Source organism: Ochotona princeps, chromosome 20 (genome assembly GCF_030435755.1).
Source record: "Ochotona princeps isolate mOchPri1 chromosome 20, mOchPri1.hap1, whole genome shotgun sequence".
Lineage (NCBI taxonomy): Eukaryota > Metazoa > Chordata > Mammalia > Lagomorpha > Ochotonidae > Ochotona > Ochotona princeps.
This window is the reverse complement of record NC_080851.1, coordinates 1,502,905-1,637,432: the sequence shown is the minus strand read 5'-3', so window position 1 is coordinate 1,637,432 and position 134,528 is coordinate 1,502,905. Positions and strand designations below refer to the sequence as shown.

Genomic DNA, 134,528 nt, shown 5'->3' with positions numbered 1-134,528 from the left:
CAGCTCCATGAAGGACCATGGGGTTGAGCTGAGCGGGACTCTACTCAATGGATTGTGCATGTATAAATAAGCTACTGGGATCCACTTCAGACTGCTGACTGAATCCCTTGTTACCCACCACTCTTTGTCGCGTGACCTGTGTAACTTTCCCTCGCCTGCTCATGTTAGAAAGTTGACGTCACCACTGTCTCCGGCTTGCCCCAGACACCCATGTGGATGGAGTCCGTCACTGCCTCACATTGTGGTCTCTTTGTCGTCCGTTTGCTTGTCATGGGTATTCTGCTGACTTTCTAGCATGCTTCCTGCTCCCAAACCATTTTAAACACATCTTTCAAGAAAACCAATTGCAACTATTTGGTTATTGGAGAGATTGCTGATGAAAAGCAAAGCCAAAACACAGCACCATCCATCCAAAAATAAAATACTGGGTGGCATGTGGCCATACCATGAGCCACAGTTAGCATTGAAGCTAGCCATCTCACGGAAGAGCCTACGATTGTAGCGGCTTCCCAGGAGCTGGCTGTGCCATTAGGTTCTCACACAGAAGCCTGGGTCACATTCAGTGAGCAACACATGCCTGAGGCAGGCCACACAAACTGGGATTCAATCATTCCGACTCTGCATTTTCTCAAAGATCCTCAGGATATTTTCTCATATACAGAAAACAGTAATCCATGTTCTTTACAAGCATTTGCAAAAAAATTGTAAAACATCGACAATTTACCTGAAATATCACCTTCCAGAAAGCTGCACTATATTTCTTTAGCTTCTCTCCTATGTATATACGCATTTTTGTACTCGGAACACACACCTGTGTGAGTGCCTCAGGGAGCTGGAGGGGAGCGGTGCCAGCTCACCGGGACAATGCCCACCTTCTGTGTCTGCAGGCCTGCCTTTCCCTTCCCGCTCGGACTCCTCGCGGGCCTCCCGTCGGCTCAGGGCTGCCCATTGCAGACTTCCAGCAAACCTGCAGATGGAAGATCCATCTCTCTCGCCTTCTCTCTGTAACTCTGCCTTTCAAATAAAAATAAAATAAATATTTACACCAAAATCTAAATGCTTTCTGCCTGACCATGTGTGCAGGTTCTTCCTTTGCCGCAGCAGCTTGCAGTTGTCATTTCGCAGGAAGTTTTGCTCTCTCCCAGTCTCCCGCCCTTTGTGTGCTTCTGGTCACATCACAAACTTCTGCATCAGGAGTGTGACTGCATTTTACATATGCATTTGACAATGCTAGTTGTTAGGCTAGAAAAATGAGTCAAATGCATCAATTAAACAATGATAAAATCCAATTTAATTGCTCATCACAACTTACAAATGCATCACACCAACTCTTAATGTTTTCATAATATATTCAAGTAACACCATGCACAGAAAAAGATTATTAGAACTGTATCAGTTTATTGACACCAATTGGATTCTAATGCTATAGTGTAGTAACAGACACACACGCCTGGTACGCATGATAAACCATTCACTTGTTACAGTATGTGAAGTGAAATCTATGACTATCAAAGCAATAAGACACTATGTTTACGCTGATGAAGTTTTAGATTTCACTCAATTAAAATGAGTAAGGTAAAATTCATATCCCCAAAATCACCAGCTCCCTGTGAAACCCTCGGTGAGCACAGTGGGTTCACAGCTGCCGGAGGGGCAGCGCAGCTCTAACTGAGCCACGGATGTGAGCATCGGGGCCGCGCCGAGGCGCCGCACATGAAGGAGGCAGCATGGCTCTAGCTGAACTAGAGATGCGAACGCTGGGGCCGGTGCCAGAGCAGTGCACGTAAAGCTGCCTCCTGATACTGGAATCCCATGCGAGACCTGGTTCATGTCCCAGCTGCTCTACTTCCCATCCAGTTCCCTTCCAGTGGCCTGGGAAAAACATTTGAAGATGGTCCAAGTCCATGGGCCCCTGCATCCGCTTGGGAAAGCTGGAGGAAGCTCCTGGCTTCAGCCTGGCCCAGCCCTAGCTGCAACTGCCATCTGGGGAGCGAACCAGCAGAGATGGAAGACTTTCTCTGCTGTCTCCTCTCTCCATCTGTAACTGTAACTTTCAAATAAATAAACAAATCCTTTTAAAAAAAATTCAAATGTGAAAGAGAAAATAATAGCTAATTGAGAAAAAATGTAAGGCAATGTCTTGGTGATCCGAAAGAGTGACAGACGACTAAAACTCAAGCTGAAGAAGACCATCAAAGTGAAGCATTTCAGTTCAGTAACAGGAATCGGCGACGAGGTTTACAAAATCAGAAAACCAGGCACCGTCAGAGGAGAGCAGGCACGCGGGCTGCCACCCCCTTCCTTCCTGAAGGCCAGCAGTGCAGGCAGAGCCGACGTGGAGCAGGCACGGGCCAGCTGCCACCATGGCAGGAGCTGCTGCTGCAAGTCGTGGGAGCCAACATGGAGACAGCTGCTTTAACTGAGGCAGAGCTATGAACTAACATTTCTGTCTCACACAATCTACAAAACCATCTAAGCTAAATTTACGACACAGATGTGAAAATATAATAGTTAAAAACAAAACTAAAAAGACTTAGTATAGGTGACTACTACCCAGGGACAAGCAAGATTGGATTTTGTATTTATTATTTCTTTCTCTTTTATGTTTGCCTGTTTATGTTCATGTACTTAAAAGACAGAGTAACCAAGAGTTTGAGATTTTCCTATCTGCTGCTTCACTGCCCCCAAATGCCTGCCACAGCCAGGGCTGCACAAAGCCAAGAGCTGGGCTCCTAGTCCTGGTCAGGAGGCAAGGATTCCACATTTGAGCCATCACCGGGGAGCTGGAGTGGGAACTGGGGCAGGGAATCAAACCCAGGCACCCCACTGGGAAGCATCTACACCACTGAGCTTCAAGAAAAAAACACACACATTGCATTAAGGAAATGACTGGTCAGTTGTTCTTAAAATTGAGCTAGCACAAAGCTGTGGAAAGATAGTCCACATCAGGCTGAGACCTAACCCATCCCTGAACCAGTGCTTTTTCCAACACATACAAATATTTCCAACAACAATAACCCAGCAAAGATGTGTACTAGCTACTCCTCTTGGTCCAAGAGGAAATTTAATATGAAATACACGTAATCTTATTAATAACCATGGAAATTCCAATCCAAGCCATAACAGCATCACAGGTTCACCACCAAAGCTGTGGTCAGTTTGCAGAGGCAGTGGCAAATGCCAAGCTCAGTGAATGACTCCTGGGCAGCTGTGCACCTGCTGTGTGCCTGGGCCCAAGTCACAGACAAGTCTAGTGGTGAACTGAAGTAACCAGTGGCTTGCAGCCCCAGTCAAAACAAAGCCATGTTCAGTTTACCCCTTCAGTGGACCTCAAATGCTTGTGGGGTCTTTCATCGTCAACAAACCAAACCATATAATAGTCCCATGAGATTAGGAATGCAGCAAGCAGCTGCCACCCCACTCCGTGAGAGGCACACATTTTATATACAAATATAGGAGACACAGGTTTTGGAAACTACCAAACTAGCCAGTACTTACCAAAGACTTCGTTAGGACCTGCAAAACGCAGCAAGCTTGTAAGCTCTCAGAGCAGGTGCAAGGAGTACTTTCGTTTTGCTTTATGTCACCTTTTTACCTTCTCTGAAGCAATCGATTGAGAGCAAACAGCAATGAGACAGGTTACCAAATGGTTGTTCCGATTTCTGAACCAGTTCGAGGGGAAGGTGACAAACTGGCCTCAAAGTTCCACAACCCCTGAAATTCTAAAATCCTGGGCCGCCCCCTGGGTTGGAGTGAATACTGCAAGGCTTCACAGTCATCCATTGAGCTTGACATCTCTGCCCACACTGGAAAAATGACATCCACCACTTTCCTCCTGGCCTGGCTCCACGAGCCTTTGGGCTTTGAAGGAAACCTGAGCTGGGAACCTGGGATGTGGAGGTTAGCTCTGGGGCTTCCGGGCCACGAGCAGTGCAGCACCCACTGAAGTGAATCCCGTGCTTCTCCTTGCCTCAGGTTCATTGCTGACAAACCAAAACTAATGGCACCCCCTTGGCAGGCTGGCAGCAAGGATCGAGCCCAACACTGTCTGTAACACACCCAGGTTGTTCCTGGAACAGAGAGTCCCTGGTTGTTCCTGCTCAGCCTGTCTTCCTCCCTGCCTGATAAGCTCAAGAACAGGACAGACATCCACAGAGCAGGTCTGAGGGGGTCCTTTGGACCTGCCCGCCCATCATGCCACCTCTGGCCACTCGGCCATTGGCCCAAAGCTAGCCTTGTTCCCTGGACTCTGAGGCACATCCTGCCCTGGCATCTGCCTCTCAGTCAGTGTCCTGAGACCTTCCACAAAGGCCACAGCACAGGCAGACAGCACACCAGCCGTGGGCTCCCTGCTCCTCGTCTGCCCCATATGGCGGTGCTGGTCTGAGCCAGCAGCTCAGCGCTGCCTCTGCGCAGTGAAGCCCGGACTCTCTGGACAGTTCAGATATGCAGAGACGTGAGCACCCGAAGCTCCTGCCTGGCGTCTGGCTGTTGGAGCTTCCACTAGTCTCCTTGCTCCTCCATGAGTCTACCTCCCTCCATTGCTGCTTCCCTGCACTGCCCAGCAGGCACACTGCCCACCGCCTTGCTTTATAAACAGCTGCTCTGTCTCTCATTTCTCCACGATGACTGCTGTTGTCTGGGAAGCTGCAGGAATGGTGTTTTCTAAAGTGCAGCTCCAATCCTGACACGCTCTTCTATCAAATCCTGAAACATCAAACACAGAGATCATTTGGTTTTCTCTTCACTTCCATGCACTTTTTCAAATGCTTCCCAGAACATATTTTCTTTCCTTATGTACCAGTCCAAAAACATTGATCCACACACAACTGTCCACATTAATTATTTTCATTGTTTTACAATAATGTTTCTTTCTGAGACAGCCTCAAATTTAGAGCCAAGGTTCTGAAACACTCCTGAGAATGTTTCTCTCCAAATGACTTGATGGCTAGGTCGTTGACACAATGCCCCCTGCCCTTATAGACTCCGATAATACAAATATAGTTGCTGTTCCCCTACTGTACACCCCTCTTTTCCCCCTCTTGGTTAAACAAGCATTTTATGGGCAGCCACTTTGAAACTGTGTAAATATTCCAAGCCTCATTACATGTGTAATTTATTCATTAATTTGTTGTTACACCAATATAGGCTCACACTTGCCTATTTAGTTCAATGGTTTTGATAATGCCCTGGACGTCTTCCAGAGGCCCATGACTTGGACACTTGGTCCCCAGTCTCTTGTTTGCAGATTAACGATGGAGACTTGATCTCGTTGTGGTGACTGGAGGAAGGGGCCAGAAAAAGGTCTTCAGGTGTTAGGGTGGCCATCAGAAGGCAGCTCTTGTAAGAAGCTAGTCATTCACGCTGGATTTGGCTTTTCTCTTTGCTTCCTGGATCACCATAGAATCATTCCTCCACTCACTGCATTGTGCCCAGTCTCCAACACATCCCAGGCCCACAGGGTTGCCTGGCACCACCTGATCCTTCTAACCACCTTTCTGAACCTTCTAATCATTAACTTAAATACATCTTACTTTGTGAGTAGCAGCTCTCAGGGATTTGAATAAGGTAATACCAAAACAAAAAGCCACTGTGGTTCAGTTTTCATACTTGAGTCTGCCCAGGTCTGAATGGTGGGAGCCCGTCCGCACCCTCTTCCATGCCTTTGTGTGCCATCTCCTGGCCTGCATGAACAGCCTGCGTGCTTCCCGGCTCCAGCCGTGCCAGCTGCGCGCCAAGCTGCATCAGCTCCAGGCACAGGGTCAGCCATTGCTCCCGAGGACTGGCATGAGGTGCTCTCACTGCTGCTGAGTGTTGGGCTTCACTCCTTCTCGGGGTACAGCTGGAGAGTTTCAGCTAATAGGCAGCTATGTCTACACAGCATCCCGAACTCCAACCCAGAACCACAACGTAGTTTGCTCCCTTTCCGTATTTCTTCTCCAGCAACAACAGCCTGTATGGCAGTGAGTCAGCTCCCTCGACGTACTGACCACAGTGAAGCCTACAGAATCACTGCCTGCCCTCCCAGTGCTGAAGCCTCTTACACCCATCAGGTCTGTGACCATTCGACGTCTGCATTGTAGTCCCTGGAAGGAGCTAAGTCTGCATAGTGGAGGAAGTCATAGATTTGATAGATGTAAATATTGCTTCTAAGGGTTAAGAAAGGGGGGGTGGGCCAGAGCAACGGCTCAATTGGCTAATCCACCCCCTGCAAAGCGCCGAGATCCCATATGGACACTGGTGCATGTCTTACCAGCTCTGCTTCCCATCCAGCTCCCCGCTTGGCCTGGGAAAGTAGTGCAGGATGGCCCTATGTCTTGGGACCCAACACCCATGTAGAAGACCCAGAAGAAGCTCCTGGCTCCTGGCTTCAGATCGGCTCAGCTCCAGCTTTTGTGGCCATTTGGGGAGTGAACCATTGGATGAAGATCTTTCTCTCTTTCCTTCTCTCCATAAATCTGCCTTTATGATAATGATAATAATAATATTTTAAATAAATAAATCTTAAGGAAGGAAGGAGAGAGGGAGGAAGAGAGGGAGGGAAGCAGTGATTGTGGCACAATACGTTAAGCTCCAATTGGCAAAGCCAGCATCCCAGCTGCTCCACTTCTGATCCAGCCTCCTGTTAATGAGCCTGGGAAAGCAGAAGACGACCTTAGGCCCTTGCATCCATGTGGCCAACCCTGATGAATTCCAGGTTCCTGGCTTTGGTCTGGTAGAGCTCTGGATGCTGCACCTGTTTGGGAACTGAATCAGGTGACAGAAGAATGCGTCTTTTTCTTTTTGATAACTCTGCCTTTAAAATGAACACACAGTGAGTTTTCTAAAAGATAAAGGAAAGACTTCTAGTTTCCTAAGGCTTTTCATCATAAATGAGTATTCAGTTTTATCATGATTTTCTAGAGTAAACCTAACTGGGTTGCAATATATTGTTGCTTATTAGATTATTAGATTTAATTCCTATTTTAGTCAGTTTTGCATTTGTGGTCATTAACAACACTTGGCTGCTGGTTTTCCATGATTGTGCTGCTCTGGGAAGGCTTTGCATGCAGACTACAGCAGCACTGACTGTTCTAGACCAAGCTCCCCAGGTGGGGCAGGGGGCACCTCTGAGTCGCCATCTGGGTGTGCACAGCAGGACTTGCCATGGAAGCTGGCTGGCAACGCTCTTCTTTCCTAGGGGGATTTCATCAAAGATCCAATTAGAAGATCATTCAAATACTCTACTTTCAATTGTTAATTTGGGGCAGTTATATTTTTCTAAGGATTTTTCTATAAATTCTCAAACTTACTGGAGCAAAGTTTTCAACAATAACTAAGTGTCATGATTTCTTGCGAATGTTCCCTTTCATATTCCTAATATTGGTAACACATGCCTTTTCTCTTTATTCTTTTATCTGCCAAACCAGAGATTTATGAATTTGATTGGCTTTCAAATGTTCTGTGCTTTTGTATTGAAGATATAAATCTTAATTTCTTTAAGAAGTGATTTAATTCAGTCTGACAACCGGTCTTTCATGTGGAATCTTGTTGGTTTTCATTCCTGTAACTTCTACCACCTTGTTATTTTCCTGCCTGTACTGACTCAGACGGACAGAGTTAGTGGTGTTTCCTGTGATCAACCCAGGATGCCTGCCCAGGAGCACAGGTGGGCGTACGTTCTCATCTGCCACTCTCACAGGGCTCCTGAATTCCCACAACCTCGAGACCACTCAGGGCCACTCTGTCTCAACCCCAGCCAGTATCAAAGCCGTTCTTACTTCGTGTGCTTTCAGCACTCACGCTGTAAGTGCAGCATGCTTCCTTGACATATTTGCAGGTACTTCATCACTTCCTGAAAATGTTAGAGTCCTCATCCTGTTTTGGGGCCTTACTGATTTTATGTTTTGGGAGGAGAGATTTTTTTCCCCTAATGTAAAAAAAAACCCTCTTGAGGTAATGAGGATTCATGTAAGTTACAGAAAGTAATCCAGCTTTCCTGGCCTCTCTCCATGGTTTCCTACTGGCCGCTTCGTTCAGAACTACACTGCAGTATCACAACCACGGCATTGCTGATGACGCAGCACACTGATCTCATTCACACTTCCCTGGTGTCCCTGTGTGTGTGTGTGTGTGTGTGTGTGTGTGTGTGTAGTTCCATTTATTTATTCACACGTGCGTCCAACCCTCACAAGATTCGAAAGATTTCTAGCAATCCAAGGAGCCCTCGTGTGTGCATGTCTCCGTGTGTTTGTGCACGTTTTTTGTGTCTGTGTGTCTGTTTTTATTTGCTTTTTGTATTTCCCTGTGTCTCTGTGTGTGCTTCTGTTTCTGTGTGTATCTCTATGTTTGTGTGCCTCTGGTTTTGTATTTCTGTGTTTTTGTGTTTCCGTGTGTGTGTGAAGTCCTCTGCCTGTCAGGCTGTCCACTCCCAGCTGGTCCCTAACTCCAAGGATCTGTTATCTGCCCTCCACACTCAGATGTGGGTGTTCGGAGTCGTTTACATTGCCTTAGAGTGTCTCCTGAATGTCCTACTGGGTTGCTAGTACATAAGCAACTTCTCACAGTCTGCAAACATCCGGCTCTATTACCTGTTTGATGCTTGGCTGATTAAAGCTTACAGTTACCTGTCACGGCTGTCTGAGGACATTAATACTACAATAGGTCCTGTCATTACCCATGATGCTGAATCCACATGCGGCATTTCCTCTGTTATTTGTTCTGAAAACCTGTACTTTCAATATCAAACCTGCATTCCACGGACTCCATTCAGAAAATGTTCAGAGGGCCTGGCATAATAGCATAGTGGTTGAAGTCCTCGCCTTGAACACGCCGGGATCCCATATGGAATCCCGTTCTAATCCTGATGGCCCCACTTCCCATCCAGCTCCCTGCTTGTGGCCTGGGAAAGCAGTGGAGGACGGCCCAAAGCCTTGGGACCCTGCACCCGCGTGGGAGACCCGGAAGAGGCTCCAGCCATTGCACTCACTTGGGGAGTGAACCATTGGATAGAAGATCTTCCTGTCTCTCCTCCTCCTCTCTGTATATCCGCCTTTCCAATAAAAATAAAATCTTTAAAAAAAAAAAAAAAGAAAATGTTCAGATCTTTTCATTTAATAGATTTTAGCCACTGGCGAATGAAACCCCCATCTTGAAACTCGATGATAATTTGTGATTCCTCTGAGGCTTTCTGTGTAGTCACAGGATAGGTTATCGTAGCGAGCATTACAGTGTTATTCTGCAGCTACATATTTTAGCTCTACTTTTAGTCTACATTGTAAGTTATGCTGACTTTAAGTATTTCTAGTTTCTGGAGACATAGGAGTCTCTGGCAGATAAACTTCACACCCACTAGGCTCCTGGGGTAGGCATCTCCAGCAGTCACAGGAAATACCACTAAGCCTAACCTTGAGTCAGAGGCAGGCTCAGAACCCCCCAACGGGCAGCTGAAGAATTAGGCCAAAATTCACCTAAGATCAAAAGCTTGCTCCCCATGCAGAGTTTATCGCATAGATGACTACTACAATATTATTTTATTTTCTGTTGCAGAAATAACATTAACATATGTATTTAATTTTAATCATTTTAAATATTTAAATTTGATTTTCACCTCTCTTTTTTTCATACCTTAACTTTTCACTTTTCAATTAATTCACGTGGACTCATTTCTTGGTCACCTGAAATGAATTTGCATGTTATTATTAAAAGAAAGTTAGATGAGTGGTCTATTTTCTCTGAACTTCATAATTAGGTGAGATTTAACCTTATGGAATCGTGTATTTTGCACTACAATCTCTGCAAATGGTGCTCTGCTTTTTCTTCTCACAGACACTGTTCCAAGGAAGGGCCAGGAGTGACCACGGTTGGATGCTGCAGGCCACCAAATCCTCACCTTTTCTACTTTTTACCCCTTGATGTCCTGAAGCCTCCTTGCTGTTACAGACGCCTCTGTGGTTCAGCAGTGCTGCCAGGGTAGTCTGGTGGACTCCTTTTCAATATTTTGCCTGGATTTCGGCACAGTTCTCTAGAAACACAAGGTACTTCCTTCACTTGGACCTTACTCATTCACTTCTTGTACAACATCTTCAGTGTTTGGTGAGTTTTCGTCTCTGTCCTTCTCAATGACCATATTCTTTTTCCTCTCTATGTCCATTTGCTTAAGAAGACAATTAAGTTTCTCCTGGTTTTTACTCAACTATACATCATTGACCTAATTCTAAGCTGTGTGAGACATGTCCTTACTGATATTATACATATACGTATATATAAAAATATATGACAGACATGTATATCATTTTTAGAGCATGTGGATTTCAGTTAGGTCTCAACTACGCCATCAGGAAAGTGTAAGCAATGGACATGCAACTTAACCAATAAGGATTGATTATATACAAACATATGAGTAAGGCTGTCTGCATCACAAGTACTGGAGAGCAGATGGAGCAAATGGAATAACATTCCAAGTGTTATTTAAAAAAAAGAACCTGCCAATTAGCAACTAAACATCAAGTGACGCTGTCCTTCAGAAGTGCAGGAGAGGGGTGGCTATTGCCACAGCCGTTAGGACGGGACTCGGGATACCAGCATCTCACCCAGGAATTCCTGGCTTCAGGCAGCAGCTCCGCTTCAGCTGCTGTGCACGCTGGGGGATGGCTCAAACAGCTGAGACCAGGCTGCTGCAGACCTTGACAGAGAGCGCCAGCCCTGCTCACTGTCAGCACTCGCGTCCCAGGTTCAGCTGCCTAGGGTCTTCAGTGAGTGAAACAGCAAACGGAAGTGATAGCCAACCACTGTCTTTCCAAGTAAATATAAATAAATACGTATCTTACTGAAGAAGCAATAAACAAAGACCAAAACCAAATGGCACCACAAAGTGTCCGGAACCCACAGAATGATGTAATAGCCTCTGGAAATGGTATGTTATCACATTTTCTATGTAGAAAACACTTGGTAAACATGTTTCCTTGTGTTTCTCTTGACTTATTTTCAAAACATAAGATTACATAAAGTAATACTTATAATGCTGTATTCTTAAGTCAATAACTTCTATCGATACTATATATATAACAAATGTATCCCTAAAGGAGATGTGTTTGAGTTAACTTTTTCTCTGAAGTAGAGGGTGCTAAGCAAAGCTGGATTTTGAAATCTCTAGAAAACTACTTAGGAAAAAACATTTAATAAAGTTTCAAAATCAGATGAATTAAGGATGCTCTAGGTCCTGCAACACGGCACAGCAAATTGAGCTGCCCATTTGCAATACCAGCATCTCAGATCCAAGGGACAGTCCAGGTCATAGCTGCTTCACTTCCAGCTCAGCTTCTCAGAAATCTGTAGGAGATACCCTGTGTCCCTGGGCCCTGTCACCACGCGGGGCCTGGAAGGAGCTCTGGCTTCCACCTGACCATCCAACCTGCTGCAGCCATTTGGGAAGTGAACCAGTCAGTGAAAGACCCCTCTCTCTCTCTCTCTCTCTTTCTCTCTCTCCATTCTGTCTTTTCAATACATAAATAATTTTTTTTACAAGAGTGTTCTAAAAGGATCTAGCTTTAAAAAATAAGTCAATGAAAAAGAAATAGAAAACGCACAAAAAAGAGACACCAAGAAAATAGATTTTTGAAACTGGCAGCCATAAATCCTTCCATATGAATAGTTATCTTAAATGTAAATGAATTAAACAGACCATTCAAAAACCATTATATGCTTTCTACAAGAAACAAGTCTTAGTCTTAAAGACACAATAACAAAAATAAAAGAAGGAAAATGCAAACAACAATAGCTAGAATTATATTCATTACAGAACAATAGTCTTTGAGACAACAAAAATATTGCTAGACAGACTTTTGTAAGAATAAAAAGAGCAACATATCAGAAATATATATATATATATAATTTAAACATATACACAACTAAAAAACACAGCCACAAAAATATAGGAGGCAAAACCTGACAGAACTGGGAGGAGGACATATGCATTACGCAGTGCACCAGTGGAACTGGCAATACACTCCTTGTCAATAATTGACAACCACTTAGAAAACCAGCAAGGATACTGAGATTGTCAACAATATTCCCCACCAACTCAACCTGACACATACAGAGCACACTATCCACTCACTACCAAGTATACATTTCTTTCTATTGTACATGGAACATTTGCCATGAAATAAACCAGATACAAGACCACAAAATATTCTCAAGAAATGTACAAGATGAAAATCATTTCAAATATATTCTCAGACCACAATGGAACAATGAGAGACCCACCACATGCATACACACACACACACCCTGGGAAAATCCCAGCTATTTGGAAATTCAACAACAGACAACACACTTTTACATAAGAAGTGGGTCAAAGACAATATCACAGGCCAGTGCAATAGCTTAGCAGCTGAAGTCCTCATCTTGCAACTGCTGGGGTCCCATATGGGCACTGGTGCGTGTCTTGGCTGCTCCACTCCCCATCCCTGCTTGGGGTCTGGGAAAGCAGTGGAGGATGGTCCAAGTCCTTGGAACCCTGTACCTTGTGAGAGACCCGAAAGAAGCTCCTGGCTCCTGACTCTGGATCGGCTCAGCTCCAGCCACTGCAGCCACTTGGGGAGTGAATCAGTGGACGCAAGAGGCTCTTTCAGGGTGAGCCCAGAGCTCAGGGAAGCCAGAGCAGGGATCCCAGCCCCTGCTCCAGGTTACCCCTTGCAGTTGTCATTCAACAGATGGAGCCTCAAAGTCCTAGCTATAACAGGCCTCATCTATGCTGTTTGGTGATTGGGAAGAACAAGTGAGACCCTGCTAGTGGGAGTGCTTTGACAACTGCTGGGTGATGCACCATCTATGGTGGACTTCCATTCACTCCCACCACTGTGGGTCCAGCAGTGGACACCCCTCGGGTGTCAGTGACTAGCAGTGCCAGTGTGGGCAAGTTTCTTGTGCTGGTGGCATATGCCTGGATGGGGCCCTGCTTGTACACTGGCCTCAGTGAGAGAGAGATCCGTATCTGGGGCATGCAGACGACCAGCACACTCTGTACTCTCACCAGCCAACATCTGACTCCCTGGATTTGACTTTTCTCCACTTGTAGCTCCTTGTGGGCAATATTTATTCCTGGCACAAGTAATCACAGTAGGGGTACTAACCCCTTCCTGGCAGAAACAAAACCAGAAACCAAGCTCTTTTAAGAAGTGTCTGACTCTCCCTGGCTTGGGGTCTAGTGAACCTCAGACTGCTTCAACTTGCAGGCTAGATAAGCATCAAGAAACTGAATGCTTATCTGAAAACTCTGAACTTTCAGTGCCTATTTGGGTTGGAAATGTCATGGTTATATTTTCTGCCTGATTTCCAGAACTTCCTGATGCTTGAAGGGGCCAAGGCCTTCCTCACCAACACCCCTGGTTCCCTGAGCCCCCAAGCAAGTGGGCTGCCTGCAGCCGGGGGAGCTCTGGCAACATCCTACCTGGCAGTTTTGACTTTCCTCGGAGGCAGGGTGGTGCAGCAGGCAGCCTGGGCCACCAATGATCTGGGTCCCCAATTCTTCCCTGTGGCCTGCACCAGAGAAAGTGATAAGCAGGTGCACAGTCCCTGTCAGGGCTTACGCACCCTCTGCCTCTCTCTCCCATTTTTCCACTGGTCTTGCTCCGGTAAGGATGCTTCCCATAGTGAGTGCAGTTACAGACAATTCGACCAACACATGGCAATGACTGAAGGGTTCAGTGAGTGTCTGCACTGGGCCATGGTTCAGAACCTACGGCCCTAGAAATGGTGTTGAGGCTTGAGGGGCATGAGTGAAGCGAGAGAAGGGGCATACCATGCTGCTTCCCCAAACAGCTCCCCGGAGCCTAAAGGGCCAACTTCATTATTTAGTCTCTTCATTTGCAAGAATAACTGTGATTATGGATAGCTACAAGCCAAATGAGTCCAGGGAAGCAAGTGAGGAGGGGAAAGCAGGTCCTTTCCTAGAACAGGAAAGGGATCCAATGACTCATCGCTGGAGTTGGTTCTTACTCCAAAGTTTCAAACCCACCCAAAGTTGAACCAACAGGAAATTAACCAAGAAAATACTCACAGTTGCCCATAGGACGTGGCACAGCGTCCTCTGCCCTGAGGGATTTTAGTGAAGCTACAGAAGTTCAGGACAGCTCAGAAAGTCTTCCATTTTCAGACTGAAGATTCAGTAGACACACTTTTTTTCATTCTAACCACCTGTAACATCATCTTCCTTCTTCGCTTTTCTCCTTGTTCTATTTGTCCATTAAGTTAGAGGTGATCTCTCATTTGATTTAGTCTTTCTCCCACAGTGTCATCTGTTCACCATTGCAACACTGGCTGGGGCTTAGTTCCCAGCATGGCAGACCAACCAAACCCTTATGGAGTGTGGCCTTACTGTGGAGACAAGCCCCCAGAGAACAAGGCTGCCTCTTTTTCTTCACTCATACATCCTCTATTGAGCTTGGCATGCAGCCTTCCACAAAGCAAGTGTTCAACCAAGATGCAGCAGACAGATGGATGAATTGATGGAGTGTTGAACACTTATTAAGTACCTTATTAAGAGGAGCTGCAGAGAGCAGAAGTGTGAGTCAAGTTCCCTGTCCTTTGTAAGGTTGAATGGGATTAACAGACACAGGCTTAGGCAACAGTGTCGAATGTGGTGGGCATCAAGTATGCACATGCCAGCATTGGGGGGTCCATGCAGCAGGACCAGAGACTCAGGGAGGCCTCCTGGGGACACAAGGACAGCAGGGGGCCCTGCCAGAGAAGCTGTAGGACATGAAGATGTAGCTAGGGACGCTAGCGGGTCGTTCTGCTTTCGAGTATAACTTATCTTTTTCAGTAACATTTAATTCAAGAGAAAATAAGAGGTGGCCAGAACCAGTGGGGACCAGAGTTGAGTCCAAATGTGACTCTAAAGAACACATTTTGTTCTACACGGACATGTCTCCACTTGGAACTAGGAAACGGGAGTTAGATAAACGGAGGCCCGGCCTGGATTCACACTACACAGCTGGCCAAAGGACAGCAGGGCTCTGAAAGTGGGTAGTCCCAGGTAGCCGGGCTGGGAGCAGCTAAGGGCCGGAGGCAGGGAAACATTGCAGCAAACTCTGCAGTTTGCATGGCGCTCTGCACTCAGAATGGGCCATGTTTGGGGTTGTTATAAGGGAATCAGTGTTCCGAGAAACCTAGCCAGCCTCTTGCATAACAGGAAGTAGAAGGGGGACTCAGAGGAGGGAATGCGAGAGCCCACGAAGGAGGGAGTGCTGACAGCCCTGGCCAGTAGGGTCAGCACTAGCAAAGCATGGGTGGCAGTGATGTGCTCTGTAACAGCACCCACATTCTGGCGGGGACCACTGCCAGCAGGAAAGGTCCGTGGCAAACTCATGCTCTGTTTCAATCATATTTTTGCAGATTCCTTCGGAGCCCCCCTCTGCAGGAAGCATGAAGAGTCCTCACGGACAGCGGGGTGGACGGGCTAGCGATGCGTGTGAGGGTCCAAGTGGGGCCAGGGGCCGAGCAGGGCCGCTGAGGCCAGGGTGGGGAGGCGGGGAGCGAGCACGCACTCCTGCAGCAGCCACACTGGAGACAGGGCGAGCGGCAGGTTCTGAGTCTGTGACTGAGGTGACCGGGTGGGTGGGAAAGGAAGTCTTGGGTTTTATGAAGACTGGGAGGAGGCCGAGGTCGCCCAGGACTGGCTTGTGGCTGGAAACGCTTTTCTTTTAAGAACACACCTTGTATCGCCCAAGCCTGTGGAATTTCTGAGTTGGAATTGCCGCCTACACCACTAAGGGGCTCTCGGGGCTGAGGCACCCTTGGGAGCCTGGGAAGGCAGTCCCAGGGGCCTCCCCGGAGGAGGGGGCTGCAGAGCCAGAAGACCCCCCGGCCCTGGCTGGTGCTCCTCAATGCAAAGCCTTCCGCAAGTTGCCTCACAAAAGAACCCGGAGCAAGCATGAGGCACACAGAGCGTGGAGAGCCGAACTGCCAGTCGGCCATGCTGTCGCGCGCACAGGGGACTGGCCACCGCGGGCCGCCCCCCCAGAGGCAAAATGAAGTTTCCTGGGTCGGGCCCAGGCACGAAGAGGGCGCCCCTCACGGCTGCCCCTTTTTTCTCATCGCCTCAGACGGTCCAGTTGGAAATCCGGGACTGGAAACACCGGCTCCGGAAGCCGTGACCCAGGCCTTCCCTGAGCAAAACGCCGCGCCGCCCGCGCGTGGGCGTGACGTCATAGCCGCGGCGCCCCGCGCCTCCGCCGAGCGCCGGGCGGTGGGCAGCCGCCCCGGGACCCTGGGCCCTCCGCGCCGGGCAGCCGGCCCCGGGGCCCGCCCGCCGGCAGCCCGCGCCCGGGGCCGCCCTCCTGGCCGCGGGGCGGGAGCCAAACCGCCGAGCGGGTCGCGGCGGGGCGGCCTATCTCATCTCCCAGCGTGCCCCGCGCGCAGGAAGCCACCCACCCGGATTCAGAAACCGCAGGCTGTGGTGGGTTCCTGGAGCCCCCGCCGCCGGCGTCCTTTACTTTTCTAACGATTTATTTGTTTGCTTGAGAGGCACAGTTCCAGAGAGTGAGCCCTTCTGCTCGCCGGCTCCCTCTCCCATGGCTACATGGGATCTCCCGTGCCTTTCGCCATCTTGCGCTGCCCTCCCAGGCCGCCAGTGGAGCGGCCGGGGCTGGAACCCGCTCTCCTCGGGCATGGGGTGTCTCGGGCTACGCCGCCACGCTGGCCCGCGCCTTGTCCTCTCAACACGCACAGGCACTAGTGAATGGCTGTCAGCCGCCTGTCTGCGACAGTTGCCGCTTAAGGCTCGCGTGGTCCCCACTCTGCCGGTCCTCACCTCAGCCCTGGAATCCATCCTGTCTGGCGGAAGACCGTCCTCCGCCAGAAGTGACCGTGCCTGTCCCCGGGAGTTGGGGGACGGACAGGCTGGCCTGGGGAGAGAGGTTCTGGCGCAGGTTCGCAGCTGCCCCTGCCCTGCAGTGCCATCTCCCCTCCTGACCCCAGCACCCATCTTCCGGCTCCTCCTCTGCTTGATCAGGATGGAGCACAGCCTAAAGGCAGGCCTTCCAATGCAGACCTCAGCCTCTTCCCGTGTGTGCTCTGGCTTCCAGGCACACTGCCACCCTGCCCCGCGTGGGGCCCTGCAGGACAGCGTGTCCACTAGGGAATGCCCCTCAGCAGGAAGTCATGAAGGCCCTGGTTCTCTTCACCCACCCATCAAAGCAGGAATGTGGCAGATGAGAGGTGGGGCATGGCCCGGTCTGACCACAGACTTCTAGAAGCTGCTGCCTGGGCCATGAGGCAGCAGGCAGTGTTCCCTGAGAGGCAGGGCCCCAGGGTTCACCAGGACTCAGCACTGGTGGACCGACCATCCCACGCTGCTCTCCAGAGGCCACACTCAGCCGCAGCGGGCAGGCGGGAAACAGGCACAGGATGTAATGCAGCACTTTCAAAATCACGAGTTGATAAAAGCCACTTGTGTTTTTCCTCTTCCCCCCGTGCCACCCACACTCCTGCCGATACAGGCCAGCAAGCAGGGCAGCCACCCAGGACCCCACGGCCAGGGCCGATAGCTGCCATCTTGAAGCTGCTCATCCTTTTCCCTTGAACGCCTGCCGTGTGCACGGCCTCCCTGGAGTCACAGAGCCCTCTGAGACCTCCTCCACTCAGCGCAGCCTGCTGCCTGCCCCCACCTGCAGCTGCTCTAGGCCCCACTCAGTGGCTGCAGCCACCGAGGAGTCCCGGGCCTGCATCCCCCTGGGAAGGGCCCCTGCACGCTCCCTTCCCCAAAGCAGGGGGTATGAAAAGCAAAGGAAAGCATCAGCAGGCCACAGAGAAGTCAAAAGGAGATGGCGCCTCATGCTTTTTGACCAGCAGCCCCGTTTGGAGTGTCTGCTGAGCCTCTCACCTGCCCCAACGCTGCCTGGCAGACCCTTGCCAGGCAGCCCAGCATCCTGGGACCCTGGACTGCGGATGCATGCCAGGCTGCCAAAGTGCCCTACGCAGAATACTGAGTTAAGACTCCAGTTCTTTGCCAGCAGTGCCTGGAAGGAGCTAGAGCAGCAGGTGTAGTAAATCCACCTGCCTTCATCTCCACTTTGGGCTGTGCTAAAGCAAGGACTGTTGGCAGCAAGTTGAGTTCAGACTTCCTCCTCATCCTCAAAAAAAAAAAAAAAAAAGGACAGTATTGTTGCAAATTTAAGAGCTGTATGCTTAGCACTTGGGTCTAAAATAAGACTTCAGCTTTGCATCTGCATTTATTTATGCCCGGAAATACGGAAGTGAAATTCCCACCTACTGGAATGACAGTTAACAGGAGGGGCTGCTCAGCGGGCCAGTGCCACTTACGTCCTGTGCAAACTGCCCTGCACGTGCAGGGCCGCCCCAGGGCGTGGACAGGCCACCGCTGCAAACACTGCCCCTTGCAAGATAGGGATCAGCCTGTGGTTCCTCTGAAAGGCAGGAAAGAACAGGAGAGTCCACAGGCAGGGCACGGCAGGATGTGCCTGTGTGGGCTGCGGCACCAGAGAACACAGCCATGCTGCTCGTGCCCGCCCCAGGTTCAATCCCCAGGGGACCCCGCCTGTGCCTCCTGGAGTTTTGGGTGGCAGTTTTCTGGGACTCTTCCCCTCCCCCGCGGTGTGCAGCTGCCTTGCTTCTGGGCTGGGCTGTGGGCTGCACTGTCACCACCGCCAACTGCAAGGAGGGGCCCCAGGGCGCAGGCCTGGCATCACAGCAACCTGGCCCCCTTCTCTAGAGGCCTGGGCTGGTGTCACGTCTGGCCAAGTCTCCAGTTAGTCATGCCCTGGGCCTTTGGGCAGACCTGTGTGGTGGCCTGGAGTTTCCAGGCCTAACATCCTGTGCTGCTGTGAGTGGCAGAGCCCGTGGCCTGAGAGCTGGACATGGGGCCCGGGCTTCCCTAAGGAGAGCCTGTGGAGCTCAAAGAGGACGCAGAGTTGGACATGGGGCCCGGGCTTCCCTAAGGAGAGCCTGTGGAGCTCAAAGAGGACACAGAGTTGGACATGGGGCCCGGGCTTCCCTAAGCACAAAGTGTCCCTAAGCACAAAGTGTGGAGCTGAAAGAGGACGCAGAGTTGGACATGGGACCCGGGCTTCCCTAAGAAGAGCCTGTGGAGCTCAAAGAGGACGCAGAGTTGCAGACCATGGACATGGACACAGGAGGCGGCTGCCCATCAGCTGGTCCCAGCTCCTGCCAGGCTTGATGTCAGATTGCTAACATTGGTCACCAGGCTCCAGGTGGTTGTTTTATTTTGAAAAGTGTCTTCATTTAACAGGCATTGAGTGTTGTCTCCGTAACTTAGCAGTGGAGACACTACTTGCACATGAGCGCGGAGTTCCAGCCCCGTCTCCAGCTCCCAACTCCAGTACTCCCAGCTAATGCAGACCTGGGAGGCAGCAGCTGCTGGCTGGACTCCTGGACTAGCTCTGCACAGCCCACGGTCCACTCATCGCAGCTCTGCAAGTGCGAGCTTTCAGAGAGTAAGCAGAAGGTCGGCTCTCTCTCACTCTCTGCCCTTTCCCACCTTTTGAAATAGTCACAGACTGCAAGAAGAAAGCCCTCTGTCCACTGCTTCACTCCTCAATATGACCACAGCAGCCAGAGCTGAACCAGGACGAATCCAGGAGTCAGGAGCTTCATCTGGGTCGCACACGTTGCTGGCGAACACTTGGGCTGTCTTCTGCTGCTTTCCCCAGGCCAGTAGCAAGGATCTAAATTGGAAGTACAACAGCTGGGATACAAATCATGTGGGATGCCGAGACTGTGGGTAGTGGCTTACACACTACACTGTGCTATCGCCTAAGGAAATACTTTTTTAAAACATTGTATAGTGAGAGTCAGTTTGCATAGAGTAATGAGGTTAACTACTGATTCCATTTTACCCCATGGCAGGGCTGCGGGAGCTGGCAGGGTCCTTACTGAGAGCCAACAAGAAAGCAGAAGAGAGCTGTCTTCCCAGACGTCCTCAGCAAGTTGAGCGTGTGACTAACTCCATCCTCACTGGCCCAGTGCCCGAGCCTGGGGTTGTGAGAGGCTTACGGTTACAGCATGGAGCACTAGGCAGAGTTGTTCTAGGCCACTGAGCATGGAGGGAGTTGTTACCTGGCCCTGACCTACCCTGCTGAGTCTCCCTGGATGGCAGTGAGTTCTTTGCACCTGGCTGTGGCTTTGTTTGCCCAAGTTGGCTGAAGTTCACCGTTCGTTTTAAGTGACCAGGTCTCCCAGCACCACTCTGGCTTTCGGGCGCCTTACGTTGCTGCAAGGAGCAGACACACTCATTTTCTAGAAGCTGGAGGAGAATTTTTAGTTGTTTCCCCCCAAAAAAACGTGTCAACCTGTCCTACCACCTAAAATGAATGTGCACACACCAACTTAGGACTGCCATCATGAGAGCTCACGGAACACTCGCGTCCACAGAGGAGCTTCACTTGGGCCCCTGCTTTTTACTTTTTCAACTTTCAAATAGGATTTGCATAATTATGTTAACTGCAGATTGCTTTTGTCCAATCAAGGGTCTTTTGAGACCCTCAATTTTTTTTTTACTGCTTTTTTGAGTCTATATATTAAACTTCTATTGCATTTACTGAAAATCTTACCAATTTTTTCCTCTGAATCTTATTTTTATTATATATATATCTAATGCTTGTTTGGTAGAAGTTTCATCTTTTTATGTTCCATATCTGCTTCCTTCCAAATTTCATACACTGGCTCAGAATAAGAACCTTAAGGCTTTTGGAAAAAGCTTTTTTTTAAGATTTATTTTATTTTTATTGGAAAGTCAGATATACAGAGAGGAGGAGAGACAGAGAGGAAGATCTTCATCTGATGCTTCCATCTGATGACTCCCCAAGTGGTCTCAACGGCTGGAGCTGCGCTGATCTGAAGCCAGGAACCCAGAACCTCGTCTGGGTCTCCCACACAGATGCAGGGTCCTAAGGCTTTGGGCCGTCCTCGACTGCTCTCCCAGGCCACAAGCAGGGGAGCTGGATGGGAAACAGAGCTGCCAAGACACGAAGCAAGGCCCATATGGGATCCCTGTGCATGCAAGGTGAGGATTTTAGTCGCCAGGCTACCATGCCAAGCCCTTGGATAAAGCTTTTATCTCCCTGTTTTAAGACTTTACTTTTTTATGTGAAAAGAGTTGCAGAGAGAGACAGAAGGAGAGGGCTTCCATCAACTGGTTGACCACCAAAGTGACCACAACTGGTCAGGTCTGAGCCAGGCCAAAGCTAGGAGTTTCATCTGGGTCTCCCATGTAGGTGCACTTGGGTCCTTTGCTGCTGCTTCTGCCAGGTCGTCAGCAGGGACTTGGATGGAAAATAGAGTGGCTGGGATGCAAACCAGAACCAATACGGGCTGCCAGTGCTGCAAGTGGCAGCTTTACTCACTTTGGCACAGAGTGGACCACACAGAGTGGGGGCCGGGAAAACAGCAAGTCCTGGTGGAGCCCTTATTAGTTGCTTGGCTCCTGTGGTTCGCCAGCTCTGGGCTGCCTGGCAGCTGTGCCTGGTGGCAAGCCTGAGGACCCCCAGAGAACGGAGAAGCTCTCTCAGACATCTCTGTTTGTCTCGTGTGTCAGTTGGCTGTATTTGCATCATTGGGGTTTTGATTTTAGTCAGCACCATGAATAATTTACTCCTGGGCTTAATGGGGCTGCTGGGGCATAAGACAGGTCTGGTGCGAACAGAGTGTGTGCCCTGTTATGGACGGCTATGGGTATCTTGCAGGTGCTGCCAAGTGCATTATGGAGTGCTAAGTGCAGAAAGGGCTGCTCGTCTGCGCCTGAGCTAAAAATGAACTCTGAGTTAAGTAATAGAAGCGTGCAACTCCTGGGGAGGCTCCTGGGGAGCTAAGGAGCCTGCATGGAGGGGGTTGCCCAGCCTCAGGAGACACTGCACCGCAGGGCAGAAGCTGAGCTTCCCTGGTCCTCTCCCTGCTCGTGATCTCTGAGAGCTACCCACTGTCTTTTCCTCTCAGCCACTACTTTGGTGTGGTCTAAAGTGCTCCTATGCTGCCCACGGCATGACATGGTTAACAGAGAATGCTCAGAGACCTGTGACCTCTGGACACAGTCAGTCTTGAGGAGAGGTGGATGTTCTGTCCGTGGGGACAAGGACCCTACTTCCCAAACACCAAACCTGGGAAACATAGGACAGAAGGGAGAGGACTCCAGCTCAGGTCATCAGCCAAAGCTACAGGAAAATGGGAGTGGAGAACTGTCCACAAAAGGCAGTATTTGTCAGCCATGGGTCAGGAGGCTGAGGATCCGCTCCAGGTGGGAAAGGTACTTCAAGGAGCAGCCTTGAGGTGCAAGTGGGGTGGGAATAAGTGTACTGGAAGAAGACCCGGGCTTCCAGGGACCAAGAGAAATGGGCACCAAAGGCAACGCCAGTGGGAGGGCAGGGTTCAGAGTAGACAGTGTCACCAATATCCTGTGGATGCTGCCTCGGCAGCCCTGCACACCGAGCACCCAGCCAGGACCTGGGTGTGCCTGCAGGCACCAGTATGCCATCATGATTAGCCTCACAGGGTTTTCAAGCAAGCTTTTCCCATTTAACCAGGGCAGGGAGACCAAGAAAGCAGCGTGTTCTAGAGAACTCTTCTGAGTGCCAGTGGCTGTACATGTGTAAGACCCCAGGATTCTCATGTGTTGCACAACGTGAAGAAACAGTGGTATTGGAATGCACTCTCTACAGCTCGGCTGTCCTTTTGCTGTGGGCCCACCAGCTGTGCCATCTGTGCCAGAGCGAGAATGGGTGCCTTTCCAGGGCAGTGCACCTTGCCGGCCCAGGAGGAAGTGGGCAGGCTGATGAATCGGTGTCCTTTCCTGCAGGCACACCTGGCTGGGTGCTGGGGAATACACCCTCCCCCTCCGACCCTGCCAGGAAAGGAGGAGATGGTTCTAAACAAGTCCATGCAGAAGAACTGAGGCAAACGAGAAGATGGAGCTGCAGAGAGGCTGCCCCAGGCACACACGGCAAGGATTTGAGTCAAGGCCCTTGCGCAGCGGGCTTCATGCTCCTAACACCAAGGAGATGCAGCCGTGTGGGGCATAGCAGCAGGATCTGCACTGAGCAGCATCCGTGGGACCAGGTGCATCAGAGAGCACCATGCGCCTGCTGCCAGGGCAAGGAAGTAGTGGACAAAAGGGAACAGTTCATGCCAGACGTGGGATTCTAGCCTTCATGCTGCAAGTCCCCAGAGCAGGCATGCCAGGGGCTGCCTGGGAGAGGCATGACCAGAACTTCCTGACAAAACTGATCACACAGTGGCTCTCAAAGGGCTGGGGAGTGGCAGACACTGAGCACATTGTTGACCTGGGACACACCTGCCTGGGAAAGCCTTGCCATGGCTTCCAAGAAAGATGCACGCACAGCCCTGTGGCCATGATGGGCAATAGGCGGACATCTCGGTGCCTTCCAGTTCCAGTAGCCTGTGGTCAGTGGTCACCCCAAGCCTAACCATGGTCACTGACAGGCAGTCTAGCCAGTCCCCGTGAGGCAGAAATGCACTTGTGCTGGGAGAATGAGCGAAGACTGTCTTTGGGCAAACTTTCTTACCTGCACCCTTGCATGACATCAGCACGTTAAACACCACACACCTGTTCAAAGGCAAATGCGTGGGAGTGACTCCCTGTGACTCCCAGCCCAGGGCGCTGCAGAACTGACTTCTGCACAAAGCCGTCATGGTGTTGGGGCAGAGGAGCATCTTGTTTATTGAATGTCATTTTCTGAGACGGAAGTTTCCATAAGATGGAGCAGAGGCTCTGGCACACTTAGAGAATATATAAATGGGACCCAGACTTTTAGACAGAAACAGAGTCATGATCTGTACCTTGCTGTTGTCTGAATCAGGATAAGTAGCATCACATCGTAACCGCTGGCAGCTGCTCATCCCTTCAGGCGCACTGTGCTGACTCGGACAGGAAGAGGAGGTGGTGGCGGGGAGCAGGAGGGAAGCGTTTCTCTAACATGATTTCAGGGTGTTTCCCTTGCACATCCCTGGCTCCAACCATGGGAATCCAAGGCTGTGGATTCACAGCTCTGGACAGGAAGAGGAGGTGGTGGCGGGGAGCAGGAGGGAAGCGTTTCTCTAACATGATTTCAGGGTGTTTCCCTTGCACATCCCTGGCTCCAACCATGGGAATCCAAGGCTGTGGATTCACAGCTCTGGACAAGCCCCCAGGTCCTCCTCAGCAGCCAGTCTGATTGAGCTCATTAACTGGAAATAACTATCTCTTGCTTCTAAGATGAATATTTCTCCATGTGCTCAATGTCCTGCTCAGAGCAGATGCTAAACTCAGAGATGAGCCAGCCCGACTGGCCCAGGTACCATGGTGCAGGAAGATTCCTATAACAGCAAGTTCATTCTTTCCAGAACATTAGCCCAGAATGTTTAATAACCTAGCAGAGCAATCAGGTTTACATGCCACGACAATGGCCAAGCCTACGGCCCAATTTATTCTCTTACTCAGATATCCGCTCTAACTAATTCCTGCACTTGAAATGGATCGGTTTTAAATTAGGGCCTGTGAGGCACCCCTATTAGGGAGCAGCAGCGTGGTATGCTCTGGCTCCCGGCATGTCTAATGGAAATCTCAGCCCTAAACCGTGATTAAATTACTGGGATAGTGTGCTGTTGGCTGTGACCCATTACACACTGCAACATCTTTATTTAAATGGTGTTGTGGGCCATCTTTTCAATAACATAGTAAGAAATAACAGTCACCTGTAGTCTGGGAGCTCACATACTTACTCTTTTAAGTAAAGCAAACTCGATTAGCAGTCAGTGAGTTCATCGACAAGCAGTCCAGAGCTGGAAGGGCCCATGTGCCCTGCTGGCTTGCCTAGGATTCCTGACTCGATTGGACTGAAGGACTTCACCCACCTCTTCCTCAGAGTACTCTGGTTGCCTGCATGGTTTTAAAAAAGATAAATTTACTTTCACCTGTAAGTCAGTTATAGAGAGGCAGAGAGAGGGAAAGATCTTCTTTCTACTGGTTCACTCCCCAAATGGTGGTCATATCCAGAACTGGGCTGGTCTGAAATTGGGATTCAGCAGCTTCTTCTGGGTCTCCCAAGTGGGACTGGGACCAAAGCCCGTGAGCCATCCTTTGTTGCTCTCCCAGGCCATAAGCAGGGAACTGAATGGGAAATGGAGCAGCTCACATGGGATCCTGACACCTCAGGCAGAGGATTAGCCTGTTAGGCCACTCCCACTGGCCCCTGCATTTTCTAATTATCCTCAGTAATGCAGTAATTCAACAAAAATATAATTCCTGAAGTTCGCAAAGATAAAGAAAGTCGACTAAATTAGCGTGAGAGAGAGAGGAGTGCATCCTGTAAGGGAAATTGTGCTGGTGGCTAGTGGAGAGCAATCAGTTTCAGCCAAATCTTGGGCCTAGGACTTGTGTAGCCAGAGGTAGGCAGAGAGCAGGTGGGGTCTAGAGTGGGTGGGGACTGCAGAGCAGGGCCCACCTCCCTCTACCTTCCCACTTCCTCCTTTGTGGAGAGACAAGGCCCTGGACTCCACTCACACACACGGTTTCACCCTGGGCTTGTCTGACCACACTGGTGGCCTCAGCATCACATCTCTCCTCATGCACAGAGAGCACAGGTTCACTTGTTTTGTTAAACAAAGACACTTCCTTTCTTTAAAAAAAAAAGAAAAAATATATGTATAGTTTTTAGATTTTGTTACATGACAATGGCCAAAACTTGGCAAAGAAAACTCAAAATATATATCAGTAGAAAAAACATTAAGTAAAAATGACAGGTTCATACTATGGGATATTCTGCATTCTTAAAAAGAATGATACAGAACTATATAGACCAAAAATGGTCCATTGCATTATTATTGTTTAAATACTTAGTAAATACAATGATATCAAGAATACGTAAAGTAGGGTTGGCATTGTGACACAGTGGGTTGTCATTGCCTGTGATGCCAGCATTCATATGGGTACCTACTTGAGTCCCTGCTGCTCTACTTCTGGTCCAGGTCCATACTTACATCCCTGAGGGGTAGTGGAAGATGGGTCAAGTGCTTGGGCCCCATCATGCTTATGGGGGATCCAGACAAGTTTCTAGGATTCTGACTTCAGCCTGACCCACGCCTGGCAATTGTGGCCTTGTGGGGAGTGAACCAGTAGATAGAAGATCCGTGTGTGTGTGTGTGTGTGTGTGTGTAACATTGCCTTTCAAATTAAAAAAAGCAGTCTTAAAGGAATCCTTGGAGGCCACCAGACACTTCAGGAGAGCCCACAACCACCGTCACTGGGATTTCCCTCATTCACTTTTCTTAATGTTCTTCAACTCATTCACTTCTGTTCCTACTCAGAGGAAGTGAACAGCCTGAACTCTATATTTGTTTAGCTTATGTTCCTCATAAAATTAATTTTTTCTGGTGTTTTACATTTTTGGGCCTCATGAGAATGTAAGTCCATTCTCTTAGAATTTGTTCCTTCAACTTGGGAATGAGACCATAGCATTCATTTCTCCTAAAACGCAGTGAGCTAATTGTACCTGTGATGTGGCACCCACAAGTGCCACAGCTGTTAAAACACTGGTATTAACAACTGTTAACACTGCAACTATTAAAATACATTCAACTGCCTCTTGCCCTCGTGGATGTTCTGACTTCTTAAGGCTTCTCTTATTGCAAAGAGGGTTTCTATGAATATTCTTGAGTATTTTAATTTTTGCTGATGTGATCCAATAGGATAATGTGTTAGTTGGCATTTTCTTCATTACTAATGAGAGTGAGCATCTTTCCAAAGGTTTATAAATCATTTATGTGTCTTTTCTGTAAATGTTTATTCAAGCCTCTGTCTTGCTTTTTTATCCATTTTACAAAATGGACTGTAGTATTTGTTCTCTTCTAAAACAAAAATTTAATAGTTCACAATTTTATCTTCAATGGTTATTTTAGAGAAAAGGATTATAGATAGGGTTAAATTCCCCTCTTACATGGTTAACAAACCAATATGTAATTGTGATTTATTGAAAAAAATCTACCTTCTGCACTCACTTGAAATTCATTTCACTACAAATTAAGTTTTCTCAGCTGGGTGAGTCTGTTCTCATCCATTTTGTTCCACTGTGAATGTGTCTGTTTCTAAAACAATACCAGGCCATTACTTCATAACATTTCTCATTGGAGTTCTTGCATTTTTCCTCAGGTTTTGCTTAGCTACTCTTGGCTCATAGAACTCTCTCACATAAACATTAAAATCTTCTCCTTGGGCTCTTTCAAATGAACTGAGTTCCCAGGTCAATTCTAAAACTTGATTTATTCAGTCCATGAACATGGTATATCTTTCTGTTCAATTAGGAATATGACAGTAGATTTTTATCTTTATCATTTAATATCGGTGAATTAGATTTTTGTTCTTTGTCTTTTTCCTTCTAGACTTGTGGGTTCTTTTGTGTTTCTCCTATTATGAACCTATTTCTTAGTTTATGTGCTTGGAATTGTCATGTCTCCTGACAATTGTGACCTAATACTCTCTCCTAGTGAATGTAGCTGTGCCAGTGTTTGGTTTATGATGGTCTCTGTTTGGCTGTTTTTTCTTTTCCCAGCTTTGCTTTTAGTCCTTCTGAAACTCTATGTTACACCTCTACAACACAAATCCACTCTGAATAGCCAGTTTGGTCTCAAATGGAGAACAGGCCTGTTGAAACGGGCTTCAAGCAGTGATGTATTTGAATTTAATTCTCGTTAAACTCTCAAGAAATTAAACTCTAACTCATTCTTCACTTGCATTTTCTCTTTTCTGCTTTTTACTCTTCTTTCCTCTTTGGATTTGTTGTTTTCACTACCAGTTTGGAAACTGGGTCTCTCCTTTTAACAATCACTATGGATGCGTTAGTGTGCCTAACGTTGAATAAAAACATCTTCTCTGAACCGAGTCATGCCAGAGCCTAGGATGGCCTCTACTCCAGCCCTACTGCTACACATGGTATCCACACTATTCCTACCATAGCTGTACAGTGGCGTGTGTGTCTGGCACCTGAAAATGCAACCCGATAGCATGTTCTCTGAGCTCAGTTTGCCCTTCCAACGTTGGTACAGACCCTGGCCTGTTCTCCCAGGATCTTCCTTCATCAGCTCTGGGTAAAACTGTAGCGAATCCAGCCCATAGGCATCTGTGACCCCAGGAAGGCAAGGAAGGAAGCTACTGCCCTGGATGTGTCTTTAGCACCCAAGGAATGTTCTCCTTGGGCTCTCCCAGGCTCAGACTCCGGCAAGCAAGCACCATGACTGTGACCCAGCCTGGGTTCCCGGGCTCTGTCTCCAGTGTAAGACTCTTCTAAAGTTCTTGTCACAGGGGAACTCTGAGGCGTAAGAGAGGAAGTGGCTGAGGTCACCAGGGAGTCAGTTGGCAGAACCAGAAATAGACCCCAGGTCTCACTCTCGATTCAGACAAGGCAGCATGTTCTGTTCTGATGCTGACAGAGAGCAGGAGAGAGATGGGGAGAGACAGCGAGCGAGCTGGACGTGGGAGCAGCGAACATTTTACACCACGCTTGTAGAATGGAAGCAAGAGAACTGTTGGCCTCAGAAGATTCTGTGACTACCCTGCTGACCAGAGCAGCAGACTGGCAGGGGCAGCAGCTGTGGCGCTCCAGGTCTAGTGACTTCCCCGTGTGTGGACTTGGCCCTGTGGCCTCTCCTCAGCCCTGTACTGACACTGGGAAGATTGTGCAGTGTGGTGGGGGTCTGCAATGACATGCTTCCCCCTGCCCAGGACAGCAGCACAGGTCTAAGGTAGCTTCAGGGCCCCTTTGGAAGCCACGATGAGCAGGTCTAACCCACTCTGAATTTATTGTACACTCATCTCTCCAGACCCCACTGTCAGGGCCTGGGAAGACAATGCAGCTGTGGGGCATTCTGCTCCTAGAGCCCCAGCTGGCCAGCTTCCTCTCCTGGGCTCCTCCTGGCAAGGGTGGGTGCTGTTTTGGAGCCTGCACGTGGCCACCTGGACAGCAAACATGCCCTGCTCAGAATGTCAGGCCACACACAGCCCTTTCTGATGCCCTATCTTTCCCAGAAACGAGAGGCTACAGAGAAAACACAAATGGGATCTAAGTCTGGTAAGATTTGCAGAACTTCAGAGTTTCGCTGGGTCAGGAACAGGGCGAAAATAGTTGGTCAGGATGAATCCTGGCCAGGAGAATGGACACAAGTGGAGAGCAGGAAAATGCCTTGTAAAATTTCACTTTTTTAACTTCCTGTTTGGTGTTACCCTTTTATCCTGCGACCATTTGTTTGGTCCACAGCTCTTCAAGGGAGTCAAATGGACGGCTAGCGTGCTGAAGCCCAGGGCATCATGGAGCGGCTTGCAGGGCAGGGGATGTAGTAAAAATAGACTCCCTGAATGGATGATCAGCTGCCAAGTGTGGCAGGGGCTCACCTTCAACATAGCTGCCCTCCAAAGAGGAGCAAGCCCAGGTGAGCCCATTGCTGAAGGCCCCCAAGCGACCATCTCATGTGAGAACACCTCTGTGCTGGGCAGTCCTGGTGGCTCTGCCAGGAACCAGGCAGGACAGAACCCCTCTCATTCATTCTGTCCCTGCTCCCTGTATTCCTCACGTGGTCCTACTGTGTTCCTGGGTCACAGGCCAAGGAGGCACACAGACTCAGGCAGCCGTTCACAGCATATTACAGTTATGACACGTTCTGTCTGGAGGCCAGCCTTGGGGAGGACAGCTCGCAGCCACAGATGCCCTCCTGGGACGATCAGTCCACATGTCAAGGACACCCACTCAGGCTGCCTGCACACAAAGCCATGCTTGGTCTGCTTGTTTCTTTCCTGACTGGAAAGGAGATGTGCAGTATGCTATCTGAGGTCAGCAGTTGTTACTCCTGCGGTCAGGAAGGCCCAGGCTCTGGGGGCAGGAACACAGCTCTCCCCACCTCATCTCCATCCCAAGCTAGGGAGCGGCCCACCATTTCCACCCCAAGTGTCCCTCTCACACCTGTAACTCTGCAAAGACGTTTCCTGGCTGGGCCATTGGAGAACCCACTGAAGGTCCTGGAAAATGGCAGGAGAACGCATGTGTGAATTCCAGTAAGGCTGTGCACCACAGCCAACATGCCTTTTAGCTCCATTTGTTCACCAGCTTTCTAGAAAACTCTCATGTCCCAGTCTGTAAGGCACCTGCTGGAGGTGAGACTCCACCTGGCTCGTTGTGGGTCACAGGGCAGCCCTGGGCCAGCAGACAGTGTCCTGAAGGAGGAAGTGATGATTGGAACAGGGATCCGTGCCAGTCAGCCAGCAAAACCTGGGTAGTGTCCTAGGCCCATCTGTGACAGAGACTGGCCAACTACTTTCTCAGGAGGTCAGTGGCTAGCTTTGCACACCCACTGTGAAGGGGGCAGGGTGCCACAGAACCTTGGAGCAGATACACGCTTCCCTCACAGCACACCTCTGGAGTGGGAGCAAAACACCCCTCAAGCACGTCCACAGGCACCCATAGCCAACGTGTGCTGCTCGCCACCACGGCGCGTGTGCTGCTCGCCACCACGGCGCGTGTGCAAGCCAGTGCGGACGGCCGCCCTCCACTGCCACTCAAGCCCTGGCGGTCTCTGCTGTCATCCTTGACTGCAGGAGTGACACAGACAGCCACAGTGACACCTAGATTTCAACACATCTCCACCCAGCCTGTGCTTCATAAAGAAGCCCCCGACTTCTCGAAGTGTTCAAACCCACGTCTCCTCCTCTCTCTCTCTCTCTAGCGTTTATCGCCCTTGAGTGGCTTTTGACTGCCTGTCTGTCTGCATCACTAGACGCTGAAGTTTTGAGTGCAGTGAGCACAGCCCAGCATTCCTCAGCTTGGAGCCTGGCCCAGGGCTTGGCATGAACAACCAGCTGAGGGTAGACGATGAATAAATGATGGGGAGGAGAATACTTAGGACTGAGAGTTGGGAAGAAAGACAGGAAGGGCCTGGAGGGGAAGGGATGGGGGCTTCGTGCCAGACGTGCGGCTCCCGTGAGCAGGACACAGGTGTGGGCAGCCTCCCTGGCCAAACAAGGGCCTGGCCCAGGGCTACTGTCAGTTCTCATTGAGAGTTGGTAAATCTGACACGAAGGTTCAAGCTCTACGAGTCCAGGCAGCCTCCCCCCCCCCCAGGCACCACGGCCACCTCGGGCAGCCTGGGGCACCCCCCCAGGCACCACGGCCACCTGTGGCGTGTGCTCCCAGCATCAGACAGGGAAGTCATTGCTGCCAGCCATCGGCTCCTGGCCGCCACGATGGGTCATGTTTGGTCAGCTTCAGCCCTCCACATGGGCAACCCGGACTTGCCCTGGCATTCATAGAACAAGCCACACAGCCTCTCCCCAGGAAAACACTCCTGTTGCCCCTCCAGGTGCAGAAGTAGATGCTGTTGTGGCACTTTCTAGGGTTCACAGCCCCAAGACCTGTTCTTTGGTGCCCCAAAGTGCACAAATGGGCATCTAGAAAGAAAGGGGAGTGAGGTAAAGCATGGGTGCTCTTCTTCCCTCCCCAGGGTTTGCTGCCACGCACCCGGCCTCAGCACGTGTGCACATACGCACGTACACACACAGTCCTATACATGGTCATATTCTCACACACTCACACACTCACGCACTCACACTCACACTCACTCACACTCTCATACTCACACACACTCATGCACATGCACACTTTCATACTCAAACACACAGAGAGAGAATGGAAACTGCTAGAACACCAATATTCTGGGACATGGGCAGAGGACTGACACCTGGCCTCCCTGCTCCCCAAGGGGTCAACAGGACTTCCTGTGCTGTATTCTCTCCCCACAGTCCTTCCAGCTGCCCTCAGCAGTTGGCTGCCACGACTGCCCAGGGTCAGCTTCCTCCCGCCTCCGTCATCTGCTGCCCCTGCTCCCCAGGACCATCTTTGGGGCCCTGTGACTGCCTCTGCAGACACTAGCTCCAGTAGCAGTGATCAGAGCTCGAAACACGAGGCCAAGATGCTGAGCAGACTTTGGGAGAACCAGGAGGAGGTTCATGATCAAATTCACCAGCGAGCTCCTGAGACGCACGAACAGGAAACAGGCCAGGATGTGGCCATGCTGAGAACTTTCTGGGGGAAGAGAGGATGTTTGCTGTGAGCTTACCTCCGTGCACCTGGCGATGTGGGTATGCTGGGAAATGAAGAGCTGCCGCAGTGGTGTGCAAACACAGCATTCTTCCATTAGTCTGAAGGAGTTGCAGGGTGCTGACATCTAGCACACAGCTCCCCAGTGACCCCAACTGTCCCTGGCAAGGGCAGCCGCTCCTCTGCCTCAGCTCTGGGGACGCGAAGGACAGAGAGAACACCCACAGCAGCCCTGCTAAGCTCCTACCTGCAGTCAGCCAGGAGGCTCCTGGGTCAGGTTCCCCTTGTCCCTTGGTGTTTCTCCCAGGCTGGCATGTGAGTTGGCCAGCTCTGTGGGGTCGGGCCACACCCCAGTGGGTGGGGCTGGCAGTCTGGGTTTCAGCAAGCCTGCAGGTAACAGGGCTAGGTGCTCCCCTGGGGAGTCAGAGAAGCATTCTGTGGGTGTAGCTCAAGGGTCCTAAATCCGGAGGGGGAAGGGGCCAGAACCCGAGGGCAACTGGGCACCCCGTCTGCCAACAGCTCAAACCAACAGACTCTGGTGTAAGTTGTCAGGAGCCTTGGGAAGAGTCCAACAAAGAGGATGCGGCAAAGGGAAGGCACCAGGAGGGAAAGAAGCAAGGTCAATGTGAAGGTCAGAGGTCACAGTACAGAGACCCAGAGATCCCCTGCCAATCCGCCATGCTGGCGACTTCTGGACAGCCTTGCTCCAGGCCACAGGAGCTCTCCGCCATCTGTTGGCCCTCAGGCCCCTTGAGAGCCTCACATGTTACTGGTAGCTTTTTGCTGATTTTCATTCAATGCCTTTGGTTGAATCAGATTCCATCTACAATCAGGGAGATGACACTGGGTTGGCCTGCTGTTTTTCCATCTACTCTGGGCATGTAAAGTGTTGAGATCTAATTTTCTAGAAGAATCTACATTTACTCTCCTTCTTAGACAGCTGAATTACATATTTTTAAAATACAGATATGGTTTGTGGGGAAGTTTTAGGTCCTACCAAGATCAATCAGACTCAGTCACACTCCACACGTACAAATGTCTCAACATCCCACACCAAAGCGGCATGATTTTTACCATCAGTGAACCTGTGCTAACCTCATTATCTCCCCCAAGTGCTCAGGCTGAGTTAGGGCTCTGGGTCAGGAGAATTTGCCATGACATTTGTCCACCACTGTAGTCTCCCCCAGAATAGTTTAATTGCCTTGAAAACCTCGTGTTCTGCTAAGTCAGCCCTCCAGCCTCTGGCAGCCACTGCCAGGACCTTCTCCACAGCTTCCCTGCTCACCTTCCAAGGTGCACGAGCTGGAACTGGACCCCAAGCCGAGTGGCCAGCACTCCAATAGAGGATGGCTTCACTACAGGTGGCGGCTTGACTTGTTGGAGACTCAGTTCTTACCTTTGCCTCTCTTATAGCTCTTCCTGATGTCTTCAGTGTAAGGAGCAGAAGCCATCAGGCTGGACTCCAGAAAGCAAAGTTACCTTGCAAAAAAAGTACTCTATGGTCACCAGCTTCTCTTATCTTTCTGACATAGAGACTTCAAGTTTTTAAGTCACATTGTTAATTTTAGAATTTTAATATTTGATACTAAAGTTCTATTTTCACTGGATTAACAGCATGCATTCTTTTCAAGTAAAAACATATGATTACAGATATTTTACTGTGAAAGCTTTTTGGAGGAAAGAAAAATATATTTAAATAAATATCCATGGATTAGAAAACTAGCTGAAACTCCTCTTCTTAAAAAACCTCCACAATGCGTTACAATCACATTAAAAATACGTAGCCAGAAGCACAGCCAACAAAACACAAAACCTGGCTATTGAACTTCTTAAAACATATCTATTGAAGAATGAAAACCTTTGGCACACCAAGGATACCAGGAAGAGAGTGGAGAAGCAAGTCCCAGACTAGGAGAAAATACACAGGAATAACAGGCTGACATGAGCCTGGAAGCGCCCGGTGCCTTCAGGAGAGACAGTACGAGAAGCTGTACAAGTGTGACTCCGCAAAAACTTCACACATGGAAGATGAACAACGACTTGATGACATAGCAAGGAAGGTATTCAGGTGACCGACAGCCCACGGTCATTACTAACTAGGGACATGCAAATCTAAACCACAATCAGCTACCACCTTGCAACCACTAAGATGTCTATCACCCCAAAACATGGGAAACAGCGCGTGTTGGCAAGCACAAGGAGCAACTGGAACGCAAGTGCTGTAGGAAGTTTGGAAATCCCTCAACAAGTTACGCACCGAATCATGACATGCGCCAACAATCCACGCCTAGGTACAGACCGAGTTGCAAACCAGGAGTTCACAAAAAAACAGCCCACGGTTGTTCCTAACAGTCGTGCTCCCGCGGCAGAGGCAGCGTCCGCCTGAATGCTCGTCACATGATGCATTTCAGAAGAGCTGTGCCCTGTCCGTGCAGAGGGGACTGTTGAGCTGTGAGAGGGATGAAATGCTGGTACCAACAAGGGGGTGCACCTCCCAACACGCTAAAGAAGACAGCAGCCCCCAATGGCGTGTGAGCCACCTGTGCAAGTGTCCAGAGTAGGCTGGGTCACAGGCAGCCGCTAGGGCGGGCGGGCGGGAGGGCATGGGCGTTGGCGAGGTGAGGCAGCCCTGGGGGCACGCATTAGTGCAGGCTGCATGGTGAACTGAGGAGCTGCCCGAACCGCCTCTGAAGCGCTCCCTTCCACCGGCTGATTTTCTTTCGGACTGGTGATTCGGTTGCGGACGAGGTCATTTCTAAAGCTCACATTTATGCTCGCAGAGAAGGAGTATTGTTGCTTGTCCTTATCTCAAGTTCCTAAGAAACGCTGAATTGGTGTTAGTGTTTGAACATGCAGCATTATTTTTTCACTCCCCGCCTTAATTCTGCCTTTGGTGATGGTATGTGACAGGCTGGGGCTCCTCACAGGAGATGGTCTCTGAGCGCTACAGGCACAGGTGTGAGCTGTGTTTGTTCTTTTCAAACATCTCCGTCCCTCGCTTGCGTGATGCAATGACTTACTGTGCTACCAGCAAACCAGCAGCCGACTTGCTGGAACTCTGTTTATTTTCAAAGCATTAGCTTCAAGAATGAATCCATTATTATTTTACAGTTTGTAACATAAGTTTGTCCCAACTTAGCTTTTTGTGAATGTCTTTTTGTTTAATTCTATGAAACAAACCATGGGACTGGCGGGGTAGCCTAGTGGCTAAAGTCCTCACCTTATATGTGCCAGGATCCCATTTGGGTGCCAGTTTGTGTCGCGGCTGCTCCACTTCCCATACAGCAACCTGCTTGTGGTCTGGGAAGTCAGTAGAGGATGGCCCAAAGCCTTGGGACCCTGGATCCTGGATCCTGGCTCCTGGATTCGGATTGGCTCAGCTCCAACCATTGCTGCCACTTGGGGAGTGCATCAGCGGACAGAAGATATTTCTGTTTCTCTTTCTCTCTATATCTGCCTTTCCAGTAAAAATAAATCTTAAAAAAAAACTTAAACTTGTAAACAGTACAACCACTTGTACAAGTACCACCACGATGGCTCAGTTTAGCTGTCAGCTGGGGCTGGCTCCCGGGGTCCCAGCTGGACTGAGCGTGTTGTTCCCAGAGATGAGCCCTCAGACAGAACTGAAGAGCAGCACCCTGTGGCTGCACCCCCCTCCTGCCAGTGTCCTCAAAGGACAAAAGTGCAAGGAGGGAGAGGCCAGCCGTTCTCTCCCAGACCCTTTCTGATCTGGGACTTCCTGGGACGGCATAGTGCACCTCCAGGCAGGGGCTTGGCACCTGGACTGATGATGTATCTGATCTCCTTGCCTCCAGCTCGCTGTCAGAGGCCATGGGACTTGTCAGGCTAGGCGGTCGCATGAGCCAAGAGCTCTCCATATCCAACGAGTTCTGCTTATGACTCATCAAGTTACCAATAAGTGGCAATGTAATACAGGCAAGGAGTATAGAAAGTTATCATAAAGAAAGTACCAATCATTCAAGAACTTCCAACCCACAGGTAGTGTTAACGGCTTAGTGAGAGCGTGCTCATGCGCATGAGCTGCTGGAACACGCTGGAACTCTTACAGCTTGCATTTTCACTCAGCCAGGATCTCCACACCTCAGGAGGAAGGCCCGAGTCGTGGACCCCAACAGCCTCAAAACATGCCTTGGTACGAATACACCAACGGGCAACTTACCTCATGGCAAGTGCTCGTTTTCTTCCAATTTTGTTTCTAAAAACCTCATTCTAAACACACTTGTCTCCCAGCATGCAGCCATTACCTCTGCACGCATCGCTTGGTGTTCCAGTCCACACATCACCCCGGTGCCCAGGCCCACTGCCCTCTCGACCTGCCCATGAACGCCACCAGGGGTCAACATCTGAATGACCAGTGCAGGTGTGATAAGTAAATGGTCAAATCTCTTGATTTAACGTTCAGTGCTTAATCTCTGATGCAGTTAGTTATTTTGCTTGTATTCAGTGAGCCTTTGCATTTATTGTGTAAATTGCCTAATTAAGTCCCTTGCCCATTGTTCACTGAGTCTTCAGAATTAATTTGTAAGAGCTTTTGCTTATTAGAAAGCATAACCCTCTTTTATATTCATTGCAAAGAGCATCTCAACATATCATTTACTTGTAACAATGGGCTTCTTTCCTTCTTAAAAAGCCCCTATCGGGCCCAGCGCGGTAGCCTAGCAGCTCAAGTCCCCGCCTAACACGCACCGGGATCCCATATGCATGCTGGTTCGTATCCCAGCAGCCCCACTTCCCATCCAGCTCCCTGCTTATGGCCTGGGAAAGCAGTGGAGGATGTCCTAAGGCCTTGGGATCCTGCACCCACGTGGGAGACCCAGGGAAGGCTCCGGGTTCCTGGTCTCAGATTGGCCCAGCTCCAACTGTTCCGGCTACTTAGGGAGTGAATCTACAGGTGGCAGATCTTCCTCTCTGTATATCTGACTTTCAAATAAATAAATATATTTTTTAAACAGCCCCCATCACTAATATTGTCAGGTGAATGTGAGGAGCCCAACTGCCAATCCCACCCTAGCCCTCCAAGGCTCCTGCTCCCTCGTCCGCAACACTGCGCATGTACACGAGGGCGTGGCGACTTGAGCCAGGGCTTTACTGCTACAACACTTGAGTTCCGGGCAGTCCTGTTGGGAGATGTTCATATCTGTCCTGCTGTGATGAGGCATCGCCTATTTAGTGAGCCACAGTCCATCTGCCTGCGTTCCATAGGTTCCATGGCTCCTGGATGGCTCCCATGCTGCTCCCAGCCGCCCCTCTACCCCATTCTGGTGTTCTCTGTGCATTCTGCGCCCTGCAGCAGGTGGTGGCAGGCTGTGAACCCGGGCCATTGTCACTCTCACTTTCTCCAGCCCTCTGGCTCCAGCTCAGTGTTTCCAGTGCACACATGGTGCCTGCCAAGAGCGCAGGCTCTTCCTGCCCATTTTCCATGGTGCAGGCATTTACATAGGCATTTGGGGAAGTTACGGGTTTTCCCCAAAGCGCTTCCCACTTACCACAACTGCCCAACACACAGCAGCTCACAGGATTTCCCCCAGATCAATATGCTTATTCTAGTCCTGAATGGAGGCGTCTCCATCAAGGCTCCGTCGCCCGCGCAGCCAGCAGCCCTCCCCAGAGCCTTGGTCCTCAGCAGGTGTCTCTGTTCCCTTACTCAGGAGGACTTTCCCAGGAAAACCACAGCACTGTGAGGAGTACCGTGGCCCTCTCCACAGGCCCTGCCTTCTGTGCAGCTGGCTGGGGTGCTGTGTGCCTCCTTCTTCCTACTCACACAGCCCTGAAGGCCAGCTGCCCTGGTCAGGCCAGAGGAGGCTGCATTTGTGTGGGTAGCAGAGGGTGGGGAGCTGTAAATGTTGAGTGTATTAGCATAGGTGGCCCCAGGTGCTGAGGCTTATGGAGAAAGCCTGGCCTGAAGGGTGGAGGGGAGTCAGAGAAAGGAGAGAGCAAGACCCAGCAAGCTTCTTCTCCAACCGTGTCATCCCAGGCCAGCCTCATGCGAGTCTGTCCCAAGGCCATAACGTGGTCGTGGGATACCAGCTAGGAAAGGTCCAAGGGGTTAACTGTTGCCCTCTGGAAAATGGAGACCCCAAGGGTGGAGTCAATCCTGAGCAGAAATGTTCTCCTGACCTTCTACCCAGGCAAACCACCTGTAACCTCTGAATCTCTTCAGCCCCCCATCTCCTCCCCAGGCCCTGAGGGCCTGATTGCCCCCCACCCCCAACCCCAAGCATCTCACTGTGCCGCAGAACCCAAGAAAGAGCTCATCGTGGTTGTTTCCAAGGGACTGGAAAGACAACATGCTCCATCTGGGGGCTCCTTGGTCTCCATTCTAGGAGCTCTCGTCATGGCCGTCAGAAACACGCAACTGGAGATGGTCATGGTGGGCGAGCTGATGTCCACTCACACTAAAGGCAACTGCGGACAAGGGCTACGATGAGAAACAGATGCCATGAAGAACCAACTCCTAATGCTGAGTCCTTGGGAGCTCCCTAAAGGAAGCTTCAACCTCTCCCTACCCTTGGCCTGTCTCCGTCCTTGGAGCCAGTTGATCTTTTCTCTGTAAGAAGACAACAGGATTGAGTCTTTGAGGGAAGAAATCAATAGTAAGTCATTCTCTGGGTTTCTGAGCCGTGCCTCATACGTGACAATCTTGCACTCCCCGACTTGACAGTCTGCTCTCTCTAATCCATATGCATATAGGGTGTACATTACCCCCACGTCTACGAGAGTCTCACTTAGCCAACGACATCTGTCTTTGAACTGTCATGAAATGCTGGAATGATTCTTTTTCTTTTGTGGTGTCAATTCCTCCTTCTGTCATTATTAACCTTGTTAAATACCCTTCCCTCCTCTCTGAAAGGCGTGAACTGAGTGCTAAGTTTCAAACAGACCCCCTTAGCACATCCAGATCCAGGGGGGAGGGGAGCGCTTCTAGCTATCTACTTAATCAAACAGCTACTTTCACGCCACCCATGGGGAGTAGGCCCTTTTGTACATTTAACAAATTCAAGCAATTTAGCAACTGGGGAAAGTCTATGTAAAGTACTTCAACAACCTGGGGAATGAAGACACTGGTCTTCTGTCTCAGAACTGGTTAATGGAGACATGAAATCTCAGAGCGTGCACAGCAGTGGCTTCGCACAGCGCTGCTAATGCACTGCTGGGAACACCTGGAGAAGTTCCCACCACGGGGGGAGGCGGCTTGACAGACTGCTCTGTGCTGTCAGCTCCACTGTGGGAGGCTCCTACAGCTATTATACCTAGGAAGGGCTTCTCCTGGAAGGGCAAGACGCAAGGAATGCTTCTTGTATCACCGTCTATGGTGCCCTTGGTTCCCACTGTAAGCGTGCAAGGGTCAAGGCCAGTCAATGCCATGGGTGAGAACCATGAGGCATGTCTCTATGCAACTTGACCGAGGGGCGCAGAGCCCAAAGGTGGTCCCAGCTGTCTTTCTACCTCAATCCCCTTTGTAAGCCTTGGCCCAGAGTAAAGCAAATGGTTCCGGAACGGCCGCTGGAGAAAGTCTCCATGCAATGCCATTGCTGACAAGGCCCCAAGGGCTCACTGCACCTGCTGACGGTCACAGGTCAAGGGTCGGTTTAGAGTGAGAAACCTGCATCTCCTGTGCTTGTTACTATTTGTCGGTCAATGCGATCACGTGTGTTTCTGAGAGGCCTCACCACCTGTTAACCAGCAAATTGTTTAAATCAGCAAGCAAAGCCATCTCCACTAGGAGGCATCCCTCTTGGGCATGGAAACATCCCTTGCTTTTCTGCTGCTTCTTCTTTTTAAATTTATTTCTCTTTACTGGAAAGTCAGATATACAGAGAGGAGGAGAGACAGGAAGATCTTCCATCTGCTGGTTCACTCCCCAAGTGGCTGCAATGGCTGGAGCTGAGCCAATCCAAAGCCAGGAGCCAGAAGCTTCTTCCAGGTCTCCCCTGCAGGTGCAGGGTCCCAAGGCTTTGGGCCGTCCTTGACTTCTTTCCCAGGCCACAGGCAGGGAGCTGAATGGGAAGCAGGACTGAATTGGCGCCCATATGGGATTCTGAGTGCATATAAGGTGAGGACTTCAGCCACTAGGCTACCGCGCCGGGCCCCACAATTGCCTTTGTTTTCTGACATACACAGCACACTGTCATCACTCACAGTCACTCTGAACACAGAAATCATCTCTCCTCTCTTACTCTAACCTAGTTCTAAGTACTACACCTCAGTACCTCCTGATGAGCCTCCCCACCCCCGCTGCTGGGTCCTCCTCACTCAAAAAACTCCTTTTCCTCAGTGTCCTCCCCGTAGAATCCGAGCAAGCTCAAGGTACAGACTCACAGGCAGAAGATGGATGAGGGCTTTTTGCTGATCGGCTCCAAGCCACCTGGTGGTAAATCACGCACAGCCGTGTGCGCGGCCGAACCACACCCTGGGTGTTGGGAGCTCCTGGTAGGCCAAGGAACGATGGTTCGGAGAGGCATCGAGGCCTGGAGTTGTGATGAGAGCAGCACGCTTTGGCAGCGGCTGCTAAGTGTAGATTATCGACCGCTGCGTTTGGGCTCTGCTCCATCAGGTAGCCTGACCCCACGGCATCCATCACTTGGGCAGCTCCGCAGCTCACAGCTTTTAATGGCATCGGAGCCCAGTGGGTTCTTGACAGGCCGGAGGAGGGTGAAGGGAGGGACCCAGCTCGGCCCCACCTGCAATAGACAACTGAGAAGGGAGACGGGGGTCCCTGGAATGGCGTGAGGCAGCAGCTTGTCACGTGGCCCCCAAGTGCGTCTTTGTCTATGGTCATTTAGCCGGTTCATCTGCAGTTCTACCCTCAGGTCACCTTTTGTGCCAGGGGCTGTGTCCCCACGTGCCTCAGTCACTCGCCCCCCGCAGACGCACGCACCCCGACTTCACTCGGTCGTGGCACATGGCCTCCCATCCACAGCACCTTTTCTTCTAAGCACAGGGAAAGAGAATGTTCTTCCTGCTCCCCAAACGTAGTGTGGCTCCCACCTGCTTCTTAGAAACTCTAGGCTTGGCCGGAAAGGCCCGTGAGATGCAGCCGCAGAAGCTAACGGAGTGCTGCGATGCAGAGGCAACCCTTCAGCTTAATTGCAAAACACTCTGGGAGCCAAAGAAAAATGTGAATCTGAGCTCTGACATGGAAATCGGGTTGCCAGATTCCAAGGCACATATTTTCTTCATTAGCATAATGTGTCTGCAAGAAGTAAGAATGTTATGCATAAACAAGAAGAAACAACAGCACCAGTGGGCTATGCGTAGCTGCAGGATGTGCAGTATCTTGGAATCGTCGCCGAGCCCCCACTGAAGAGCAACCCTGAGCCTGCTTGCCAAATGGTAAGCCATGTGCCTTTGTGCAACTCACTTAAGATGACTGCCCGGTATGAGCCGGACATCACAGGAAAAGCTCCTACCACTGTTGAGACTTGCACTTGGAAATTATCTTTTGCTTCCTTCTTAGAAAGTGGCCTGGAAGTGAGCGGAACAGTGCATCCAGCCGGACAGTGAGAACCGGACTGCCAACTTCTCTGTGGGAACACTGGGTGCCCAGGGCTTCAGCCCAAAGAGCCTGGGGTGGCGAAAGAGGGAGCTGAGCCGGTGCATGTAGCCTGGGCCTCAGCCAGGGTCGGGGCTGGGGACACAGCTGCTCTGCTCCCCTCCCACCCCAGAGACCCTGTGAAAGCCTGCACACCCCATGGCAGCGCCTGCCTGGGGCCCAGGTCACCAACCCAAGCACTGAGGGACAAAACGACCCCTCCAAAAAGCGCCCCAATCTCAGCCTTTCTCGGAGGAGACGCAGATGCAGTGGGAAAGCCGAGGGTGGGAATGCTCCATGACAAGTGTGACTGTCCTGTCAGGAAAGTGACCGATGACCACCAAAGGGACAGTGAGCTGGCCAGGGGACAGGGTGGTGGGGCAGAAACTGAAGAGAAAACACTCTAGAAGACAAGTGGAAAGTGCAAGGGCTGGGCTGTGACTGGAATGCCGGAGGGGCAGCAAAGCTGGGCGCAGAGGCCAGGGATGGATGGACACAATGGTGCCAATCCCCAACGCTGCAAGCAGGAAGCCACCGCCACAGAGCAGTCACAGGACGAAAGCTTTATCTGTCTGCAAAGAAGGCTCCCTGGGAAACATGGTTCTTTCTGGGCATGCTCATCAAGCCCTTCCCCAGCTGTAGTCCTACAAAGACCAGGGGATGTTGGGAAAAACAGCTGCAAAGGCAGCTGGGGGCAGGGGCGAGGCTTCCCACCCACAGGGGAGTCGGTGCCCAGACTCTGCTTCACCGCTGGGCATCGGCACAGGTGAAGCCAAGGGACAGTGCCAAGCCAAGAGCACGGGAATGGGCACGGGGAGGAGCCGTCAGGGGTTATGTCTCCCGGGCCAGCCACTGAGGCTCCATGCAGTGCCAGGGTGAAGTGTCACCTGAGCCCTGCAAGGCCCCACTGAAGGGTAATTAATGATCAGGGACTCTGGGAGCCTGCCAACCCCGCTGCCCAAGGCACTGCTGTCGCACTGGTAATGACTAAGGTCACTGCAGTTCCTGTTACAGAAAGGGAGACTGAGGCATGCAGGAACCCAGCCAAACAGCAGGCCCAAGACTCCCTCTCCTGCAGGCTCTCGGCCATGGACCACCTCTGTGCCGGGGCTGTCTCTGGGGCCGAGAGGGAGCTGGGGCTGCTATCCTCACATCATTAGGTGCAGTGCCCTTACATGGAGCCCCCTGGAGCTGGGGTGCCATGACCCAGTCTTTGCCTAGTTCACCCTCTGGCCAGAGCTGTTCTAAGACCCTCTCCACTCATCTGGCTTCAGTCACTGTCCCTTTGCGCCTCAGGGGGCCAGCTCAGCAGCTGCAAAGGTGGTCTTGGTGATCCCCAAGGACTGTGTCTGAATTGGCCAGGATGTGTTTTATGCCACAGTGTTCAGTTGTCCCTGGACTTCTCCAGCAAGCATGAGACCCTGCTCTGCTGTGGCTGCCACCTGCACTGGTAATGTTTTAGCAAAGGATCAGCTGCCTCAGAAATCCTCATGGCTGCCTCCCCAGCCTGGCTTCCCAAACGGAGTGGCCATCCAGACGGACGCGGCCAGCTCGCGGCTCTGTGGTCTCTGCTCCGAGGCACTCAGCTAGAGTGACATCCACATCTCCTTCACTTGTCCGAAGCATTTTCAGAGCCTTCTCATTAGCGAATGTTTGGGTAGCTCTCCCTTCTCCAAACCACTAGACCTGATTCATTGGTTTCTTTCCTTCCTCTAACCAAATGATGCCAGTAAGATCCCGCTGTGAGGAGACGCCAACACCAGAGAGAGTAAGGGGAGGGGTCAGTGGAAGTGGGGGAATCTGGCTGCACATGCTGCATGCAAAGCTGTGGGCAGCATGCAGGTGATAGGCAGCAGGAATTCTGATCCAGGATCCGCACACTATCCAGGCAGAAGCCGGAGTGCACCACAGCAGGGCCTGGGCTCTCGCCTCTGGGACCTCCGCTCCAGCCAGCTCCCCTGGGCCTCTCCCTAGGCCTGCTCCACCAGCCCGGGACAAGGCAGCAGCAGCAGCCAAATAGGGCCAGGAAGGGCTCCTGGGCCAACTGCAGAAACAGACGTGGAAGCCAGGAGATCCCGAAGACTGGGAAAAGGAAACCTCACCGCAGAGTCTTGCAGCAGGAGTTTGGGCCCAGCCTGGGATTCTTATCACCATTCTTTGTTCCCCATTTCATAGGGCACCCCAGGAGCTCTCTCAAGCAACACCTCGGAAGAACAGACCGGTCTTCTTTAAGAAATAAACATGGTCTCGTGATACTGAAACATCCTCACTGTGGCCCAACCCCGGGGAGGGAGGGGGCAAATGGATGCACCTTCCACTGCAGTCTCTTTAAAGCAGAACACATTTGTAGTAACCGAGGTTCACCTGACTCCCTCACACAACTGCGAAGTCGGAATGCTCTCCTGGGAGACGCCAAGGCTATGAAAGGTGCAGGACGTTCCGTAAGCTCACAGTGAGTAAGCAAACGGTCATTGCACCATCGTCACTGTCCTTCCAGTGCCTGCTAGGCAGTGCCCGAGCGCAGCGTAAGCAGCCTTCCCAGGTCCCACAGGTGCTCCTCATGCTTCGGGTCAGACCACTCTCAAGAGAACTGTGGCAGTAGCAATTACTGGGTGAATGAATGGGACCAGGCTTCATCCCTAAACATCAGGAAAATGGCAGTGGAGAGCTGTGCTGTACAGACGAGACAGAATGACACAGGCATAATGTGAACACAAAGTCGCCTAGCTGTCTCAGTTTCCTGGATAAGCTTTTCCTGTGGTCTCTGAGGGCTTGAGCACATGATGCATAAGTGACCCTCGGGACACCCAGGGTTTCTGACCACATGTTCCAGGCTGGGACCTGACACGTGCTGCTCCACCTGCCTGGGGGCCAGCGCGGAGCAGCGGTGCTGGGAGCAAACACGCCATCTCAGAAGACTCTGCCAGTCAGCTAGGTGACAAGTAAGCAAAGACCTTGAAAATAGTGTGATGCTCCCTTTAGGACCCGCTACACCCGCTCACTAGCCCAAGAAGAGACTGCCCTCACCACCAAGCTCTAGGTGGGAAATCCTTGTGCGCCTGGGGAAATGAGTTTTGGAAAGGTTAAGGACCTTCTCCTACCAAAGCCAAGTGCTCTGTGCCTCAGCCTCTCCCCTACAGCCTCAGGAGGCCACGGGGCGATGAATGCACTGAGGGCCACCGCAGAGGTGTGCAGAGACCGGCTGCCAGAGCGGGGACCCCTGCTGCAGCGCTGGATGCCACTGGCATGTCATTCACTCTGGCCGAAACGCTGTAGCATTCCCAAGATGCATTGCTTGTCCACATCAGGAAGGGGCAGCTTGGGCAGGAGAACCTGCCTTGTTCACCAGGTGAAGCAGATGGATGGCCGTCGGCTGGCCAGGGCCAGGGGTGCTGCAGGTGCTGCAGGTGCTGGGGCAAGAGCTGTCTGTCCAGTCAGGCTTCTTCCCAGCATGGGACCGAGGGCAAGGGGTCTGCAAAGACAACACTTCTGTCAGACCCCAGCGTCCTGGCGGCTTCTCCACAGCCCAAGTGATGTTTCCTGCCTTATTCCCTTTGCACACTGCCCCGCTGCACTCTGCCCTTTCCTCCCAAGAGCTACCTCGCCAGGGGCCCTCACCGCTCAAGCGGGACCTGGCTGATTTGGGGGGAACGCAGGATTCCTCCTCTGGGCTTGCTGGCAATGATGGGACCTGAATGGTAGAATCAAGGTTCTCTGTTGAGCAAGAGGCGCTCATCCAGGCGCAGCTCTGTGTCTCACCGGCAAGCGGCCGGCTGCGGGGAGGCCTCCACTGGCAGCAGCCTCACCCGCGAGTGCACGCGGCCGCGATGGAAGGCGCATCCCAACCGCTGCCGCGAGCAGGTGGGAGGGAAGCGACGAGATATTCCATTGGTTGTCTGGAAAAATCACTTGTGTCTTCCCCTCTCTTGCGGTGGATCAACTTTTCCCACCCCTTGTGGGCCCTGGGATCCTGGGGCCTAAGCTCGAACCCGAGAGCAGAGGGAGCCTTTCTCAGGGACATGGAGCTGGAGGGGCAGCGCGCGCTCCCACAGGCGCGGGAAGCGCTTCACGGTGTCCCAAGTCCGTCTGGTCCCCTAGAAGAGCGAGTGCCCGAGTGCCCCGACCCACCCCGCGACCTGGGCGCAAGGGCAGCTGGCGATGCTCGTCCCCCCTCCAGTCAGGCCCGCACGCGTTGCTCGTGCCGCGCCCCCCACGGCTTCTGCGCGGACCCCGCAACGCCGCAGCTGGGTTGGGCTGCCGGGCCCGCAGGCAGAACGCCGGCCGGTGCATCCCGCGCGCGGCCGCAGCGCAATGCTGTGCTGGAATGAGGAAGCGCGGCGGCGAGGGGAGGGACCCGGCGCGCTGCGTGCGGGGGTGGCGGCGGCGCGCCGAGCTGGCCCGGCGCGAGTGAGCGGGCTGCTACCGGCGGCAGCACGAGCAGGTACGACCCGCGCCCCGCAGCCCAGGGTTGGGGCTGGCTGGAACCCGGTAACCCGCGCGACTGCAAACTTTGTGCGCGCCAGCCCTGGACTTGATGCACGGATCCGTGCAACGCGGGTTGGGAGCAGGAGGCGGGACGGCGCGCCCTTCTCCGTGTCCCAGAGTTAGGAACCTTGCAGTGGTCGCGGCGTACACGCGGGGCAAGTGGATCAGGGGAAGACGCCTTGCCCAAGTTGGCTGAGCGCGAGGGGGGACGGCTGGCGCGCGGCCGGCGCAGGTGTTTCGGCGCGGGTGAGGCGTGGCGCGGGCGGCGGGCTCCAGGTGCCGTGCCCGCGGGCGGCGCTAAGTGCGCAGAGCAGAGACGGCCGGGAGCGCCGAGCCGGTTCGGAGCCGGCGGGGGCGGGGAGAGCGGCGCAGAAATGGGGAACCGTGCGAGTGTGCAACTTCAGGAAGTCCTTGTGAAAGGACGTCGGGGAGAGTGCGGAGGGCGACGGGCGCTCTAACAAGTGCCTGTGTGACCGCCCCTGGTGCGTCTGTCTCGGCCGGGCGCAGGCCAGCCTGGCTGTGGAGAGGCGGGAGAGGCGCGCTGGGCACAGGGGCCCCGGCCCGGAGGAGAGGATTGAGTTCAGTCCGCAAAGCACGACACTCAAATCCACGTGAGTTTCTCCCGAGTTGGATTTCTGTCTGGAAACTTTGGGGTAACCGGTGGATTCAAGAAACAGGGAGGGCGTGAAGGAGAACCGAGCGGGCGGTGTGGAATAGGTGCACCTGCCGGTTCTGTGGCCGGCGAAGGCGCGGGCTCCTGTGTTAACCACAGGAGTGGCCCGGGTGCCACCGCCCGGGCTTGCTTCCCTGTGCGAGCCCGCAGGAGTCGGGTGTGGTGAGGTCGCGTGTGAAGACCGCGCGCGTGTGGGGGGGGGGGGGTGTTTTGCTTTTACTGAAATAACTACACCGAGTCTGAGCTAGGTTTCTACACGGTAGAACTGCCCGCGCTTTGGAAAGTTGGGCTTTCGCCAACTGCGGGCTGGGTCCCGGGGAACTACAATTCCTCGGAGCGGTAAGGAGATACCAGGCGGTCGCCGGCCTTGTTCGCGCTCTGCTCGGCTCGGCGTTCTCGCACGCAGCCTGCACCAGCACCGGGAGCAGGCGCGCACCCTGAGCTGCTACCCGCGGTGTGCCGTCCGCCGGGCGGCGGTGCGTGGCTGCTCGGCGCAGTCAGGGCTTTGGGAGGACTCCCCACATTTCCAGAGGCAGGAGTGCAGAGGAAAGAAGTCCCAGCAACCCCTCTCAGAGCAGGAGAATGTGTGCAAGTTGTAAATACCTGGTGTGTGGCGCCTTTAAACTTCGGTGGGAATTCAAATGCTGGGCCAGGTTGGCAGTTGGCAGTTGGGAAACCGGGAGAGACCTGCTGAGGAGTCTGTGAGGGAAAGTGCTCGGCACCTAAGCCAGGCCCACCCTTTGTCTGAATCCTTAAAAGAACAAAGTAAGACTTGGTCATGGTAGAAAATGGTCAGACAACCACGGATGATTAAGTAGGTGGCCATGGTTTCAGCAGAGAAAGATGTATGTGCCTAGAGACCCCTGCGCACACTGGGTCCTGTAGAGACCCCTGCGCACACTGGGTCCTGTAGAGACCCCCCTGCGCACACTGGGTCCTGTAGAGACCCCTGCGCACACTGGGTCCTGTAGTGTGCAAGGCACCTTAGAGAAATGCTGTGCACACATGCAGTGGGGTAACCCGTGAGGGCACATGCTAAAACTGCACTGCGGGGTGGGCTGCAGTGGCTCCTGTGGCACAACTGCCCTGTGGTTCCTGGTCCTGCAGATGACCAGAGCCTGCTGGGTGAAGTTGCTATGGCCTCTTCCGTTTTGTACAGTGGCGCTGGGCGAGGGCAGGGCTTACAGGACCTGGCGGGGCTGGAGTGCGGCCTCTGTCCATCTCCTCTGGCCGCCAGCCCCTGGCCTCAAGGGGGACCCTCCCTGGTAGCCACATGTCCCCCAGCTCCTAAAGGGAGAGCAGGCTGCCATGCCCTCGTCAGCTGTTTCTGTCTTAACAAGGAAGAGCATGGTGCCTGTCTTGGCCAGCAGGCCTGGGTGCGGCATGCTGCTGGACCTAGCTGCTTCCTGACCTGGCCAGGGGCTTGGAGCATGGGGATGGTGGCTCTTCGGCTTGAGGATATTTTTCCCCTTAATTTGGATTTACGCTGGCTGAATGTGGTGACCTACTGTCAATACAGAAGTGACAGTGGTGGAAGTTAATGCCCAGTGTGTGCGCTGGGTGGTACAGATGCAGGAGTCTCTGCTAGGTTACGTGTGTGCTGGGAGATGCTGAGTGTGTTCACACAGGGAGCGCAGGCTGGGAACGAGTTCTAACACAAGGCCGGTCTGGATAGTCACCCCCGCGTTTTTCGTTGCTTTGTGGTTTCACCTAAATGTGTAGATTGGTGATGGTGACTTTGGGGCTGCGGTGCCAGCTGCTTCTTCCTCTCTCTCTCCCTCTGGAATCATGAAGTAGCTGCCCTGTGAAACAGGTCCCAGTAGCTTCCCTGCGAGACAAGTCCCACTTGGATGGCAGGCTGCCGCGCTCAGGGAAGGCACAGCCAGAGCCTTGGGCTTCTCAAGCACTTGGGCCACCCGCTGCTTGTTGTGAGGCCTCCATCTTGGGGTCTTGCGGCTCCTGCCTCTGGCTGCAGGGTTGCTGTAGCTCCTGGCTTGACTGAACTGGGCTCCGCATCAGTGTCCCTCCGTCTGCTTCTGTGGGAGCCTTGGAGCAAACACATTTCACACATGTGTTGGATAGACCTGTCATCCTGGGGGAGCCGCAGGTGTCCAGGTTCAGGGCAGATGTGAACATGCTTCCTGTTTCAAGGCAGAGCCAGGTTCACTCCAGGACGGTTCAGGCGTGTTTGGAATGGAGGTCGTGTGGCACCTTGCATCTTGGGATCGATACTGCCCACTGGCACGTGGAGTTCACAGGAGACATGAGGGAGCTGGGGCTTTGTGGTTCCTGGGGATCCAGTCCCCATCTTGGCAAGAGCAGTGCCATGTCTGTGACCCAACTCAGCGCTGTTGACGTCAATGTGTTTTTTGTAGCGTAGCGTGTGGCGTCACCCCCAGGCTACCTTTGACATCTCCTAGAAGTCGTGGAAACTGGAATCGAAAGCTACGTTTATTTTAGTGCAATTATTTTTGAGATCCGTGCGTAGTTCTTGCGCAATGTGCCTGCTCCATAAGCTCGCCATGACTCCGCCAGGACCAAGGCCCCTCTTTCTGTTTCTGCGCCCTTGCTGGTGCCCCGATTGGCTGAGTCCTCACAGGCTCAAGGCCATCTCTGCAGACATGTGGGTTTGATGGGTTTTATGCGGCCAAGGATGTTCTAAAAGCGTTCCTAGACGTGATGAGACATTTGGGGGGAGTGCTGCCTATCACAGGCACCAGCAGAGGAAGGCTGGCGGTGGAGACGCGCATGCTGGCTCTGGGCTGGGTGTCCCTGGCAGCCGAGGCCTCTTCCACTGCTCCTCTGCCCTCCCAGGCCTGGCTGTGTAAATGCTGAACCCCCGTGGTGCCACTGCCCGCCACCTGGGACCAACTGTGTAAAATGCTGCCATCCCACCCCTGCACCCTAAGGCAGGTTCAGGATCACAGACCCTGTGAGCTCTTCCCTGCCAAGGCCCTGCTGCCTTGGGGAGGGAGCTCACGGCTGCTGTTGACTAACGGCAGAGCACCCCATCGCACCACCAGCCTCCTGAATCAGACGTCCCACTAATTTCTGAACTGGCTTTGGTGAGGACAGGAAGCACAGGCTCCCTTCCTGTGGGCCTTTTCCTGCCAGAAGGAGCAGCTGCCCCCACCCCGTTTGCATATTTGGTGCAGGTTCCACCTTCCCCGTGCCGTCTGGACCACGACACACTGGAAGCTGGGTGCAGGACGAGGGAGCTGTACCCGCACCCAGGCCTTCGCTCCCTGCCGTGTGCCAAGGGCAGCGCCCGGGCAGCTCAAGTGAGTCGGTGAGTGCCCCCAGGCCCCTGGTGTTGGGGAGGCCCCGGTTTCCTGCCCTGTTCCACTGGGACCCGGCTGTCTGGGGTGATGGAGAGGCTCGTTAGGCCCTGTCTGTACACTCCACTTTCCTCGTGCCCTGTGCCCCACCTTCTGATAGCTTGTGGCACAGGGCGCCGCCTAATAAATAGCTTAAAATGGGCACTAATTAGTGCAAAAGTGATCCTTTCATTGTCTTCTCGTTCAAGTGTGCAGAGATTCATTTGTCCTTGGCAAGCAGCTCCCTGCTAGAGTGAATCCCACTGTCTTCCCGCCATTTTTGCTTCCAGAGGCGGGGGGTGGGGGGCAGATGGTGGGGCGAGGTGTGGGCGCGGACCTGCCTGCCCTTGAGCCAGCGCTGTCCTGTCTGGCAGCTCTGCCCTCCTCTTGTCCCTCTGTTGGCTGGACTGGGGCGGGGAGGCCTTCTGGCCAGACTGCTCGGCACGCCATGCTGTTGGGTAGCTTTACCCATGTGCAGATGCGTTTTCCCGTGCTGGTTTGGGGATTACAGGTGGTGTCTGCACCATGGAGTGTCCTCTGTGGGTCTGAGCCCTGTCATTGGGAACACAGCCTTTTGCTCAAGGCAGGAGTGGCGCACAGCACACGTGCTTGCCGGTGCCTGATACGTTTCTGGTCTCGTGTCATATTTTCCCCCAGCAAACTTTGAGAATCTTAGATCCCACAAAAGATACATCCCTGGGGCTTATGGGGAAGATGGTGAATTCCACGTGTATAGGTGAAATGAGACGTGTATGCTCCTTCCAAGCTGGAAGCCTGGTGGCAGCCCACTCTGCCTAAAGCAGCCTTTTCGCTGTGTGGTGACACTCGGTGGTCCGGGGTGACACACGCCTGCCAGGCCTGGACTTCTGCTCAAGCGCCCAGTGTCTCAGGCCACGGAAGCTGAGGGAACCATGGGCACCGCTAGGACTTCTCCATGACGATTCTGTCCCCTTTCTTTTGAGGTTGGATACATTTGCTTGAGTGGAAAGAAACTTTTCCCTGTGACAGTGTATGTCCCCCCAAAATTTTATGAAAATCGATTTTCATAAAATTGACTAAGTCTCCTTGAAAAAAAAGACACTGAAAATATTGAAAAGAAGTGACTCTGAGGCAGGAGCCAGCTGCCGGAAGACCTGGCGGGGGAAGGGGAACCACTTGAGATGAGCTCCCCCTTTGGAGCGTTTTCTCCCTGGATATAAATCAGACATGCCCGAATGAGGAAGCTGGGAGGCGGGTGAGCCTGCCTAGGGGCCCGCTTCCCGCGCAGGTCGGCAGGGAAGGGTGAGGGGTGAGCCCTGGCCTAGCCTACCTTCCCACAGGGAGCTTGCTGCCCGGCCCGTAGCTTTGGGGACAGAATCCTCATGGTGCTTCTAGCTCTGGCCAAGAGGTCCTCTCACATGATCATGATCTAGAACTTTCTTTCTTGGATGATCCTCTAGCATTGCAGAGGGTCTGGTGAAGATCTTACCAACCGTGGTTTGTTGTTGTCATGGTGACCGCTGCCTGATGCCGGACGCTTTGTTCTCTGACCCTTCCTAGGCATATCCAGTCAGCTGGGTGCCTGGGTGCTGGGGTGAGTGTGCACAGTGCCAGAGTCGCTAGGAGACCAGTTTCCATGTCAGGAAACGGCTGTGTGAGTCCACGTTGCAGAGCCTCTCAGCCAGGTTCTAGAATGTACCTGGAAGCCAAATCCCATTCCCACTGGTGACACGCGGTCCACTCGGGGGATGTGGAAAGAGCTGGGCTCGGGATTCTGGCCTGCTGGGGAAGTCTTCCATGGCGTCCGGAAACCACGTGGCCTGGCCTCCCTTGGAGAGGACGAGCAGCGTATCTGCGCCTTCCTCTTTGGAGCAAAGGCTTTTCGGCCCCGGCCCCGGTGGCTGTGGGCCAGCCCACAACACTGTGGGCCAGCCCCGGGCAGCCTGCGACACTGTGGGCCAGCCCCGGGCAGCCTGCGACACGGGAGGGCGAGGTTGACGGCACAGGGGCAAGCGAGCACGTGATGTTGACAGTGTTTGAGCTGGAACACCTGCTCTGTTGTCATGCAGCCCGTTAGATAGCTGGCAGATGCTACAACAGTGGACCCAGTTTCTTTGAACCTAGGGAGCACACCGATAAACCTTCTTCAGTTCTCTTTCTGACGAATCCACCTGTCTGATTTCACAGGCACTGGGGTGTTTCTGTGAAGAGCTGTGTAATTTCACTTCTCTGCCTCTGCATGAAGCGTGGTTCTTTCCCAGTGCACTCCCAGGCCTGCTGCCGGCGTCGGGTGGCCCTGCGGAAACAGCAGGTGCCGCTCAGTGGATTTCTCTGACGTAGGCAGTTTTAATTCTTGTGTTCAGATGTCCGCGTGAAATGATTCGATGTGTGCGTTAGGATGATTTCCTGCTACCAAGGTGAGATACTATGTCCCATCATGACACCGTGTGGCCTTCCTGAGTTAAAAAAAAAAGAACCTATTGTGACTTTATACTTTATTATTTTCTTTTTTCAAAAAACAAAAATGAACAAAAATCCTCTAACACTTGGAAAATCAGGGGAGGTTGTCCCTGTGCAGATCCCAGCCCCCGGCTCCTGGGAGAGCCGGAAGTCATTACTTGGGGGACGGCTTATCAAGCAGTGAGCTTTCTGACACTGGCTGTGCATGAAGAGCTCCCAAAATGTGTAAAAGAGCAAAGAAGAAAACAACTCTAAGCTTGCATTTCTCTGGATATATTTTTTAAAGTTATGAGGTGTGAACAGCGATTTATAATTTAGGAAGTGGCTGGCGCTGAACTGCAGAAGCTGGGTCTGTGTGTGTCTCCCCCAGGGGCTGCCAGGAGGGGTCTGAGTGTCTTGCGTGCCAGGGGTTAAGGGGCTGCCCTCGTCCTTGACCTGGGAGGCGGAGCAGGCGGAGCCACACGATGTCCCCACCCTGCCAGGGCCAGCGGGAGCCAGTGGGGGTCACAGCAGAGAATCATCCTCCCACACTTGCTCTGTTTTTGAAGCAGCTTTGGTGTTGCCACGTCTGCCATCTTCTCTCTTGCGTCCTGAGAGGACAGGTGGCTTTGCTGTGAATTCTGCCTGTCCCTTGTGGCTTCCTTCAGCAGCCAGCACCGCTCCACCGAAGTCCTTGGCCTGAGGACCTTGTCCCTCTCTGAAAGAGGCTTCCCCGGTTCCCTGTGCCCCTGCCTCTTGTGTCTCAGTCCCTGCCCATTCAGAGTTGGGGAGAGGGGGGCAGATGAGGGGCTAGAACTCTGCTCCTGAGCTCCAGGGCCCTCTGAAAGAAGGCCGGGCCGAGCAAGCCGCCGGCAGCCGTTTCCTGTGGCTTGGCCGGGCAGGAGGGGAGGCAGGAGGGGGGGAGCCCAGCCGAATGAGACTCCAGCTTGCCTGTTTAAACCTTGTTCATTGCTAGTTGCACCAGCTAGGCTCTGTGTTGTAATCATGAAAATGTGTAGATTGGCAGCTGATTTTTGAGAAATGAGAAGAATCAGAAGTTTTCCTTTCCTCCCAGCCTGTTTTGTGAAGTTACTAGGAAAACCTGAAAGGTTCCTTAGACTTTGCATATTGCCTTGGGTCTCCCTTGGAAAGGTTCCTTTTTGAAGATACAGTGCATTGCATGGTGATAGGGTAGATTTACAAACAAAGTCCACCAGCCTGGAGATGGAGGGGGTAAAATAATGTGTTTTAGTAAGGGCGTCTGAGCCAGCACATTCTGAGGAGTTGGTAGGCTCTCTCTGCTCCCCACCATGCACCTTGCAGATAAGCCCCACGGCTCCCCGAGGACGCCCACAGAGGCCAGCCAGGGTGGCGTAGGGGAACAGCACCTGCTTACTGTCTGGCATGTCCAAGTGGCATCCAGCCCTGGTCTGTCCCTCATCTGGGATCTTATCCACCACAGTGGCCCATGCGGTTCTCACAGATAGGATGCCTGGCCATGCTCTGCATTGAAGTTCTGCAGTTGGCCGTGACCTTGGCCAGCCCACCCATGTCTGCGCCTCTGCGTGGTCAGCTGTGGCCTGGGAATGATGCTGTGGATCCCTTAGGCCTAACCCCACGGGTTACAGATGGGAAACGCCGGCTCGGTGTTGGAGCCCAGGCCCTTGGAGACAGCAGTGGGTGAAGCACCAGTATGCAGTCCTGCGAATCGAAGGCTTGCTCAGTGGGCTGCAACAGGAAGCTGGCGGGAGCCCATGTCTGCGTGGCTGCCCTTCGCAGAGCTGAGCAAGGCCCTGGGACTACATTAGGCACGTGACTGTGGAGCACCTCCACAGGGCCAGGGCAGGGGCCCCGTGGCGTTTACCCAGAGATAGATGGCATTGCAGCTGCTTCTGCCTCAGAGAAGTGACTGTTTTCAGAGCTGGTGGACATACTGTGTGCTCCCAAAGAGGAGGCAAGCTTGCAGGGAACCCTGGGCATTCCTACAGCACGTGTGGCCTTGTGCTTGGCACCCTGTGCCAGAGTGCTAACAGCAGCTGGCGCTTCACCCTGACATGGGGATGGGGCAGACCCTGCTCACTGCAGGGGTGAGAGCGGGGGCGCTGCAGGAAGTGTGGGGCAAGGCTCCCTGTCACAGGGCTGGTGGGGAAGGGAGACACAGCTCGGGCTCAGGTGGAAAAGAGGAAGAACGCTGGAAGTGTAGCTGCCCAGGGCTATTGGATGCTTCTTCCCACACACACACATCTGCAGAGTACAGTGGGCCACAGCAGGGCTCCTCCCTTCTCAGCCCCTGCACCCCACAGACGTGGAGCATGCTTCGTGATCCAGGGCCTCAGTGTGTCGGCCCAGCCTCAGGTCTGCTCCCCCTGTGCCTGTCTGAGTTGCTCATGTGCTAAGGGCTTGCAGCTGAAGCACAGAAGTGAGTCCCGTTTGTTCCTGTTTGGGAGCGGGGTAGGGGTGTCAGGAAGAGAGAGATAGGAGCGGGAGAGATAGGCTGAGTGTGGGGTGGGGTAGAGGTGGCCTTGGGCTGTCTCACCTCCCTGCCCATCGAGTGAGCAGTGTGGGGAAGCCAGGGGTGTAGCCCAATCCCTTCTTCTGTCCCGCTGGCCTGTGTCTGTGTACTTCTGTTCTAGTGGAAGGTTCAGAACTGATTGCTCCCAGGGCAGAGCCGTGCACGTGTGGCCGAGAGGACTGCCCACAGGCCCAGAAGGACTGCCCACAGGGCACAAGCCATGCATGCATGGCTGGGAAGTCTGCTCCCAGGCCACGAGCCGTGCACGCGTGGCTGGGAGGACTGCCCACAGGCCGGGAGGACTGCCTACAAGCCATGAGCCGTGCACACCTGGTCAGGAAGGCTGCTCCCAGGCCACGAGCCGTGCACGCGTGGCTGGGAGGACTGCCCACAGGGAACGAGCCGTGCACGCATGGCCGGGAAGGCTGCTCCCAGGCCATGAGCCGTGCACACCTGGTCAGGAAGGCTGCTCCCAGGCCATGAGCCATGCATGCATGGCTGGGAGGACTGCCCATAGGGCAGAGCCGTGGACGCGTGGCCGGGAGGGCTGCCCAGGTGAGTGCCAGTGTGCCAGATGCTCATACCCTCAACCCTCAGCTTGGCAGACCTTGCCTGTGAGGGAGGGAGGAGGGCCAGGTGTGCTCCTGGGAGAACCTTCCGTCAGGCTGTCCCTTCACAGGCCTGCCCTACCACGTGCAATCCTGCTTTTGGTGGCACAGAAGCTCCTTTGCAGCCTGAGATGTCACTTCCTGTTTTTCTGCCTGGGCCCGAGTTGCTGCTCCTGTCCTGTGGGATACTCAGGCTCCTTGCGTCTTGTGGGATCCCAGTGATCTCGGGCCGCTCCAGGTGTCTGGGGAGAGCAGAGCCTTAGCAGCAAGCTGTGTGTCCTTTCCTTCGAGCTCCCCCTTCTGCTGAAGGGTTCAGGTCCTGACCCAAAGCAGGGTGACTTGTAGCACGAAGGCACTGGAAGTCGGTGCAAATTTAGGGCCTGGGAAGGTCTCGAGGAGCTTAAGTCTCTGACATCAAACAAAGCCTAGGCGGCAGAATTTACAGGCTCTGGCTAGACCACAAATGGGAGGGTTCTTAGCACAGAGTAAAGAGCTTCAACATGGCTGCAGGGCCAGCCTGACACCAAGCCGGGGATCCTTCTGAGCAGCCCCTCCTCCAGAAGGCGTGGCTGAGTGTGCACTGGGGGACAGGCGGAGGTGCGTGGCCAGGGGTGTGCCCTCTGCTGTCCCGGGCCCACTCACTGCAGAGCCAGGCTGGCCCCGGTGAGGACCACTCTGACCCCTTGTGCCATTTCCCAGGTACCTCCAGGAGATGTGGGGGCATCTGTCTGGGTCACGAGGGTCCTGGCTTGACACAGTCTCACATCTCAGCACCCACACGTCTGGGCTGGCTAAGGGTGGGTGAGGTATCCTTCCTTCCCGCGAGGGCAGCCCCCAGTGCTGGGCTTTGAATCCATTTTGTTTTGATGAGCTGACCCTAGGGTAGGACAGAAGGATACCTGCTAAATAACCCAGCTGGGTAGTGTGCAGCTGCTAGAGCGTGACAACTATGACAGCTTGTGTGTGGCATCTTGCGGGAACTATTTTAACAGTACGTTTGGAAAGCAGGAGTGTTTAGTGCTAAATCTAAGTCAAAAGCCTGAGAGGACACACAGACAAGATCTGCAATGTGGTAATTCACGGCCCTTTTTCTCTTTTATAAAGACTGTAAAAATCCATCAGTTGGGCTGCAGGAAGAGTCGGGTCAAGTGAGCATCATGCGTGGGACTGGCGGTGGCAGCGAGATTGGAGTGGATGCAGGGGCGTGCAGCTGCGCCGTGGCCCAGCTGGGCCATAGCCGTGTGCAGTGCCGTCCTCCGCTCTCCTGTGCACAGCGCTAGCAAAGGTTTGGTGCCTCGTGCTGGTTCCTTTGTCATGAGCTTGACAGTCTTGGAAGAGCCGTAGCTTCTGCCAACTTGTCACGCAGCTGTCAGCCCATGCCTGAGCTGCCTGGGGCTGGAGTGTGTGCCCCATGTGCTGGGGGCGCTCGCCCCAGGAAGCAGCACACATTGAAGCTGAGATCTTGTTTTCATCCTTGGTTCCCCAGGCTTGAAAACTCATGCTCCACCTTCCCTCGCACAAGAAGTGACGCCACACTCGCGTCCTCACAGCCCCAAAGCGAAGTGTGCATTTCATGTGAACCATGAAAGACAGCGACACAGAGCTCGAAGCAGGTGCAGTGTCCCTGCCTGGATGGCCTGCAGCTGTTGGGTGTTAGGGTCCCAAATCTGCTGCCATTTCAAGCTCTCTGCTGAGAGCAGGCTCAGCCCCAGAGGTGGCCCAGGGACAAAGAGCCCAGATCAGCTTGCAGTGGCCAGGGAAGCTCTCTGTGAAGAGCAGCAGGCAGCAACTTCTGGCCACGAAGTGTGGGGCTGTGTTCCGCGGATGCAGGAGACGTTTCAGGCTGAGGTTTTCAGACGTTCTGGCTAGAACCTGATTCACAATAGGGTCCCTGCCGATGCCGCGCCGGCCCACAGCCTGGTCGCCATAGATGGGCTGTCAGCAGAGCAGAAGGCTCTGGGCCTTGCCGGCTCGCTGAGGCTGGGGCAAGGCCTGAGTAGGAGAGCGGGACAAAGGCAGAGGCGCGGCTGGCTCGTCCGCCAGGCTGCAGGTGTATTCATTATTGATGGAGGTGGCACGGCAGCGGCTCAGTTATGCAGGCCTGCCTGGGTAAATGAGACATTCTTCAGCAAATTGCTTCGTTTTTTGATTGCTGATTGTACGCGTGTCACCAAGCTGACTCAAGGTTCATCGATGCATGCTCAGTAAATTAGAACGAACACACTATGGATCAGCCAAGAGAATGAATTCTGTGCCTACAATGACCCAGGGCCATTTAATTTTCTGCTTAATTTTGTTGCAGTCAGTTTGCATTTTGGGTTATTATGCAGTAGGAAATTAACAATAAATAACAAATTTGGTCCTCCTGTGCTTGTAATGATATTTTTATAAATCTTTGTAATGCTGTTTTTCAAAGGATCCAGGTCTGTGCCTGGCTGATACTCCTGCCGGTGTGCAGGGAGGAACTGCATTATTCTCACCTGATAACCTTGTTGTTAAATGGTGCGGGGCTCTTCATCACACGCGTTCTTCCCTCATATCTTACTCGAGTTTTTGCTCCCTCTCTTTCTAGATAACCTGAGGACAATGGATACCGAGGAGGGACAGGACCTGTCCCAGGTTTCAGGTGAGAGCTTGTGAGGCCCCTGTATGGGGAGGGGCCGGGAGTGCCGGCCTTGCTTGGCCGCCTGGGCAGCGGGTAGGGCCCCTGTGCTACACAGGAGGACAGTGGAGCCTGCACTGGTGAGAGCCGGGAGAGTGTCCCAGAGGCAGCGGCTGGCTCTACTGTTAACCCTAAAAGTACATTGGAAAACAGTGAATACCGAGACAATTTTGGGGGTGAAAATGGACTGATTGGTTTTCCCTGGAGCCCAGCCATGTGTCTGTTGGTATCCACCAGATGGGGGAGGGAAACAGGAGCTTGATGGCCTAGGTCAAGTCTGAGCAGTGGCTCAGGGCAGAAACTGGTTAGTGCTCCCTGCTGCTGTACTGGACATAGCCCTGTTGGACTGGATGTGGCTGCTGATCGCAGGAGGTCTTAACAGAGTGGATCGTGGAAGCAGGAGAGGTAGCACTGGGCCTCAGCCTCTAACGGGCACGGCTGAGCCCACATATTTCCTCTTAGACCCTCAGCCATTGCTGTGGCTCTAGAGCAGCTCACGTGGGAACCTCCCCTGTGTGTGACCGCTGGGGTAGGCCGGCCTGGGTACAAGGATGCCTGCCCCTTGCGTCTCCCTTCTTCATTGAATTCCGCATTTCATTCCAGATTGGGGCTCATGGTGGAGACATGGACCCGGGATGTGGCCGCTGCGGGGCCCTGGGATCCTGCAGGGAAAGGGACCTGCCAGGTTCAGGGACATCCTCCTCGGTGCACTGCTCCCTCCCCTTGAAAGGCTCAGAGCCCAGGCTCTGGCTGGGGGAAAGGGCTTGTAGCCAGCCACAGGTGAGCCCTGTGGGCGGTGCTGGGGCTTGCTGCCTTCTGCCCTGGTGTGCCTCCTGCAGCCCAGTGCTGAAGGCTGCCAGGCTCCTCCAATGAGGGCAGATGGGCCCATGCCCAGGGAACAGTACATAGCAGCAAGGCAAGCCAAGGAGCTGCGAGGGCATGACTGCCAACTGCGTGCCAGATCACACATGTGAGCAGACACACACTTGCCACGTGCTTGCACTGTAAGTTTAGGAAAATTCTGAAAGGAGGCTCAAATGGGGCTTCGCCCGGGAGGGATTAGGGAAAATTTGGCCCCCTGCCACCTTGCAGAATTCCTTGGATCAACTGTTCAACACACTTTGGTTCCCGAACAGGAACGCTTTGCACAGAACAGGCTGAACTGCAGGGGAGATTCAGTTCCCTAGACCCCCCCTGGGGCTGGGAGCGCCAGGTGTGGCCTGCAGAAGGAAGCTGCCCCGTGGGTCTGCCCACCCTGGGGTCTCGGATGGTGGTGGGAAATGGAAAAACCATGCACGGATTTCTTTCTGGTTTGTTGTTGTTGTTGTTTTATTTTGTTTCTGCATAAAAGCCAGCTTATCTCTTAATTCCATTTTTACAAATATTTCAAAATTCCTTTGAATATAGTTGATGCAGGTGTCATGGCACTGAGACACCTGGAAGCAGTGAGAGCCCCACCTACTGTGTCTTGCATGCAGGAGGTGATCCGTACGGGCTTACTCACTGAAAAGCACAGGAGTGGAGAGGAGTGGAGAGTGCCAGCCCTTCTTGCCTTTGGTTAAAGTTACTGTGCTGTTTCAGCCTTTCTGTTGCTGGGTCTTCCCAAAGTGCTTGGTAGGCTTACTTGGGAGCGATCTATCCAGCCTGCATCTGGGGTGCTTTCCGCCATAATGCCCTCCATGGTGGACTGCACCACATGGTCATCAATGATGAGTGCTCTGTGTTTGCCGGATGGTGCCCTAAGCAAGTCCTCACTTCAGGCTCACAGGGACTACGGCGAAAGGTGTGCAGGGAGCCGAGGATCAGAGCGTGTAAACCGCTGACCACAAGCCCTGGCGGGAGCCAGACATGGTTCTGCGGTGCAGGTCCCCTTGCGTTTGCTCTGCTGTAAAGGTGAGGTTTTCTGTTGCAAGCTCTCACTTCCCTGGGAATCATGTCCCTTCGGGTAACTACGATGATGATATCAAACAGCAAGAAAGGAGGAAGCACAAACCTCTTCTCGGTGAATTATTACCTGCTCAAGAAATTATCTGCCTGCAGTTGGTGAGCTAATCACACAGTTTTCCCTCTGAGCTCCCCCCACCTTGAAAAAAACTCCTGGTCATTACAATGCATCATCCAATACAGTGATTAGTAAACCAAATAGGAATTGTTGTATTTGTAACTAGACCAGAGATTTGGTCCATCTGTCAAGAAAAGTGAAATTTTGTATGTCTAAATACTTCAAGTCTCACTGTCCCTGGTGTTCCGGGCCAATCCGTCAGGGACAGTGGGAGCTCAGTGCTGCCCAGTGGACAGGCCCTTCCCTCATGGGGCAGGGCACACCTGTTCAACACGTGCATCACACAAGCGTCACACTTGCCTGACTTCACATTGGGAGCTAGGCCCAGGCCTCACTGCCTCAAACACATGCAGGTCTCTGAGGGTCCACTGTCTGTTTCCCACCAGTTTTCCAGTGGGTCAAGCCAAATCTGTGTCCCAGGTCCACGATTCCTTCCTACACGGGTCTTCTTTCGGGGTGTATTGGCTTGATGGGATATTGTGTTGTATGTTGTATTCTCCCTGCTGCCGGGCGATCCTCCGGTGTGCAGTGTCCCCACCGGTCCGTTCGATCCCTACTAGTTTCATTCCTCACCTTGCTGAGACGCAAGGCCAAGGACCAGGACCCCGGAATGCAGGCGAGTCTCAGGGCACCTCAGGTGGCTGGGTGGCCTTGTGTTTTAATTCAGCGCTGTCCCAGGTCTGGGATGTATCTCAGCATGGATTTAGCACAGCGGATGGCCTTCCCTCCTCGGCTGTCCTGGTCCCCGTGTCCCCCACCCACACTCTGCCCCGTGTGCTTGTTCGCAGCGGCAAGTGGCGTCAGAAGCCCGTCTCCCCAGGGACAGCTGTGCTGGCGAGACCTTGCCACTCAGAACTTGTTTCTTGTTCTGCGTGGGTCAGGCCTTAGGATTCTCACACAGCAAGGGTAGGACTGAGCAGTGGGGACTCGGTGCAGGGAAGCTCTGCGGGAAGAGGGAGCACCCCAGTTGTCACGGGCATGGCCAAAGAAGCTCCTGCAGGTTGGCTTCCCAGGCTCCCCCCAAGGTCACGGACACAGGTGCACACTCTGTCGATCCCCCCACGGGGTCCACCTCACCCCCACTGCGGGGCCTCGGGCCATGGAGAAAGCAGCTGGCCCTTGGTTCCTCACGTTCCTGCCGTTGCACCCGCAGCGGCCCCGCATGACACAGGAGAGTTCTTTTACGTGGTTTTTTTTCTGTGTCACATTATTTTGTCCTTCTCACCAAAATGAAAGGAAAAGCAGATTCTTCTGGCCACCTCCCTCGAGTCATGAAGGTCTGCAAACCCTCCTGCACCAGCCTCTCAGGCACACACATGTGGTCAGGTGCTTCACACACGGCTGCTTCCAATCAGAACTTTTTCTCATTTCTTTTTGTTCAGTTATTTATTACCCGCAACAGGGACAGGTGGAGAGACCTTCCATCTGTTGGTTCACTCCCCAGACGGGCCATGCCACAGCGGCAGCCAAGACCTGTGTCCTGCTCAGGCTGTCACCCTGGGCTGGACATGAGCAGGGAGCTGCAAGTGGAGCCTGGCCTCAAACCCAGGCCTGCCCTGCGGGGTGCAGGGCTCCACATGCTGTCCTAGCCACTGTGCCAAGCCCCCAGCCCTCCTCACTTCTGGAGGAAGTGAATGCTGGCACAGTTGGGGCTTGTTGCCTTGCCTCTTTGGAGGACGGAAAGCCATCTGGCCCGAGACACACAGCCGAGGCCTGGCGTGGCAGGGGCGCTTTGTGATCCATGTCACAGGGCCCCTTTGCTTTCCCTGGAAAGTCCTTAGCCTCCTGCTCCGTCTCTAGCCATTCATCTCCCCAAACATGCCCAGTAAAGCTTAGTCTGAAAACACACCAGCTGAGGTCATGGCAGCTTGGTGGGGCGTCAGGCAGACAGCGCTATGCCATGCCCCCCAGCCAAGCCCATGCCTCTGCAAGTTCTTGTTTTGCTGTTCCAGTAAAGGTTCCTGCAATCCTTTGAAACGGGCCGGGATCTTGACAGCACCCCTGGTTTCCACGCTCCCTCAGAGGTGGGGTTTGCCTGTACAGGTCACATTGCTTGGGCAGCCAGGCTGCTGGCTGGGCGGTGACAATGGACATCAGTTTTCCTCGGGGGTCTTCAGGTGGCCTGGACCTTTCACGCCTGTCCTCCCCAACTGGGCCTTGCCCATGGCTTATGTCTCTGACTCTGCTGGTATCAGTTAGTTCTGAGAGGGTGGGAGACAGAAGGAGCATCTCCTATGGGTCAAGCATCTGGCGTGTGGGGCCTTAGACTCAGAGCCCTTGCACGGGTTCTGACAGACTTCATCTCTGCCCAGTTGAAAGAAAGGTGAAGACTGACCCGACACGGTGGCGTAGCTTGTTGGCACCAGCATCCCACACTGGAGCAGCAGTTGGGGTCCTGGTTGCTGCTCCATTTCTGATCCAGCTCCTTGCCAACGGCCTGGGAAAGCAGTGGCAGATGGCCCAAGTGCATGGGCCTCTGCGCTGGGTCACCCACATGGGAGACCCAGAGGAAACTCCTGGCTCCAGGCTTCCACTGACCCAGGCTGGGCTCTTGCAGCCATTCAGAGACTGAATCGGGGGCAGAAGGTATTTCTCTCACTCTGCCACACTGACTTTCAAATAGAATCTTTAAAAGAAAGGTGGCACCCTTTACACCTCTGGGCCATCCACTGTGTCCTGCTTAGTGGGGGTCAGTGGCTTTGCTGCCTCTGTGGGCTTTGCTTCGCTGCTCGAAGGGAAGGCAGCGTGCCAGTACACTTCCTTTGCCTGACCGGGCCCGCCCATTGCACCTCCAGCTGTCTCTGCCCCACCATGTCAGATGGGCAGATGCTAAGCAGCTTCTGGGGTGGGTAAGGATTTGAACAGACTCAGTGGTCGATCTGGACATCCAGCCTGCGTCCCCAAGGCGCGTTGAGGTGGGCTGGGTAGCTCGCGAAGGGTGAAGAACCCGACAGTGTGCCCACCTGGTGGTTTATACAGTGGCCACTAAGGACATGGGCACAGTGTCCGCTGGGCTGTTCCTCATGGAGGTGATGCAAGTTGAAGTCACCTCAGCATAGCATGGCCAATACAGTTGTGGACAGGGCAGGGAAGTGAAAACATCTCAAAAGTTGGAGGATTTTTGAAAAAATGTCACCTCATGTTATCTTTTTAGAATTTAAATTGCACAGTTGGTATAGAGCACAGCGTGACAGCTTGATGATAATAGTGTGAGGTGAGCAAGCCAAATGGTTAGTGCTTATACCTGTCTTTACATGTTTAGAGTTTATCTGTAATAAAAGATGCGTATGTGTCCATGCCCACCCACCATGCTTTTATTCACGTATGTGTGTGTCTGTCTCTCTGAAAGAGACCAAGATCTCCCACATGGTCAGGGACTGGGCCCTCCGTGCAGGGCCCCCTGTGCACGTCGGAAACCCAATTTCTCTACCTTGCTGCCTGCTACTTCCCAGGGTCTGCATTTGCAGGAGGCTGGGGCTGAAACCTGGTCACTCCAGGGGACTTGGGCATCTCCAACAGCAACGTGACCACTGCGCCCGTGCCCATCGTGCCCTTCGTTGTCCAGGTTGCACAAGACAGTGGTGGTTTCCTTTTGCTTACCTGTGGACAGTGGGCAGCAGGCCTCACAGTCTAGCATGGACCCAGAGGAGTGTGCTAGCCCAAGCAGGAGCTAGACCCCTGGGGGATCACTGTGTGTCTGAGCCTCAGACTCAGGTCCTGCTCTGTGTCCTCAGGGAAGGAGAGCCCCCCGGTGAGTGATGCTCCAGAGGACGGCGATGAGCCCATGCCAGTCCCCGAAGACCTCTCCACCACATCCGGCGGACAGCAGAGTTCCAAGAGCGACCGAGGAGCGGGTGAGTGAGGCCGCGCATGCTCTGCTGCAGGCTGCCCAGGCCTGCTGAGTGAGTGTGCTGTCTCCAAGGGGGTGGCGGGCGTCATTTCACCCACCACTGTCCCTTGGCTCTGAGGGCAGTATGAGGGAAGCAGGGAGCACTCCCAGATGCCCAGGGCTGTGGCAGCAAGGAGACCCCATGTGGGGCTCAGCTTGTCACCTGCTGTGTCCTTGGAGCCCTCAGGGACCGCCAGCTCCATGTGTCTGGGTAGCAGGACCCAAAGGAACTGCTTCTGGGCCGTTTGCAACCTCCTTCTCCTTTGGAGCTCTTACATTTTTCAGGTAACAAAGTAGGATCAGGTAAGTGGGGATTTTTCAATGTCAAAAGTCTTAATCATGTAAGGCAGTGAACATGTGTGCAGCTTTTCCACAAAGAGAAGGTGTGAGCCATCGCTGTCTCTGCTGGTTCACGTACACAGGCCAGAGGCTTCACCCACCCTCTCACTGCCAGGAGCCCGAGGCCTCAGGAGTTCTGCAAAGCAGCCGAGAGGCTGAGGACAATCCAGCTCCATTTCTGGCTCAAGCACTAGCTTTACTCTGCCTCTCGGTGTTCCATGAGCGAAGGAGCCCACGGGCCCGGGGCTGCCACATCCCTCCATGCCTGCTGCCAAGCTGTCTGCTTGCGCTGAAGAACCTGGGAAGGCCTGCAGATCAGCACAGATGTGATGCAGCTACTGTAGGGTGCTCCTAGCTCCCCGTTAGTCCCTGCAGCACCGAAGAAGTGTAGACAGACACAACTCTATCAGGGCTGGGGATCCAGGACCCAAAGAAAAGACCCATTCATTGCATGATTGTACGGGGAGTCCAGACACTGCAGGAGCAGTAGGCTCAGTTAGTGGGGTGGCGGGGACCAGCTTTCCCTGAAGTCCCTGCAGCTCCTGCTGCCTGTGGGCATCATGGTGTGGGCATCCTGCAGGTCCCTGGGGAGGGCCCTGCACGCAGCTGGCCAGGCACTGCTCTCTGCGTTCCCTTGGTCCCCTGGGTGGGGCAGGGAGTCGGCCTGTTCCCGGGGTCAGGGCAGCTGTACCAGCACAGGTGTTTTGTAGTACCACTGCAAGTTTGCCGTCTCCCGTGGACTCCTCCCACTGCCCTCTTGATGTGTGTTTAATCCATGCTTCTCTTTGGATTGATGTTTTGAACACACATTTTGGAGCTGTGAGGTTAGAAAACCCTGGCAAGCCCTCAGCGTTCAGCTTGTTGCTGGCGTTGATGTTGCCCTGAGGCTAGGCAGGATGAGCCACTGACAGCCATGGAACCTATGCCCACTCAGGAGAGCCAAGCACACAGAAGCTGGTGCAAACCAGGCCGTGGGCAGGAGCGGAAGTGAGGGGCAGGGGCCCAGAGGGCAGAGGAAGAAGCTCCCAGCAGCTGTGCCCTGAGCCCGGAAGGAAGTTCAGCTGCACTGAAGTGTGGTCAGGATGGTAGACTAAGGCAGCAGTTCTGTGTTCATTAGCAGCCCCTTGTACCCGTGGGGTCCATGTCCTCTGACTCAGCTGGCCCTGGAGAAGCCTAAACATGCCTGCGTCTGTGCTAAATACAGACAAACTTGGTCACACCCTCAGCTCCCTCAGGCCACTCAGCAAACTTCCGTATGGCAGGTGCATCGTACTGCAGGATGTAAGTGATCCAGGGTTGATTTAAGGCTTGAGGCACAATGTGAACCCATGTCCTAGGCACAATATCCTGAGCGAACAGGAGACTTGGCGCAAAATCGGTTCCCTGTGGCTCACCAGGGACGACTGGGGAAGGGCAGGGCCAATCCTGGACTAGAGAACACCCATGTAACACCATGCTGCATGAAAGGATTCAGCAGAACAGAGCATGGCAGCAAAGGAGTGTAAGAGGACAGGAAGTGAGAAGAAGCCCTCCCTAGGCCCTGTGTGGGACAGGAAGAGGAAGTGGGATGGTTGAAATGTAGGCTGAGTGAAGAGTAGGCGGAGTGGGTGTGGTGAGGGCCTCGGCTGGTGGGGCAGGGAAGGTATATCAGGAGGGGCTGGTTCCCGACCCTTCTCCCTGAACAACCACCTGTCCCTGATGGCTGTGAGGTTGCACGAGCAGGTGTAGACTGCCACGCTGGGGATGGGGCAGAAGACGGGAAGAGGGATGCAGCTCACACAGGAGACAGGTGTCGAGAGTTCGTGAGAAGACTGAGGCGTGAGGGGGAGGAAGAGATGGCCACCTGGCAGCAGTAGCAATGCAACAGGAAACCCCCAATCAAGGTCTTAGTCCTGGAGGCAGGCCTGGTGACACTGCAGGCGAAGCCCCTACTTGGGACACCTGCACTTCAGAGCAGGTGCCTGGGATAGAGTCGCCCTGCTTCATAATCCCGTGCCTGGGAGGCAGCCCGGGATGGGTTCTTGCCGCCCGCTGGAAGACACGGGTAGCACCCCTGGCATGAACCAGGGCAGGAGATAAGTCCTCCAAGCCCTACTCTACCAGTCTGCTTACAAAATAAATACATAAACAGAAACTTAAAACACACCTGGGGTCTGAGAGAGCAAACTGCAAACAGGCAGAAGAAGGGAGATTGTAAGGGGTTGGGTAACAGAGGAGGAAGTGGAAGGAGGGATCGGGTGTGCTGGTTAGCTTCAGACCCAAGCGAAGGTTGGAGTGCTGGTGGCTCTTGGTCAAACCCAGCGGGAGACGGAGCTGGTGAGGGGTGCTGGGGCGTCAGGGCCAGGGTGGCATCCAGATGGAGATGAGCCTGAGGAGCACGTTGGTAGGAGCCCCTGGGGTGAGGCTGGGGCTTGGCGGGCTGGCATGTCAGTCCCAGAGCCAGAAGAGGGCCGGGTTCCTGCCTATTTCTTCATCCCACATCCAGGGAGGCCTGAGGGTCCGGAGCCCAGGCAGGAGCTGGGCAGGGCTGCGGCCACGTAGTAACCCACGGCCTCCTGCAGGTCTGAATGAGCAGGGCCGGGAACCCGTGGGCAATGGTGTTGAGGACAACAGCAGAGGTGTGGGAGGGGCCTTGGTCAGTACAGAAGCCCAGCAAGGGAGGCTCCCAAGTGCTTCTCAGTGGCCCTGCGGAAGGGAGAGGCTTCTTGGTGCAGAGGTGGTCATGTCTGAGACTGCCAAAGCCAGGGTGCAGCCAACAGCCTCCCACCTCCCTGCCAGCCCCCATGGACTCCTGCACTGCACTTGTGCAGCTCCTCTTGCGCTTGGCCTCAGTGTGAGAGCAGAGGCAGCGGTGGCCAGGGATGCACCAAGGGAGTCCGCCCTTTGCTGGACAGTGCAGGCCAGCAGGAGGTGCTGAAGGTGGAGCTGTTAGCACAGGGCGATGTCCCGCCTCAAAGTCACTCCGCTGTCCTCTGTGGGAGAGGTTGTGGGGAACCCAGACTCATCGCTCCTGTGTTCAATGTATGTGAGTGGTATTTGGGGTGTGTGCTGTATGTGTGAGTGGTATTTGGGGTGTGTTATACAAGTGAGGTATTTGGGGAATGTGATACATGTGTGGTATTTGGGGTGTGTTATACATAGTGTATGTGCATTTCATGTATTGTGTGTGTATGTGGTGTGTGTGAAATGAATGATTACCTACATGGCATGTGTACAATACATGTTATGGTGTGTGGTATAGTGCGTGTGTGTATTTGTGTGTATGGTGGTATATATGCATAGTGTGTGTATGCTTTTAGCTTTTGTAGTATTATGATATATGTGCATGGCATGTGTATGGTAAATGTTGTGTGTGGTGTGTGTTGCACGTATACAAGTACATGGTGTATGCACATGGTATTGTGTGTTGCATGATGCATGCACATGGTGTGTGCATGGCATATTGATGTGTGTGGTGTGCACAGGGGTGTGTGCAGAGTGGAAGACTCAGGCTGGGATGACATCTCCTACACGAGTCCTGGCTGGGCAGAGTGCACAGCGTTCCTGCGCGAGGTGTGTGTGAGGCACACCTGGCCCACAGTGGGCGGTGGGTGTTATGTGTGCACGGCTGTCAAGCTTGTTGCTGGGTTCACCGTGGTGCACTCCATGTCAGATGCTGTGGGACTGGAGGACATCTGCAGGTGACTCCGGGGAGAAGCTCGCACTGTGTGGGAAGCAGCCCGAGAGCCTGAGAGCCAGGAAGCTCACGGGGGGCAGGGCCAGAGCTCCGGGACCAGACCCCTAGGCGGTGTGATGGGCTGCATGGACTCCCACTCTGGGCTGCCCTCCCTCCGTGTGAGGCCAGCCGTGTGTGGACAGGGATGCCCTGGGGCCTGAGTGTCCTCTGTGTGACTGAGGCTCAGTGACCCAGTCCCTGCACCACTGCCTGGCAGAAGCCACTGAGGATTCGGATCTGTGAGGATCCTGCTGTTGATGTCTGACTTTGTTTCTCCAACGCTCAAGCTGTGAGTAGGTTCTCCTTAGTGACATTGCTTCTGAGTGCCCTGCAGTGCCAGGCAGGCACGGCCCCTGCTGCTGAGTGCTCCACAGTGCCAGACAGGCATGGCCACTGCTGCTGCTAAACACTTCACGGTGCCAGGTGGGCATGGCTGCTGCCACAAGGCTGAGGTCTCTACAATGTCAGGCGGGTATGGCCACCGTCATGAGGCTGGGCGCTCTCCGGTGCCAGGCGGGCATGGCCACTGCTGCTAGCTGAGTGCTGCGTGGTGCCAGGCGGGCATGGCCACTGCTGCTAGCTGAGTGCTGCGTGGTGCCAGGCGGGCATGGCCACTGCTGCATGGCTTTACAACTGAACATTGGAGATCCATGGCCATGGGAAAAAACCCACGTGACCAGGAGATGACCAGGAGCCTGCTCCTACCTAGCCTGGGGCCCAGGCAGCAGGGCCAAAGCTGCGGGGTCTGAGGGCGCTGGGGAGGGAAGCAAGCTCTGGATGTGAGGAGAGGTGAGGACTAGAGTGTAAAGAGAATGGCGTAGGCGGGAATGGGGTGTAGTGGGGCCCCAGCCGCTGTGGGCAGGGAGCCCAGTCACCATGGGGAGCTGCCAGGCACCCTCACCCTGTCCCCATCAGGTTGGCGCTAGTACTCACTCCCATGTCAGGAGACACAGAACCCTCCGGCCTCCAGCTCCAGGGGAGAGACGATTCGGGCCAGCACTGGGAGAGGGGAGCGGGGGACTGTCCTGGCAGTGGCCAGGTGTGTGTCTGCCCACCTGACAGGAGATCCTGTTGGGGCAGAACGGGAGCGCACGGCGTGCTCCTCACAGGGGAACCAACGCCTAGAGCACGGGACAAGGCGGCAGAGCCAGGTCCTGCTGGGGGAGGGCCAGCGGAGGTCTGTGTAAGCCCTGGGGACGCTTTAAAGGAGACCCCTTCCATTTTGTGGAGGAGGAGGCAGAGCTGAGTGGCTTGGTTCAGGTCAAACTTGCAGGAAGTTGAGAAGCCAGGAGCTGCCACAGAGAGGTCGACTAGGGCGAGTAGGATGCTGCCAGGGGCAGAGCCCTTTGGGGTCCCTGGTAGAGCTGGGCAGGGTGCAGGGGGAGGCTGGACTGAACAAGTGATGTCTGAGCAGGTGTGGGGAGATGGGGCCATGGAAACAAAGGGCAGCAGGGCCCGCAGGGCAGAGGGGACTTGAGATGGTCTTTCTAGGAGGGGGATATTGAAATTGGTCTGCACCCATGGGAAAGGCCTGGTGAGGAAGAGGGGCTTGTTAGTCTGAGAGCCACAGAGGCATTAGCTGGGCTCTAGAGCGGTCTTCTAAGAGCTGGGCGTAAGGCCTCAGCATAGCTGCATCCTGGCTCTGGAAGGGTTCCCATGGGCCCACCTGTCCCTGTTACTCAGGCCTCTTCAGGAACCCCCATGGGAAGCATTTTCCCCATCTTGTCCCTGCTGTGTTCCCTCCTCTGGCATTGTACATCCTGACTCCTGGGGCAAGCATCATCTCCCACTGCCCCCGGCACCTGCCATAATGGGCGGGATGGAGCAGTCCAGTAATGGCTGTAGGATGGACTCAGGAAAGGAGGCCTTGCTGGCTCCTGCCAGGGGTGGGAGGGGGAGCAAGAACCTGGAACTGAGCGTAGAGTCGGCCCATCTCTTATGCCCATCATCTGCTTGCTCAGGGGGTACCACATGTTTGGGGTGACAGGGTCCCTTCTCTTGGGTAACTGTATCTCTGTGAGGGGTATTGAGCCACACGGCACCACCTTGGCCTATCGTCATGACAACCCCCCATGTCCCCACTTCTCTCCCAATTAGGGACTGAGTTGGAAGAACCAGAACCACTTTTTCACCCACATTTTTCCTTTCACGTCCTTTATCACCTGCACTCATGAGAGTCTGCCACTCCATGAGCATAGATGGCTTGCTGTGGTCAGGAATGTTCCAGAACCCATCATGAGTTCAGAAGGAATTCCAATAGAAAGCTTGAACCAGAAAGGCTGCCAATCTTGCATTTCAGCAGTTCTATGATCCCATGTGAGGTGTCCAGTTCAGGTGAACTCAACAAGGCTGTACATTGTTGCAAGCGAAACCGTGTTACTCTAGCGTGGTTCGGTTCAGACACCCTCACCTCAAGGTCCCGAGGCTCTTGCCAGTTTGTTAAGCAAAGGAGAGAAGCCCCGTGGGTTGAAGCCGCTGCCATGGTGGGGAGACAGCTACTCTGCGTGGGGTCCCTGGTGTTTCTTGCCTCAGGCCCTCTGTGCCCTAGCTCCCTGGACAAAACAATAAACCAGTGTTTTGTTAAGTTTCCTTCTACGAACGGTTTCACAAAGAAATGGGAAAGAGGGGGAGAGCGAGTAAGCGCTGTGGTTGCCAGTTGTGCCAGCACCTGTGCCCCTGGTGGCTTAGGACATTTTGTGATTTTAGGAAGTATAAATATAACCCAGAAAAAAAAGCTTCCCTCCTTTTATGCAAAAGTAGAAAAGTTTAAGCAGAGTGGTGCCACAGCCGGCCTGGTGCCATTGCACAGAAACAGGTGAATCAGTGATCGCAGCTCTGGGGCCTGGGTGGCCACCAGCCCTCCCTGGCCAGCACTGCGCAGCGGCCCCCGCAGGCTGAGCCCAGCTTTCCCCACGGCCTCAGCAGGAGTCACGGGGCCCTAGCCCGGAAGAGCAGACACCCTCGCGGAGGGGGGGACCCAGTATGCTCCAGGCAAGGGGGATGTCCGCTTTGGTTGACAAGCAGAGATCCAAAACTACCTCCTGGGCCACTACGAGCCCAAGCGTGGGTACTGGAGAAGCTGGCGTGCACCAGGACAGCTGGCATAGCCATGTGCCGCCTGGAGGCCACTCTGTGGTCACGCACATGCCACTGCTGTGGCACTGGGTGTCTGTTGTGTGTCCGCCCTGCCACGGTGGCCATGGTGGCCATGGTGGCCTGTGTCCAGTCAGCGTGAAGGCTGACAGCCTGCATGCCAGTCCTGCAGACAGGCAGGTGATCATGTTGATTGTTGATTTGGGGGCCTGCAGGATGGTCACTGCTTCTGTAACCTCTCTGTGTCCCATTTGCACTTGGCAGTCAATCCAAGAGCCTACCGACCCTTCGGCAGTGTTTGATCCTGGCAGGTAGCAGCAGGTGCAGCCAGCACTCTCCTGGCCTCGGTGCTCAGGCTTGAGCAGTGATCCGTGGCTGTGGTGCCTGGGAGGCAGTGCTAACCCAGGACATGATGGCTGGGAAGCATGCTTGCAACTCGTGTGTGGTCACATGCTGGCTTTTACATGACTTCTTCGAGGTGCCTGAGTGTTGCAGTTTGTTAACATTCATATCTGTTACGTTGTTTTCCTCATCTCAGGAACCTCTTTCTTTGGTAGCGGAGGAGTGTCTCCCCAAACTGGTTCTTACCATCATCCTGCAGCGTGCATGCATGCCACACACACGTGTGTGTAAAATGACAGATGTGACATCGTTCTAACGGCCTGGCTTTCTGTGCGGGCCTGTGTGAGGATAACCCACATGTCTGGAATGTTCTCCTGCTGTGTGCAATCAGAGGTTTTAAAGTAGCCCTGTGGAGTGGAGGTGTCATGGAGCCTGCACTTTCTGGTAGCCATGCCCCTGGTCACATCAGTCTTATTTGCTTCCCTGGAAGCCGTAGTCACCGAGGTATTTCCGTTTCTTCATGGAGTCTTGCCGTCCAGGATGTGTTGGTCAGGACTGGCCACTTTGTCCAGGGCCGGGAGCCGCGTGAGGTGGAGTGCTCTGGAAACAACCTCGGTATCCCTGCAGGTGGTGGCCAGTAATCAGTTGCTGGTCTCCTCTCTAGCTCTGCTTTCTCTTCAGAGCATCCACAAATGGACATAAAAAGTTGGCTTTGTATTTTTCCATTGTTTTCCAGCATTGAAGTTCGATAAAAATCTGGATCTGGTGTGTAATTTCAATACTGGTTGATTTTATCTTATATATAAGTATCTGTTTTTAAGGACATATTTGTTTATTTGAAATTCAGAGCCAGAGAGAGCTCTGCCATCTGCTGCTTTATGCCCTGGTGGCCGCAGTGGCCAGGGCTGAGACAGGTCCAAGCCACGCTGGTGAAGTAACTCTAACACTTGGGCTGTTTTCTGCTACTTTTCCAGGCCATTAGTCAGCCTTGGAAGTGGAGCACCAGGATGTGAACTGGTGCCCCTGCGGGATGCCAGCATCCTGGCAGCAGCTTTACGGGCTGTGCCGCAGCATTGGGCCCCGTAACTCTGTTTTAACTGTGGCTTGTGCGTGGTCATTCAGAGCTGAGGGGTGGAGACCCACAGCTTCCTTTACATGCCTTGTTTTCGTTCCTGGGAACTCTGTGGTCAGTATGTTGAGTCCCAAAAGCCTCTTTAATGTCTGAGACAAGGCAGCAGTTGCCTGATGGACACGAAGCTTGTTCTGTGAGCCTGTAGCAGAGGAGCAGCTCACAGTGAGCCAGGCATCCTGTGCCATCACTGCAGTACCCAGCTGGGCAGCCGTGGCAGTCAGGTGTGCTGGTGCTGACCATCGCCCCAGAGCCCAACTGGGGAGCCGAGGGAGCCCAGCGCTCCTTCTGAAAGATGCTGCTGCACCCCTGTGATCCAAGGAGCAGAGGTGGTGAGTGGGTAGCGAGGGGGCAGTGAGAGTGTCGCAGGGCGAGGGCCTGCCTGCGGCTAGTGTGAGCCCTGCAACCAGGTCTGTGTGTGAGCAGCCCAGCATTTCACAGCTGCCTTCCTGTGCACGGCCAGGCTCCAGGGACTCCCTTGCAGCTGAGCATGCGGCTGGGGCTCAGGAGGCAGTGTGGACCACTGCGGCACACCTGCTCCCGTGGGCAGATCCACCCCGTGTCTCCTGAGCACGGCACTCATCTTGTGGTCTCTTCATTTAGCCATGGATACAGGCTCTTCAAGGCTGTCTTTCGTGGGTCTGTGGGCAGTAACTGAAGTGCTTGGCCCAGGAACAGATGTTCTTGGCAAGCTTAGGAGAAGAGCCACCAGGGCTGGTGGCCTGCCTATTCGAATGAGGATGGGCAGCCTCAGGTGGCAGTGCTGGGCAGATGAGAGCCACATGAGTCAGGACTACTGGCTCCTGCATATGCTGCTTGTTCAGTAGTGAAAATGGGGTTGGCTAGTTTGGGTTTTATCCACAAAAAATCTACTTCCTTGATGGAAAAGGACTGGGCCAGGGGAGCACCTCCTGGTCCCAGTCTGTGGTCTAGCCCAAGCTGCCAGCTGTACAACAGGGTTGAGCGTAAGGCCTGGAAACCCAACCAGGGCAGTGTTCTTGACCTTGGGGGTGTGAGTTGCTTCCAGTGCTCATCCTGGTTTCTTGTCTCCTTCCTTCCGTTGCTGGCAGAGATGCCATGCATGCATTTAGACGCTCAAGACTGATTTTTCTTTTAGAAAAAGACATGCTGACTTACGTGGGGAGTGTTGCTGTTGGTACAGCAAGCTTTGAAGAATTGTTTTTTAAGGGATAGCATACAAGTTCATGCTACAAAGAGAACATAACGCTCCAGCCCATGAGCCCAGGAAGGCCAGAGCTCCTTTGTCACCACCTGAAAAATGCGTTGAGTGAACCATGTTTGTGTGTGTGAGGTGTGGATTTGCATAATAGAGCTGAGGGGAAATTCTGCCCTCTGTATGCACAGATGCCCAGGGCCCCTTGCTGCCCTCTGTATGCACAGATGCCCAGGGCCCCTTGCTGCCCTCTGCCCTGTGCCCTCTGTGTGCACAGATGCCCAGGGCCCCTTGCTGCCCTCTGCCCTGTGCCCTCTGTGTGCACAGATGCCCAGGGCCCCTTGCTGCCTTCTGCCCTGTGCCCTCTGTGTGCACAGATGCCCAGGGCCCCTCTGCCTTGATTGCTTGTCCCTGGAGAGGCCTTGATAAAGTCCATCGGCAGCTCCTCGTTTTCACATGTCACCTTCCTGGTGAGCCAGCCACATGTCACCTTCCTCTCCACCTCCCAACCGGGGACCTCAGCTCTCAGAGCACCTCTGGCACTCTCCCACCTAAGTGTCAGTCAGTACATACAACCAGTGACAAAGCAGGCCAGGTCCTCAGCCTGCCGACGGGAGCTGAGGGATGAGCCTGCTTCCTGGATACTGGCCAGGCCTGAGCCATGCTCCCCCTTGGACCTGGCAGGGCAAGTTTGACTGGGGCTGGTGAGGGTCCCTGGGCAATACTGGGCGTGCCATGTGTGTTCAGTGCAGGCATTGTGCTGGTGAACCTGAGATTCCCACCCACTGCTGTCTGTTGCTGCAGACAGTGCCTGACCGGGGGCAGCCTCATCTGTAGCCTGTGCATAACAGTAGCAGCAGCAATAGCAGTAACCAAGCCACAGAGGAAGCAGGGCACAGGGTCAGCCGAGCCTCCCATGCCATGCGCACCAGGCTTTTGTTGGCTCCTTGCAGAGATGAAAGATTTTGTCACGGTGGGGAGTGTTGCCACCTGCCAACCCCTTTGTTTCCCTATCCTCTTGTTCCTGTCCCCTGTCCCCTTGTCTTCTGTCCTCCTGTCCCCTGTCCCCAGCCACAGCCGCTAGCTCTGCCTCCTGCTCCCTGCCCAGTCCTTCATCCCTGTGTGCCCCATCCTCCCTTCTCTAGGGAAGGAAAACACTCCAGGGATGGCAGAGAACTGGGCTTGGAAGGCACAAAACATGGGCTACTGCCACCCCAGCAGTGCCCAATCTTCTTAATTGAGAGAAAAAAAACAAAAAGAACCCGAGACTATCCCAGAAGCAGCCAGGGGCTTTTCCTTGTTAAGGGGCATGTTAATACCCTGTCAATCAACAGACGATGAAGAGACACATGGTTTGTTAGAGAAATGGGTTCTGTGTAGGCTTCCTCTGTAGGGCAGAGGGAAGTGCCAGGGAGACCCTGTGGGAGGGGGGGAGGGCCAGGGAGACCCTGTGGGAGGGGAGGAGGGGCCAGTGAATCCCCGTGGGAGGAGGGCCGGCTGAGGGAGTCCTCATGATGAGAGGGGAGGAGGGCCCAGGGAGACCCTGTGGGAGGGGGGGAGGGCCAGGGAGACCCTGTGGGAAGAGGGGCCCAGGGAGACTCTGTGGGAAGGGGGGCCCAGGGAGACCCTGTGGGAGGAGGGCCCAGAGGGGAGCAGGGCCGAGGGAGTCCCTGTGGGAGGAGAGGAGGCGACTGTGCATATGGAGGGCTGACTTGGCAAGCTGCAGCTCAGAGTAGCCACTAGCAAAATCCCCATCGTGAAAAGCAAAACGAGCATGGGAAATCCACGCTGGAAACAGTGAAGTCTAGCTCTGCTCTGTAAGGAGCTGAGCCCTTGTTGCTGCCGAGTCAGTATGAGAATGGAGCATGGTGGGTGGGACTTTGACGTCCTGGCCCACCCACCGGTGTGTCACGGAGAGAACCTGCCTAGGCACCATGCCAGATGCAGCTTCTATGGGCACCTGCTCTGCAGAGAGCCAGGGAGGAACCAAGAGGACGAGATCCAGCTGCCTGGCCACTTTCGCCGGGGTCCGAAGGGGCCAAGAGGCTCTGCCGCCTCACCTCCAGGACCTGCGGTGCACTCACGTTGTGCAGCGGAGTCCTGGCAGCCACAGTGCTGTTCTCTGGCCTGTAACGTATGCACAGTGTTAGGGGAGACTGGAAGTCACCGTGGCCTCTCAGCCTGCTCAGCCTCCTACTTGGCTCTATGGCTGGTTCATTTATGAAAGTAAGGCGGGGATGGAACCGAGTGTAAATGCTGTGTTCCCTCCATCACTGCCGACCTCTGAAACCTGGTGTGTGGCTGATGGGCTCAGGGAGACACCTGAGCATTGTGTCCTAAGCCGCATCAGTGCCCAGGCAGGGAGATGGGACACGGCTGCTCCAGGGTTGGGGGCACCCGTATGCCAGCCAGCTGTGCACTGAGCACATGGTGAGAAGTGATCCAGGCACGGCTCAGGGCTCGACAGGGAGGAATAGAAGGAATGTTGTGGACACGTGAGCGCCTGGGAGGCCGGCACAGGGAGATGGGCTCTAGGAGGAATGTGCAGTGGACACGTGAGCGCCTGGGAGGCCGGCACAGGGAGATGGGCTCTAGGAGGAATGTGCAGGCTGCCAGGAAGCTGTGACTTATGTACATTGAAGCATGGGCAGAGCTTTGAAGAAATCCTGAGACACAGGAGCAGAGTGGGGACAAAACTGAGGGCTGAACGCGGCAGGTGTGGCGCCAGGAGTTCTGCTGTGGCCGTGCTCAGGGTGGGCCCGCCTGGAAGGAGGGCTGGCTGGGCTGGCAGCCACCAGCTTGTGCCATTTCTGATGGCACCCTCCCAGTGTGTGAGCTGGGGGACCCGTGGGGATGGGAAGGGGTGAGGAGTCGTGGTGGAGGGACTTAACCCTCCAGCGGTTCCTAATTTGAGCCATTTCTTCTGTTGCCTTTAGTCAAGCGCTCCTGTGGCACGACTCACCCTAATTAAAGACCTGTCGGTGGTGAGAGCAGTGATTCTCACTTTTTTATTTTGGTGGAAGAGGAAGAGCATTCCTGTTCACTGATGTGAATGCCCACAGTGTGCAGAACTGGGCTGGGCTGGAGGCGACAGCTGGCAGCTCATTCCGAGCATCCCTGGAGTGGTGGGAGCCACCACTTGGGCCGTGACTGCTGCCTCCCGGGGTCTGTGTCTGCAGGAAGCTGGAGTTGGGAGCAGTGTGAGGGAGGCACACAATCTATGATCTGACATGGGCGTGAGCTCCCACATGCCAGGTCAGAGCCTCACCCCTCATCCTGGCATGGTGAAGCGTGTGTGAACCCCTGCCATCGCTGGGCACACAGCTTAGAGAGAAGTTTGCCCACCTGCGTTCACCAATTCATTCAGAAAGTGGTAGGTTTGAAAAACCAAGGAAGAAGAGGCGAGTGAGGCGGTACGGGGCTTCAGCAGAGCTGAGGGGGGGTGGGCCCTGGAGCAACCCTGGCCTAGACCCCCGGCCCTATACAGCTCTGAGGCTCTCACACCTTGTGCCCCTGCTACCGCCCCCCAAAGAAGCCAACGGATCCCTGCCTGCCACTCAAGAACAAGGTACAGAGTCTCCTCCCCTCCCTCTCATTGTAGCCATGAAGGGTTGGGGGTGTCAGGGACCCTGGGCAGTTGGTGGACTGAGCAGGGGCATCCTCTTGAACACCCGATGCAGAAGCAGTGACCTGCAGGGGCTCAGCAGGGTGGGCGGGCGTGTGGCTGGGTGGGTGCTGGGAGCAGAGCGGTCCGAGACTCCCACGGTGCTCCCAGCCATTAGAAATGTGTCACTCAAGTGTGAAGATGTTTATACCGCTAGATTTCCCATCACTTCTGTGCCTTGATTCCCTCTCATTTGCATCGATTACTCATAAATGTAGATCTTGGGTATGATTTGTCCAGCTGCCTCGCCTGGCAGTCTGCAACAAGGAACTCCCAGCGGGCGGGCAGGCAGCCTGGCCCTGGTGCCACTGGGTTGCTGCTGACGGAGGATAGCGGTTAGCTTGCAGGTGTTGTGAGAGGCCCAGGCCAGGGGCGCAGCAGGTGCCTCTGGGTGACATGCTGGCTGAGTTGGGAACTGTTTCTGAAACGCCTGGCCATGCTTTTTGGTGTTGGGAGTCCGGCTTTCTGTCACCTCCTGTGGTCCCCACTGCATCCCCCAGGCAAAGTGGGAGCACAGCTGGCCCCAGCCTAATCCCTCACTCACCGTGGCCCCTTAGCTGCTGTCCTAGGATTTGTTTTATTGTGTTATTCGTATCTGTGGAGACATGGCTTTACCCAGTCTGTTTTCATGTTCATGAGAAGGGGGTGTCTTAACCACGGGCTTAAGTTGGTCAGTTGCATGTCTCCAGAGTCCTACGGCCTCACTGCCCTGTAAGCCGAGTTACTGCGCCTCAACCTGGGACCCTCAGGTTTCACCCCTTCCCAGAAGGAGTGTGGACCCACCTGCTTCCTGTCTGAATGTCAGAACACTCTGCCTCCCCCACTCAGCCTGCCCAGCAGGATCTCCCTGCAAGACGTAGGGCCCCCCTACACCCTGCACATGCGCGCACACACACACACACACACACACCCCTGGCTTGCAGTTGTGGTGGGGTCTATGACTTCCCTTTACTACAGCTCCCTGCCCCGCTCCCGCCCACCAGGTGAAACCTTGGCCACTGGGCCTCAAGCCCTTGGTGGCAGCAGGCACCCCGGAAACCCGGTGGTATCTGGGCTGTCCCAGCTCCAACTGCCAGCTCGCACTGTCTCAGCGCCTTGGCCTCCTCCCTGAGTCTAGCATTTACGCCAAGAAAATGTTTCTTCAAGACTAAATTTTCCAAATGACTCCAGTGTACCCCGATTTTACTTGTGGTTTATTTCAGCCCTTTTGAGTAAAGAACTTTCTAGAATCTAACACACATTTCCCTCAAGGATTCTTCAAAGATCATCTTAAAAAAAAAAACTTTAGTGTTTTCTCTAGATTTACTTTTTGTTTATTTGAAAAGCAGTTATCGAGAGGGGAGAGGCAGAAAAAGAGCTCTTTCGTTTCTGGACTCACTCCCCAGATGTCTGCAGTGGGCTGGGCTGTGTCAGGCTGACACCAGGGGTTCTGCTGGCAGTTGCACATGGGTGCCGGCCTCCGAGCAGCTGGCTCATCCCCTGGCCTTCCCAGGAGCGTTAGCAGGGAGCTGCATGGGAAGCAGAGCGGCGGGGCTCGCAGCGGCGTTGTCCACTGTAGCACGATGCTGCTGCTGGTGCCACCTGATGTGAGGCCACAGCTCAGGGGCACACACTGAACAGTAGAGGCCTTGGGCAGGGAGGACTGCACGTGGCCACCCCTCGAGCACAGGAAAGAGGGCCTCCCAGGGTGCAGAGGCTCCGTCCCTGGCAGCCAGAATGGCGTGTGTGTGTGTATGTGTATGTTTGTGTGTATGTGTGTATGTGTATGTGTGCATATGTGTGTGTATGTATGTATGTGTGTATGTGTGTGCATGTATGTGTGTATGTGTGTATGTGTGTGTATGTGTATGTATGTGTGTATGTGTGTATGTGTGTATGTATGTGTGTATGTGTATGTATGTGTGTATGTGTGTATGTGTGTGTATGTATGTGTGTATATGTGTGTATGTATGTATGTATGTGCATGTGTGTATGCATGTATGTGTGTATGCATGTGTATGTATGTGTGTGCATGTGTGTATGCATGTATGTGTGTATGCATGTGTATGTATGTGTGTGTATGTGTGTGTATGTGTGTATGTGTGTGTATGTGTGTATGTATGTGTGTATGTGTATGTATGTATGTATGTATGTGTGTATGTGTGTATGTGTGTGTGTGTATGTATGTGTGTGTGCATGTGTGTATGCGTGTATGTGTGTGTATGTGTATGTATGTGTGCGTATGTGTGTGTATGTGTGTATGTGTGTGTATGTGTGTATGTATGTGTGTATGTGTATGTATGTGTGTGTATGTGTGTATGTGTGTGTATGTGTGTATGTGTATGTATGTGTGTGTATGTGTGTATGTGTGTATGTATGTGTGTATGTATGTGTGTATGTGTGTGTGTATGTGTGTGTGTGTGTGTGTGTGGCGAGGAGGCCTGCTAGACCCTGCTCTAGTTGTCGCCGGCCCGACCAGCACTCTGTGTCCCTTCCTCTGGGGACTGAGACAAGCGCCCCAGCACCGAGTGTGTGGAGGGAGCGGCACTTCTCTTCTTGTTCTCGTGTCCTTTTGTCCCTGGAGACATAGCCATGTGTGTGGCTTGTCAGAGGCCAGCGGCCAGGACCCTGTGGCCAAGCCAAGGGCTGCTCAGCCTCTCAGGTCCACACGTGTGTCATGCTTCTGTCACTTCAAGCTGAAATCCTCGTACAGCGTGAGCGGCACAGTGTGTTCGATCACCGGTCTGGGAGTCTGCTTGCCTTGGTTCTCAGCTGGCTCGGCAGCATCAAGGCCCTGTGGTCAGGGCAGAGGACGTGGCCTTCTGTGAAGGTGTGCGCTCCCCACTTAGCACTTCATCTCGACGCCCTGCCTCTGAAGGCAAAGCCTTGCCCCTGAGCCACCCGTGGCTTCCCAGGCCTTCTTGGCCCCGTGTGAGTTCCCGGGGCAGAATCTCCCTGAAGAATACATGAGACATGATAGAGGGGCAGGGCCGGGCCGTGCATGGCTACTAACCAGAGTGCCAAGTGCAGCGCCTGCCAGCACGGGCATAACAACAATACCTACACAGCCCTGGGGGACCTGCAGACTTCAGGGGCCTGAGTTAACAGAGGGGAGATGCCGCCACTCTCAGCACTCAGCGCTGCCTAGGGTGAGCTCTGTCGGCCTCACCCTGCGCACAGGCCCCACACCCCCACAGTGGACATGTCAGCACCTTGCAGGAGGAAGGGAAGAGGCACCCTTCTCCCACAGGCAAGACGCTGGTGTTCCAGTCAGGCCGCGTGCACGGGGCTGGGACACAGGAATCCTCCCGAGACCCTGTGACTTTGGGTTGGAGGGACACACAGAAGCCAGAGGCCCTGGGCTCTGCGAGGCACAGTTGCAGCTCAGCACTCCCTACAAGGGGCACCTTAACCTCCCTGGTGTGGGCAGAAATGCCGGCTCTGAGAGGCGCCTGGGCACTGAGGCCGGCAGCACCCACTACATTCTAAAGGCGATTCTGGGCACATGACAGCTTGAGCAGAGGGCTCCCCAGTGGTGGCCATCCCTGTCCCACCAGGACCCTTGGAGTGGCATGCTAAGACCTCTGCTAGTAAGGCTTGGCAGAGGAAACGCCTCCTGGGTTCCCTGTACGTCATGGGCAGAGCTGGACGGCTCCTGGTGCGTGTGGGCTGGGAGGTGGCAGTTGGGGTCACAGCGGCACAGCCCTCCCTGTACCATGCATGTTGTTAAAAGTAGCACAGAGGCAAGGCTGAACAATGAGGCAGGTGCGCGCTGAAGAGAAGGCATGCCACCAACCTCTGCAGGGCCAGTCTCCAGTGGCCAGCTGTTCTACCTCCCCCCTTACAGAGAATCCTTAGCAGCTGGCACGGTTTGTGCCCTATAGGCTTCACACTCAGGCTCGCCTTGGAAGGAGGACCGTGGGGCTCGGCTGCAGTGGGACTGTTCCGGGAACAGCTCCCATGTAGCCTTATGGTGGCAGACACGCCCCCGGGGCAGAGGCTATGGAAGGTCATAGAAGGACCTCTGGGGACAGCAAAGTGAGACAAGCAGGGACCCAGGCTCTGTGGACAGCGAGGGGGAGAGCTGTGTGAGGAGCAGTGAGCAGTGGCCTGCCACCCGGATCCCACCCCCGGGGCCCAGCAGCAGGAGGCGCCTCCAGGCACAAAGGCGGTCCTCACAGGGCTGACATCCCCGAGCAGAGTGCCCACAAATAGAGCCGAGGTCCAAGCTTGAGCCAAGTTGTACTTAGTCAACAGTCTCTCTCTTGCTGGCTCCTCTGCATGAGTTTCCTTGGGTGGATGGACAGACGTTCAGGTTGATGGTGGATGGACACACAGCATCCTCAGAGGGCGGCGCTCGCGTGCTGGTGCTTGTCGATGCCAGGCTTCCACAGGGAACCCTGAGCTCCGTGCTCAAAGGTAGCAGCTGGGGATCACACATCTGGTCTACAGAGACAAGGCAGAGGGAAGGGTGAGGAGGGGGACTTGCCATGACTCCGAGGCCTCCTCCAGGACGGGCCAGGGTCAGGGTGGGGGTGGGGCGGCCATGGGGCTGGCTGTGAAAACACGAGATAAGGGCGGTGGCGACAGCTGCAGCTCCGTCCCAGGATGCCTCACCAGAGCCGTGTTGCTATCTCCACAAACAGAAGACGCCGCAGTCAAATGAGCTCACCTGCCGTTCCCGGGATTTCTCCTTGCCTGTTCCCTTGCACACGCGCTGGAGGTCTTGGCATTTATCAGGGTGCCTCAGGCAGTTCCTGCCGAGGGAGCCCAAGCTCCCTGTGTTTCCACGCACACTTGCAATGCTCACACAGTCTCTCACTTCTGTTCTGTTGGCCGCTGCTCATCTTGGCCTTAAAAGTGAATTTGGAGTGTTAATGTAAGAAAATGACGCTAGCTTTTCAGTTCAGGAGAGGAGCAGCAGAACAGCCTGCTGGGACCCTTGAGGCTCTGAGTGACAGGGATCTGGTGTCACATGGGCACACACCACAGCTGGTCACAGGCACGCTGTGGCTGCCCGCAGGCTGAGGGTGCCTGACTATCCCACGTTCAGTGTAGAGACAAGAAAGGATGTGTGAGTGAGCCTGTGTGTGTGAGTGTGTGTGCCTTTGCGTTTATGTGAGTATGCATCGGGGTGAGTTTGTGATGCGTGCCTGTGTGCATACGTCTGTGTATTTGTATGTACCTCTGCATGTGTCCTTGAGTGTGCATCAGTATGGGGTATGTGTGTCTGTCTCTCTGAGTGCATGTGCAAGTTGATGTGTGTGCGCACACCTGTGTGGCTACGTGAGTGTGCATTCTGTAGTGAATCTGTGTGTCTCTGTTGGCGTATCCATGAGTCTGTGTAGCTATGTGTGTGTGAGTCTGCATGTGGGCACGTGTGTCCCTGTATGAGTGTGTGGGTGCGTATCTCCCTTCATGGGTGTGTGTTCCCCTGTGTCTTACGGTGGCAGACACAGACATAGACACACCCCCGTATGGATATGAGTGCATCTCCCTACTGGGTGTATGTTCCCCTGTTTGAATGTGTGCCCCATGAGTGTGTCTCCCTGTAATCGTGTGTGTCCCCCTGCATGGGTGTGTGTCCCCCTGCATGGGTGTGTGTCTTCCTGTAATCGTGTGTGTCCCCCTGCATGGGTGTGTGTCCCTCGTGTTTGAATGCAGTTCATGGTCGACTTCCCTTTCTGTCACTTCGCATTTCAGTCGGGCTGGCGTCTGGGTGGCTTCCTCTTTGCCTGCATTCCTACACTTCAGTACTCACCCTCCTTCCTCTTGGGGACCTTTAACAACACAGCCAGGGGATGTGGAAAGCTGGGGCGCAGGGCAGCACCGCGTCACGAGCACTGGATGCACCGGGCAGCGGGGAACACCTTAAGCACAGTCCCCGCTGCCTGCAGGAGGCTCCGGGCGCCTCATCCTCGCCTCCTGCTGCTTCTCAGGCCATCCCAGTCCTGGCTCCCAGCTGCCCTCTTCGGCCCTGCTCCTTCCAGATACCACCCAGTTTCCTTACCCCAGTCTCCACCATGTGACCCGCTGGCGGGCACCTGCAAGGTCCTTCCTGCCCCGGCTGGGCACAGCCGCTCTGCACCCCGGCTTGCTGGTAGGAGCCCCTCTCTTGTTCCTCCTCAGTGTGATCCCCTTGAAGGAGGCCCAGCCTGGAGTGACTTCTGGCATGCTGTCCCTGGGCCTTGGCCAACAGCTCTTGGCTTCCGCTGAACACCCATATCATGTGTTCCTTTCAGTAACTGCTCTGGACTCTGGTGGGCCAAGGGCTAGGACAGAAGCTCTGGCTCCAGTGCAGGCCTTGAGGCCAAGTCAGGGTCAGCATCTTGTAAGCGGCCACTCCGGCCAAGCCCCCGAAGTCAGTGTGGGACTCCAGCCCTGTCGCTCCTGCCTTGCCGTGTCTGGGTCGCCGTCGCCCCCCGAAGTCAGTGTGGGACTCCAGCCCTGTCGCTCTGCCTTGCCGTGTCTGGGTCGCCGTCGCCCCCCGAAGTCAGTGTGGGACTCCAGCCCTGTCGCTCTGCCTTGCCGTGTCTGGGTCGCCGTCGCCCCCCGAAGTCAGTGTGGGACTCAGCCCTGTCGCTCCTGCCTTGCCGTGTCTGGGTCGCCGTCGCTGCCACTGTTGCTCTCGTTTGTCAATGCATCATGGCTCTGTTAAGGCTGCCTCCCACCGCGAGGAGGGGATGCCCAGCAGAGAACGTCTGCACGGTGCCTTTGCCAAGTGCAGCCCTGGGCTCTAGAGGAAGCAGCCCTAGACCCCAGGACCCTCGCCAGATGGCACAAGCCCCGTTCTCAGATTTTCACATGGGAAGGAGGTGTGGCCCAGACAGGTTTCCCAGTTAGCTTCCATCCAGTCACACAAGTCCAAATGGTGGGAAAGAAGGGCGGAACGCCCTCCGTGCAGGCAGCAGGAAGGGAGTGATGGCGGGATGGAGGAGTCCTGGGTGCTCGGCCACACTGTGTGCCAGGAGGGCTGTGCAGAGCCATTCTTGGCCTCGACATGCTAGGCTCACAGTGAAGTGCTGGGGAGCTGCAGGCCTCCAGCCCTCTTGACCCTGGGCTTCATCTGCAGCCTTCTGCTGCCAGAGCGGGGGCCAGGTGAGCAAGCACCAGCGAGCAGGGTCTGTCCCGGGCTTGGGAACGGGAGTGGCGGCGTGCATCTGCCCGTCTGCACTGCCCTTGTTCCCAGAGAACCCCGAGATTCCACAGCACATGTGCAAAGAGCCACCCATGCTGTTTGCACACACATACACAGCTGTCATCCATGTGCCTGCATGTGATCACTCACGCATACATGTTCAGCCATGCTTGCCCTACCACCCTCCACAGACGGCCTCCTCTGCCACACATGTGCCCTCCCCCAATCCAGGTAGGGCAGCCAGTGCTCTCGGGGCCTCCTGACTGGACCAGCACCTCTAGCCAAGGCCTGGAGACTGGGGTGTGGGGTTGCACCTTGTGTGTGGCCCCTACCACCTCTGCTGAGTCACCTTTTGCTTGGAATTCTGACAGGGACCCGTTGGGCTTCTGGGAGGGAGGGATGACTTGGCCTGGGAGCCACCCTCCAAGTGTCCTGGGGGAGATTACTTTATCTCTGGCCTCCCTGAGGCAGGGCTTGGGCTCCTGAGGCCATGCCAGCTCTGGGGACAGAGGGGAATGGCTTGCCCAAGTGACCTTGGGAGCCCCCTCCTGGTGGCCACTGCAAAACTAGCAGGGTTGGCCGTCCCCGGCTGCCGCCTGTTGGGAGTCAAGGGCCTGTGGCACTCCTGCAGCCACTGGGGTTCATCTCATCTTCCTTTCGCCAGGCCCCCTTGATGCGGGCAGCTGTGGTTCAGCCTGAAGCTCTAGAAGACTGTGCGGCTCACACCCACCTATGACAGGTGCAGCTGTCCATGGCTCTGGAACCCTCCCATCCCCAAAGGCGCCCAGTGAGTGTAGCTGCTGCTGCCTGCCACACAGGGGCAGCCTCGCGCTCACAGTGCCTGTGGGTCACCTGCAGTTCACAGGCACATGGGCTTTGGTGATGTGACACTTTCCATGTGTTGTTACATTGGCCTGGTGAGCCAGCGTGGATGTCCCTTTTCAGATGAAGCAGCGTGATTTGATCTTTCGGGGCACTTGTGGAGCACCCTACAGGGGTCCTATGTGGGGGTCCACCCCGCACCAGCATCCTGGCCCATTCCCGGCCTGTGCCTTGCCTCCTGAGTTCCTGTAGTCTGGACTTGGTGCTCCCACTCTGCTGGCTTGCCATTGGCTCCTTTCCTGGGCTCTCCTGGAGTCCTGGGATGGGGAGGAGACCCTGGCGACTTCCAGGGGGCAGACATGGTATCTGCTGGAATGGCAAGGATGGAGCCACCATGAGGAGAGGTGAGAAGGGGCTCCAGTCCAGGGGCTGCGCTGTGTGATGGGAGGCTCGGCCCAGCCGGCTTCACTGCCCAGCACCAGCATGTTGAGTCCCAGCACGCTGCCTAATAGGAGCTGTACCTGAGCCATTGTTTTGCACCTGTTCTTTGCTTGCTGCTTCCCCAAGGGAGGCTTTCTGTCCTTCCTCAGCCACGGCTCTCTCTCTTTCAGTTCATTCAAACGGTACTGCACGGAGTGGCAAAAAGATACGGAGGAGGTCAGGGCGAGGCGTCCTGGTTGTGCTGCTGTGAGAAGGGGCGCCTCCCACACCTTCTGCTGCCCCCTCTACTGGAGCTGTGGGTGCTGGCAGGGGGAGCCAACAGCAAAGCACAGCAAACGGATTCTGTCTGGATTTGGCAGGTCCCCAGAGCTGTCCTGTAGCCTGCCCACCTGCAGTGACTCCCGTGAAGGCAGAGAAGGGTCTGGGTGCCTCCCCTGAGCAGCCGCCCAGCATAGGTCCTTGCTGTCCTCTGCCTGCCGAGGAGTGTGGCTCCACGGGCCGCACAGCTGAGGCCAGGCTATGTCTGTCCCGAGAACACGGCTCTGGTGCTCCTTCCAGGTGGTGCACTGGAGGAGTAGGGGCCATGCATTGAATGCAGACAGGCACCACTGTCCCCTGCCCATGGATGAGGAAACAAGGCTTGGAGGTGTGAGTGTGTGGCCAGGGAGGTGGGGACCAGGTCTCGCTCCATGCTTGCTGCAAGGCCCTGAGCCAGAGCCTGCATGGCTGCCGCACCAGGCTCGGGACAGCTGTTCTGTGTTGCACAGGCTAGAGGCTGCCAGAGACCCACTCCAAGAGCAAGCAGCCCAGAAACTGAAGCCCACCCATAGCAGGAAAGGAGAAAACGGCAGAGGTGATGCCCCGTTGCTGCCTCCCGCTCCATGCCCAGGCTGCCTGAGAGCCATGGCTGCTTCCTGGCACGGCCGCAGCCACTCAAGTGGTGACCGTGGTCTGGCTGTTGTCAGAACATGCTGGTGGGAAGCATGGTCACTCAGCTGAGCCTGCAGCAAGCACCCTGTGTGTCCTGTGTGGCAAGCCAAGGAGCACAGGGTGGGGCAAACCCTGTGCGCATGGGGCCACCCCCAAGATGGAGGCCTGCTTGCTTAGCTCGGACCCCTCCCTGGGACTCACATTGGTCTGTGCAGAGGCCAGGAGCCAAGGGCTGGGGATGCTATCACGAGGACAATGGCCTAGGACCCAGAGACCCGCTCAGTGCAGGTGGTGTGTCCCAGTTCTGCTGAGACAGGCAGGAAGTGGCTTTGTCCTGTGTCAGTCCCTTGCCCATGTGAGATGTGACCCTGAGACCCTTAACCCATGAGAGCATTGCAGACCACCGGCTGGCAGCCCTGGCTGGCCGCGACAGTGGCTTAGGGACATGCCGGAGGAAAGGTGATTGGGGAATGCAGAAAGTGCTTCCAGCATGTTCAGTGGTGTAGGTGAACCTGGAGTGCATGGAAGCTGTCAGCTTGGTGGGGGGATGGAAAAACAGGGCAGGGCAGTAGGAAGGGGGAGCTTTGGGTGGGGTCCCTGCCAAGGGCCACAGCAGCTACCAAGTATGCAGTCACCTGCCCGGCTAGACACAAGGCGAAGCAGGGCTGGGGATGGAGTGGGGTGTCCTGTCCTTCCACAATGCCGGTCAGTTTGGCATTCCAAGGCCGATTCAGAATTGGGGGTTTGCAGTGCGTGACATCACAATGTCCATGAGACCCCAGGAACAGGAACTCCCATCAGGTGAGAGAAGTCGTTTGCTGAGATGTAGAAAACTTGGGGAAGAACCTCACACAGCCACCTGCGCATGTTTGCCCAGCGGCGGCCTGAGTTTGGGCTGGAGCTCATTACAGAGGCTAAGCCAAGGCAGGGCATCATCCCTGGTTGGTAACCACCCGCCCTGAGCCTGTGAGTGGGCACCGACACCCAGAATGAGACCTTGCTTTTCCAAGAGCAAACCAATGGCCCCCCCAGGGGCCGGAAGCAGGCTCTGGGGCCCTCTCACTGCCCAGGAGGGAGTGTTGCCAGACTGCACAGCCCCCAAGGCCAGGTGGCTTGGGGCCCTGGAATCTCTCAGGGACACTCACATGTACTCACTCCCTGGGTCTCTGCCTAGAGTAGACCTCCCACACAGGCCGGAGCTGGGCGAGCCCCCAGGCCACTCCTTGCAGTATCTACTGCAGGGGGCTCTGCAGTAAGTGCACCAGGTATGCGTGTGTGCAGCTGCAATGGCCTGCGTGTTCTTGGTGCCTGGCAAGCACCCTGGGTGCACCTGTGTCCTCGGGATGCCAGTGCCAGAGCTGCCTCTGCACATACCAACCACCAAGATGGCAGCTTCCAGAAGACCCCACATGTCCAGTTTTCTGGCAGCATCCGCCTCATGAGAGGGGTCGGGGCCTGAGGCCGTGGGTGGACCCTTCTTCCTGAGCACCTGTGTCTGTCTCCAGAGCTCCCATGACAGTGCCACGGGTGCCACGGGGGACAGGGAGGGCAGAGGGAAGAGCGTGAGTTCCTGTGAGTCCCACTTTGTCCCAGAAAGGACAACAGTGCCACAGCCCCAGCTGTATGTGGGTGCTCCAACTTCCTGTAGCTTTTTAAGATGTTCACAGCAGATGGGTCTGAGTTACACTGATGAGAAGCCGGGCCTCGTGGGCTGTCCAGTGGGCTGTCACCAGCTTCCCCAGAGCGGGCGGCTGTGTGGGGTGGCGGGCGTTCTCACAGCCACAGTTCTCAGGGCTGATGCTTTGTGCCAAGCTAGAAGGCGAGACATCTCAGATCAGCTGTCTTCAGTTCTAACCTGAGCTGCCTCATGTCCTGTCTGCCAGCGACCACATATCCGTCTCCACCACGCGGCCGAAGGGCCATGTCACCAGGGTGACTGCGGGTCCCGTTCACACGGACACCCTGTCAGCAGAGTGGCATCATTGCAGAGTGACCTCATTGAGCTGAGACTTAACCAGCTGCCCTTCACAGGCTCCCTGTCTTTTAAAAGGTGGCACTTGACCTTTTTGTAGAGAATTATTTATTTACTTATCTGAGTAGTGACTGGAGAGGGAAGGTGGGCAGCTAGAGAAGCAGAGAGCGGTCTTCTGTCCGGTGGCTCACACCTCAGTTGCACACAACAGCCAGGACAAATCCAGGGTCTAGACTCTAACCGAGGCTCCCACATGGCTGACGGGGAGGTGGATGGCAAATCCAGGGTCTAGACTCTAACCGAGGCTCCCGCGTGGCTGACGGGGAGGTGGATGACAAATCCAGGGTCTAGACTCTAACCGAGGCTCCCACGTGGCTGACGGGGAGGTGGACTTGAGCACTGCAGCCATCACGCACTGCTTCCCAGACACGGTAGCAGGTGCTGGATGGAAAGCAGAACAAGTATTCGAGCTGGTGCTCCCATATGGGAAGCAGGCTCTCAGGTAGTGGCTTGAGTACACACTGCTGCAGCGTCCACTCCGGCAAGGTGTGGGCACCTTTCCTCCAGCCTCCAGGTGGGTTCTGGCAATGTTAGACTTGTACTATCAGGAAGTGAAGTAAATGGAAACTAAGGATCTCTCAGGAAATAAGGGAGCCTGTCACTGCAAGAAACTCCTTTGAAAATATTACCCCGTTATCCTAGTGTTCTCTCTCTAAAGAGAGAGGCCATGTGATCAGTACCTAGAAGATACTGCTCCAAATGAAGTGGCATGAGCAGGTCCGTTCCCTGCAGGTGCCTGAGGCCCTGCTATTCTGTGATTCGGGAGCCCTGTGCCATCCAGAGCACGGGGTGTGGCTGTAAGAAAGACACGTGTGTGTGTGTGAACATATGTGTGCACACAGAACCTACCAGGGCTTCAGAAGGAGAGAGATACAGGGAAGACTGTGAGGGCCTGAAGACCAGAGGCAGGGGCAGGAGTTACAGAGCCACAGCAATCAGCAGGTACAGGGAGGAGGCGAGACAGAGGTCTCCCATCTGCTCATTCACTCCCCGATAGCTGCAGCAGCCTGAGCTGAGCTGATGTGAAGCCAGGAGCTTCTTCTGGCTCTCCCATGTGGGTGCAGGGTCCCAAGGCTTTGAGCCATCCTCCACTGCTTTCCCAGCCCACAGACAGGGAGCTGGATGGGAAGTGGAGCAGCCAGGACACAAACCGGCGCCCCTGTGCTCTGCTCTCTGTAGTCAGGCTTGTGCCCTACAGTGTACCCCAAAGACGTGAAGGATTTTCTGTGTGCGCTTCCCAAGGAGACTGAATGAAGAGCATGTGTAGTACCAGCCATGGTGACCACGGAGCTGATGACTTGCCCAGGAATGCCTAGCTGAGGCTGAGGTCTTGAACCAATTCTGCATGGTTCTAGAATGTTCCTGGCCACTGCAACTGAGCTACTTGATGCAGGAGAGGTTGCACTGACCACACTGTGCACTCAGGCCGAGAGCTGAGCACCCCTTGGTGCAGCCTGTTTGAGCCACTGTGATGGCCAGCAGGGCAGGGCAGGGCAGGGCAGGGCATCTGGCTTTTGTCAAAGCCATGCTTGCTTTTCAACTCCTGCTATGTATCTCTTATGGGCTTGCAACCAAGCTTTCTTTCTGCCTTCTTTATTGCAGCTACATACGGGGCTGATGGCTTTAGGGCTTTCCATGCTCTGATTCCCAAAGCTTTCTCGCGTAAGTATCTGCTTGGTTTCTGGAAGTCACTTGTCCTCAGTTTCCATCGTGTAGATGTCATGCTTGCATGTTCTTCTGTCAGCGTCTTTGGCCATTCACTGGCCATCTACCATCCGGACATTGTAGGCACAGGAAGCGCAGAGTGTGTCCCAGGCACCCGCAGTGGAGTGAGAGTGGGACAGGAAGGCCGTGTGCCAGGATGGCCCCTCTGCCAGCACCAGGAAACAGCTTTGCTGCTGTGTTAACCACACGGCTATGCAATACAGCAACCCTCTCAGTTCCTGAGGGAGCCCACGTCCACACACACACACACTCGTGGCCACTGCCTCCTAGGCCCTGCCCCACCTCTTCCCTGGCCACACCCAACATAGAAGGATCTGGTTGGCGAGAGGCTTCGGCTGTGTCCACAAGCCAAAACCCTGCCTTGGGAAGCACAGAGTGAATCGAGGGTTCCATTAGCCTGTACAATGTTTCCCGGTCTCATAAATCTCCCAGAGGTCACACAGGAGCCTCTGTATGAGGCTAATTCAGAAAGTGTGTGCAAAATAGAATCCCAAGATAGAAGCGTCACAGTGTGAAAAGTTGGAAATCTGTGTGTGCTTTCTCATAACACTAATTTTCCCTGTATATCATGAAGAACCTCTCCCTCATTTGCATGATTGGGCGATTTGGTTTTTTTTGTTTTGTTTTCACGGTAGCTTATCTTTTAACTCATTTGCCATGAAACTCTCCAGGTGCCTGTGTTTCTATTTCCTCTTCATTTCACATGTTCATTTCCACTACTTGAGAGAGAGTTTCTGGCTCCTGTCCCACCTGATGTTTTACTTGCTGTTGGCCTGTGTTGCACAAAGGTTTCCATCTCTTTCTGTTTAAAGCAGCAAGTGTTTCAAGCTGGAGCTGAGCACTCCCTAAAGCGACTGTTCTGGAAGATTGTTCCTTGGGGGCAGGTAAACCGAGTGCCAACCATGCACCCTTCCGGTAAACCGAAAGCCTCCCAGACAGGGGAAGTGCAGAGGGAAGCAGGCCCACTCGTGAGTGGGGCTGCCAGGGTGCACTCTGCCATGCATTAACGCTGTTGAATTATGCACAAGCGCACGTGGAGCTTGGCTCCGCCTTGCCTCCCAGCCCCTGGGGCGGGGCATGAGGGTGTCTGACCCTAAAGAAGCCAGCTTGGGGGACGCAACTCTTAACGGGTCCCGATTTCACACGGGCTGTCAAAGGGACACATGGCCTCATTCAGGAAGTAACACAGTCAGGTCCCGGGGCACTGCTGCCAGCCAGGCCTAAGTCAGAATGCTGGTAGGCAAGGGACGTCTCAACCTCCCTGCCGTGTTCTATATTTAATCGGCTCACTTAAGCACCGCTGAGTTCTAAGTGGTGCAGGAGGTTCGCAAAATATTTATGAGTCGTCTTTCTTTCTAAATTTTATTTATTTATTGAGAGGCAGACAGAGCTACTGCTCAAAGCCTACTCCAGCCAAGACAAACGCCGGAAGCTTTGTGCCCACTGCACGGGTGCTGGAGCTGTCACTGCCAGGGCACGTGGGCAGGAAGGAGGCTGGCTTCAGGGACGGAGTGAGGGGCTGGCCCCATGCACCGGACCTCAGCCACGACCACACCACAACTTGGCAGTTCTGAGTCTAGGTATACAGATGAGGCCCAGGAGTTAGGGAGTCAGAGAAGGTGTAGCCCTTGGCTGACTGCCCGCGGCAACAGCCTCCCTGGGATGGCTTCACACACAGTAGTTGCAGACCAGGAGGAGACTAAGATGGGTTACCTTGGTCTGCACTGTGCAGAGAACAGACCACTCACCAGAGGAAAGCAGAGACCTGGGTGTCCCGTGGACATGAGCCTGCCGGGAGGCGGGCTGTCCCCACTCCAGGTGTCTGCTGCAGGATCCTGAGGTTCAAACGGGAGGGCGTCAGGAGCACCTGCACATTTGCTGAACCTGGGGCTGCACCTGCTCCCTCCTAGGGAAGGCAGCTGCGGAGACAGGGCCTCTGTCTGCCCAGCCCTTGGGTGGCAGGCCTGCTGGGCGGCCCCCGGCAGTGAGCCGGGCTGTCTGCTGCTCTGTGCAGAATCCTCCAGAGCTGAGTGCAAATCTGCCCTCCAGTCTCTCGCTGCCATCTCCTAGCACCACCCCATGCACCCTTTGTCCTTCAGATGCCAAGCAGGGGAAGCCCTGAGCCTGCTGGGCTGTGAGCCTTTGAGGGATCCCTGCTGCCCCCCCAGCAGCCTCTGGGACAAACGCATCCTTGCACAAGGGCTGTGTGTGCTGCTGTAGGGCTCCGATGCCTGCTCTGCCTGGCCTGACCTGAGGCAGACATCCTCCTCTTCATTCTCCCTGATGAGGGAGAGGGGGAGCCCCAACCCTGTGTCCTGGGCTTGTGGTTTTGAAGTGTGTCCCTAGAATTTCACCAGACCACCCCTGCATGTCCATGTTTGCCACCACTGCTGTGGTCTGCAGGCCTGCCCCCGGCCATCCCTGACATAACAAGTACGTAGCTGCATTGTCTCCTGGGCCGGACAAGACTCTGCTTCTGGGTCAGCAACCTCAGCAGATCTTGCTGTTTCCTGTATAGTTGGCCCTGTTTGTTCCTGTCTGCAAAGTGGGGAGAACCACCCCCCTTGTGGAGAAAACCTGCTTGGCTCCGCTGTGCCTGGCGGTTGACAGGGCTCCTGCTCCTTTCTCAGCACACACCAGTCCTGCGGCTCCCATCCCCACACCAGGCACACATACCTCAGAACCTCTTCCAGCAACACACAGCTTAGAATCTGTCCTCTTGCTCTGGCGGGCTTCCTGCACCCTGGCACCTGTCTGTCCTGCGTGGGGCCTGTGCTGCCTGCTGCCTTCCCTCAAGGTGCCTGGACCACAGTGTTCTGCTTCTTGGAGAGTCAGGTGACGATTCCTGTTCTTGCGGGTCCAGGCAGGCAGCACAAGCCTTGTGTAACTGGCACATTCTGAAGAATTCATGGAAACTCTATCTGATGGAAAGATGACCATGGGTTGCCTTTCTGCTTTTTACCAAAATACTTAACTTTGAGTTCCAGTTTCCATGGACTTTTTTTATTTTTAAAGATTTATTTATTTTTATTGCAAAGTCAGATATATACAGAGAAGAGGAGAGACAGAGAGGAATATCTTCCGTCCAATGATTCACTCCCCAAGTGCCCACAACGGCTAGCGCTGTGCCGATCCTGAGCCAGGAGCCAGGAATCTCCTCCAGGTCTCCCACACGGGTGCAGGGTCCCAAGGCTTTGATCCATCCTCGACTGCTTTCCCAGACCACAAGCAGGGAGCTGCATGGGAAGCGGGGCTGCCGGGATTAGAACCGACGCCCATGGCTCACCATGGACTTTTTGAAGTGGCCTTATATGTTCTTACCCTGTACCCGGAGTTGTGCTGGGGCGACAGAGTCCTTCCGCCTTCAGTGCCATAAGTCAAGTCCTTGGTTGACACCAAGTCTGACCTTGAGAACTCCTGTGTCTTTAGGGCAGCCTCCTTGATGCTGTCTCTACCCACACCCGCCTCCTTTCTGGCTTTCGGCATACCCTCCTGAGGCAAGCAGCTGGCTGTGCTCGTGGTGCCTCAGACCGCTACCCCACCCCCATCATTGCCAGGGCCTCTGCTGCCCTACTGCAAACCGCTCTCCCCTGCCCCGTCAATGCCAGGGCCTCTCTGCTGCCCTGCCGCTCACCAGGAGCTGCCGCACAGATGGCACTGGCACCTGCCATTGTGCATGCCACCCTTAGGAATATAGGACAAGAGGCAGCCACTGGCAGCAGCTCCTGGGAACCAGAGTCTCCAGACAGGCAAGCATGGGAAAACTGCTGTTCTTGCATGGGGTACCCTTCCCCAGCCCCGGGACCTTGGCTTGTGCCACCTGCTGCCAGTCTATGCCTTCATTCCTGCAGCTGCAGGCCTTGCCAGCCCAGCTGTGGCTGGCGCCACAGTTCTTTAAGGCGACACATTCTTCATTCTGAGATGGATCATTACAAACCCTCTGCAGGGAAGGGGCACAGAGGTCTCTGCCAGCATCCTGTGTTTGCAGGCTAGGCTCACAGCCCTGGGATGCGTGCTATGCCACAACATGCCAAGCATGCAGGTGCACCAGCCTGAGTCTTTCTTCCTACTCTTTGGGGAACACAGGCCTCATTGGCCCAACACCACCTGTGCCTGACTCTGGAGAACACACCCCTGCCAAAAGAACCTGTCCCCCTCACCCGCCCCACGCTCTGTGCCAGACGCGCCATAGGGTCCGGGCAACAGGGCCAGGGGGCAGGCGGCTGCCAAGGTGCAGGGTGCCTGAGTGGGAAGAATGTGGGCCCAGCCCCTCTGAGCTGCACAGACAGGCCCTGGGAAGAGACAACCCCAGGCCGGCCTGTCAGGGGCCCCAGAGACCCCACAGAGGTCGGGCACTGCTCCCAATGAGTCCCTTCCACGTCTCCAGGGACTGAGGGGGTTCTCACAGGAGGGCCCATGGCAGTCTTGGCAGTGGGCAGCCTACTGAATTATGGTCTGCCGGTGTGCAGTCCGCTAACCTAGGAGTGGCTGTGTCACAGAGCCGGCTCCACTCCTGCAGGGTTTCCCGAGTGGTGAGAGCATCAGGGGCAGGTGTGGCTGGGCAGTAGTGAGTGAACACGGCGACACTGGCAACCACACTGCTCTCCCTCAGCAGTTTGCAAGGGGTGTTTCCCACAGTCCGATCCCAGGGAATCCCGAGCACAGAGGCGCCTCTCACTTTCAGACACCCACTATCCCCTGTGTAGGAGAGTCTAGGCCCGTTTGTACCAGCACCCCTCTGTGCGTGGCCCTTCCAGGCTCACACATGACAGCCACGCTGACCGTCCAGAATGTGGACTCACCTGTGCAGTCGCACCCGAGGATCACAAAAGCCTTTCAGGGTTCCCAAAGCAGCTGTCAGTCTGCCCCAGTGTAACAGAGAGGCAGCCAGTGGGGAGCTGTTGCAGCTGGATGAGCACTTCTCAAGGGTTTTCCTGTGAGGTGGACTGTGTACCCAGCACTCTGAGCCCACGCTGCTCCTCCAGCAGCCGGAGTGTGGGGCTGAGCCTGGGACGGTCCCTCAGCAGACCCCTCCTGGGACAGTTCCTGTCTATTTGATTGTCCTTGTGCTGCTGTGCTGTTTTGTTCCTGCAGTGACACTGAGCTCCCCACGTGTTGTCTCTTTCAGCCAGTAATGTTAAAGTAGAGACTCAGAGTGATGAAGAGAATGCGCGTGCCTGTGAAATGAATGGGGAAGAATGTGCGGAGGATTTACGAATGCTTGATGCCTCGGGAGAGAAAATGAATGGCTCCCACAGGGACCAAGGCAGCTCGGCTCTGTCGGGAGTTGGAGGCATTCGACTTCCGAACGGAAAACTAAAGTGTGATGTCTGTGGGATCATTTGCATCGGGCCCAATGTGCTCATGGTCCACAAGAGAAGCCACACGGGTAAGGCCTGCTGCAATTCCCTCCCGGGGTCTGGAGCCCGTCCTGGAAGGAGGGAAATACCCCATGTCCCTGTGCGCGTTTCCAGAGGGCCAGCATCGGCTGCGATCGCACAAAGGCTGGCGTGCTTCTCTGGGAAGCATTCAGTCTCAGTGCATTCCAGTCCGGCGCCGTGGTCAGACCAAGGGAGGGGGACAGTAGCATCTATGGGATCCATCCAGGGTCTGAGGTCGCACACACCACATTGTCCCTGCCTTGCCAGCCAGGCTGGACTGCTCTGAACCAAGCAAGATGAAACCAAACCCGAAGAGGTGGGTGCAACTAAACTGACCCCCAGATTGTCTCACTGGGAAACCATGAGTGGCCAGGTGTGGATGGACAGCAGGCGATGTCAGGTTAGGCTATGGCTGGGCTGGTGCCTTGCTGCTGCAATTCGGCTCAGATGGCAAAGGGTTTCATGCCACACGTGTTGGAAGGCTGGCAGCAAGCGTGGACAGCCTCTAGCAGGGGTCAGTGCGGGCACTGTGGTGCTGGGAGGCCTGCCAGCTCAGGTGCTGTCCCCCCTTGCGATATGGGGAGCTCAGCCCCTCTGGGAGTCTCGTTCATGGCTTGCCTGTCACGTGCGCGGCCGACCTAATGGGCCACAGCGAGTCGCGGCCACGTCCACGGCACGCAGCTGGTCTTAACCGAGTGCAGCAGGCGTCTTTGAAGCAGAGCAGGCACTGGCCTCTGCTTTGAGCACAGCTTTCTGAGCTGTGGCTGCCAGGACCTGGCATCCTGGGGTCTCCACAAAGCTGCCCCTTGCCCCTGCAGTGACTAGGACAAGGACAGAGTGCTTCGGGCATGCAGCCTGCTGTCCCTGACACAAGGCAGCCCCAGGAAAGTCACGGCCAAATACATGAATTAAGCAAGAATCCAACTTGTTGAGCAATACTAAAATAGCTGGGTTGTCAGGAAATGCACATATTTGGGGGATTGTAATTTTAAAATTTTTTTTATTTGAAATGGTTACAGAGAGAGGGAGAGAAATCTTCCGTGCACTTATTCACTCCCCACTGTAATAGCTTGAGTTGAGCCAGGCCAAAGTTAGAAGCCAGGAGCTTCACCCAACTCTCCCACACTGGAGGAGAAGCCAGATGACTGGGCCGTCCTTTGTTGCCCTCCCTGGATGGAAAGTGGAGCAGCAGGACCCACAGAGGATGCCAGTAGCATCAGCAGCAGCTTCACCCACTACGCCAGTGCCAGCACCTCCCCTTAAGGGGCTGTCATTTTTATGTTTGAATCAAGGCAGTTTCAAAAATAGTACATTCCTTTGTAATATATTTGGAGAACCATAAATAAGTTGATTTTCCATGGGCATTCCCCTTCAATACAAATTTAGCCACTGAAAACTTAACTTTTCCTAACGGGCCCCTTAATCCTCAAATTACCCAGTGTGATAACCCTGTCACTTCCAGCGCCAAGTAAAGCCGGCATGAGCGTAATCCCATGCTGCCTTTGTAATGAGGCGGAAATTAGCTGGAAGGTGGGCCACCCTGAGAGGGACATGCTCCCAGGGGCCTGCAGGTGCATTCCTGATGAGGCACTGACCTCAGAGATGAACGGCTTTTCTGCTAATTCATGTAAAGCCTGACTGTATGGAGAAAATTCTGTTCAGTAAATGGCTGATAAGTGAATCAAATTCCAGCACACCAAGTGTCATAATACAATGTGAGCTCACCTTGACAAAAGGAATAATGACCTTTAATGAATAAACCTGCCAACTAAAGATACGCCGAGTGGCACCCGCTGGCTGCCACTCTTCCCCAGGAGAAGTGGCTCAGTGCCGTGTAAGGCAGCATGCCTGGTCTTCGCTTGGAGATGGCGGCTCCCAGCATCAGACCAGACCGCCAGCTCCGGTTTGACCAAGAAACCCGTGCGCTGCCATGAGGACGTGCAGGGCTGCAGGCAGAGGTGGCCTCGTTGGTCCACACCAGGTTTGAACAGCAGGCATACTTGAGGCTTGCCTCATGCTGGGGCCTGAACGCAGGGAGATGTGCTTGGCAGAAGGCCTCCCATGCTCTCGATGAGGCCGAGCTTTGCACTTAGAAGGGGCATCTGAGACTCCTGACCTGGACAGTGCACAGCAGACAGGGCCTTGCATGGTGGCTCTTCCAAGCAGAGCAGAGATCCTGGACTCCCTCGGGAAGGCTTGGATTTGCACCCAGACAGCCGGCCTTCTTTCCTACCTGTGATGGAGCCAGGGGCAGCGACAGTCTCTGCTGGGCAGCCATCTCCTAACAGGCTTTTAGCACTAGCACCCCCACCCCACCCCGACTCTGCTGCTCAGCTCCATCTTTTTGCTTCAAGGCCAATGACAGAGCCTTCTTACCTACAGCCCGTGGTGGGAGGCAGTCAGATGGGAAGGAAGTCAGAGAAGGGAGACTGTACCAATGGCCAGCAGCACGGGGGACTCCTGAGAGTCCACGGTCACCCGTTATATGCAAAGAGCCCACTGCTCCTGCGCGTGATGAATCCCATGCTTGCATTACCTTGTGTTCTTGCACCAGGATAAACTTCCCTCTCGATTCCGTTGTCCACGAAGTTTCTGAAATCCCCGCATCAAAGCCGGAGAGAGTCTGCATGTGGTTCCCGTGCCCCAAAGGCAGTGTGCTCAGCACAGACCTTGCAGTTCATTCTGCTCGAGCAGGAACCCTAAGCGGTGGGCATCCGTGGAGCTGCTGCTGAAGGGGACGCAGGCACTCTTCCCACGTCTGCTACAGTGGGGTGTGTGTGGAGTTGCTGGCATCACTCCTCTGTCTTAAACTGCTAGGAGCAAAGGCTTTGGTCGCATGAGAAGAGAGCCGATCCATCCTGGGGACTGGCCCCTACTAAGCTGCAGGGAAGGCACCCAGCATGGACACGCCCTGAGCTCCGCCAAGGGGAGCCAGCTCCCTGGAGTAGGGCTCTGCATTGTCATGTTGGAGTGTGCTGTCTTCAGGACCTCACACCTGGTCTGCACATTCAAGCAACATTGGCTCCCCGTGTTGCTAGCAGGCAGGGGACTGTGGCCTTGACCCTGGCCACCTCTCTCCCGTGGCTGAAACAGCTGCTCCCCCTCCAGCTCCCTCTCCACCCAGCCTGAGGACGAGCCGTAGCTCACAGTGCGGACTGGCCGAGGGCTGTGCAGGGTGCAGGCCCTCTGGATCCCCTGCGCACATGGCTCTTCTGCTTTCTATGCCCTGTGTCATTAGACGCACGTGTGTGCACAGAGGCCCAGAGCATTGCCCCCGGATGCTTAGATCTGCTGTCACCATGGCTGCTCTCCAAATGGTGCACACTTGCGTGTGCTTGTCCCTGAAGAGCGAGTGAGTGACAAGCACGGCAGGTTGTTTAAACATCGCCTTTCCAGCCTGGGTGACTCAGCTCTTTCTCTGCTCAGCCAGACACCTTCCAAGTGGCGGTTGGGAGAAATGCCAGATCCAGCCTGGTTAGCCTCAGGACCCTGTGTGGCTGGCCTGCCCACCGGAAAGGGCTAGCCAGATCTCAGAAATGACACAGGCTAAGCAGGGAATCTGGCCAGCCTCACTCCTTGGTCATCGTCTACTTCCTGGTCATATGAGCCAGTTAGGAACACAGCTACAGAGATCCTGAAGGTGTTCGCTTTTTTGTAAGACAATCATGATTCTGGAAACACCATCGTCTCATGGTATCTCATGCCAGGAACATGGTGGCCACCTGGCGCTCCTCTAAAGAGAGGGATGGCTTCCAGAGGAGCTAGACATGGTCAAGTGGCATCTTTGCAGCAGGATTAAGGGAAGTGCTGACCAGTGGGGATGGCCAGACCGGGACTTTGCTGCACAGCCACCACGCAGACGCCCGCAGTGGCCTCCAGCTCCCAGGCTCAGAAGCCCCGAGCTCCTGCCAGTCCCCAAGGGTATCTGTCTGGTGGGAAGCCCTGCCTGCGCTCAGAGGTCCCAGAAGCTGCCCAGGAATTCCCCCCAGCTTCTCGGCAGCCTGCCGTCAGCCTGCCAGGGACGGCCCCTGTGGGCGCCCAGCACTCTGGGCCTGCGGCTTCTCCACTTCTCCTTCTCCACTTCTCCGTCTCCCTGGCTGTCTCACCCTCTCTGTCTCTCTCCTGATTTGCCTGCTTAAGGACAGACAGGTAATGGAGAAGAAATTGAAAGGGAAAATGTAAATGAAAAGAAGTTATTATAACTGTTATAATGAAGTGCCTTTCATTTAAATATAAGAATGTAACGCTGAAATGAACTTGTGATCCTGAAATGCATTTTTAATGAGTTTCCTTTTTATTTTGCTGCTTCAGTGGCATATTTTAAAGACCCTTTGAAAAAAGCCACATTAAAAACCCCACCAAATGCCACAACACGCAAAATTGGATATTGGTTTATTCCAAAACTGCTGATCAGGAAGACTGGCTCTTCATCACAAAATGTTGCAGTCACTTTATTTAAATGAGTTTGAATTTGCATTGTGATGTGCCATTCTGATTTAGGGGAAAAAAATTAGATTTTCAGATCAAATTGACCCAGCCAGTGAAGCGTTAAGTTGCTGGCAGGTTCAGTGTGAAGCCTCATGTTCTATCAAACCTGCAGCCGGTGGAAGTCACCGGCCCCGTGGGAAACAGTCAGTTCTCCAGGGCGGCTGCGGGAGGCCCTTGCCCCGTTCTCACACTCTCCCGTGCTGTCCCAGGGGAGCGGCCTTTCCAGTGCAACCAGTGCGGGGCCTCCTTCACCCAGAAGGGCAACCTGCTGCGCCACATCAAGCTGCACTCCGGCGAGAAACCCTTCAAGTGCCACCTCTGCAACTACGCCTGCCGCCGCCGGGACGCCCTCACCGGCCACCTGCGCACACACTCCGGTAGGTGCCCGGTCCCACCCTATGTTCTTTTCCCTGTGAGTCGAAGCCAGAGGAAAGAGGTGAGGAAGTATGCACACACACACACAAAGGACCACAGGTACATATGCAGGCACGGGAATTACGCACAGTGCACATGTGTATATTCACATGCATGCACAGGTATGGGAACGGGTGCACACCAGCATAATACACACATGGACGCACACAGGAACCCAAGCTAGGAAGCCTCGTCCCACCCAGCCAGGTAAGTGGGGCCCAGTGGAGCATTTTGCTGGCTAGGACTGGAGGGCGTTGTTCAGCCTTAGCCAAGCACAGGTGGCAGTCATGGGAGTCTCCTGGCAGGGGTGACCCGATTGAGAGCCTTGCTCAGCCCAGGTAAGCTACACCAGAAACCACCTGGGCACTCGGGAGGGTCAAGGGCACAGAGCCTGTAAAGGCAGTACCCCCTCTCAGAGCAGAGTGCACCCCAATAATTTGTAGTGTTAGTGCTGGGGTCACAGGTAAGCCCCGCCCCGTGACACACCTGGCAGCTGTGACCCTGCAGGTCAGCACAGGAAAGGGGTGGGCCAACATGCATTGTGTGATCTTGGCCTGACATGCCTGACCTGGGGGCACCTTGAAGGTCTTGACAGTGGGACCGGGTAGGCCCTGACCCTGCCCTCACCGAGTGTTCGCCGAGTCAGCCTGGAATGGCTCACACCCAAGTGGTTGTAGGAGCAGGTGTTCTCTGGGGACAGTGACAGACTCCGGCCACCTTTCTCAACCGTGATGAGCATATGGAACAGCTGTGCTTCAGGGATGCTGCCTGTGCCCATCTCCTGGTGCCACCCTGCCCAGGCACCTCGGGATGCTCATCCTCCACGGGGTCAGGTGATGCTCTAAGTCTGGTCAGCCTCTGGTGGGGTTGTCAGCAAGAGGAATTCAGGGACCTGCAGGACAGCGGCCAGGCTCTGACGTTGGCTTTGAAGCCCCTGAAGTGAGCATATGAGTTCACGGAGACTGGGAAAGGTCAAGCTATAGCAACTTGCGCTCCCTCCTGGCTGGGGCCCCTGGACAGAGCTCATGAAGACCCCTGGGGAGGGACGGAAGGGAGCCTCCCTCCTGGCTGGTGCCCAGGGACATGCAGACCCCTGGGGAGGGACAGAGGGGAGCCTCCGGGACGGAGTGCTTCAGGTGAGCTGAGCCCGGCTCAGGAACAGCTCCTCACAGGGAGCAGAGGTCAACGGGGGTGGCCGTGGGCCATGCCTGCCCCCACATGGACCCCAGGAGGATGTGTGCAGTACACCAGCATGTCCATGGGAGGAGCATGGTGGGCCTGCCTGGGGGTGACAGCGGTGCCTGGCCTAAGTGGCCTTGGCCATGAGGACAGAGACCAATGGAATAACATCTGAGCCCCTGGGAAATGCACAGGCGTGTTCTGCAACTGACAGCTGACCTCTGCCTTCCAGTGACTGAAGTCTCAGACAAGTCCTTGTAATCCCCAGCAGGGCACGGCGCTCTGGTTCTGCTGGCTCCAGGATGGCACCATGCTCCAGGCAGGGCCTGGCACAGGTGTGGCATGGGGCAGGAAGCCATGAGCAGACACTGGGGAGCACCAGTTGTGGAGCCCACCTCTGGAAGTGCTGTGGGCACCCACCGCTCAGGGACATGGGGATGCAGCTTCCTCCAAGGGCCAACTAAAGACTTCTACCTGGGTCTACACACCCAGAGGCAGCTGTGCTCTGTGGAGGGCTCACTCCCCTGCTCCTTTAGCAATCAGGAGCCCCCTAGAACTCTCCTGAGTACCTGTTGGGGTCCTTGGGCCAGACCAGACACCAGCAACTTCATAGGGAGAGAGTTGGAGAAGGAATGTGTCCAGGCAGGAGAGAGGTGGGGCAGGGCGAGGCAGAGGGAGGGAGGGGGCGTCCCCTTCCTTCCCGTTTTTCCTGAGCGCTGCCCACTCCCTCAGACTCCTTCCCCCAGGGTCTGGGCTGTGCGTTAGACTTGCCTCAGTTGAGCCACATTCAGCAGAGCTATTGGGAGAAATGGCCACATACTGGGAACAGTGGTGGTCAGGTGCCATGCTGTGGCTAGCCTCATAGTTTTTCCAGAAAAGGGCAGGACTTGAACATTGTGAAGTTTTAGGCAACGTGGGATGTTTCAACATTATGTCCTGGTGTTGGGGCGCATCTTGGTTTCTGCAGCTGAGGAAAGTGCCTTTCTTCCTCTACTAAACGATCCACAAGTCACATTTGAATGTGCGTGTTCTCTTCAGAGATCTTAGCTTCCACTCACCCGAGGAGAGTTGACCCCAGCAAACACTGGTCGCCAGGGGCCAGACATTTCCACTTGAATGTCTTTGACTTCCATGTGCTAGTCAGAGATATGTTAGATCAAACAACACAGAACGAAGTAGAAGATTCTTGTTTTGGGGTGGGAGGTCGAACAGCTCCATATCCATTTCATCTCTTCTGATGGTACGTAGGGATCTTTAAGCCCACACCTGTTACAGATTCCTGGCAGGCCTTGTTTTTCTAAAATTCTAGTCAGTAAAAGCCAGGAAGAGAGGAATTCATTCCATAGAACTGCATGATCCAGTGTTGGGACCATTAGCCCTACGTGGCTCTACATTTTAATCGTTGCAAATTAAAAATCTCAGTTCTCCCTGGCACCAGGCAGCCTCTGAGTGCTCAGCAGCCACATGCAGTGGGTGACTGCCACTCTGAGTGGCACAGTAGGGAGGCCCACAGTGTGGGACAGGGCTGGGCCACAAGCTGCTCCTGCCCCAGATTTGTGGGAGCAACTAGAACTTCGCCCACAGGCACTGTTTGCAGGAAATACGTTGAGTATCTGTACCTCCTGCTCTCTGTTCTGCACACCTCATTGGAGTGAATTTTCCCTCCACTGTTTCCTGGAGACCATGAATCCTCCACATGGGCCAGAGGAGTGGGGCTCGCTCTGGTTGTAACTGGTGTGGCGCCAAGTGCCGCACCACAGCTGGCCCAGCTGCTGTAGAGGTGAGCCCATGGGCTCCCCAGTCCACGTCCCGGTCCATGGGTCTCTCACATCCCTGTCCAGCCTATGGTGTTGTGGGGCATGGAGAGGAGCTGGCTGCACGGCAGGCAAGCCCCAGCAAGGCAGGAGTCAGTAGGCTTAGGGAACCGTCAGGGAAGCTAGGAGCTGACTTTTTTCAGTTCTGTGATTTTGACCGCCACCATAATGCTTTTAGCTCTCGGGAGTGACTTTTTTTTTTTGCTTTTTTGGTAATGATTGTCTTGCATGCATCCCCAGTAGACACAAGGCCAACATTCACTCCATTGTGTTTTCCGCAGTTGGTAAACCTCACAAATGTGGATATTGTGGCCGAAGCTATAAGCAGCGAAGCTCTTTAGAGGAACATAAAGAGCGATGCCACAACTACTTGGAAAGCATGGGCCTTCCAGGCACGCTGTACCCAGGTAAGCGCAGAAGCAGGGAGGCGGGCCTGGAGGACCCCGCAGCTGGCTCGCACCTGTGGGCCAGGCTGGGGCGGAGCCTCAGGCCTGCGTCCCCTCCTGGCTGCATGGCCAGTGATGCTACAGCCCCCGAGGTCCCCACTTGCTCAGCCGCTGTCTGACCAGACAGCTGGGCTTCAAGAGCCACTTCCCCCCAAAGTGAACAGGGGCTGTTCCCACATTCCATGTGTATTTTTGGGGTGCTGGTGTGAGTGCTTTTTATTTTCAACCCCCGAGTAACAATGGATTGGATGTGCTAAGGTAGCAGAATAAGACGTGAAACTGGCTCTAGAACTGCTCTTCCATGTGAAGATGCTCAACTAAGAACACCCAGGCTTTGAGCTAGCCTGGGTCCTGGTCAGGGGCTCAGGGTCTGCGCCTGCCTGGGACTTGGCATCTAAGGGGCTAGGAGGAGCCTGCTGGGCCCAGCACTCAGGCTGGCCAAGGACAGAGGGCACGCTGTTGCTTCCTCCTGGTGGCCGGCTTCCATGCACCTTGCACAAGAGCCATCCTCCAAGTCACGTCCTGGATAATGTGAAGTGACCATGATGACAGGGGTGACCTGGCAAGAGGCAGTGCAAACAGGAACCTTCCTAACTTATCACAATGGATGTGAGGCACTGCCCAGGACAGCCAGAGAGGCCACTCCCGTTGCCCAGCCTCTGGGACCATGCTCTGGGCTCTGAACTAGGCCTGAAGGTCACAGTCCAGACTTCACTGAGCCTCCTTCCTGAGGAAGCAGCCACTGGGCGTCAGCAGCAGCTAATGGCAGAGGTGGAAGCAGTCAGGAGGAAGTCCCAGCAGCTGACTGGCTCCGTCTTGACATTGGGAGGGCCTTGGGTGGAAAAGACAGGAGAAATAGGCTGGTAAAGTTGAAGTAGAGCTGGAAATTTAGTGGCTTGTGGTTTGTAGACAAGCCCCGGGTAGGAGGAAACAGGGTGGAAGGACGCTTTTGTTCCTTAAAAGAGTGAATACTCAGATACTGTATTTTCCTGTGAAAAGCAAATAAACAAGGGCTCCTAATGATGTAGTTTGCATAATAATAATGCTTAGTAAGCATTTGATGCATTCAACCAACATTTAGTGAAGATATATTGTCCACAGCCCCAAGCCCTGTGCGTACAGTGGTCTGGCACACACATGGGGTTGAGAAGACAGTGAGGAAGACACAGAGGACAATGTCCCAGGCTTCCCTGCGCGGGGACGCACCTGCACACCTACCGTGTCTGGGGGAAATGCGTCCATGTGAAGACACGGACTTCCTCCCTTGTCGCTGCTCCATAATGCATGGAATAGAAACATTCACACATTGCTTACATGGTCAGCGGGGGTACATGACCTGCCGTGGGAGGAGGCAGCACAAGCGCCTACCCCCAATGGAGGGGACTCAAGTGTCCACTGATGGTCCTGCAGCCAGACGCTCAAACAGTCCTACTGAAGAACTGTGCGCATGCATGGCTTACAAAATGTTTGCACCAAAAGAGACATCCTTGATTCTTTTCTGAAGTTCATCCGTGTTCTCACTCCCTGACGTACTTCCTTGTGAAGCAGATAACTGAGGGACCCCAACAGGCCACAGGTTCCCCGAGATCTGCTTCGGAGTCCGTCCCTGAATCTGACTCCAGTGTGACCCGGGGACACCCTGCTAACCACATGAGGTGCTCCCAGTCAGGCAGCACTCAGAGGGTGAGGTCAGCAAGCAGGCTGGCCACTGGCAGGCCCAGAAACCTGGCCCCCTCTGATCCATCTCCACCAGTGGACCAGCCTGCAGGGGACCTGTGGCAGTCCCAGTGGCTGGCAGCATCTCCCCCCTTGGCCAAGTGATGGGCTATACCACAGTGACCAGCAATGCCCACGAGCTGCAAGGGGCCTGGGAAGGCACGACCACATCCCTTGCTGCAGCAGCAATGGAGCCAGGCAGGCTGGCACTTGGTTGAGTTCTTCCCATTCTAGCCTCATCACTGTGTGCCACATGGCCTAACTGCCTGTCAGCAGAAGCATTCCTGCTTGGCCGATGCAGGTGCTGGCTCAGGAAGCAGGAGAACAGGGGAGACCCTGAAAGGACTCTGCTCCTACACTTAACGTGAGGGACATCTGGGGGCCAGGTAGGGTCAACCTCCAGTGCCGGGCTGATAGTCCCTGCGCCTTGACCAGGTTGCCATGTTCCTCACACCCAAGGACACCAGGGACCAGCACTGGTCAGTGCTTAGACAAATGGGTCCCCCCGGGCCAGACCCAGGAGGTAAACCAAGGCCTTGTTTAGAGGATGCAGGGAAAGATGAAATTTTTTATGATTTTTCTTAGCAAAGTCTTTTGTTCACCTCTTTTCTCTAATGTCTTTGCATTTCAGAATCCATGCCTTGACACGCAAATTGTGTCGCAATCCCTTGGTGAAGGCCACAGCAGGTGGGGGGTTGGGCGCTTTGTCCTCAATCCCCCACTTGCTGGGGTCAGTATCCACTTTGGGAGGCCCTGTGGCCTGGAGCGCTGAGGGTCCCAGGTAGAAGCACAAACAGGAAGCCTGGCGCCTGAGGGGGCAGGTGTACTACCGTGGATTGGGCTGGCTGTGTTTCTGTATACCCTTCATGTAATTCGGGGTAGGGAGAGTGTTTTTTTGCCCATTTGATAACACGTATTTCTAATGTTAAAAAACACTACATGTACCAGCAATAATAACCAATTTGAAATCTGTTTTTAAAATAACATTCACGAGAGCCACGAAAGCAGAGGATATTTAGAAATGCCCTCGGCAGTAAACGTACAGGCTCCGGGGTGGACAGGTGCAGGCCACACTGCAGCACGCAGGGACGTGAGCATGCCCCGCCAGCTGTCAGCTCATCTTACTGGAACGTGCTGACAATGCGTCGTGCAGTGTACCTGGAGGAACAGATGACAGAACTGGCCACTCTTTCATTTTGAAAGACAGAATGTTAGCTATCTGAAAGGTAGTGACAGAAGACACAGAGAGAGAAAGACCTGCCACCCCATCCACTAGTTCAGTCCCCCAGTGGTCACCACTGTGCCAGGCCAGTGACAAGAGCTGGCAACTCCATCCTGGCATCAGGGGCCAAGCACTCAGACGATGTCCCACCGTTTCCCCAGGCACATTAGGAGGGAACTGGAAGAAAAGTGGATTTCCAGCCAGAGCTCCAATATGGGATTCCCACAAACGACAAAACCCACTGCACCCTAACACTGGTCCTGGGAACATTTTTAAAAACAAGAGTGATGTCCAGCACCCCATGAAAGCAGTGTTGTGTGTGGAAGTCCTGGAAGAAGGAAAGTCAGGGAAGCAAGGAACTGGTGTCACGTGCGGGCAGGTGCACGGGCTGGAGGGGTGTCCCAGATCGCCAGGTCACACCTTCAGCTGCTTATCCAGGCCGATGAGAGACAGGTGCATGAAGTGTGCTGGCATGTGATCGAGAAGCAAACATGACAGGCTTCTGAGGACACAGTGCTCTCCTGGGTGATGTGAGGGATGGCAGAGACGAGTGTGGCAGGCCTGGGGCATCAAGAGTGCCCTGCATTCAGAGTTCTCCCCTGGGGTGGTTTGCCAAGAATCCTGAGCCAGTGGGCAAAGGTGGATCCCATGGGACTGCGATCTGAGTGGCCTGAGGTGCTGGGCTTGTGGGTGTTTTGAAAAAGAGGACCCTGCCAGGGCACACGAGTATACAGTCCCAGGGCAGCCTAAGGTGCTGGCATGGGCTTGTTCTGGGGGACCTGCAATGAGTAGATGGCAGAGGAGCGCCCCTCAGCAGGTGGTATTGCTACAGGGGCATCTGGCTGGCTGGGCACCAGGGAGGACCCGCGGTCATCTCTACAGAGGGCCTGGCCGCCACCGGTGTCTGGGTGGTGGGTTTACTGTGGACACCTCAGGAGCCTCTGGACGCAAGAGTTCTAAACTGGCCTGTCTGACTGTTTGGCTCTAGTCATTAAAGAAGAAGCCAACCACAGTGAGATGGCAGAAGACCTGTGCAAGATGGGGTCCGAGCGCTCCCTCGTGCTGGACAGACTCGCAAGCAACGTCGCCAAACGCAAGAGCTCCATGCCTCAGAAATTCCTCGGTAAGAGCTTAGTCCCTCACGGAACAGACAGGCAGGGCGGGCCGAAGCGCTGGGCAGGCAGGGAATCTTGTCTGTAAAGAGCGGAAATTGAGCGATTACATTCCGTAAGCAGTGGCGCATGCTTCCCAACACTTCTTAAACACCCTTCTCCCACCAAAGTTCCTCCTCCTAGAGGTTCTGCTCCCCTCTAGAGGCAGAGAGATTGGCAAGCCGGGGTGAGAGCATGAACCCAGAACGGCCCAAGGGCCCATGCAGCAAAGCCCCCATGCCTGGGTTGTCACAGGTCATCGCCGACGCCGCCCCAGGGGAGGCATCACCCGGTGAGAGGCCTCTGAGGGGGAAACACGCAAAGCAGGGACCTAGCTAGGGCTGTCATTCTGACTGCTGCCCATGTCCCTGGCTGGGGCTGACAGGGATGAAACCCTCCCAGCGTGGTCACAGCTGCCCAGGGCTGGTGGGTCAGAGCTGCTGGGTAGCTGGCTGTGGCTCCAGAGGAGTAACCTCGGCTCCCCCGGGGCCTGGTTGCACTCTTGCCTGGCTGATATGGACACCAACTCACCTGGGGATGACAGGGGTCAGTTCTGATCCTGAGTGGGATGGGAAGGTGGTGTCCAGGAACAAGGGCCACTAACAGCTTTGTGAGGGCTGTGAGCAAGTAGGTGCTGTGGGGTGATGGGCAGGGGCCAGCGGGGCCAGAGGGGTCCATTTCCTGACTAGCTCCAGTGCCCACAGGGACGCTCTGGCATGGCAGATGGACGGTCCTGGACTTCCCGTAGGAACTGTTGTCCCCGTGGCCCAAGCAAAGCAGCCAGTCCTTTGTGCTGGAGGCAGGAAGAAAGCTTCGTGTACTAGGATGGACACTGCAGCCCAGGAGGTGGAGACAGCAGGGCCCAAGATTGATCAGAAAGGGCCAACTGATTGAGGGAGGGTGGCCGTGAGCATGGGGAGAGGAAGTTTGGAGAAAGAGGGTGGGAGCTCAAATGCAGAGGTGGGGCACACAGCCTGCTACTGGAGGAGGTGCCCTGCCAGTTTTGAGGTTTGTGCTGGCGTTCCGGCACTTCCTGGTATCCATGCCTGATGGAGGTCCGTCCTGGGGACAGGCCAGGAAGGGGGGTGGCACACCAGGGTGCACCTGCAAGAAGGGGAAGTACAGAGGAGGCCTAGCTCCTGGGGCACCGCCTCCCTCCTGCCACTTCCGACGGGGATGTTCTCGAGCTCTCGGGGAAGTAGGGGTGGTGCAGACAAGGGCTAAGGAGGCCAGGAAAGAAAGAAGTCGGTGTGAAAACTGGTTTTCAAAAAGCCTCCAGCCACAGGGGAGGGCCCCAGTGTCCAGAGGCACAGGAGGCAGTGAGGTCTCCAGTGGCTCTGAGCCCCATTCTGAGGCCCCTCCCAGGACAGGCAGCGATTGCTGGAGGCCCCGAGGAACAGCCCAAGGCAGCAGTGTGGATCCAGAGACCGTCACCCATCTCAGGAAGTGGGGTCTGTTTCTGCCTTCCGCAGTCCCTCCACCCACCTAGCCAGCTGGGCGAGACCACAGGGAGGAGGGCATTGTCCCTTATTAAAAGAGAAAACACACTCAATGCCCTGACGGAGAGAGCTGCCACCTAAAGGTAGGCCCAAGGAGACGCTAACCCCAGGAGGATGAGAGTTGCACAGTAGCGTCTGGCCACAGGGACCCTGTCACCATCTCCCAGCTCTGAAATAAACCGCTTCAGCCTCCCAGCCTCTTGGCCCTCTACTGGGCCAGCTGACTTCTGCACCTGCTCAAGGACATGGCCACCAGCCCCAGCAGACTTAGAACACTGGGATGTGGCCAGGCCCGGCTCCAGCTGTGCCTCGGAGTGACCTGGAGGGGGCGCTGCCCTCAGTACATGAGGCTGCCTTCACACGGAGCTCGGAGGAAAGTTCTTGACTCAGACCTTGGGTGAGCATGGGGAGAAGCGTGTCCAGCAGCAGGCCTCAGCCACCCTGGCCATCAGAGAGCTCCCAGGACTCGGGTCAGCAGAGCCCGGGCAGCGTGCCTGGAAGTGGATGGCACAGAGCTGCAGTCTTCAGCTGGCCTAGTGACTGTGGTGAGAACTTTGTGAAGGTGGAGAAAGTCCCAAGGAGGAAACAGCCCGAATTCCTGCTCCCCGTTACAATTCCAAGAACCCTTGTTGTATCAGCATGTGCTCAGCAGAACAAGTTCTAATAAAAAAGATCACTGTCTCGAAGCAAAACCCAACATCCACAAAGGAAGTGAGCGCCTCAAGGAGAAAGGCTTCCAGAAAGTTCATGGAAAACATGAGAAAACGATGTGTTGATTGAAAGAAAAATAACATTGCAAAGATTTTAAATTCTTCATCTTTTAGTTGTACTTCTCCATGAATTTTCTGGAGTCCCTCTTAGGAGTGGGCAGCTTGAGCACGAGGGGGACCGAGGGACAGGGAGGCTTGTAAAGCAGGCCACAGCGCTGGAAGACGGGGCCATGTGCAGCTCGCCAGCCTCTGCGGGGAAGGGACACTGCTTGTAGAGGCTTTCTCCAAAACTAAACGTTACGGGAAGCAGTAGCAGCCTTGAATGCACTTCTTTCAATACACTGAAAATATCTACTGTCTCGATGCTTTGAAAACTCACGTAATTCCAGCTTTTGATCTCCATAATTCTTTACTTTTAAAAAAAGAAATTTTAAGGCAGAATTACAAGAGAGGGGAGACACACACACACAGACGGGGCGAGCAGCTACCTGCTGGTTCGTCCCCAGGGCTGCAGCTGGACCTGCTCCCAAGGCCCCCATGTGGGCGGCATGTGGGCGGCAGGGACCACCTGCTGCTGCCTTCCAGGTGCATTTCCACGGTGCTGGATGGCAAGGGGGCAGCTGAGACTCAGACCAAAGCTGCATGGGCAAGCTGGCTCCATCCCTGCGCCACAGCACCAGCCCCGCCGTGTCCACAGCTTCTGCTCTGTCCAGCTTTGCAATCTCCCCGGGTGTCCTGCAGGCATAATTCTCAAAGTAGACTGGGTGTTTGCTACCAGCCCTTTAGCCACAGTCTCTGCTTAGTTTAGCCCATTTCTTGGTTGAGCACACTTCACACCCAAGCAGTTCCTTCGCAGAAGGTGACGGCTCTGCTGTCCCTTTGTGGCGTTGGCCCATGACAACCAGCTTGGCTGGGAGAACCGTCGATCTCGCCACCTTGTTGGACGGTGTGGCTTTGCTGTGGACATGGTGAAGGCCTATCTCACCCTCCTTCTCCTGAATGACAAGATGCTCTTGCTGTTTTCTCTTTCTTGCTTTCTTCTTGTTGCGAGACAAGGAGACCAATCTCCCATCTGCTGGTTCACTCTCCAACGGCCACACAGCTGGCGTTGGCCCAGCCGAAGCCAGGGGGCAGGAACGCAGCCACTCTCCCGCACGCGTGGGGGGCTCAGCTGCCCGAGCGGTTACTGCTCCCTGAGGGTCGGCCCCGGCAGGCTAACCCAGGCTGGTGAAGCGGGACTCAGGCGTCTTGGCTAGGATCTGCCCTCCGCTGTCTCCTTCCCTGACAGAGCAGCACTGTGGGATGACCCATCCCACAAGGGGCACTGCTGGGAGTCGGAGTGCTTCCCCTCCACGTACCCCGCTTCCAGGCCCTGGCTGTTCTGCTGGGGAGGCCAGCTTTTTCACTGTCTTCCGCTTCTTGCCGTGAGAAGAGGAGGAGCCTGCTGGGTTCCCTATGGACATTTTCCTCTTAAGTAAAACAGTGAGGAGGCTGTGGGTTCACAGCCCAGGTTTTGGAAGTGAAGTCAGCAGCCAAGCTTGATTCTGTATGTTGTACCAGAATGTTCTTATTCGTTCCATGGCCCTTGATTTTTTTTCTTTCAAACCTCCCCAGCTGATTGTTGGTGGTCAATTCCATAGTTTGTTTTATTTTTTTGCTCATTTCATTGGCTAATAGGGAAGAAACACTGCATGGGTGGTTTCGATATGCTGTGGCAACTTGGAATACGCTGGTTTCCTATTCTCCACCTGTTGTTGGTGACACCGAGTTCGTAAAACAACAGATTATTGTTTGGGGAAACCACAAAACCATGACTTCGGGGAGAGGTTAGGATGACTAGCTAGGAAAACACCAATTTTGCTTGAGCTGCGAACACGTTTAACAGAGTTGGCCACAAAGTCTGCTCCTCCTCGTCTCGGCCGGGGCGGGGGGCGGTCTGAGGGTAGGAGAGATTTGGGTGCAAACCGAGTAGCTTTATTCTGCTCCGAAGTTATTGTCACGAGCCTCACAGCAAGTCAAGGCCAACTCTGACAAAACTCGGTAAGCCTCGGCAGGGCAGCCAGCCGCTGTGGACTTTAGGGGGAGAGGTCCTGCCCCCGTGGCCTTTGTGGGAGAGGCCCCGCCTGCCAGCTTTCCAGACCTGGGAGGGGTGCCCCAGCCAGGGCCACGTTTGCTCTGTGGGTTCAGGGGTCGCTGATGCTATGAATAGGGGAGCAGGGCATGTGTCTGCCCAGCAGCCTGCTGTCTGACTGACAGGCACTGCCCTCAGCAAGCACGCCCGGTGTTCTTCACCTGCCATGGGAGCCCTCCTGGACTGTTAGACCGTTTCAGTCTGTAGGAACCACAGAGCAGTGCATCTGTCTGTGAGGGCCCTTTGCTGCCACCACAGCCTGGACTCACAGGCGGCCCTCAGGGACCCTCCCAACCCTTCAGCAGCTTCCCTTTCTCCTAGGCCAAGGTAGCTGCCAGGTCACACCCTGCCCACCCCTCCTGCCGACCACCTGCATGGCTCTGGCCCCAGCCCAGCTCCAGCCCCTTCACTCAGCCCCCTCAAAACCCAAACCCCCTCTCTTCTCGCCACCTGCCTGGCTTTGTGCAGGAAGCCTGTGCGTGCCACCTTCAGGGCTGCCACCCGTAATGCCAGCACCCACGTGGGCATCAGTCCCAGCTGCCACACTTCAGATCTAGCTGCCTACTGGTGCAGCCCCTGTGTACCATGTGCTTGTCAGGCTGGGATAATCGTTCATGGCTGCAAACTGCCCTGCAGCTGCTGTGGCAGGGGGAGACGGGCTGCCCAGCCAGGGGAGACGGGCTGCCCCGGCCAGGCATGTTGAAGGACAGAAGCAGAGGGGTTCCACATGGGCCTCTCAGGTGCCCCATGGCTCCGGGGGGGACACTCCCCTCCTCTCACTGAGAGCCGCATGGCCCAATGGTCCTGCCTACAACCAGCAGATGGGTGCTGTAGCTAACAAGCTCGCTGGTGAAGCCATCGTTTCCTTCCATTTATGACCAGGAGCTCGAGGAGAGTCAGTCCTCTAGCTGTCACCTCCAAAGCTCCTTAGCCAGAGTCTCAGGCAGTCTGGGGCCTCCAGGGGAGCAGCAGGCCCTCCCAGGGCTTCCCTGCTGGCTTCCGTGGCTGCTTCCCATCCCCTGCGTCTCCCGGGGAGGTGGGATTGTGTCTGGTTTTGGGGTTTGATATTTATGTATTAATTGGAGAGCATTACAGAGAGGATGACAGCTCTTCCATCTGCTGTCCCCTCCCCCCAGATGGCCGCAGCAGCCAGGGCTGGGCCAGAGCCAGGAGCCAGGAGCTTCAGCTGGGTCTCCCATATGAGTGGCAAATGAGGTCCTGGCTGCTCCGCGTCTGAGCTGGCTCCCTGGTGGTGCTCCTGTGATAGCAGGAGAGCATGGCCCAAGCCCTTGGGCCCCTGGAGCCCTGTGGGAGACCTGAATGAAGCCGCTGGCTCCTGGTTTCAGTCTGGGTGTGTCTGGGGAGTGGCCTCTGTAACTCTGCCTTTCAAATATTCAAATAGGTAAAAAGGTGACATACCCAGGATGCCAGTCCAAACGATGTGCAGGGCCAGTTTCCCCACTATCCCAGTTATTGTTTTAAATGTGCGCCTCCCCCACCTGCTCTCAGCCCAAGTATGCCCCGCCCCCCGAAACACACCATGGGATCCTAAGCCCCACAGCCCCAGCACTCTGTTGATGGCTTTCCTGGCCACTGAGGTCTTGTGTGAAATGTTGTCTCACGTCATACCTGGCAGGAATAATGGTTATGTATGTTGGGGAGGTCAGGTCTGATTGGCACATTCCATGGCTTCCAGGTGCCTGGCGGGACTCAGCCTGCATGTGAGCATTCTGGGCCTCACAGGGCCCCAGGGGGCCTCCTGCGTCCATGCCCCCAGAGCCCCCTCACCCTGACTCCACGCACCCACGCCTGCCGCATCCAGCCCCTCATCCAGCCCCTCACCCCGCCCCTCATCCCGCATACCCCTCTCTCCTCCCCACCACACACGTCCGTTGCCCCTTATCTACAGCTCGCGCATCCACGCAGCAACCCCCAGGGCCCCTTCGCTGAAACCCCCACAACCACACACACCGGCCGTCACCCTTGTGCCCCGCGCCCCCTCGCCACCACCTCACGCTGCGCCCACTTCCCACAGGGGACAAGTGCCTGTCGGAGCTGCCTTACGACAGCGGCGCCGGCTACGAGAAGGAGAACGAGATGATGACGTCGCACGTCATGGACCAGGCCATCAACAACGCCATCAACTACCTGGGCGCCGAGTCGCTGCGCCCGCTGGTGCAGACGCCGCCGGCGGGAGGCGGCGAGCCCGTGCCCGTGCTCAGCCCGCTCTACCCGCTGCACAAGCCGCCCGAGGCGCCGCCGCCCGCGCGCCCCAACCACGCGGCGCAGGACGGCGCCGTGGAGAACTTGCTGCTGCTCTCTAAGGCCAAGGCGGCGTCGGCAGAGCGCGAGGCGTCCCCGAGCAACAGCTGCCACGACTCGACGGACACGGAGAGCAACGCCGACGAGCAGCGCGGGGCCGTGGGCGGCGGCGGCCTCATCTACCTGACCAACCACATCACGGCCCACGCGCGCAACGGGCTGGGCCTCAAGGAGGAGCCGCGCGCCTACGAGGCGCTGCGCGCGGGCGCCGAGGGCGCGCACGAGGCGCTGCGCGTGCTGGGCACGGGCGGGGAGCCGCTCAAAGCCTACAAGTGTGAACACTGCCGCGTGCTCTTCCTGGACCACGTCATGTACACCATCCACATGGGCTGCCATGGCTTCCGGGATCCTTTCGAATGCAACATGTGCGGTCACCACAGCCAGGACAGGTACGAGTTCTCGTCCCACCTCACGCGTGGCGAGCACCGCTTCCACTTGAGCTAAGACCTGGACGCCGCCCTCCTCCTTGCCCGCGGGCTGGGTGCTTCTCAGAACCACCGCGCGCTGGCTGGGTGGGGGTTGGTTTTCTTTTGGGGGTGGGTGGGTTTGGTTGGTTGGTTAGTTGGTTGGTTTTAGGAACAAGGACAGTTTTGCATCGGGCGTGCCGGGAACTGCTGCCTTCTAGACGTTGCCATAGACTGCTGGCCAGAATTCCCCTCACCCCACCCCACCCCTCCCTGGCCCAAGCCCAGGGTTAGAGCTTGCCATAAGCCAGACCACCCCCTGGACGCAAGCCAGCTTCAGGCACCCACCCTCCCACGACTTCTCCAGGTTCCCAGAAGCTGCGAACCAGGCTGCAGGGCTGGCTGGCCCTGGAGCTTTGCTTCCGACCCCATGTGCGGAGACTGCAGGGCAGGAAGGCCATGTTGGATCAGGAACACATGGTTTTGAGCCCTGACCTCCAGGCCGTGTTGGGGAAGAACGAAGCGTGCAAGCTGCTCTGGGCAGAGCCAGGGGACAAGTGTTGCCCCGGGCACTTAGAACCTTGCAAATCTGTGCCCCAGGATGCGAGGGTATAGAGCGCCCAGCCTTGTCTGCAACTGTGGCCCATCTGGGACCGTCATGCTCTTGCCCCTTAGAAACCAGACTTCTTCCAGGGGCCACACTCGCTTCGGTGGTTCCTGCCTCTCCCCACCCCAGGCTCACCCTCAGTGTGGGGCGGCGTGGCGTTCCCAGCGTCAGTGTGATTCCGCCCAGTCCCCTGCTAACTGCTGCAGGACTGTTCAGGTCAGGGAACACCACGGCCACACACAGCCCACCCGTGTGAAACAACCCCCAGGCCTTCCGAAAGTCCTGGGGGGAGACAGCCGCGTGCATGCCCATCAGTGCCCCCACTGTTGCAGGGGACCCATCTAGGCCTCCGACACACCCAGCTCACCACCAGCAGCAGACTACTGCCCTGGAGATAGGCCCCTCCCTCCAGCCCAAGCAAGGGGATTGGGGACAGGAAGCTGCCAATATTAGTTCTGACCTGAAGTTCATGGCTATCGGCTCCCAGGCAGAGAAGAGCCCAATGATGTTGGATGTTTGCCTTGCTTATCTTGGCCAAAGCTGTGCCACGGCGAACATGTTGGCACAGCCAAGTGTGCACTGCACCCAGGTCATGGGCTCTGTCCTGTTGGCTGCCAGGCCTGGGGCCCTGCTATACACCCCGGTGGCTCCCCCAGCACCCCGGTTGAGCTCCCCAGATGTTTCCGAGGGCATTCACTGCTGGCTCTGAGCCACCAAGCTGCATCAGTTCTGGGCAGCCCGCCAGAGCACGGCGCCTGGAGGCGTGGCATGCCCCAGTTGGCAGCACCTGGCCTGACCAGTGCTCCTCTGGCAGTGGCATCATGGATTCTGTCAATGAATTCTTCCAGCCAGTGTTCAAAACCACACCCCTCAGCCACATGGGGCCAAGTACAGTACTGTGCCGTTCTCGGGTAGTAGGTTGGTTGGCTTGTGCAACGGTGCCGCATTTTGCAACTGGAAATTGAGTTGTCATAATTTAGGCTCTGGCACACCGGTGTGCGGAGGATAAGAGGGAACCTGGGCTGAGAACAGCTGTCACTCATTATGCAATTGCAAAGGCAGGCCTTCCCCGGAGACACGTGTCCACGGTGAGGGCCTTGTGACTGCCACTCGCCTGTGGACAGCGGCCCACCTGTCACCTCTGCTGAGGGAGTTCCTGCTGCCGCTGCAGCCACACATAGCTGACCCCAAAACTGTAAATAGAGGCTCCAGGAGCTCTTTTCTATGATGCTTTGCCGTCCCTCTTGCTGCCTTTTATAGCCAATATAAACGTCTATTTGCACACCTTTTGTTGTGGTTTTCTATTGTAACAACATTTTTCTTTGAGACTATTGTATTTAAAGTAAGGTTTCTTATTATGTGAACAAGTCATTAAATTATGTTTGGAAGGTGGCCACTCTCTGTACGCAAAGTCACTGACATTTTGCCTCCGCCTGGTAAAAGTAGGATGTGCATGCCCTCACACGTCTCGTCCTGTGGTTTGTTCTGTGTGGTGCAGTGAGTGTGCGTGTGTCCAGACGTGCCTCCAGAAGCTCCAGGTGCCGTCCCCGCACTGCAAGCCTGTGGTGGGCACAGAAGAGCCTGCTGCTGAGGACATCCGGGGCATGCCACTCCTTGTCACTTTCTCTGTGGCGTGGCTGACCCCTGTCCCCGCCTCAGTTCCTTCTGTCATATGAAGCTCCGCATGTGGGGCCGTCCCAGTGAAGTCCCGAATGCCACTGCCCTGTCCCTCCCTCACGACCCAGGGCTGTGCCAGCACCAGCGTCTTCCATTTCCACTTCAACACCAGCCACGTGAGAGTCTTGAGAAACAGAGCACGCCCTGGGATGGGGACATGGCTTGGCTCATGCAGGGGTTTCCCGTGTGCTTTGTTTTCCATTTGTGTGGCTTTCACGGTGCCCCATCACGTCATTGCCAGCATGGGGGTGCAATGAGCTGGACCTTCACAGACCAAGCAGATGTCGTGCCAGTCCTCCACGCCCTCGGTCCCTGCAATAACGAAACTTTGGCTCTGTCTGAAACTGGTGCTCTCTCATCCTTTCAAATGAACCAGAGTTGTTGTTTCACACGCACAGCCATCGGAGCAAACTTTCACGGGCAGTTTTATTTTTTTTTTTTTTAAGATTTATTCATTTTATTACAGCCAGATATACAGAGGAGGAGAGATAGAGAGGAAGATCTTCCGTCCGATTGTTCACTCCCCAAGTGAGCCGCAACGGGCCGGTGCGCGCCGATCCGAAGCCGGGAACCTGGAACCTCCTCCGGGTCTCCCACGCGGGTGCAGTGTCCCAATGCATTGGGCCGTCCTCGACTGCTTTCCCAGGCCACAAGCAGGGAGCTGGATGGGAAGTGGAGCTGCCGGGATTAGAAGCGGCACCCATATGGGATCTCGGGGCTTTCAAGGCGAGGACTTTAGCCGCTAGGCCACGCCACTGGGCCCTCACGGGCAGTTTTGATGCAGTGGCACCTACGGGGCGCAGGTGCCACCGGGTGCTGATGCGCAGTGTTGTTCCCAGGACGCTCTTTGACAATGTACGTGCTGATTGCCGAGCTCCGCTCTTTCTGTCTGCCGTGGCTGCAGGTCTTTGCTTGCCCACCCCTTGCCAATGAGAAAACAAGCTGCGGCCATCCTCGGCTCAGCCTCTGGGCGCTGCCGGTGCCAGGAGCCCATGAAAGGGGAGACTCACATCCCAGCATGCTCTGTGGGATGGAGCGAACAGATGCAGCCAGACTCGGTCCACCAGCCCTGTGAAGTCCACCCTCGGATCAGAGCAGTCCTGTGCTCTGGACCCCAGACGCAACTGCATCGTGCAGGCAAGACTCTCGTCCATTGTCCAGAGCTGTGCTGTGCTGTGCTGCGTGTGGGCAGAGGCAGCCCCCTGCATCACCCAGCAACATCTTGGGTGGCCTGGCCCGCAGCACACGGTGAGGTGGGGGTGGCTCAGGCTGAGAGCTGCCTAGGGAGCTGCCTGGGTCCCTCTGGCTGTGTGTGACCCCCTCCAAGCTGCATGGACAAACAGCCAGGCACAGTAATGAAGGTGGGGTGACTGGGTGTGCATGGCAGACAGGGGATCCACTCAAGATGGGACCTCAGTGAGATCCACCGAGTGCAGGTGTCCCACCTTGGCAGCTGTGCCAGGCACCTTTCCACCTGTGCTTGCCAGGGTGGCGTGTCTGGAAGCTCCCGGCCTGCGGGTGCTGGCCTCTCAGTGGAGCGTGCTGTGCTGCACACATAGGGTGCTTTGGAGTTCATGGAACAGAGAAGACTGCCCGCGGCTTCCAAGTGTTTGTACCAAAATAAACACATTCTGCATGAGCACTTGCGGCCTTCTGAAGGCTCGTCTCATGTCCGTGCTCACAGGCACTGCCTCTCCCACCTCTGCCTCCTGTGCAGGTGCGCCAAAGCACACGCACGAGAAAAGGGATCCTTGGGGAGAGGGGTTCGTACGGCTGTGTCTGTGACACGAACTGGCAGCTCGGATGCTCAGGAGGCCACGCTGGAGGTGGCAAGCAAGCAGACACAGGCTGAGCATGAGCACACGAGAGGGGCAGGTTCCCGGCTGTGCTGGTTGAGGCATAGCTCTCCCTCAGTTGTCAGAACTGACCCTCATGTGGCTGTGATGCTGAAAGCTGTGAGCGGTCATGTGTCCCCCCGGGAGAGACCACAGACACCTGGTGCAGACGGCCCCTGCCAGTCTTCCCGCTGCCCTGCCAGGGCAAGCTGAGCTGTGTTCCTGGTAGGAGGGACCAGAGAGCCTGGATCCCATTTCTGATTATTTCATCACCCTATCAAAGTAAAGCATGCTGAGGCCTTGTGACTCCTTAGTGGAACCTCACTTCTCGTTGCACACACCCCAGCTGCTCCCCACAGTCCTGTGCCTGAATGCCCCCAGATCCCACACTCTAGAAGAGTCCCTGGAAGGAGGGCTGGAGCAGTGGGTGAGTCCACAGGTGCCGTTGACCCAGTTACTGCCCTCCCTGTACTGGAGCTGCAGCAGGGCCGGCAGGTGTGTTCTGTGGGGCGGGGCCCCAGGAGTGTCTGCGCGCCTCGCCCCAGCCATCCACCTCTTCCCAAGACGGGCCCTCCAGCTTCAGCTCCCTCTTGTTGTCCCTGATCCAGCTCACATCAGGATCAGACCTAGGAGGTTCCCGAGTGTTCCAGAGCAGGGGTCTGCATACAGCTCACCTGCCATCTATGGGGCAGCCCCTTGGCCTCATGCTGTCCCTCCCCCATGTACACATACACAGGCTGCAGGCTCCATCGGAGCAGGAGGAAACGAGGTCAGTGCCAGCTCTCAGCTTCTCCCAGGGCCAGCAATAGACTCTGCTGAAGTCCGTGCCCCTGAACACTGGGGCGTCTGGGAGAGCCATATTACTGTCTGGCTTACTGCCCCCCCCCCCACACACACACAGCTCCACAGCTCCACAGCTCCACCAGCAGGAGACTTGAGCCCCTTCTGCTTGAGCCTCTACTGAGGCCAAGCTACAGCTGTCCCTATCCTCCGGGGACTCTGTTCTAGAGGCACATCTGTCTCCTAGCCCTCCTTCTACATGTAAGGGGGCCATGAAACCTGATCACAGGAACCACATGGGAGAGAAGACGCCCACCAAAGCCTACTCCCCAACCCAGCCAGCGCAGCTCTTCGGGGAACCAGGGACTCCTGCTCCCCAACCCAGCCAGCGCAGCTCTTCGGGGAACCAGGGAACTCCTGCTCCCCAACCCAGCCAGCGCAGCTATTCGGGGAACCAGGGAACTCCTGTGTCCTCCATGGTATGCACTCACACCCTGACGTCCTCCTTGAAGAGCGAATCAGCATGGCCAGAAGCCTGAAGGTCCCTGCGAACAGCGACCAGCCCAGGCACAGAGCAGCCCTGCTACCAGGTGACAGCCCTCAGCCCTCCTCCATGGCCAGTGATGTCATTTCAGCCTGACTCTGTACCCTGTGCATCATCTAGTTGCCTGGTGATTCACTGACTGGTTACGTGAACTGGGACCAGGTGGGAAGTCGGCAGAGTTGAGAATGGTTTTCCTCCAGATAAGGGAGACACCTGTGACCCCACAGAATGCATTGGCCTCAAGGCATGAGGGGGTTGGGTGAATTAATGACCTTGGAGCCCTGAGCATCTAAGCAGGTGCACTTGTTGCCTCCAGTTCCACAGAATGACCTGCCTGGTCACACAGCTGAAAGGTGCTAGGACTGGGGTCTGGCTCAGAGCCTGCCCTCCAGTGAGAAGGACCTGAGAGGCGACCCAGCACCCATAGAACCAGGAGGCCAGGCATGGTGAGTGCCTGGAGATGGCAGTGTCACCCACTGAGGCTAGAAAACGCTCCTGACAGACATCTGGTTTGATCAGAGCATTTCAGAATAACCGGGATGTCAGCATGGGGTGGTGGGACGGGCAAGAGGAAATACCAGGAACAGAGAAAACCATAAGCGGAATTAACTACATCAATAGCCAGAGTCCAACAGCAGCCCCCAACGCTGCTAGGAAAGATATTCCCAGGTGAAGGAGAAAAAACGGGAGACAGTTCCGGAAGCACAGACCGAGGAGAGAACAGGGAGAAGCAACGTTGGACGAAACAGCAGGTGGGAGAGGGAAGTAGAGCAGGTGGGAGAGGGAAATAGAGCAGGTGGGAGCGTTAAAAGGGCAGGGGGTTGGCCACAGAGGCAGGACATCGACAGTGGAAATCGTGCCTGGGCCCGTGGACATCGACCAGTGCTGGCGGGAATGACCAGCTGTCAAGGGTAGCTGAGTGTTGTACTCCAGTGCAGATCCTATAGGCAGGGGGAGGTGAGAAGAGGGCCCTGGTTTGGCTTAATCGAAGCAACCGTGGGACAGCCCCAGGCTGCTTCGTCTCCTGGCCTTCACACGGGAGTAGTGCTTGTGCTATGAACAGCACCTGAGTTGGCTGCCTAGGGGGTGGGGCAGGAAGGACAGCTCCAGAGATCAGAAAGGGCATGTGGGAGGTGATTAGCAAGAGAAATGGCAACCTTTGTGGAGCTGGATGGGTGGAGATGCTGTAAATGCAGGTGATGGGTGGAGACGCTGTAAATGCGGGCAATGGGTGGAGACGCTGGGATGCAGGTGATGGTGGAGACGCTGTAAATGCGGGTGATGGTGGAGACGCTGTAAATGTGGGTGATGGGTGGAGACGCTGGGATGCAGGTGATGGGAGTGGAGGAGATGGACATGGAACACTGCACTCTCTCTGGATATTCTTTCTTTAAGAGGCCCCAGAACAGGTCCCATAAGGAAAGCAAATGAAAGGCAGGTAGCTAAGATGCTGGCAGTGACCGTCAAAGTGGCAGGTGCCCACGAGAGGCCTCGGCAGGTGAAGTTGGGTTGCTTGTGGGGCCCCAGATCCCCACAGCTGCAGTCAGTGCATTAGGAAGGGCACCTGCTTGTTTCCCTTGCTTAAACTTCTGAGGGCACACACACTGTGAGCTCTATCCCTCAGGGCCTCACACACCCCACATCTGGGGAACCTGGAGACTTGTCCCCAGTGGCTCTGCCCCAGAGCCTACCCCTCCTTCCCAGCAGGATGCACCCAGCCGGGGAGCCTGATGGTGAGCCCCAGCTAGTTGGGGAATCTGGGCCAGGGGAAGCAGACGAGCTCTCCGCAGTCCCCAAGCACACTGGGAACCCATGACTGGGTGCAGGGAGATTTGCATAACAGGGATAATTTATAGCAGAACTGCCCCCTGAAGTGAACTGCATGGATCCCCAAAGAGTTAATAAGTTTCACTTCTTCTTTCCCATGTTTGGTCAAACCTGAGAATGTGACGTGAAGTGTGGGAATTGTCCAGAGGCTTTTTTTTTTCTCTGTCCCTTCATGAGTCAGCCCCAGGCCTGGGCTCACTCTCAACTCTGTCCCACCCCTGGGCCTAACGGGGCAGTGCGGTGGTTCTCATGGGCTCCTGTGCCAGCACATGCCCCAGGCCTCCTGCTGTCAGCGAGTTCATGCCGAGCCCTTGAGTGTAACTGCAGGAGGCGCTGGCATCCCCACCCATGCATCCCAGCACCTGCAGGAGCTTCCTCCTCATTCCTGCAGCTCGCAGTGGGCAGAGGGGGTCTGGCCCAGGGTACAGCGGGCCTGTGGTTTCAGGGAGCTTCGATTCCCCTTTCAGGGCCCCCTCCCTCTGGGCATGGCCCTTCTCTCCGCCCGCAGCGGGCCCTGCCCTATGGCTGTACCACCCTTGCCCTGTAAACACCAGGATCCCTTTTTTCTGAAAAGTGACTTCCTCCTGTCCCATGGAAAGGCATTTGTGCACTCGGGGCCATGACTCCAGAGACGCGAACTTCATGTGGGAAGTCAGGGCAGCCTTCACCGGTGCAGGGACCGCGAAGGGTGTGGAGGGCGGCCAGGGGTCAGAGGCAGGCTTGATCCCAGGCATAAGTGGCACTGGATTCCAAGTCCATCCACCTTGGACCCTGCTGCTCCTGTAGGCCACCTGGCTTGGCTTTAGGACAGAGCAGACCTGTGGGGGTTTCGGGAAAGGACGTCCCACAGAGCAGTCGGTGGAAGGCAAGAAATCAAAGCACCCTCAGCGGCGCATCTTGAGCCAGCTGTAACAATCCCCACCCTGATGTCAGTGGTCCGAGGACTGCAGTCACAAGACAGACCACTGGGAGGATACAAAGCCGAGCTCATGTGTAGGTTGTCTGCCAGAATCCCCCTGTACCTGGTAGGGCAGTGAGAGGCCAAGGGAGGGCCGCGGGAAGCTAACAGCCAGGACGTAGAAAACCCACTGGCAAGAAAGATGGAGTACTCCCTTGATTTCAAGGAGGACAAAGGGGGTAAGCTGAGGAGTGGCACCCCATGTGACTCGTGTAAAACTCTATACACATACTCCCAATAACACAGCGCCAATAATATGTGCACAGAAAATACAACAGACCGCCCCGGGGCTGTGTCCATCAACACAGTCCCCCGGAGAGGACAAGTATCTAGTGGACAAGGGTCAGTAAAGGCTCCAAGGCAGCCCCAGGCAGGCGGGATGGTGCAAGCCTGGATGCAGAGACTTGGTGCGCTGCTGTGCTGTGAGAAGGCCAGGCCCCAGAGCCTGCCCACCCTACGAGGGTGCTAGCTGCAGTGGGTGTGTGGTCCCCGGGGAAGGGTGGAAGGGACCAGAGCTGCAGTTTCAGGTTGTGAAACTGGGACCAGAGGGAAGCAGAGGGCTTCCCAAGGTCACAGGGAGTCGCCCATTCTGCACAACAGAGAAAGAGGAATGGGGCCTGGGGCTCAGGAAGGGCCGGGCATGCTGGGCCTCCTGGGAGGGACGCAGGACCTCCCCTGAGAGATGTGGAGCCTCCTGGGGGACGCTGGAGCACCCTGGGTGAGCCGGAGCACCCTGGGAGGGATGCAAGACCTTACTGGGAGAGACACGGGGCTCTGCTGGCAGAGATGAGGGGCCCTCCATTTGGGAGGAGTTGGCAGAGTTTCTTTGATTCCCATGCACACAACCACATCCTAGAACCCAAAGACAGGCTGCCATTCCCAGTCCTGTCTTCCATGGGTTACTCAGCCCTGCAGTGACCACGGTCCAGGGGGGAGTGCTGTGGCCATGGCAGTCACAGCCACGCCTCCCCATTCTGCCCCAGTCTCGGCACCGTCTGGACTGAGGAGGGAAATCCAGACTCAGAACCTGGCACAGGATAAGTGCCCTCCACACATTCCCAGGCCTCTTTCCAGCAAAGCCTTCCAGCACATTTTTCAGTCAGTGTTTCCAGGAACTTCCACTGGAGCCCCAAGCCCCCTGCTGAAGGGGACAGGAATAGGGGGACCGGCCCCCACAGGGTCGACAGCAGCGCTGGTCTCTGTGTGCCCAGGTGCCCAAGGTGCCTCCCGGATGCCTCCCTACCCTGCCTGCCTACCCTGTGACCTCCAGTCCCCTCCTGCCAGCAGGACCTGCAACACAGAAGCTGAGGGTGGGATTTTCAGTAAATAGGGAAGAACCCAGCTTCGCCCAGGGCAGATTCTTGCAGGATCATCCACTTCCTGGGAGAAAAAGGGGAAAAGCAGGCAAATCACTTTCCACTCGCTTCTGCTTCTCCTAAGTAAACTGCTTGCCTAATTTCCTTTGCAGTTAGAGCAATGTTCCTCGTGAAAGCCACTGTTTCCACACAGGACACCGCTGGGCCAGCAGCCCGGCCGCCTCTGTATCCCCAGCTCCCGCTCCTCTGCAGCTTCTCCCAGCCTTTCAATCTCTGCCCAAGGCAAACCCCAGCAAGAGTCACACGTACAGTGGGAGGTAGCTCTGGAAGGTTCTGTCTGCAGGTGGAGGGTCTTTGAGCTCACCCTCTGACTCCTTGCTGCAGGAGAGCCTTGGAGAGAGTCTCTCCTGTTGGCTGGGTCCATCCCACGTGTTCTGGGGAGCCAGTGAGACCTTCCCCACCCCTAGCAACCTCACCTGCTTTACCTGTGCTGGAAGAGCCTGGACCACTTGCTCTGAGGGGACAGTGTCCCTCGTGCCTGTGAGAGAGGGGCAGGCTGTGGAGTATCCCCCAGCGCCGGGTGGTGCTTGCACAGGGACACGTGACCTCTCCCCATCCCCTCGGTCCTTGTCCTCACCCCCCGACCCTGTCTGGTTGGCTGCAGAGAACTGTGCAGCACTCCAGAGGGACTGGAGCTGTTGTCCACCTGCCTCAACGCATGTGTCAGTTAAGCGATTGTGTGGGAGCCTTCTCAGGAGCTCCACAGAGGCCAGAACTTTCTAGAAGTCCAGCTAAGTGCCAAGGCTTATAAAAATTTATATGCCACATTTTTTAAAATGAAAAGAAACACACATTTTTAGTTTTTTAGTTAATTGATGAACTGAACTTTAAAATAAGTTATTTACCTTGAAAGAGTTACACTGAGTGAGTTTCCATCCACTGATTCATTCTCCAGGTGACCGGAACATCCAGGGCTGAGCCAGGCTGCAACCAGGAGCCAGGAGCGCCATCTGGGTCTGCCTTGTGGGTGCAGGGGCCTAACCCTTGGGCCACCCTCCACTGCTTTCCCAGGCCATCAGCAGGGAGCTGGATGGGAAGTAGTCTGGTAGCCAGCACCCACGTGGAAGGCTGATGTGCAGGTGGTGGGTTTACCCATGGAAGCTTTTTTTTTCCTGACAATTGAGTTGGAATTTAAAAACAAAACAAAACAAAACTCACCAAGGTACCTTCTCTGGAGGGACGGATGAAGCCAGAGCTGTGCTGGAGCCTGGGGAAACCTGAGAGAACCTCTCCACCTAGTGGCGACACAAGGCCAGACCAGACACAGCGGCAGCCGCCCTGGACCTGGAGGCCCCACCAGTGTGCGCGGAGTCCCAGCTCTCCCACCAGGGAGGGAGGAGGCGCTGAGCCAGGGAGCGGGCCGCAGGGAGCTCAGGTCCCTAAGGTGAGTGGACGTGGGGCTGCAGCTTTCCAGAGCTGGAAGGCATGTTCAAGAGCTGCTCTCCAGGTCCGGCCAGCCTGTCACTGCTTGCACTGGCCCCTTGTTTCCGCCAGGAGCGTGACAGATGCTGCTGGTGGCCTGCACTCCAGGGACCCCAGTCCCACCAGGGCCAGGATAGGAGGAGGCTGTCCGTGGGAACAGAATCCCCAACCTGGCCCTCCCCCTGAGGTGCCGCTGGCCAGCTTTACTGCACCGGGCAGGAGATGGCCACTGGGCTCAGACTTCAGACCTGCGTGTTCCAACGGTAGAGAGCTGTGATGAGGACAATATCTGAGCTCGCTGACACAGCCGTGTGCACAGGCTGCCGTGGACGCATCTGCTTGTTCCCATAGCACAAGTGCAGCTGCGTAAGAGCAGAATTCAGCTCACTGACACACAGGTGACCGCTCCCGGCCTCATGTCGCAGGTGGAAGAGGTCCCCTGTGTGTTGGTGTGCCGTGTGGCACTGTGTTCACCAAGTCTGATGACATTCATAAGCTATATCCGGTGACTAGCCCACAGCCTGCCTGTACAACAACCTGCAGAGACGCTCACACGCTGAGGTCATGTAGCAGTGTGCACACTGGGGTCGGCATGCAGCTGAAGAAGTAAGCCTGTGCTTGCCCTTTGCTGGCCTGTGTGTGTCTCCAGCCGGGAGCATCGCTCCTATCAGGGCCTGTGGGCTGGAGGCTCAGGGAGTTCTGGAGCCACCGCAGTTCCAGGTGGCTCATGGGGCTCCGGCCTCGAGGGCCTGCTTCCTTGTGGGCTGTAGAAGCTGCTGGCCGCCAGCAGAGGAAGGCAGAGAGCAGAAGGCGGGTCTGCAAGCTAGCCTCACTGCTTCCCCCAGTCCTGACTCCCACCAGAGCCCACCTCTGCCCCCCAGGATTCTCCAGTCCAATCTGACACCCGTTCCTCTCCAGGCCCCCACTGTCTGATCCCACGTAAGCTGCAGCGCAAAGCCCCAGACCATGCCAGGCAAGTCAAACCTAAGCGAGGGTGGGACTCGTCCTCCCTGCTGCACGCTGCGGCCAGTGCTGGAGCGGAGGCCAGGCATGGAGTACAGACAGGCCCACACAGGGAAGGTTTCTGGATGAAGCTTTGGGCCAGGGAGTCATCTGACTGCAGCTGCTGGTTTTTCCCGGAGTGCTAGCCCTGCTGGGGAAACAGCAAATGATTGCACGAAAGATACAGAGTTCTATCAGCCTGGCGGCCACCTTCACTCTTTCCCTGCACCCAGCAGCCTCATTCTAGCCTTAGACACTGGACACGGGTCATACCTGCTGCCCTTTGTGAGTTAGCCCCTCCTACAGCACAGCTTGAGGCCGCTCACTCCCCAGACAGCTGCAACCAGGAGTGCTGGGCCAGGCGGAAGCCAGGGGCTTCGTCTGACTCTCCCACATGGGTGGCAGGCACCCACACTGGGGCCATCTTTCATTGCTTTTCCCAGGCCATTAGCAGGGGGCTGGATGGGGGATGGAGCAGCCCAAATGCAACTGGTGCCCATATAGGATGCGAGTGCCAAAGGCAGCAATTTTATCCGTGGTGCCACAATTTCAGCCCCTGGCAAGAGTCTTTTTAAACCAGAAGCAATAGAAGACATCAAAAACCACAAGTCTGAACAACAAACGTCCACTTCCAGGATGCCCACCCCTTCCAGCTCCAGATAGCTGGCCTCTAGGACGCCCGTCGCCAGAGTCCCCTGCCTGGCAGGCAGGTAGTAGAGCCGCACGGGGAGAATGCTGGCTATCAAAGGTTCCTTTCTAACACAGCTCAGCATTTTCCAGTGGCAGCATTTCTCCTGTTGCATTAAACCAGCTCTCAGACCACATGAGCGTGTGACTTGCTCGGGGTCAAGTTAAAATGCAGCTTCTCCGTGAAGTGGGGCTGGGTGGCTGGCGGCCAGGGGTCACTGACCCTGGAAAATACCACAGACAGCCTGCTAAGTGAGGGGCGAGGCATCTTGTTGGGGTTATCTGCTTCCAGTCTTTCATCAGCCGACACGGTTCTCTGTTGCTCCTGTAAGAATTTTCTCAACTTCTAGCAGTCTACTTGTTGCTGCAATCGGACAAGCCAGAGTAAAGCAGGGACCACCTATTCAGCTGAGTCCAGCCACCTGCTGGCATCACTGGCTCCAGCAGCCCCACAGGTCCCCCTGTTCCAGGTGCATCCATGCCCACGTCTCCAGTCATTGCCTACACTGCTTGGGCCTGATATGATGTTATACTACTTAGAGAAGGATTTCAAGGGAGGAGTATGTATGTGGTCACGACAGAGGTAATTTTGCCCTTGTCGTTTCTGCTCCAGGGTTGGCTGAATTCAGATGTGGAAGCTTCCGATGCATGGGGTTACTATATGGGCCGGTGGAGTTTACGGATGTGGAGTTTGTTTATGGTACAGTATATCTTAGTGGCGATTGTACCTCCACTATAAATCTAGCTACATAGCAAATACACCGTGTGTGTGCATGTGCGGACCAGAACAGCCCGGACAGAGCCACACCAGGGCGGCCCAGGCTCTGGAAGGGAAGCAGTGTGCGTGCGTGCATGTGCGGGTCAGAACAGCCTGGACAGAGCCACACCAGGGCGGCCCAGGCTCTGGAAGGGAAGCAGTGTGCGTGTGGGTCAGAACAGCCTGGACAGAGCCACACAGGGCGGCCCAGGCTCTGGAAGGGAAGCAGTGTGTGCGTGCGTGCGTGCGGGTCAGAACAGCCTGGACAGAGCCACACCAGGGCAGCCCAGGCTCTGGAAGGGAAGCAGTGTGCGTGTGGGTCCAGAACAGCCCGGACAGAGCCACACAGGGCGGCCCAGGCTCTGGAAGGGAAGCAGTGTGCGTGTGTGCGTGCGGGTCAGAACAGCCTGGACAGAGCCACACAGGGCGGCCCAGGCTCTGGAAGGGAAGCAGTGTGCATGTGTGCGTGCGGGTCAGAACAGCCTGGACAGAGCCACACAGGGCGGCCCAGGCTCTGGAAGCAGGTGGCTTCCTCTCCATTCCACGTTGTGTACTATCCACCTTGTCTGCATGTTGTGCTCTGAAGCTCTCTTGAGAACCAAGGCTGTACTAATCTTCACAGCTGGTGGATCCTGAAGGCTCTGCTGGCCAGGGCTTGTAAGTCCCCTTCAGCAAAAGCCTCTGGTGTAACAGGGACCTTCTGAGCTTGACCAGTCTGCAGTGAGCTGTAACAGGTGCATTCTCCGTTTCTGTTGTTTCTCTACAGAAGACTGTGAAGCACCTTGCTTTGCCAAATGCTAATCAAAAAGACTGTAAAACTTGTACAAAAACTGCAAAGAAAAACACAATATAGTAGAAGAAAGAAGAATGTGAATGGTTTAATAGTCATCATGGGATCCAGCACAGTAGGCTAGCAGCCAGTTCCCATCTTGCACACGCCAGGATCCCATGTGGGCACCAGTTCATGTCCCAGCTGCCCCACTTCCCATCCAGCTCCCTGCTGTGGTCTGGCAAAGCAGCCAAGGACGGCCCAAGGCCTTGGGACCCTGCACCCGCGTGAGAGACCCAGAAGCAGCTCCTGGCTTCAGAACGGCTCGCTCTGGGGAGTGAATCAGCAGATGGAAGATCTTTCTGTCTCTCCTTCCTTCTGTAAATCTTTCCAATTAAAAACACAAATCTTTTAAAAATAATTAATATTCATCACACAAATGGCATTTTCAAACTTATATTTCTCATTTACATCTTTTTTTTTTTGAATTTTGAATTTATGGTACAATTCCGTAGAGTCTGGATTTCCATCCCAATCTCACATCTTACAGGAAGCTTTATTGAGCAGCATCCTCCTGAAGGGACAGGAACACGACTGCTGCATTCTGAGTCAGTGCCTGGCAGTCAGCTTTCCTTGTTGGCTCGGGCCTGTCTGTATTCCTAGGGTCACCCCACCAAGCATACCACTTCTGTCTCAAGGACAACCTTCTGTTTAGTGCATCTTCTCCTATTTAAAATCAACACCTGAGGCCTGGCGTGGTAGATTAGGAACTAAAAGTCCTCACTTTGCACGCGCCAAGATCCCATATGGGCGCTGGTTCCAATCCCGGTAGCCCAACTTCCCATCCAGCTCCCTGCTTGTGGCCTGGGAAAGCAGTCGAAGATGGCCCAATGCTTGGGACCCTGCACCTGTGTGGGAGACCCGGAAGAGACTCCAGGCTCCTGACTTCAGATCGGCACAGCTCCAGCCATTGTGTTGCGGTCACTTGAGGAGTGAATCCTCAGATGGAAGATCCTGTCTCTCTCCTCTCTGTATATCTGACTTTGCAATAAAAATAAATAAATCTTTTTAAAAATCAATACCTGGTTTTAGAAGCGCTCATTTCTTTTTTTTTTTTAAGATTTTTATTCATTTTTTATTACAGCCAGATATGCACAGAGGAGGAGAGACAGAGAGGAAGATCTTCCGTCCGATGAGTCACTCCTCAAGTGAGCCGCAACAGGCCAGTGCGCGCCGATCCGAAGCCGGGAACCTGGAACCTCTTCCGGGTCTCCCACGCGGGTGCAGTGTCCCAATGCATTGGGCCGTCCTCAACTGCTTTCCCAGGCCACAAGCAGGGAGCTGGACGGGAAGTGGAGCTGCCGGGATTAGAACCGGTGCCCATATGGGATCCCGGGGCTTTCAAGGCAGGGACTTTAGCCGCTAGGCCACACCGCCGGGCCTGGAAGCGCTCATTTCTTTAAGCTAATTCCATCATGCATCAAATTTCTTGCTTGAGCACCCGTTTTTTGCAGTGCATTATAAAGGCCTGCTCTGACTTACATGAACTGTCTTCAGTCCTGTACCGCATTAACTTCCCCATGCCTGGGAACGGAGAGCCTCAGTAGACCCCTCCGTAACAAAGCTGGATTTCTAGCCTGCATTTCTAGCCTGGATTTCCTGACCTGCACAATAGGCCAGCCTTGCTCACGATCAGGGTCACCAAATAGCACACCCACACCTGAGTGCCCAGGGCTGCCCCGGCCAGGTCACTGCCAGTCACCCTGTGACAGCAATGCCAGGTGAATCTCTGCCTAAGTGTCCCGCCGGAAGATACGTTTGATTCAAAGAGAACTTTGAGTCCAGAGGTGAGCAAGATGCTTGCTGGGGCAAGGTCTACAAAGGGGCACAGCTTGCAGCGGCAGCACAAGAGCCTGCGGCATCAGTTTATCCGGAGCACTAAAACGGCTTAGGAAAAACTCATCATTGTCCATTTGTTTGTGGCAATTGTAGAGGGAGCACTGTGTGCATTTTCCACTCTAATTTAGGCCAGCTGAAAGGAATAAATAATGAAGAACTGAAATACTCATTTTGTATCAAAGCTTATCCATTAAGATGGATTTATCTGCATCATTTCCCTTAAATTGCAATCATGCCCTCGTGTTACTGCAATTTTCTGTGTTTTGTGAAATCTCGCCTCCAGGAGCTCCCCATGTGCTCGGGGCTGCCTGGTTCCCCAGGTCAGGGCACGTGTCACCCACCATTTCCTCCAGTGTGAGCTGTGCCTTGTCTGCTCATCCACCCCCACCGTCACTAACGTATGTCTGCTGTTTGCTCGGCGAGTCTTTCACAAAACAGCGTTCGCACATTCCTTTTCTTAAAATGCAGACAAAGTGTGTGTCTGGCCGCAGCACCATTTATAAACAATTGTGGGAGTTTTGCTCAGTTTGGACTTGGTCGGCAGGCTGCGTGTTATGGAATCTGATGTGGGAGGTGAGCTCCGGGGACAGGCTGGCACGGTGCACAACACAGCCACGAGTGTGGTTTGGCCAGCTGCAGCCCCATTTTCCCAGCTGCCATGCCGGTGTTTTCTGAAAGGAATTAACAACCACTGGACTGTGGCTCTTCTTCCTGTCTGTGGTTTCTTCTAACAGAACTACCGACTCCAAACTTGAGAAGACAGTATAATTGTTGAGTGAATCTGTGCTCAGTAGTTTAGAGATGGCATTCCACCGATGTGGAAACGTGTAAAAGGGGTATTATATTGTCACCTAGCATCCACCAGCTTGTGGGTGGAAGCCAACATGAAGCCAGCCTGTCCACCAGGCTCCTGAGTGACCGTGCCTCTCGCTTGCCCCTGCTGTACACAATGAACACTCATCTCAGACCGCTGCAGAGAACCTCACAGAAGGAACGAGATTGTTCTCCCTGGCTGGACATTTACAGGCTTCCTATGCTCAAGTTTCACTGCCTGTATTCTGTGGAATGGGTGCCTGGGAGTGCAGTCATGTCTGTAGGACAAAGATGGGATTAATCTACCCTATCCCCAAGCAGCACACACCTACGCCAAGTCACCAAAACCAGTCAACAGCGGATATTACCAACTTCTGTAAATTTCATGCTAAAATTGCAGCAATTTCTAAAACATTTTATTTTCCAACTTTGAGTGGCAGGGAAACTTGCACCCGTTGCCTCACCTCCTAACTGCCTAATGCACTGACTGAAGCCTGGCGCGGGAACCACACCCAGGAAGGTCATGCCATGGCGTCTGAGCAGCATCCTGCTGTCCACCTGCAGCTGCCTGCAGGCTCCACCCCTCTTCCTTCTTTCTGCCCCAGCTCTTCAGTAGCAGCTCCTGTTCCTTTTCACCATTTCTGTTACTTTATAGAGAACACAGGTGAACCTCATTTTGTTAACCAATGTATGAATCAAAGAGTTCTTTGCATTTCAGCAAAGAAAAACTCCTTTTAGCTCCACTTCTCCATTTTTTTTAAAGATTTATTTTTCATTTGAAAGGCAAATTCTGAAGGAAAGAAAGCCTTCCATCTGCTGGCCCACTCCTCAAACGGGTGGAGCTGCTTCCCCAGACCTTAACCAGGGGGCTAGACTGGAAGTAGAGCGGCTAGGATGGAACCAATGCCCATGTAGGATTAGCTTTCTGTGCTACCACACCACCCTCCTAGCTCCATGAGTTATTTAAAGTGACTTGTATTAATACACTGAAATGATAACTGGATGTTGATTTTACCTGTTCTTTTGACTATTTGTAATTGGGCTCTCAGAATTTTTAAATTATGTCCTCAGACCCATATTTAGGAAATGACATCCAGACTACGGGAAAACCCCGCTTCCCACGAGCTGCTGACAAAGCACTGGGGTGGCGGGTTGAGATTGCTGAGAGTTGACTGAGGTCTCACCTTCTTGGCTCTCCCCAGCTGCCCCACATCTGTGTGGTACAGGGTTCCAGTAGGAGGCAGTGTCCACTCGGCAGAAGCAAGCAGTAAGGTCATTGTTCTGGCCGTCTAAACTCATCCTGAGGTGCAGTAACGGGAGCAGGGACTGAGTTTCTGTCTTGTATCACTCCTGTCTTCTAAACACCTGCAGCGAGGCGCCAGCAAGGCTACTGATCATCTGAAATGCACAACACAATATTACTGGTATCTAAAATCCTGACTTCCACTTTGCTTCCATGAAAAACAGCAGATTTCCGGAGCATACCCTTCCTTCTCTGTAGGCACCAGATGCACACAGGCGATGTGACAGGCAGGGGAAATCAGAGGACAGACAGTGCAAACAGTTCTGGCCAGGATTGGCAGCAGGTTCCTGGCTGTGTGGACGCACCAAGGTGGACTCTGTTAACCAACAGACCTTAGAAAGATCTTCTCAGCCATGGAGCAATGAAACCAACAACTTCTCAGAACTATCAGAATCACTGAAGTAACCCTTGCAACTCTCTCGCCCACATCAGTCTCTCTCAGGCATCAAATGACCACCCCGCTCCCTGGGTGTCACTGTGGTTTGACAGCAAGGAGCAGTCCCTCCCCCTCTGTGACACAGGAAAAAAATACAGCTGAACATTTTAAAACCTACCTTCCTATGTCACTCCACCCTAGTTGGGGGCCACTTGGGGTGTATCCCTCTC

General features: G+C 54.8%; 1 protein-coding gene across 6 annotated transcripts; it reads left to right on the top strand.

Moving 5' to 3' along the window:
* The first annotated feature begins 45,958 nt into the window (after positions 1–45,958).
* Positions 45,959–115,820, top strand: IKZF1 (IKAROS family zinc finger 1). 6 transcript variants are annotated; one of them, XM_058678147.1, is made up of 8 exons: positions 45,968–46,081; positions 58,226–58,279; positions 64,112–64,231; positions 95,918–96,178; positions 100,868–101,035; positions 104,347–104,472; positions 108,438–108,572; positions 114,976–115,820. In XM_058678147.1, exons 2-8 carry the CDS (start codon positions 58,240–58,242, stop codon positions 115,704–115,706), a joined length of 1,581 nt encoding a protein of 526 aa, XP_058534130.1. In that variant the 5' UTR covers positions 45,968–46,081; positions 58,226–58,239; the 3' UTR covers positions 115,707–115,820. The 6 variants fall into 6 exon arrangements, with proteins under 6 accessions (XP_004582282.1, XP_004582277.1, XP_004582276.1 ...); XM_058678150.1 differs by lacking the exon at positions 45,968–46,081 and adding an exon at positions 46,477–46,736; XM_058678149.1 differs by lacking the exon at positions 45,968–46,081 and adding an exon at positions 56,785–57,266.
* Positions 115,821–134,528: the final 18,708 nt, after the last annotated feature.

What these genes read in the sequence shown, in the direction of transcription:
- IKZF1 (XM_058678149.1), top strand. Translation starts at nt 57,236, where the DNA reads ATGAAAGACAGCGACACAGAGCTCGAAGCAG. An exon ending in CAAGAGCGACCGAGGAGCGG is followed by an intron (nt 64,232 to 95,917) that starts GTGAGTGAGGCC and finishes TGTCTCTTTCAG; the next exon opens with CCAGTAATGTTAAAGTAGAG. An exon ending in CCACAAGAGAAGCCACACGG is followed by an intron (nt 96,179 to 100,867) that starts GTAAGGCCTGCT and finishes GTGCTGTCCCAG; the next exon opens with GGGAGCGGCCTTTCCAGTGC.